This window comes from Sturnira hondurensis, unplaced genomic scaffold, assembly GCF_014824575.4.
Source record: "Sturnira hondurensis isolate 20B ecotype Veracruz unplaced genomic scaffold, ASM1482457v3 Scaffold0015537, whole genome shotgun sequence".
NCBI classification, from domain to species: domain Eukaryota; kingdom Metazoa; phylum Chordata; class Mammalia; order Chiroptera; family Phyllostomidae; genus Sturnira; species Sturnira hondurensis.
The window spans coordinates 12,409-151,986 of NW_028088168.1; the positions used below are offsets into that span (position 1 = coordinate 12,409).

At 39.4% G+C, this 139,578-nt stretch overlaps 1 protein-coding gene and 1 pseudogene across 1 annotated transcript; one reads left to right on the forward strand and one right to left on the reverse strand.

The window, feature by feature from the left end:
* Window positions 1-57,896: 57,896 nt before the first annotated feature.
* Window positions 57,897-98,828, forward strand: LOC119000050 (THO complex subunit 2; the record flags this gene model as incomplete). The annotated part of the gene is made up of 27 exons (XM_037064831.1): window positions 57,897-57,938; window positions 58,385-58,515; window positions 58,611-58,712; window positions 61,854-61,938; window positions 62,530-62,623; window positions 63,173-63,253; window positions 64,828-64,924; window positions 67,646-67,763; window positions 68,353-68,532; window positions 69,312-69,476; window positions 74,097-74,372; window positions 75,633-75,774; window positions 76,223-76,380; window positions 77,549-77,677; window positions 78,210-78,341; window positions 78,427-78,611; window positions 79,022-79,200; window positions 79,666-79,768; window positions 80,399-80,829; window positions 81,032-81,090; window positions 82,574-82,609; window positions 87,071-87,208; window positions 87,553-87,622; window positions 87,705-87,862; window positions 89,765-89,841; window positions 90,312-90,351; window positions 97,253-98,828. Coding segments are annotated over 26 exons (3,390 nt in total), but the record flags the coding sequence as incomplete, so codon positions are not given.
* On the reverse strand, window positions 96,436-97,943 carry LOC119000049 (tyrosine-protein kinase Fer-like; annotated as a pseudogene).
* Window positions 98,829-139,578: the final 40,750 nt, after the last annotated feature.

A 139,578-nucleotide genomic window follows, 5' to 3' on the forward strand; every position in this document is an offset into this window, starting at 1 on the left:
AATCTACCCTGCCAGGGTTCCTCACTGTACAATCTATGTAAGGGCGTCTTCTGAGAAGGTCCCCTGGTGAGGAGGGCAGAGCTCTACACTGGTAGTCCACAACAGCAGTACAAGCTGCAGCAGCAAGCAACAAATAAGGCCACACCTAGGTATGGTGGCCAGTCCAATTTCTGGGCAGGTAAGGCCACCCATGTGAGCCACTTACCTGGAGGGCCTCAGTGGAAACTGCAGCCCACGCACCATTCTGTGCCTCCCAGGAATGCTTTAGAGTCTGAGTCTGACACATCCAGCCAATGTAGGTTGTTCTTTGAGGCTCCGAAAGCAAAGGAAAACTGGTCCAGCCAGCTCCACGGCCTCAGTTGTGAGCCACCTGGAGCCATCCCATATGGAATAACTAACTAATGGCCTGGGCTGGTCATACCACTGCTTTGTCCCCATGTAGATGTCAGTCCAGTTTGCATTCCACAAGGAATATGCACTGTTCCATGGGTGCTGTAACCAAGTCCAATTTGAGATTGAAACTGGAGAGATGCACCATGTGAGGTTGGCAGACATGCTCAGGGATGTTTCAGTGCAGACCCAGCATGCAGATTAGTTAGCCACTGAGGCATAGGTATGTACCCAGTGCACTACGGTGTTACTTTGCATCCATTGAAAAGACAAAGCAGTTATAGGCACCAACAATGGCAAATCATGATCCTCGGGAGATAGACAAGAAATTTTCTGGTTAGCCAATAAGGCAGTGGCTGGCAGAGAGGGCCTTCCTGGGTGTGAATACCAGACATTTTGTGCTTCAACTGGGGGCTCAGCATCTACTTGCAACAACAGTGGAGAAGTCACAATGGGCCATAAGAATGTTACAAAGGTGCCACGAAGAAGCCTTTCATGGTCTGCTGGCCTTCGATATGTCACCTTTAAGATTAGGGGCCATATCCCAATCACCCAGGGCACTATTTGCAAGTTTCTCTCCATCCTTTGTCCCCAAGGAGTAACAAGAGCCACCCAATGCATGTGGGGGACTTCTATTTCCCAAGGCCACGTCCAAGTGGCTGTTTGCCTTCACTCCAGGCCCTCAGGTGCAGGCAAGAGAATATTCTCCTGTTTTCCTATGCCTGGTTTCAGCAAAGCATCCTTAGTCTGTACCTGCAGCTGAATTGGAGCAGCAGTCTGGTGGAGTAAGGCTTCCACTGGAGTTGGGCCCCACCTCTGACTCCTGTCGTTTAGAGTCTAGAGGACAGTCCTCAATGGTTTTGTCCAATTCCCCAATCCCTCAGCATGGGGTGGCAGCTGTGGCTCACAGGCCCTGCTTTAAGAGACCATTGTACTGTTCAATCACCCCGGCAGCTTGTGAGTGATAGGCCACATGGAACTTCCAGTCAATCCACAGGTCTCAGGCCAATTGTTGCACCAAGGCCCCAGTAAAATGGGTCCTCTGATCACTTTCAATGATCAAGGTTTGCCCATAAGCAGCACACAGGTGCTCCAGTGCAGTGACCACTGCTCTTCAATCCAGGTGGCATGTGGGAGAAGCAGCCAAAAGTCCAGTAGCCATGTCCACACAAGTTATTGCATACTTATAACTCTCGGAACTAGGCAGGGGCCCAACCATGCCAATCCACCACTAGGTCAGCAGTACTTGTCCCCACACCACACCTGCACAGTAGTTCACACAGGCCTCCAGGGATGCTCTTGTGAACATACGACATAGTTTTCACAAGCTTCTTGTACCTCTGCTAATGTGACAGGTAACCACCAAGTAATGGACCACATGGTCGTCTGTCCAGCATGTAAGAGGTGATAGTGCAGCCACTGGGCAACAACTCTTCTGGACAGGCTGACAGGCACCGTTTCCAGCCACCACACCTTGGCTAGATTATCAGTCTCATCATTCCCAGGGGAAGCAAGGGGTGTATGTCCAGTAACATGATATACAGTGATTTGCCTCTGGTGGCCTAATTTCTAGAGGTCTTGCCACAAGGCCTGTCCCCATAATGGCCTATGCATAACCATCCACTTACTTGTATGCTGTGTAGAGATTCACAATGTTAGCCCCCATACACTGCCCAAGTATCTGTGCAAATAGTCACAGGCAGTGCATCATTCACAACCATGAGCCATATACAGCAGCCAGTTGCTTTTCAAGGAGTAATGTACCTCTGCTCCCTTCCATAGTTGGGACCAGAAGCTCAAGGGTTGACGTAGCTGTTCCAATTGCTGCCAAATACCCCAACCAAAACCTTCTTGTGGTACATGCACCTCTAGCTCACAGTGTCTAGCAGGATCCAGGGCACTCTCCAGCACTCTAGCAGGCCCTAGTTTGGAGCCATTTCACAGTGGGTTGCAGCCACAATCCTTGGAGCACATTAATGCCCAGGATATACTCAAGAATGGGGGACACATAAATAGTATACTCACGGGGGGGATGGGCAGTCGCCCAATACCCACCCACGGAGGGCCTCACGGACTTCACTTTTTCTGGTCCCCGCCCATCCCCTGTAGCTGGGTTCTTTGGCCTTTCCCCTGTTGAAATTTCCGAAGGACATTTCCTCCCTCTTCTTGAAAGGCTGGCACAGCCTTATGGTCCTACGGATGCATGGGTTGGGCCTCTTGGGACACACCCAGGGAGGTAGGGTTTCCTCACTTCCTTCTTCTTCTGGGGCCGCAGAAAACGTTGTTCAGTTTGCAACCATATGGGGTCGCTCTTTAACTGCAAGACAGAGAGCTGAAGACACCATCCCTCTGGACAGCTACTGCTTTTCCTGGGCTGCCCCCACTGCCACCTCAGTGGCTCCAGCTCCTGCCTCCACTCCACTGTCTGGTCCACCACTGCCCCCTGCTGTGATCAGCGGCTCAAGGCAGAGCTTTCTGGGTGCCAGCGTTGCCACTGCCAAGCACCCAACCCAGGTTGCAGTCCTCTGGCCCAGTCGCTCTCGGCAACTATGTTCCATGTCTGTGTGGGGCAGGTGAGTTGAAGGGGGTATGGAAGTTGCAATTCCCCTTCTCTTCTTCCAAGTCATTCACCATGATTGGGGAGGGGGAACATTATGGCTCTAGTCTTTGGAGGTCTTCCTCCAGGGCATGGATCTAGGCTTCTGCTCCCTCACGGAGCTCATAGCTGTACTGCATGGCAAAATGCAGTTCCTATCACAGCTTGCAAAGTATCTGTGCAAATAGATAACACCTAGCCCACAGCCCCACGGCTGCCTCAGCTCTTGGCTTCTCTAGGGTTTCCCCTACCACCCATAGCACCTTCCCTACTGTGTCAGGTGAACCACTAACTTTGGTTAAATTCTGGGGGGAATCCTGTGAATTCAGGAGACTCACCACCGGGTACTACATACTGATGACCAGCCACCTTTCCAGACTCCCTTCCAAGGGGATGATGGCTCCTTCATACTCTACTGTGATGAATCCTGCGAACTATGCCAATTGTGTTGGGACTGTTCAAGGCTGGACAGGTTTACATGGGACTTGGGCACGTGGAAGAAAATTCGCAGAGCTGTTGGGGTGCCTGACATGCCTTTATTCAAGGGTGGGCAATCCATGCACACCACAAGTTGTGTGTCTCACCAGCAGGGAATCCCAGCTCCATTATATACTAAATGCACAGAAAGCTCACAGGGTGCCAAGATATTGTATGACAGTCTTGTTCTGTGCATGTGGCCCACTCATTGATATGGGAATACTGCTTATTGGGCCCATTCTCAATGTTATGGGAATATTGCTTAGCAGGCTCAGTGAGGGAGCCTGACTGAGTCTATTTACACTACAATTGCTTATCTCCATTTTGTTTAGTTATCTTTCTGGAGTTTTGATCTGTTCTTTCATTTGAGCCAGTTTTCTTTGTCTCCTCATTTTGGCAGCCTCCCACTGTTTGTTTCTATGTATTATGTAGAGCTGCTTTGACTCTGTGTCTTGGTAGTGTGGCCTAATGTAGTAGGTGTCCTATAGGGTCCAGTGGCACAGCCTCCCCATCATGACCAAGCTGGGTACTTGAGGTGCACCCTTTGTGTGGTCTGAATCCATCCTCTTCTTGTAGCTGAGCCTTGATTGCTGTTGGCAGATCATTGGGAGGGACTTACCCAGGCCAGTCAGCTGCAAAGACTGACTATGACCACTGACCACCACCCTTCACCCTCTGTGGAGAATCAGCTGTGCACGGGCAGGGTGGTGGTGCTCTGATGTGGTGGGTAGCTGTCTACTAGGTGTGCTGGTTATGGGGTTTCCCAGGTGGTGCAGACCAAGGTTAGCCCCCATCTGTGTTTTGCCCAGGACCACCCTGCCTGAGGTATAAAGCTATCTGAGATGACTGCTATTTTTGCTAGGTTTGGAGATTCCAAGGTGAAGCCAAGCTGTGAATTTAGGCTGGCTGCTGCTAGTGCAGGGCCTGGGGCTCACTAAGGCCAGTTGTTACTTGTTTGATAAGATTTAGGAAGTTGTGAAGCATGAGCTAAGAACAGCCATTCATATGGAACAGCAACTTGGGTGGGGTGGAGTCTCTGGGGATCTCTAAGAGAGGTCCAATCATAGTAGGTAGGTTGATGGAGTCTCAGATATGGCACCAGCTTACTGGCTTTGTTGGGGGAGGGTTTAGAAAAGGCACAATAGCCTGTGATCACCTGGATGCCAAACACTTTGGTTTCTCACCATGTATCACTGGTGCCTTTCAAGCTGTTATCCCGGCACTAGAGTTCAGAGGGAGTGAGTCTGAGTAAGTCTGTATGTGGGTTCTTTAAGAGGAACTGTTTGGGAATGCTGAAGTTTCTTCCATCAGCTCAATCCCCACTGGTTTTTCAGCCAGAAGTTGTGGGGACTTATCTTCCTGTCACTGGGATCCTGGGCTGGGGGTCCTCATGTGAAGCTAGGACTCCTTGGTCCCAAGATACCCCTCCTGTATTTTTATCCACCACACATGGGTGTGGGACCAGCCCCATCCATGCCTGTGCCCCTCCTACCAGTCTGGATGGATGTTGTTTCTTTAATTCTGTAGTTGTCAGACTTCCATTCAACTCGATTTCTGATGGTTCTGAGTGATAGTTGTTCTACATCTTAGTTGTAATTCTGAGTGGTTGTGTGAAGAGGCAAGCCATGTTTGCCTATGCTGCCATCTTGATTGGAAGTAGTCCTATTTTAAATAGGTACCACTTGGCTTAACATACACTGGTAATATTTCAGCAGTCATAGTTGCTTCACAGATGAAGATGTTTGAGGAAATTCAGTTGCCTAAATTATATTCACTTGTCCAAAGAGAATTAAAAGAAATCCTTGATATTTAATCAAGGTCTATACAAAATGAAGTAGAAAGGAAGTAGAAACAAGGTGTATTAGTTTCACATGGCTGCTGTTACAAATTACCTCTGACTAGATGGGTTAAAACAACAGACATTTATTCTTTCACAGATCTGGTGGCTGGAAGTCTGAAACAAAGCTGTCAGCAGAGCCATGCTCCTTCAAAGGTTTTAGGGAAGAATTTTTCCTTCTCTCTTCTTAACTTGTGGTGGTTGTCAGCAATCCTTGGTGTTCCTTGGCTTGTAGGTCCATAACTCCATTCTGTCTTTGTCTTCACATGGCATTCTCCTCTCCCTATGTTTCTATGTGTCTGTGTCTAGATTTCCCTCTTCTTATAAAGATAGCAGGCATATTGAATTTAAGGCCCACCCCAATCCAGTATGACCTCATCTAAATCGATTACTTCTACAAAAACTTTACTTCCAAATAAGTGGTTTTAACAGGTTTCAGATGGACGTGAATTCTGTGGGACACTATTCAACCCAGCATACTGGGGAAATGTACTCTCTTGAGAAATGGTATGACCAGAACAGTAAGTGTACCCTGTCTGAGTTTCTGAAACTAACAATGGGGATGGCAGAAGAGTGACTGGTAGAGAAGCTAAAGAGAAATGAAAAAAGTTAATGATAGTGGTGAAAGAGAAGGTCCTGACTACTTGCTTGTTAACCAGATTTCTTAGAATCTGAGCAGAATGAATGTTTGGGAAGATTCCCTAACATTCCCTAACTAGAGATCTCTGGGGATCTCTAGTCCTCAAATTGAATTTCTCAATGTGACTAATGTGGGAAGAGTAAAGTATTATGTGTGGAAACAATAGTTGCTTCAAAGTGGGCCAGCCCTATGGAGGAGTGGGTTAATACTGTTCCAGAAGAAATCTAAGGTGCAGGACTTCCAGCCAAGATGGAGGCATAGGTGGAAATACTGTACCTCCTCGCACGACCAAATTTAAGGACAACAAAGATTTAGAAACAAAAACGCAACCACATAGACAGAAAATTGAACTATACTGAAGTCCAACAACAACGAACCATTCATCCAGACCAGTAAAAGGGGCAGAGTCAGCGGCTGGCAGAGAGGGGTCCCAGCAAGAAAAGGTGGTGGTTAGCAGAACCAGGTGCAGGGAGGAAACAAGGCATGCCAGGTGGTTGGCTGACTAAGGACACACATTTGCATGCAGATAAACCAGGCAAAAAAGGGGCAGTGAGACAGACTGTGCAACCTAGGGCCGCAGTGATGGGAAATAAAGCCTAAAAGCACCACACATGGGTGGGTGCTTTGGGGGGTTGAGGTGCTGGGAGAGGCTTCCAGCATCACAGGAGAGTTCTTTGGAAAGATCCACAGGGTCCTAGAATGTACACAAGCCCACCCACCTGGGAACCAGCACCAGAAGGGCCCAATTTGCTTGTGGGAAGCAGCAAAGGGGACTGAAATCTGAGAGAGAGCAGAACAAGTGCCATTGCTCTCTCTTAGATGCTGCCCCCACATACAGCATCACAACCCAGCAACTGGGTTGCCCCACCCTGGTGAACACCTAAGGCTCCACCCCTCATACATAGCAGGTGTGACCAGACCAAAACATTATGGCTCAAGCAGAAGAACAGATCAAAGCCCCAGAGCCAATGCTTCTGAGTGACAAAGAGATAGCCAACCTATCAGATGCACAGTTCAAAATACTGGTGATCAGGATGCTCACAGAACTGGTTGATTTTAGTCTCAAATTAGAGGAACAAATGAAGGCTACACTAAGTGAAGTGAAGGCAAATGCACAGGGAGCCAATAGTGATGGAAAGGAAACTGGGACTCAAATCAAGGGAGTGGACCAGAAGGAAGAAAGAAACAACCAAACAGAAAAGAATGAAGATACAAGAATTCAAAAAAATGAGGAGAGACTTAGGAACCTCCAGAACATCTTCAAACATTCCAACATCTGAATTATAGGGGTACCAGAAGGGGAAGAGGAACAGCCACGAGTGGAAAACTTATTTGAACAAATAATAAAGGAAAACTTCCCCAATCTGGCAAAGGAAATAGACTTCCAGGAAATCCAGGAAGCTCAGAGAGTCCCAAAGAAGTTGGACCCAAGGAGGAACACACCAAGGCACATCATCATTACATTAGCCAAGATGAAAATGAAGGAGAGAATCCTAGAAGCAGCAAGAGATAAGGGGACAGTCACCTACAAAGGAGTTCCCATCAGACTGTCAGCTGATTTCTCAAAAGACACCTTCCAGGCAAGAAGGGGCTGGAAAGAAGTATTCCAAGTCATGAAATCCAAAGACCTACATCCAAGATTGCTCTATCCAGCAAAGCTTTCATTCAGCATGGAAGGGCAGATAAAGTGCTTCTCAGATAAGGCCAAATTCAAGGAGTTCATTATCACTAAGCCCTTATTATATGAAATGTTAAAGGGGCTTATCTAAGAAAAAGAAGATAAAAAATATGAACAGTGAAAGGACAGCAAACTCACAGTTATTAACAACCACACCAAAAACAAAAGCAAACTAAGCGGACTCCTAACACAGGAACAGAACCACAGAAATGGAGATCACATGGAGGGTTAGCAACAGGGAAGTGGGAGGAGGAGAGCGGGGGAGAAGGTACAAAGAATAAGGAGCATAGACGGTGGGGAGAAAATAGACAGGGGGAGGGCAAGAGTAGTGTGGGAAATGTAGAAGCTAAAGAACTTATGACACATGGACATGAACTAAAGGCAGGAAATGGGGAGTGTTCAGGGTGGAGGCGAGTGAAGGAGGGAAATGGGACAACTGTAGTGGCATAGTCAATAAAACATATAAAAAATAAGTAGTTTATTTATATGGTCCTAAAATTACATTCAGCTCTTTGAAGGCAAGCACAAGGCTGATGTGACCTCCAGTGAAAATGAGTTTGACACCCCTGGTCTAGGGCATATCCCCTCATGCCCTCAGCACCATTGGTGCCAAATCCTTTCCAGATAGAGGTCAACATCCACTCTATGACCATGCACCTTAAGAGGCAGTACCTGCTTAGGGAAAGGCCATTGTTTTCCTTTGCAGATCAGAACTTCACACAAGAGGAGATAGACCAGACCAAACTGGGGTTTGGTTCACCACCTTTTGATGAACCAGTAGACAGCCCCAGACAAAAACAGCCTGTGAACACATCTCTGCTCAGAAAATCACTGGAGAGTTGGGGTGATCAACACATTTCTCTGCATGGTGAGCAGTGCCTTGTCTAGAGCAGTGCCTAGACAGGAGCCTGCTTGGTGTACACAATGCAATCTCAGAAGGCACAGGGCTAAGTACGCATACCTCATTTGGCATACCAGGAACCATCAGAATGAGTCCTACCTGGGCCATTGGTCAGGATACTATGAGAAGGGTGTCGAATCAGACCTGGATGCAGATCCCTGTCCAGTGCTCAGCAAATCATGAGACAGCCCCAAGCCATACCCCATGCCATCATTTGATTAGCAGAACAAACTGTGATGCTGATTCCAGCACTAGGTGAAACAACTGCCTGCAGGAGTGTATTCTCCCTGTTTCTCTATCCAATAAGGCACAGGACAATCCTTGCTTAGATCATGGTCTATATGAGTACATATGCCACCCCACCTGAATGGGGACTCAGTGTTCTTAGCTGCCCAGGATAACAAAGGGGAGACTTAGATCAACACTCAACACTTTGCAGCATGCCTACATCTAGCTAGCAATCAGAACTCTCTCTTCTATTTCTTCATTCCTCATTCACTCTTTTTCTACTTATAGATCCTGCCCCAATATTCCCCTTATAATCTGTTGTTACTCTTCCATCTTAACATCAAAGCCAGTCCGTTCTACTTTTTATTTGTATTCATGTCAAAGCCTAGCTTTTAGAAGAGCAGTATGTAACCCTGCCTCCACCTCCTCACCTTCCATTTACTCCTCTGCCCCTATACGCTGGCCTCTGCCATCATGCCTGTGCAACCACTCCTGAGATCAACAGTTACCATATTCAAAGGTTGCTTTTCCAACTCTCACCTACTGGACCTGGTTGGGAGATCAGACACTGGGTCCAAACTTTTTCCATGAAACTCTGCTCACACAGGCCCCTGGATCCTGCTCCTGCCCATCCCAACTTCTCCCCTGACCACTTCTACTATCTCATGCTCCTGTGGATGCTGTTTTCTGGGCCCTACCAGACCTCTTCCAAGATCCCCTTCTTTGCACAACTGACCTGTGAGTCTCCTCTCAAGTGTCCCCTCCTCAGGAAGCCCTGGCTGATCCTACCCTTGGTACCTGGACTTGCCTGTAGCACAGCGGGACCCTGTGTTCCAGGCACACATCGACCCCTGTAGACCTTAGGTCCTCATGGGAAGCAACCCCCTGTCACTCACCTCTGGGTCCCCAGGACAGGACCCAGTAACACCAGGTACCACTTGAGCTGAAGGGCTGTGTGTTTGGAAGCCCAGAGCTCCTGGGACCTGCATGTGGGATTCCTGAGCTCCCAGAAACAGGCAGGAGAGGAGAGGCCAGCCTGGTCTGCATGTTGCTGCAAGACAAGCTGTGAGGAAGCAGGAGGGGCTGTCGAATCAGGCCTGCTCCCAGCAAGTGGCCACCTCTAATGACCCTGTAAAAGGGTTCAGTAAATGTGTGTAGAATCAGCTGAGAGGCGTCGGTGCAAACTTAGCCATCATGAGAGGCATGAAGGGCCCTTGAATTCCCACTGCTAGTGGAGATAATTTGGCAGGCAGAAGAGAGGGAGGTGGCATCGGTGGCTTGTAGGGAGAAGTGCCCAGCTGCAGCAGAATGAGCAGTGGTGGTGGTGGTGCCCCTACAGTTTCAGGTCAAGTGCAGGGCTCTGATGACTTCTGGGCACTGAGAGGAGCCAGGCCCTTCCATCCATGCAGAGCTGGAGCACTCTCCACAGTAGTGGGTGATGCACATGCCATCACAGTAGTAAGGGGGGGTGGCCTTCAGGGTGACCAACTGTCCCAGCTTTCCTGGGACTGGGGGGTTTCTCAAGAAGTGATATCTTCAGTTCTCAAGCCAGGATAGAGTCCTGGACAGTTGGTCACCATTGGCGGCATTGGAAGGAGTGTCAGTGTCAAGCAGGGCACTCTTCCCTTCTGTTGTTTAGTGGAAATGAAGGGGTCCATGGTCTGAGTTGTAGCCCCATCAGGGCATGCCCAGTGGGACAAAGGGTCTGCATCCAGTCTGTGAGGGAGGGCTACTGAGGTGGCATGGGTTGGGCCCTCTTTGCGAGAGCTTACCCTAAAGGAGTTGGGCCTCAGCTCTGCTGTGGGGTCACTGTGCATGGTAGATGTATGTCTTGAGTGTTAATGCATATATTAGTTTTCTGTAAGTGCCAAGCCTCAAGTACTGGCTATACATAATGGAATATGCAATAAGGGTGAAATTACCCTGGGCTGTTTTGCCAAAGTTTTTAACTGGTGCTTGTCCCTAGTCGAAGCATGAAACATATTGATTACTAGTATGGGTGTATGAGCATGGGTCCCAAGGATTTCGAGGGTTTGTACTACCATGTTAACATTGTTTTGTTTCTTTATTTTTAACTGAGAATAAATTCACATAACATAAACTTTGCCACTTTGAAGTGTACAATTCAGTGAGTTTTTTTGTATTATGTACTCACAATATTGTACAACTGTTGCTATTATCTAATTCCAGACTATTTTCATCACCCTAAAAAGAAACATTATGGTGTCCAATTTTCCCCTCCCTCCATCCACAGGCAACCACTGATCCATTCTCTGTCTCTATGAATTTTCCCACTTTGGACGTTTTGTATAAGTAGAACCATACTATATGTGGGCTTTGTGACAAGCTTTTTTCACTTGGCAAAATGATTTCAAGATTCATCAATGGTGTGGTATGTATCAGTACTCCATATTCTTTTTATGGCAGAATAATATTCCATTTTTGGGTTTGCCACATTTGTTCATCTATTTATCAGTTGTGTGTACTTTGGTTGTTCCCCTCTTTGGGCTATTATGAGTAATGCTGCTATGAACATTCATGTACAAGTTTTTATATAAACATATGTTTTCAGCTTTATTGGATATGTATCTAGGAGTGTCATTGCTGGGTGACATGGAAACTGTACGTTTAATTTTTTACAAAGAAATTGCCGAACTGTTTCCAAAACAACTGCACTATTTTACATTCCTACCACTGTGTCTGAGTGTTCTAATTTCTCCTAATTCTCACCATACTTATTTTCTGTTAAAAAATTATAACCATCCTAGTTATTATGAAGTGCTATCTTGTGATTTTGGTTGGCATTTCCTTAATGATTAATGATGTTAAGCATCTCTTCATGGCTTTTCAGCAAAGTGTACATCTTTAGAAAAATGTTTTTTCATACACTTTGGCCATTTTTAATTAGGTTATTTTTATCATTGTGTTGTAAGAGTTCTTTATGTATTCTGAATACTAGAGCATTTATTTCATTAATATTGGGATTAATAATTTGCACTCAATCTTGGTGCCACACACTGTGGCTCTGGGGTTGAACGTCTGTGGTCCTTGATCTAAAAGTACATCCTGCTGTGGCCCTTAGAGGGGACAATTGGAGCTTGCATCTTGTGTCTCCAGACTCCTTTCTGTGAGGCAGTCTTTGCCTATGATTTATATCTTTATTTTCTTTTTTTAAAAGATTTTTATTTATTTATCTTTAGAAGGGAAGGGAAGGAGAGAGGGAGAGAAGTATCAGTGTATGGTTGCCTCTCATGTGTCCCCTGCTGGGAACTGGCCTGCAACCCAGGCATGTGCCCTGACTGGAATCAAACCGTGATCTTTTGGTTCGCAGGCCCATGCTCAATCCACTGAGCCACACCAGCCAAGGCTATATCCTTATTTTCTTACTGTATTATACCTTTCTCTTATAATAAGCTGTACACTTGTAAGCATAGTCATATTGGGTGCTCTGAGTCTTCTTTAGCAATACAAACCTGTTTTACTACTGGGATCTAAAAGTAGGGGAGTTGTGCCTGCTTCTTTTCTGGAGATTTATGGGAGCAGGAGGATTGTAGAACTAAGCCACACCAGCATGGTACGAAAGAACTATAATATGACACCTAGACATGAGACGTCTAAATATCTAGACATGAGAGAGGTCCAGGGTTTGTCTGATTCCAAAGCCCATGTTTTTTACCACTTGTCTGTACTGTTTCTTTTTCTTTGTTAGGGGTTCCTGTCACAAAGGAAGTCTTTCCGTTTTATAGCTTTGTCTCTCTTCTTGAAACTGATGCTTGGAAAGTATTTTTCTTCTTCCTCTCCTCCCTCTCCTGCCCCCTACCTACCCTTAGTTCTCCCCCCTTCCTTTCTTCCTTCCATCTGTTCCTTGCTTCTTTATTTCCTTCCTTCCTTCTAAAAATTTATTTCCCTTCTTCCCTCCCTCCTTTTCTTCCCTTCTCATCTACCACTGGGTTTTTTCCATTGTTTATGCTGATATCTTGCAGCCCTGGGTTATTCCCATGCTTAATCAACTACTCTACAATATCTTGAAGAAAAACTGGACACTACGATTCATCTTAGCCTCCTCTGTATCCAGTCTGTGAGGGAGGGCAACATTGCTGAAAGGGCATGGAGGACACTCCTCAGCCTACTTCTCAAGTACCTGTAGGCAAACCAAGACCTCTGCCTATGAGAAGAAAGTGATGGGTATTTTTCTTTGGCTCTCCTTACACACCATAATCCATCTCCACTTTTTTCTGCCTTGCCCTGTGCCCACAGGACTGTATCACATGGGCTCCCTTGTCCTGTGGCTTCTGTTTGGGTTTGGCCAGTGGCAGGTACTGACATTACATGGGATGGTAAGAATAAAGAGAAGTCAGTATATATAGTCTCTTGGTCTTCTTCCTGCCCAGCCATGGTCCTGGAAAGAGCAACATTCCTCAATGGCCACAGCACTCTTCCACAGCCCCATTTCTCAGCAGACTCTAGTATTATTTCCCTCTTCTTGCCTCTTCCAGTCAAGGAGTGGTAGTGATTCCCCTTTGTTGCTAGTACCCAAACAACTTACCATCTCTTATTCCTGTGTATGTCCTCATTCATCTCAGATAAGTCCTTTGAGTTCCATCTCTTTCCTGCCAGGACAGGAAGCTGACCTAAAACTGGGGCCAGGACAGTGCCATTTTCAGTGAGCCTGGGGCTCCCTGCCTCATCAGGTGAGAGTATTTGTTGTCAGAACCATGGACTTAAGGTCCCAAAAGACAGGAAAATATGAATTTCAAGTACAGGTGCAAAAGACCGGCATTCTTTTCTAAAAGGCTTTTGGGATTTTTCCAAAAAAGTGAAATAAGAAAGCCAAGATTTGCTAGGACTACCAGACCCTGAACAAAGAGGATGGTACAAAATCATTATCCAATTCTGCTTGCCTCTGACTCACTGGTTTGTCTCTGGGTGGGGTGGGGTAGGGGTTAGGGTGAGGGGCTCAGGTACTCTCAAACACAGACTTAATGGGAATGAACAATCCTATCTGAATCAGAGACAGTGATAATCAAGATGTCATTTTAGCCCTTAGCAATTGGGTGTTTCCTTTGCCTTCACTGTTTCTAATATGGCAGAGCTATACGGCATCCTTCATGACCTCCTGAAATGACAGCAATCAACTCAGAAGATGACTACTATAGGTCTCCTGGTTTGTGTTAATTGTTCCCATGGCTGGAATTCAACCATGTCTGAATATATCTCATAACCTGGAGGGGAAAACTACACAAAGATGTTTATTTGCATCAATATCAAATTGCATAGAACACCTGTGTATAGGAGGTTTACATGGGCAGCTTGGGAGATATGAAAATAAAGATGTTACCTTATTTTTCTTGGGTGTTGATTTTCCTGCCCAGCCTCAGACACACATATTTGAGCTCTGCAGAGAGACAAGCTAATGGCACCAGCTGATGTATCTAGTTCCCAGTTGAAGTGTGATAGTGTGGGAGGGAGCACTCTCCCCACACTTCAGTGATTTGCAATTTCAATGATATAGGCAGGCTATACACCCTTGACACAGATGTTCTTATGTGGTGGTAAGAAAAAGTATGCAAAACTTGGAAATAAAGCAAAAAGATGTCCTTTCCATGTCATATTGAAGCATTGCCTAACAGGCTTACCCAGAGATTATTTAATTCTTGAGTAAAATACATTTTGTTTGATTTACTATTTACTATTGATTAAAACCAACTTTTTGTTAACTTTCAGACTTTTGTTGATAGACATGCAAATGAATCTGTCCAATAGAAAGAATGACCCCAAAAGTAACAGTTGTATTTCCCTATAAGGCATTAACTGGTATTGAATCTAATTTAGTAATCTTATTCTAGAATTCTTTCAGTGCCTATATATGTACTTTCTTTCAAATTATCCTTTGACCCAACTTACCATACTGCTGTTTCCCCATTAATGAGTTAAATAAAAATTTTAGCAGCTCACTTTACATTTTGTATGAGTTTTATTTTTAACTCTGTAAAAATGATACTTGGACACTGGGCATGTAGCTGTGGCAAGGGTGAGACACAATGGATTTGAGCAATGGATATTAATGAGGAGGCTGCAGCAAGTGAGAAGGAGAATGGTGGGTGCTATATGTTAACTATAGCTGAAAGCTAAGTTCATGAGGACATTGAAAACACTTCTTGGGGACCCCCAGTTGTTATTTGGTGAGATAAATATTTTACCCAAAGTGCCTGGTTGCATCTTGATTGTGAAGGAAAAGGGAAATCAGAAGAGGGAGGCTTCTGGAGTGGTCTGCCTCTTTCTTCAGTCTCTCCTTGCCCTCTATGTAAGGGGGCTAGTTATAGATTTCACTGGGAAGTTCCTAAGGTTTGGAACCAACCAAAGGTTATACACATGCTCTTTATATTATTCTTATTCTAGCACTTGTGATGCAAGCTTGAAAATGTCTCGAAGTAAAAAGTTTTATTAAAAAAAGCAGTAATACCTTCATTTGAGTACTTATCATATTATATTGTGATTGTGGCTCCACTAGTCCATGGCAACCACAGGCATGGCTGTGTCTTATTCATCATTGCTAGGGCCTGGGGTGGGAGGGTACCTTCACAGGACAGGACAAATTGTAGGTATGCTATGAATGTTTGTTGATTGACCAGAAGTATTTGTAAATGGTTGTACTGATGAGGGTTATTTCCTGAGTAATGTGTTAGATAGGAGTTCAAGCAAGTTAAGAAATGTCTGCTCATGCTCCTAGCAAAAGCACTGGTAAGTTTCTGGATGTTATTGCCTCTTCCCTTCAGAGCTTCATTTGATATTATAGGCATTATCTCTGCAAAGCATGTGTTATTGATTCCTCAGTTCTGAATATATTCAGGCTTTCCTAAAGTAAAGCCCAAACAATTCCTACTATCTCTATAATTGAGCAGGCACCCTGAAAAATTTGTGAACACTCCCATACCACCTTCATAAAAAGTCATAGAAATAAAGATTCCAATTTTATTCTCTGCCATCCCTGCATTCTCTTGCCTGTCTTCCTCATTGACCAAACCCAACTGGAAGCCAGAGTCAATGGAGCTCACTGATGTATATATACAGAGGTCAGTACAGAGCAGAGTGGAGAGTGAATTTAGAGGAGCAAACCAATAAAGCATATGCAGCATCATTCCCTATTACTCTCTTCTCACTGTAGCCTAGGTCATGAACTGTTGGCCCCAAACTGTCTTACATTTTATTTTTATTTTTATTTATTTATTTATTTATTTATTTATTTAACTTTTGTTCAAGTACAGTTTTCTTTCTTGTATTCCCAGCCCTGCACCCCCCCCAGTGCTCCTCACCCCCCTCCCATCTCCGCCCCCCATCTTAGTTATTGTCCATGTGTCTTTCATACTTATTCATGTGAGTCCATCCCCTTTTACTCTGTGCTTCTCTCCCCTCTACCCTCTGGACCCTGTCAGCACGTACTGTATTTCACTGTCTTTGGTTACATTTTGCTTGCTTGTTTGTTTTGTTGTTTACATTCCTGTTAAAGGTGATATCATATGGTATTTGTCTTTCCCTGCCTGGCTTATTTCGCTCAGCATAATGCTTTCCAGCTCCATCCATGATGTTGCAAAGGGTAGGAGCTCCTTCTTCCTTTCTGCAGCATAGAATTCCATTGTGTAAATGTACCATAGTTTTTTGATCCAGTCATCGACCGATGGGCATTTAGGTTGCTTCCAACTCTTGGCTATTGTAAATTGTGCTGCTGTGAACATCGGGGTGCATAGGTTCTTTTGGANCTCCCAAGCTGCCCATGTAAACCTCCTATACACAGGTGTTCTATGCAATTTGATATTGATGCAAATAAACATCTTTGTGTAGTTTTCCCCTCCAGGTTATGAGATATATTCAGACATGGTTGAATTCCAGCCATGGGAACAATTAACACAAACCAGGAGACCTATAGTAGTCATCTTCTGAGTTGATTGCTGTCATTTCAGGAGGTCATGAAGGATGCCGTATAGCTCTGCCATATTAGAAACAGTGAAGGCAAAGGAAACACCCAATTGCTAAGGGCTAAAATGACATCTTGATTATCACTGTCTCTGATTCAGATAGGATTGTTCATTCCCATTAAGTCTGTGTTTGAGAGTACCTGAGCCCCTCACCCTAACCCCTACCCCACCCCACCCAGAGACAAACCAGTGAGTCAGAGGCAAGCAGAATTGGATAATGATTTTGTACCATCCTCTTTGTTCAGGGTCTGGTAGTCCTAGCAAATCTTGGCTTTCTTATTTCACTTTTTTGGAAAAATCCCAAAAGCCTTTTAGAAAAGAATGCCGGTCTTTTGCACCTGTACTTGAAATTCATATTTTCCTGTCTTTTGGGACCTTAAGTCCATGGTTCTGACAACAAATACTCTCACCTGATGAGGCAGGGAGCCCCAGGCTCACTGAAAATGGCACTGTCCTGGCCCCAGTTTTAGGTCAGCTTCCTGTCCTGGCAGGAAAGAGATGGAACTCAAAGGACTTATCTGAGATGAATGAGGACATACACAGGAATAAGAGATGGTAAGTTGTTTGGGTACTAGCAACAAAGGGGAATCACTACCACTCCTTGACTGGAAGAGGCAAGAAGAGGGAAATAATACTAGAGTCTGCTGAGAAATGGGGCTGTGGAAGAGTGCTGTGGCCATTGAGGAATGTTGCTCTTTCCAGGACCATGGCTGGGCAGGAAGAAGACCAAGAGACTATATATACTGACTTCTCTTTATTCTTACCATCCCATGTAATGTCAGTACCTGCCACTGGCCAAACCCAAACAGAAGCCACAGGACAAGGGAGCCCATGTGATACAGTCCTGTGGGCACAGGGCAAGGCAGAAAAAAGTGGAGATGGATTATGGTGTGTAAGGAGAGCCAAAGAAAAATACCCATCACTTTCTTCTCATAGGCAGAGGTCTTGGTTTGCCTACAGGTACTTGAGAAGTAGGCTGAGGAGTGTCCTCCATGCCCTTTCAGCAATGTTGCCCTCCCTCACAGACTGGATACAGAGGAGGCTAAGATGAATCGTAGTGTCCAGTTTTTCTTCAAGATATTGTAGAGTAGTTGATTAAGCATGGGAATAACCCAGGGCTGCAAGATATCAGCATAAACAATGGAAAAAACCCAGTGGTAGATGAGAAGGGAAGAAAAGGAGGGAGGGAAGAAGGGAAATAAATTTTTAGAAGGAAGGAAGGAAATAAAGAAGCAAGGAACAGATGGAAGGAAGAAAGGAAGGGGGGAGAACTAAGGGTAGGTAGGGGGCAGGAGAGGGAGGAGAGGAAGAAGAAAAATACTTTCCAAGCATCAGTTTCAAGAAGAGAGACAAAGCTATAAAACGGAAAGACTTCCTTTGTGACAGGAACCCCTAACAAAGAAAAAGAAACAGTACAGACAAGTGGTAAAAAACATGGGCTTTGGAATCAGACAAACCCTGGACCTCTCTCATGTCTAGATATTTAGACGTCTCATGTCTAGGTGTCATATTATAGTTCTTTCGTACCATGCTGGTGTGGCTTAGTTCTACAATCCTCCTGCTCCCATAAATCTCCAGAAAAGAAGCAGGCACAACTCCCCTACTTTTAGATCCCAGTAGTAAAACAGGTTTGTATTGCTAAAGAAGACTCAGAGCACCCAATATGACTATGCTTACAAGTGTACAGCTTATTATAAGAGAAAGGTATAATACAGTAAGAAAATAAGGATATAGCCTTGGCTGGTGTGGCTCAGTGGATTGAGCATGGGCCTGCGAACCAAAAGATCACGGTTTGATTCCAGTCAGGGCACATGCCTGGGTTGCAGGCCAGTTCCCAGCAGGGGACACATGAGAGGCAACCATACACTGATACTTCTCTCCCTCTCTCCTTCCCTTCCCTTCTAAAGATAAATAAATAAAAATCTTTTAAAAAAAGAAAATAAAGATATAAATCATAGGCAAAGACTGCCTCACAGAAAGGAGTCTGGAGACACAAGATGCAAGCTCCAATTGTCCCCTCTAAGGGCCACAGCAGGATGTACTTTTAGATCAAGGACCACAGACGTTCAACCCCAGAGCCACAGTGTGTGGCACCAAGATTGAGTGCAAATTATTAATCCCAATATTAATGAAATAAATGCTCTAGTATTCAGAATACATAAAGAACTCTTACAACACAATGATAAAAATAACCTAATTAAAAATGGCCAAAGTGTATGAAAAAACATTTTTCTAAAGATGTACACTTTGCTGAAAAGCCATGAAGAGATGCTTAACATCATTAATCATTAAGGAAATGCCAACCAAAATCACAAGATAGCACTTCATAATAACTAGGATGGTTATAATTTTTTAACAGAAAATAAGTATGGTGAGAATTAGGAGAAATTAGAACACTCAGACACAGTGGTAGGAATGTAAAATAGTGCAGTTGTTTTGGAAACAGTTCGGCAATTTCTTTGTAAAAAATTAAACGTACAGTTTCCATGTCACCCAGCAATGACACTCCTAGATACATATCCAATAAAGCTGAAAACATATGTTTATATAAAAACTTGTACATGAATGTTCATAGCAGCATTACTCATAATAGCCCAAAGAGGGGAACAACCAAAGTACACACAACTGATAAATAGATGAACAAATGTGGCAAACCCAAAAATGGAATATTATTCTGCCATAAAAAGAATATGGAGTACTGATACATACCACACCATTGATGAATCTTGAAATCATTTTGCCAAGTGAAAAAAGCTTGTCACAAAGCCCACATATAGTATGGTTCTACTTATACAAAACGTCCAAAGTGGGAAAATTCATAGAGACAGAGAATGGATCAGTGGTTGCCTGTGGATGGAGGGAGGGGAAAATTGGACACCATAATGTTTCTTTTTAGGGTGATGAAAATAGTCTGGAATTAGATAATAGCAACAGTTGTACAATATTGTGAGTACATAATACAAAAAAACTCACTGAATTGTACACTTCAAAGTGGCAAAGTTTATGTTATGTGAATTTATTCTCAGTTAAAAATAAAGAAACAAAACAATGTTAACATGGTAGTACAAACCCTCGAAATCCTTGGGACCCATGCTCATACACCCATACTAGTAATCAATATGTTTCATGCTTCGACTAGGGACAAGCACCAGTTAAAAACTTTGGCAAAACAGCCCAGGGTAATTTCACCCTTATTGCATATTCCATTATGTATAGCCAGTACTTGAGGCTTGGCACTTACAGAAAACTAATATATGCATTAACACTCAAGACATACATCTACCATGCACAGTGACCCCACAGCAGAGCTGAGGCCCAACTCCTTTAGGGTAAGCTCTCGCAAAGAGGGCCCAACCCATGCCACCTCAGTAGCCCTCCCTCACAGACTGGATGCAGACCCTTTGTCCCACTGGGCATGCCCTGATGGGGCTACAACTCAGACCATGGACCCCTTCATTTCCACTAAACAACAGAAGGGAAGAGTGCCCTGCTTGACACTGACACTCCTTCCAATGCCGCCAATGGTGACCAACTGTCCAGGACTCTATCCTGGCTTGAGAACTGAAGATATCACTTCTTGAGAAACCCCCCAGTCCCAGGAAAGCTGGGACAGTTGGTCACCCTGAAGGCCACCCCCCCTTACTACTGTGATGGCATGTGCATCACCCACTACTGTGGAGAGTGCTCCAGCTCTGCATGGATGGAAGGGCCTGGCTCCTCTCAGTGCCCAGAAGTCATCAGAGCCCTGCACTTGACCTGAAACTGTAGGGGCACCACCACCACCACTGCTCATTCTGCTGCAGCTGGGCACTTCTCCCTACAAGCCACCGATGCCACCTCCCTCTCTTCTGCCTGCCAAATTATCTCCACTAGCAGTGGGAATTCAAGGGCCCTTCATGCCTCTCATGATGGCTAAGTTTGCACCGACGCCTCTCAGCTGATTCTACACACATTTACTGAACCCTTTTACAGGGTCATTAGAGGTGGCCACTTGCTGGGAGCAGGCCTGATTCGACAGCCCCTCCTGCTTCCTCACAGCTTGTCTTGCAGCAACATGCAGACCAGGCTGGCCTCTCCTCTCCTGCCTGTTTCTGGGAGCTCAGGAATCCCACATGCAGGTCCCAGGAGCTCTGGGCTTCCAAACACACAGCCCTTCAGCTCAAGTGGTACCTGGTGTTACTGGGTCCTGTCCTGGGGACCCAGAGGTGAGTGACAGGGGGTTGCTTCCCATGAAGACCTAAGGTCTACAGGGGTCGATGTGTGCCTGGAACACAGGGTCCCGCTGTGCTACAGGCAAGTCCGGGTACCAAGGGTAGGATCAGCCAGGGCTTCCTGAGGAGGGGACACTTGAGAGGAGACTCACAGGTCAGTTGTGCAAAGAAGGGGATCTTGGAAGAGGTCTGGTAGGGCCCAGAAAACAGCATCCACAGGAGCATGAGATAGTAGAAGTGGTCAGGGGAGAAGTTGGGATGGGCAGGAGCAGGATCCAGGGGCCTGTGTGAGCAGAGTTTCATGGAAAAAGTTTGGACCCAGTGTCTGATCTCCCAACCAGGTCCAGTAGGTGAGAGCTGGAAAGGCAACCTTTGGTGCTGAGTGGTGCGCATTTCAGAAACCTCAATCTGAGTGTGGATTTCTTGTTGTAAAAACAATGATGACATGATGGTCACGTCTGCCTGAGAGCTTATCGCATTCTGTTCTGATTGTTGGCCTGTGAATGATTTCTCTTTGGAACATGTGCTGTAATTGAATGTTCTGGGCAGTAGATGTGCACCAATTCTGTTCTTAGCAGTGACCATCATGTAGTTTGTTATGTTACAGCAAAGGTGTGTGTTTGGGCCTCAGGCTTGGCTTTCCCAAGATATGGTCAGTATATGTAGGAGGCATAGGCCCTGTCTTAGTTGGAGACTGTCTCCAGGTGGTGCCTTGTATTGGTCCTGATATAGATCATGTAATTCATGGCTTGCTTCTGTTTGTTGAGCCTTTGACTGGATTTAGGGGTTAGTCTGGTAATGAGGTGTCTCCTTGTGTTCTGAGTCATTCTGTAGCCATGGGCTCAGGTCTGAGTGAGGTCTGTCTCTTGGCTTACTGTGCGATGTGTGTATGCATGTTGATTCTATTATAGGTGCTAGGTGCATAGAGATATATCTATCTGCTTATAGATACAAACCCTCATCTGAGAGATCCCCTCTTAGTGTGCTGAAAGTTGCTCTGCTCCAGGACTCTCTGTGCAGCAGTGGAGAGGTGTCTTTGACTTTAGGTACTTTCAGGGGAAATAAACCAGTTTTAAGACAGGTAGAAGCATGCAGCATTCTCTCTTTTTTTTCCCCATCAATGAGACAACATTTACCCCTCTCACTCTGCATTGCCCAAAGCAACTGGGCATGAGATGCCAATTGATAAACAGTGGAAGTCAGAATGGCTAACTTTGCAGGGCTCAAAAAACTTTATTTTCTTGTGAGAAGAGGGCATACATCCCAAGGACAGGGTGTGAGGGTGGGTGTGGGGGAATGACGCCTTAAAAGGAGGAGAATTCTGCACTGGGGAGAGGGAGGAAGAGAAGACCTGGGAAGATGTTTCTAAATTATGTGCCACTGAACATAGGTGTGCCCCTTGTGGGATCTAGGAGTCTTGAGGTATTGTCATCCTCAGTTCTCAGGATGGCCACACAAGGACTAGTATGGCAGAGCTCCTACACCGATCATCTTTGGGCATGAACAGCCTACCCATTTGCCACTGTGTACCCTGGGAAATCAGTTTCTATGCATACCATGACAAGAAAATGACAGGGAAGCACTGAATTAAGAAATAAGTTGTACCTAAAGCACCACTCCTGATCTTTCCATCAGCCTGACTTTGTACAATTTCAAAACATGTGCTTGAAACCATAGGTCAAGAGCTGCTTAAGGTCTTCCACATAGGTAAAGGAAGACCAGGTAATTCAGACCAACCTTATTACTTTATTACTTTAAAGACAAGTAATAAAGGTAAACAGTGTATATGAAAAGATATGTTTAAAACCATTAAAAAGTTATGAATGTTGTAAACACTTTATTCATTCAAGACCAATAAGTTATTTATTAAATGGTAAATTGTATGTTATATATATATATATATATATATATATATATATATATAGTCATAATAAATTAAAACAAAAACCCTTTAGTGACTTCCCATCGTCCATGCAGTGGCATAATGATGGTTACTGGGTTTTGGCTGCCCAGTATCTCAGCCTCTACAAGTGAGCTCTCTGTGTGAGACATGCTTGCACACACAAAAATTGTATTGCTTATCTGGCATTTAAATTTAACCAGCTTACCCTGTTTGTAGCAGGAGTGCCCCACACCTTTGGAACTGTCCTGCCCAAACTGTTCTTTCTTCTGGATTGCCCTTATCTAGCTAAGCTACCCCATTTATTAAAGATCAAGCAGCACCTCCCCAATGGAGTATGCCTGGAGCTTAAAAGCCTACTATGTGGCCCACTCCTCTCATGACCAAGGCTTTCTGTTCAAGCCTCTCTATGGCACATCTCCATGCATTATGGTCACCTGTCAAACTGGACCCAGTTGCATCCCCTGAAGCTTCTCTGGGACAGAACCAGACCATGATGACCTATATGTGTGTCCTCAGGACTCAGAATGAGGCCTGTCTTACTGACCAGTTGGTCAACCAGTGTTTACCATTAACTGCAGAAGGAATTGCATTCTGTCTTGTTCCTAAGTCATCATTTATTTACCTATTCTTATATTTGGACCCTTTAGGCCAGTTTATTTTTCTTGCCATAAAGAACCTACTACTCACCTCTGTGTGAATTATTTTTATTTCCTTTGGAGTCATGTCTTGAGACCTAGTTTCCAAAACAAAGTTACCAGGGCAAGGTTCCAGCTAGTTTTGTAGGTCTTGTTATACGCTGCTAGCATCCCTATGGGACAGATCAAACCCAATGACAGAGCTCCCTGCTTCCCAGAATTGCTATCACCCTGGAGCTTGATGAGTCTCCAGGGTTATGGGCCGCTCTGTGGGCACTGTAGACCATGGAGGTTCTGTTTACATCACATGGACAGGAATGGTGATATTTAGGCCACCTGGAAAGGTTCAATGTAGTGCAGAGAGCACATTCATAGAATCCTTGCCACAACCCACAGCCTGTCAAAGCCTGGGTGGAGCTCAGTGTGAAGGACACATCTGAGATCACTATTTGTCTTCTAATTGGATTGTCCCCCATCATTTTGCCAGAAGATGCACAAGATTCTGAAAAAATCTGAGAGTGAAAAATGGTGTCAATTCCATCTATTGATTTATGACTTTCTGTGATTTAGGGAGAAGCTGCTATTTCAAGCCTACTTGGTGGGGCATCTCATACCATCTTGCACGCATCCTCAGGCTCAGCTCAGCTCCTGCTCCACTGTAGAACTATCCAAGGAGGTCCCAGGGGAGGTGAGTTTGCTCGACTGAGAAAAGTGTGGGCTGAGTTTAGATTACAGAAGTGGGTGGGAATGCGAGAGGGGTGAACATCACAAGCAAAAGCATGGCACTGGGGAAGGTTTGGGATAATGTTGGGAAGTGAGGCTCCTGGCTTGTCTGAGCAGAAGCTTGTTCAAAGATGGTGGAATATTATGTGGTTTAGGACCAAGGGTGTCCATAATGGAAGGTCTTGAATGCCACACTATTTGCTTCTCAATATCTAACTAATAGACAATTTCTACACCAAAAAATGATAGACCAAAATTTACAAAATTTAAAAAAAATTAAAAAATTTACACCAAAATTTAAAAAAATTCTGGGTTCCTTGGGGCCATCTCATCTCACACCCCTCACCCCCACCCCTTGCATTTGCAGGAATCTGGTTGGCTGGACAGAACTGGTGGTGGAGATTTTCCAGGCTGGAGGCTGCCCCTAGAAAACCAGATGAGGCTGCAAAGGGGAGGCTGGTGGGGTGATGGAACGTGGTCCACCAACTGGGCTTTTGTCTTCCTCAGTCTCCCTGGGGCAGACAAAGAGACCATTCTAAGCCCATTAAGAAGCCAGTGGTGCAGCCTGTTAAGGTGCAGAAGGTGGAAGACTCTCAGGTCTCTAGAGAGCTGCACATGGAGGTGATAAGCAGGGGTGGCAGGAGGGCTGGCAAAATTCTTTGATCCCTGCCTGGGTGGAGATCTGAACTCCCAGACCTCGCTCCAGGGTGTCGGAGGACCCAGGCTCTTGGGCTGCCAGCCTTCTGACACTTGGTCACCATGACTCCTTTTCTTACAAAGCCACTTTCTTCAGAGCCAAAGCTGGGTCATAAGGTTAAGTCCAAAGCCTGTCTGTCTCCCCTGCTGGGCTTGAGTTCCTGAGCACCTTTACTTCCTCAGGACAGGAAGTAAATGCATCGTCCATGCATTATGCCACTGCATGGATGATGGGAAGTCACATGGATCCAGCACAGAGATGAATGACTCAATGATGCTTCCTGAGGAGATATTTAGTTAATAAGAGGATATTATGACCAACCTTATGTTAGATATTTATTTTTTTAATTTTTAAAAATCCTCACCCAAGAGTATATTTACTGATTTTTTTAGAGGGAGAGGAAGGTGAGGTGTGGGGGAGAGAGAGAGAGAGAGAGAAACATTGATCAGTTGCCTCCCACATGTACTCTGACCAGGGATCAAACCCACAACTTTTTGGTGTATGGGATGATGCTCCAGCCAACTGAGCCACCCACCTGGGGCATGTTAGACATTTTAACTTTTAAATAGAATGGATAAATTTTCTGAAGACATAACATCAAAACTGACACAGGAAAATGGAAAACTCAAATAATATTAAATTCCAAGCCCAGAGGGCTTTACAACTGAATTTTACTAAATATTTGAAGAAAAATAACTCCAGTCTCTTCCAGAGACTATAAATAAAATATTGCCCAGTTCACTTCATGAGCCTCAGATAACCTTGGTAATGCAGTCCAACAAGGACAACTTGAGAAAGGCAAATGACAGGCCAATCTCATTCATGAATATAGATGCAAAAATTCTAAACCAAATTTTAGCAAACCAAGTCCAGCAACATATGGTGGAAAGGATAATATATCTTGAGGAAATTTGGTTTATTCCCAAAAATGCAAGGATGTTTTGACATTAGCAAATCAATTATTTTAATTGGTTATATTAACATATTAAAAGGGGAAATCTCAGAATACAGAAAAACATAAAATTCAATATGTGTTTATGATAAAAAACTAATAGCAAAGTAGGAATAGAAAGAAATGTTCTTAATTTATAAGGATCTTGCAAAAATTTACAGTCATTGTCATATTTAATGGTGAGCAATTGGAAGCTTCTCCTCTGAGATCATATACCACGACAAAGATGCCCACTATCATCACCATTTTTCTTTAACATTGTAGTAGAGATACTATGTGGTGCAGTGAGGAAAAAAATTGTGTAAGGTTTTGAGGGGATAAACCAGAATTTTTGTTATTTGCAAATGACATGATTATGCATGTGAGCATTCCAAAAGTACATACAGATCAATTAGAATTAATAAGATTGTTTAATGAGGATGTTAGATAGAAGATCTATAAACAGAATTCATTTTTTCCCACATAATGGTGACAGTTAGAAAAAATACAAATAGAAAAGGTATATGCCAGTAATACCATTAAAAGAACTTGGAATATCATGTTGAAGAATGCAGGGGTAGGTGTACTGATGTCTGCAATTCACTTCAAAATACACCAACAGTGATATAGATTAATGAATGGATAGAGGAATGGAGACATGGATAAATACCTGATAGAGCAAATATAGTGAAATGTTAATGGTAAAATCAAGGTGGTGGGTATATGGATACTCCTTGTAAAATTCTTTAACTTTTTCTGTATTTTTGAAAAATTTCATGATAAAATGGAAAACTTTGAAACAAAAATAAGTTTATATACTCTGTGGAAAAAACATAAAACTTTTAAAAGAAATATTAAAGAAGATCTAAACAAATAAAGAGATACACTGTGTTCATGGATCAGAAGACTGAATATTATTATTGGAAGAGGTCATCTGGAGGACATGACCACCAGCTGACCCTTGAGCTGCACCCAGACAGTTGGAGGCTCCTCACTCCCTCCCCTATCCTTGGAATGTACATCTCACCCACCATTTCCACACTTGAAGCTGTTTCAAGAACATAGCGTTGAGACAGGAAGATGTTGAGACCATCTGGACTGAATGTTGAGACCATCCGGTTAAAGCCTCTATATAAACTCTTAAGATTCTGGTGGGTGAGTGTGGAGATCTATTAGTCTTGAGGCTGCCCAAGACAAACATCACATGTAAGTTTTTTGCTTATTAAAACTTCACCCCCCAATCTGTAGTATTCTACCTCTTCTGTCTCTCCCTGCCCTGCCCTCTATATACAGGGACCAGTTTTAAATTTCACCTGGGGAATGAACCAGCAATTGTAAAAAGACAAATGATGTATAGATTCAATGCAATTACAATTAAAACCACAGCAGGTTTTCTCTGTGGAACTTGATAAGCTGATTCAAAAACACACTTAGAGCCCTGGCTGGTGTGGCCTGGTTGGAGTGTTATCCTTGTACATCAGAAGGTGGTGGGTTTAATACCTGGTCAGGGCATGTATGGGAAGCAACCAATTGATGTTTCTCTCTTACATTGATCTTTCTCTCTCTCTCTCCCTCCCTCCCTTTGTCTCTCACCAAAATCAATAAACATATCCTCAAGTGAGGATTAAAAATGATAATAAATAAAAAGACATAAAGCATTAACCATAAAAGAAAGTATTGATAGAGATGCACACACACACATACATACATACAGATACACAGAAGCTGTCCCCCAAGAGTAAAATAGTTAAATAAAGTCAACAATAATGAATAAACTATAGTTATAAGCAATAAGTTATGGTTTGGAGAGTTAAGTTATCTGTTTTTGCTTGAGCCTTTTTTGAGTAAGATTTGTATCATGGATTACAGGGGCAGAGAAAAATTTAGGCCATGGTCTGAGGGGTCTTTCCCTATGCTTAATGGTAGTATGTAGCTAAGTTGGGTCATGTATTGACATATGTATAAGCAAAGTGTTTAGGAAAGGGTATCCCATGCTTTGCTGAATAGTAGTATAGACTTAGGCTCTGTTTTGGCCTATGGCTGGTGCCTAGTGTCCTAAGCCCTGGTATGCATTTGTGTATGGACCCTGACCCATGCTTGGTGAAAGCTGTCTTCTCTTGTACAGTCATACTATTGGTTTAGGCTCTTGACTGAGAAGGTATTTATAGGCACTTAGAATATGTTGAGAACTTGTGTGGGTAAGGGCCTGGTCTAAGCTGGTGCTGGCCCTCACCTTATCAGATTTAGCTGTCAGGATGGTTAAAGAACTATGTCTCAGAGTGCTATAGGGGTTACTGTAGCACAGTGACTTGTACATGGTAGGTCCTCAATAAACATAGATTTAATGCATGAAAGAATTATTGGACTTCTGGCCAAGATGGAGGCATAGATAGACACACTGTGCCTCCTCACACAACCAAAAGAAGGACAACAACAATTTAAAAACAAAAAACAACCAGAACTGACAGAAAATCGAACTGTATGGAAGTTCAACAACCAAGGAGTTAAAGAAGACACATTCATCTAGAGCAGTAGGAGGGGCATAGTTGGGCAGCTGAGGCAGAGAGGACTTGCGGCAAGGTGGTGGCTGGTGGACTCAGTGAGGTGGCAAATTGTGGAAAGGGGCATGGTGTGCAAGGCTGCAGCTGGCCAGCAAGGCAGTGGCTGGTGGACCGGGTGGTCCCACATTCGCACGCAGATAAACCAGGTGAAACTGGGGAGCAGGGCTGATCGCACAATCCAGGGTCCCAGCATGGGGAAATAAAGCCTCAAACCACTGATTGAAAACACCGGTGGGGATTGAGGCGCCTGGAGAAACTCCCACCTTCACAGGAGAGTTCCTTGGAGAGACCCACAGGGTCCTAGAATGTACACAAGCCAACTCACATGAAAATCAGCACCAGAAGGGCCCAATTTGCTTGTGGAAAGTGGGAGAAGGGACTGAAATTCAGCCCAGAGTGAAACAAGCGCCATTGCTCCCTTTCAGGACCCTTCCCCACATTCAGCATCACAACCCAGCGACTGGGTTGCCCCATCCTGGTGAACACCTAAGGCTCCACCCCTCACTACATAACAGGCTCATCAATATTAAAAAAAATGGCCCAAATGAAAGAACAGATCAAAGCTCCAGAAAAAAAATACAACTAAGTGATGAAGAGGTAGCCAACCTATCATATGCACAATTCAAAACACTGGTAATCAAGATGCTCACAGAATTGGTTGAATTTGGTTGCAAATTAGATGAAAAAATGAAGGCTATGCTAACTGAAATAAAGGAAGTGTACAGGGAACCAATAGTGATGGGAAGGAAATTGGACTCAAATCAGTGGTGTGGACCAGAAAAAAGAAAGAAACATCCAATCAGAAAAGAATGAAGAAACAATAATTCAAGAAAAATAAGGAGAGACTTAGGAACCTCCAGGACATTTTTAAACATTCCAACATCTGAATTATAGGGGTACCGGAAGAAGAAGAGGAAGAGCAACAAGTGGAAAAGTTATTTGAACAAATAATAAAGGAGAACTTCCCCAATCTGGCAAAGGAAATAGACTTCCAGAAAATCCAGGAAGCTCAGAGAGTCCCAAAGAAGTTGGACCCAAGGAGTAAGTTCATCAAGTTAAAGGAATTCATCATCACCAAACCCTTATTATATGAAATGTTAAAGGGATTTATCTAAGAAAAAGAAGATAAGAGACTTATGCCAAGATGGAGGTGTAGGTGGAAACACTGTGCCTCCTCTCACAACCAAATTTAAAGACAACAAAGTTTCAGTAACAAAAACACAGCCAAAACACAGAAAATGGAACTATACGGAAGTCTAACAACAATGAACCTTTCAACCAGACCGGTAAGAGGGGCAGAGCCAGCAGTGGAGTGGGGTCGAGCAGGAAAGATCTCCTGACCCAGGCGCACAGGCAGCCATGGGCGAATCCCAGGTGTGGGATAGCAATAGGCAGACCCAGTGAGGGAGCAAGTTGGCAGGCTGGCCATTGTCACAAATTTGCACACAGATAAACCAGCGAAGGAGGGAGCAGTAAGACAGACAGCACAGGCCCCAGCGGCAGGAAGCAGCAGAGGAGACTGCCTTGCCCCTCTCTTTCCCTGCCCCCACATACAGCGTCACAACCCAATGACTGAGTTGCCCCACCCTGGTGAACACCTAGAGCTCCACTCCTGGTATGTAACAGGTGCGAACAGACCAAAACATGGCTCAAGAACAACTCAAAGCCCCAGAGCCAATAACTCTAAGTGACCAAGAAATAGCCAACCTATCAGATGCACAGTTCAAAACACTGGTGATCAGGAGGCTCACAGAACTGGTTGATTTTAGTCACAATTAGAGGAATAAATGAAGACTAAACTAATTGAAATGAAGGGAAATGCACAGGGAACCAATAGTGATGGAAAGGAAACTGGGACTCAAATCAAGGGAGTGGCCAGAAGGAAAAAAAATGACCAAACAGAAAAATATGAAGAAACAAGAATTCAAAAAAAAAATGAGGAGAGGCTTAGGAACCTCCAGCACATCTTTAAACGCTCCAACATCTGAATTATAGGGGTACCAGAAGGGGAAGAGGAAGAGCGACAAATAAAAAACTTATTTGAACAAATAATAAAGGAAAACTTCCCCAATCTGGCAAAGGAAATAGACTTCCAGGAAATCCAGGAAGCTCAGAGAGTCCCAAAGAAGTTGGACCCAAGAAGGAACACACCAAGGCACATCATCATTACATTACCCAAGATGAAAATGAAGGAGACAATCCTAGAAGCAGCAAGAGATAAGGGGCAGTCACCTACAAAGGAGTTCCCATCAGACTGTCAGCAGATTTCTCAAAAGAGACCTTCCAGGCAAGAAGGGGCTGGAAAGAAGTATTCCAAGTCATGAAATCCAAAGACCTACATCCAAGATTGCTCTATCCAGCAAAGCTTTCATTTAGAATGGAAGGACAGATAAAGTGCTTCTAAGATAAGGTCAAATTCAAGGAGTTCATCATCACCAAGCCTTTATTATATGAAATGCTAAAGGGACTTTTCTAAGGAAAAGAAGATAAAAAATATGAACAGTGAAAGGACAGCAAACCCACAGTTATTAACAACCACACCTTAAACAAAAGCAAACTAAGAGGACAGCTAGATCAGGAAAAATAGAAATGAAGATCACATGGAGGGTCAGCAACAGGGGAGTGGGAGGAGCAGAAGTGGGGAGAAGGTACAGAGAATAAGTAGCATAGATGGTAGGTAGAAAATAGACAGGGGGAGGGCAAGAATAGTATGGGAAATACAGAATCTAAAGAACTTGAGACACGAGGACATAAACTAAAGGTGGGGGGAATGGCGGGGGAGGGGTGTGCAGGGTGGAGGGAAATGAAGGGGGGAATTAGAACAACTGTAATGGCATAATCAATAAAATATATTTAAAAAAAGAAAAAAGATAAAAATATGTACAGTAAAATGACAGCAAACTCACAATTATTAACAACCACACCTAAAACAAAAACAAACCAAGCAAACAACTAGAACAGGAAGAGAACCACTGAAATGGAGATCACATGGAGGGTTATCAACAGGAGAGTGGGAGGGGGAGAGAAGGGGAAAAGGTACAGAGATAAGTAGCATAGATGGTAGGTAGAAAATAGATGGGGGGGTAAGAATAGTGTGGGAAATGTAGAAGCCAAAGAACTTATATATATGACACATGGACATGAACTAAAGTGGGGTAATGTGGGTGGGAAGGGGTGTGTAGGTTGGAGGGGAGTGAAGGGGAAAAATGGGACAACTGTAATAGCATAATCAATAAAATACATTAAAAAAGAATTACTGAATGGTTGAGTGAGGTGGGGTATACTTATATGAATTCTGTTCTTGGCGTATGCTGTCTCCTGGTTTGACAGGTGGTGGTATGGTCATGATTTAGTTTACACTTGAATTCTAGTGTATTTAATTATGATTTTTGAATGGCTGTGGTCTAGTGGGAATCATGGCATGGATTTAGACTTTCCTGTCCAGTGCTGGCTCATGAGTGAGACTCCTGTGGTCTGGATCCTGTTAGGAATAGGGATTATCCTTTGCTGAATAATGATATGGATATAGACCTTAATCTGGATAGGAGAAGTCCTACTGATCTGCTATGTCTTAGAAAGTTGTCTGCTACGTGATTTGGGGAGCAGATGTTTGCATAAGGGTCCTGACTTAGGCAGAGGGTCATGAGCCAGCTCACTGGCTGGTAGGGTTAAGGACTGAGGACTGTCTGATGGCTCTTTTGTATTGGGCTAAGGCATGGTATGTGAAGAAATCCTGGACTGAATGGGGACCATGCATAGTTGCTTGGCTGTGGTATATCTATGAGCTCTGCTCTTCATAGAAAAAGATAATTTAGTAGAAAAAAAAACAGTCATGAAAAGGGGTTGTTCAAAATAAATTTGATGAAATGTCACTTAAAATTATTGCTGCAAACATTCTAATAAGATGCCAACAAAAAGAATATCATCATGCATTAACCATTACTAAGTGGAGCTCATTCTAAAAATGTGATGATGCTTCATTATGATAAATATATAAATATTATATTTATTATATTAATAGGTGAAAGATACAAAACATATGATCTTTTCTATATATGCCCCCAAAGGCATCTGAGATAATTCAATGTTTCTTTATTATATTATTTTGTAAAACCTTAGTGAAACAGAAATAGATAGTGCCTTAACATGGTTTAAAAAACTGACTTCAAACAGCCAGCATTATCTTTCATATTTTTGAACTACCTCTTGTTTGCTCTTCTATGGCTTGAGTAGCAAGCAACTGACTATGCTTTAAAGCATTGTTATAGCTTAGAATTTTTTTTAAAAACTTTAATTTTCAACAATCTCCTGAATTAGAGAATAATGACCTTTTAATATCTGGCTCTGGCTGAAGGCAGGGATGCTGACCCCAAAGACAAATGTGTTGTATACATCTGTGAAAATAAAGTTGCCTTGGAAACCTTTAGCAGGCTGAATTGGAGCTGAATTCCCCAGTAGACGTGAAGCAGCTGGCCGAGCAGGAAGGTAAAGTATTTTTGTGGGCTGAGAATATGTGAGAGAGTGTGTCACCATAAAGACATAGAACTGATAATCTTATGAATGGTCTTGGGCTGGTGGCTGTGTGTGTGTGTGTGTGTGTGTGTGTGTGTGTGAGAGAGAGAGAGAGAGAGAGAGAGAGAGAGAGAGAGAGAGAGAGAGATGGGGCGATTGTGTCATAGAACAGAAAGAATCTGTCCACCTGGCATTAGTACAGCCAAATACTAAATACTGAGAACTATAGTGGAGAAATATTGGTTATTTTATTATGAATGGTGACACCCAAGAGAATGAGAACATAATGTTCAAAACCTCAAACTCTCCAATGGATGTCATTTAGGTTACAGGTGATAAGGGCAAAATCACAACTCACTGGTTTAGGGATTCAGGGTCATTCTGAGAACTGATTGGTCACAGGTGAGGTCAGGATAATAAATCATTTTTCAGGTCTTGAGGACAGTTTTGATGTCTGTTCCAGACCCTCTGTCCAGTCTCATGCAAAAGTAGCCAGGGGGTCATTCCACTTTAGGGCTTAAGAACTGAAACATAATTTAGGTCAAGGTGTTATCTTTAACCTGCTGGAGGTCCAGACTTTGTGACCCTTAGTTAGGTCAGGGCTGTTATCTTCTGCTGCCTCAGGGGATTGCTGATTATCCCCGGAAAGGCTAGATATCTGGGGCAGGCTCTAGGTGAGAACGCAACCCTTGGAGTCTTTCTGATACCTGAAATATTTAAAAGATACCACAAAGGTCAGAACACAAAGAAGCTTAGGTGAAGCCTTCACTAGGATAGATGAAATAGATGAGGTGGACTATACTGAAATACCTCAAGATCTCAGCTCTTGCTCTGCATTTTCCTTACCACCTAGGTTTCAACTATTCAGTTTGCTAGTTTAATGATATCCTTTGTTTTTGGTTTCCTATTATATGCACATGTTAACATTGAAAAATAAATGTTATTTTAAAAACTTAAAAAATGATGTCCTTTGACTCCCACCTATGCCCTATGTACCAGTCATTGAGCGTATTGTACATTTCTGCTTTGATCCCAATTTAAGCTGTATTTCTACTTTGTCAGAGAATGTTCTTCAACTCTTATCTCCGTATTTGTTTTAACCTTAGATTTATAATTAAACCTATTCAATTCTCATTATCTATTCTTTTGCCAAAATTTTTCTATCTTCTCTTAATTGGATGAAACTTGACCCTTGGTAGAATCCTCAGCAAGAGTTCCTGAATACAAAATTTCTTTTTTTAAAAAAATATATTTTATTGATTATGCCATTACAGTTGTTCTATTCCCCCCTTCATTCCCCTTCACCCTGCAACCCCCCTCCCCCACCATCCCCCTCTTTAGTTTATGACCACATGTCTTAAGTTCTTTAGATTCTATATTTCCCCTACTATTCTTGCCCTCCCCTATCTATTTTCTACCTACCATCTATGCTACTTATTCTCTGTACTTTCTCCCCACCTTCTCCTCCTCCCACTCCCCTGTTGCTAACCCTCCATGTGATCTTCATTTCTATGGTTCCGCTCCTGATCTAGCTGTCCTCTTGGTTTGCTTTTGTTTTAGGTGTGGTTGTTAATAACTGTGAGCTTGCTGTCCTTTCACTGTTCATATTTTTATCTTCTTTTTCTTAGATAAGTCCCTCTAACATTTCATATAATAAGGGCTTGGTGATGATGAACTCCTTGAATTTGATCTTATCTGAGAAGCACTTTATCTGTCCTTCCATTCTAAATGAAAGCTTTGCTGGATAGAGCAATCTTGGATGTAGGTCCTTGCCTTTCATGACTTGGAATACTTCTTTCCAGCTCCTTCTTGCCTTTAAGGTCTCTTTTGAGAAATCAGCTGACAATCTGATGGGAACTCCTTTGTAGGTGACTGCCCCTTATCTCTTGCTGCTTCTAGGATTGTCTCCTTCATTTTCATCTTGGGTAATGTAATGATGATGTGCCTTGGTGTGTTCCTTCTTGGGTCCAACTTCTTTGGGACTCTCTGAGCTTCCTGGATTTCCTGGAAGTCTATTTCCTTTGCCAGACTGGGGAAGTTCTCCTTTATTATTTGTTCAAATAAGTTTTCCACTCATGGCTGTTCCTCTTCCCCTTCTGGTACCCCTATAATTTGGATGTTGGAGCGTTTAAAGATGTTTGGGAGGTTCCTAAGCCTCTCCTCATTTTTTTGAATTCTTGTTTCTTCATACTTTTCTGTTTGGTCATTTTTTTTCCTTCTGGTCCACTCCCTTGAGAGTCCCAGTTTCCTTTCCACCACTATTGGTTCCCTGTGCATTTCCCTTCATTTCAATTAGTTTAGCCTTCATATGTTCCTCTAATTTGTGACTAAAATCAACCAGTTCTGTGAGCATCCTGATCACCAGTATTTTGAACTGTGCATCTGAGATGTTCGCTATTTCTTGGTCACTTAGAGTTATTGGCTCTGGGGCTTTGAGTTCTTCTTGAGCCATATTTTGGACTGTTTGTTCCTGTTACATATGAGGAGCGGAGCCCTAGGTATTCACCAGGGAGGGGCAACTCAGTCACTAGGTTGTGACACTGTATGTGGGGGCAGGGTGAAAGAGGAACAATGGCGGTCCCCTCTGCTGCTTCCTGCTGCGGGGGCCTGCGTGGTCTGTCTCACTGCTCGCTCCTTCACTGGTTTATCTGCGCACAAATGTGTGACCTCGGTCAGCCTGATGCCTTGCTCCCTCACTGGGTCTGCCCGTTGCTACCCCACACCTGGGATCATGACTGCCTGGGTGCCTTGGTTGGGGGATCTTTCCTGCCTGACCCCGCTCCACTGCTGGCTCCGCCCCTCTTACTGGTCTGGTTGAATGGTTTGTTGTTGTTGGACTTCCGTATAGTTCAATTTTCTGTGTTTTGGCTGCGCTTTTGTTTACTAAAAGTTTGTTGTCTTTAAATTTGGTCGTGGGAGAAGGCACAGTGTTTCCATCTATGCCTCCATCTTGGTGGACATCCTAAAAAGTGATCCCTGAATACAAAATTTCTTGAGTTCTAAAAGTCTGAATCAAAAATCCTTGGCTCACACTTTTCAGTTGAGTTAAAAATATTTTTTTTTCTGCTCAGGCTGGTGTGACTCAGTGGATTGAGTGCTGGTCCACAAACTGAGAGGTCACTGGTTAGATTTCCAGTTAGGGCACTTGCCTGGGGTGTGGGCCAGCTCCCCTCTCTTTCTCCCTCCCTTCCTTTCTAAAAAAAAAATTCACTCATACTCTTTAATCCGTCATGCAGTTTAATACCACCTGGTTTTCATTCTTGTAGGTCACTTATTTATTTATTTATGTCTATAGACCCGAAGGATTTTTTCTTTATCATTAATATCTGTTTTACTGTGTCAGAGATGACAGTTAATTTTCCCAATTGCACAATGGACTCTTTAAATATGTAGAGTCAGGCATTTTTTTATTTCCAGGAAGTAAAAATTTTTTAATATCCAATATTAGTTATTTTATTAATTCCTTTTTAAAAGGAAGATTTCAATGTATTTTCTTTCAATTTCCTCTTTACCTCTTTCTTTTGTTTTAGTTCTCTTAACTCTTTTAAATTTTCATTCTTTTTCTCCCTTATTTTCTTCCCTTTCTTTCCCATTTCAATCATATCTATTTTCCCTTGGGTGCTTTTTCATTTAGTCTTCTGAAGATGATTTTGATTTTTTTCTTCAATATCTTGTTTAAAATTTTTTTGTTTATGCTATTATAGTTTCCCATTTTTCCCCTTTTGCCCCCTTCCCTCCAGCATCTGCTTCCCACAGACAATCCCCACAACGTTGTTCATGTCCTGGGATGATGCATATATGTTCTTTGACTAATCCCTTCACTTCCTTTCAACCAGTCTCAACCTCCCCTGCCCTTCTTACAGCTGTCAGTCTGTTCCTTGTTTCTGTGCCTCTGATTCTCTTTTGCTTGTTAGTTTATTTCATTCCTTAGGTTCCACTTATAGCTGAGATCATATGGTATTGGTCTCTCACTAGCTGGTTTATTTCACTTAGCATAATAGTCTCCAGTTCCATCCTTGCTGTCGCAAAAGGTACGGATTCTTTCCTTTTTACTGCTGTGTATTATTCCATTGTGTAAATGTTCCATAGTTGTTTTTCCATTCATCTACTGATGGGCACTTAAACTGTTTTCAAATCATAGCTATTGTAAATAGCACTGCTATGAATGTAGGGGTGTATATATTCTTTCTAATTGGTGTTTCAGCATTCTTTGGAAATATTCCTTAGAAGTGAAACCACTGAGTCAAAGGGTAGTTCTATTTTCAGTTTTGTGAGGAAACTCCATATTGTTTTCCAGAGTGGATTTACCAGTCTGCATTCCCATTAAAACTGCACTAGTTCCCTTTTCCCCACATCCTCTCTAGCACTTATTATTTGTTGATTCATTAATGATAGCTATTTTGGCAGGTATGAGGTGATTTCTCACTGTGGTTTTAATTAGCATCTCTCTGATGGCTAGTGATGTTGGGAATTTTTTCATATGTCTATGGGCCATCTGTATTTCCTCCTTGGAGAAGTGTGTATTCAAGCCCTTTGTCCATTTTTAAATTGGATTGTTTTCTTCCTGATGCTGAGCCATGTGAGTTCTTTTTTTTCTTTTTTAAAAAATGTTTATTTTATTTTAATTGTTGTTGAAGTATAGTTTTCTGCCTTTTACCCCCATCACAGCCCACCTCTCCAGCCCTCCCCACCTCCCTCCTGTTTCCACCCCCCCACCTTATTTTCTCTATGTGTCCTTTATACTTGTTCCTGCAAACCCTTCCTCTTTTTACCCTGAAATTCCCTCCTTTTCCCCTCTGGTCACTGTCCCCCTGTTCTCTATTTCAGTGTCTTTGATTATATTTTGCTTGTTTGTTTGTTTTGTTGATAAGGTTCCTGTTAAAGGTGAGATCATATGGTATTTCTCTTTCACTGCCTGGCTTACTTCGCTTAGCATAATGCTTTCCAGTTTCATCCATGCTGTTGCAAAGGGTACGAGCTCCTTCTTTCTTTCTGCTACATAGAATTCCATTGTGTAAATGTACCATAGTTTTTGGATCCATTCGTTTACTGATTGGCACCTAGGTTGCTTCCAGCACTTGGCTATTGTAAATTGTGCTACTATGAACATTGGGGTGCATAGGTTGTTTTGGATTGGTGTTTCAGGGTTCTTAGGATATAATCCTAGTGGTGGAAGTGCTGAGTCAAAAGGCAGATCCATTTTTAGTCTCCTGAGAAAATTCTATACTGTTTTTCATAGTGCTTGTACCAGTCTGCAATCCCACCAACAGTGCACTAGTTCAGTTATATATTTTGGAGATTAGACACTTGTCCAATATATTATTACCAAATATGTTCTCCTATACAGTCGGTTCCCTTTTCATTTTGATGATGATTTCTTTTTAAAAAGATTTTATTTATTTATTGTTAGAGAGGGAGAAGGGAGGGAGAGAAAGGGAGAGAAACATCATTGTGTACTTGCCTCTCATACACCCCCTCCTGGGGGCCTGGCCTGCAACCCAGGCATGTGTCCTGATGGGGAATCAAACTGGTGACCCTTTGGTTCACAGGCCGGCACTCAATGCACTGAGCCACACCACCCAATGCTGATGATGATTTCTTTAGTTGTGCAAATGTTTTTAATTTGATGTAGTCCCATTTGTTTATTTTTTTCTTTATTTCCCTTGCCCTAGGAGAAATGTTGGAAAAATATTGCTATGTAAGATATCTAAAATTTTACTGCTTATGTTTTCTTCTAGGATTTTTATACCAGGGCTTATATTTAAGTATTTTATTCATTTTTTGGTTCATTTTGGTGCTTGGTGTAAGATGGTGTAATCTTAATCCCCTAATATGACTGCATTGCTCTCAATGTATTAAAGTTCTCCAATATTTTTTTACATATTTATGTGCTCCTATGTTGGTTGTGTGTATGTTTACAAGGGTCATATCCTCTTTTTGGATCAATCCCTTTAGTATTATGTAGTGTCTTTCTTTGTTGTTATGGCCTTTGATTTGAAGTCTATTTTGCTAGATATAAGTATTGCTTCTCCAGCATTTTTTGTCTCCATTTGCATGTAATATTTTTCCCATCCCTTCACTTTCAGTCCATGTAAATCTTTTGTCCTGAGGTGGGTCTCTTGTAGACAACATGTATATGGATCATGTTTTATTATTCACTCAGCTACATTATGTCTTTTGATTGGAGCCTTTAATCCATTTACATTTAAGGTTATCATTGATGGATACTTGTTCACTGCCATTTTATTTCTTAATACCTATGTTTCTCTTTCTCTCTATTACCTCTTCTTCTTAAAGAAGTCCTTCTAACATGTCTTGCAATGCTGGTTTGGTGTTAATAAATTCCTTTAAACTTTTTTTTTGGTCTGGAATGCTCTTTATTTCACTTTCAATTTTAAATGATAGCCTTGCTAGATAGAGTAGTCTTGGTTGCAGATCCTTTTTATTACTTTAAATACTTCATGCTAAAGCTTTATGGCATGAAGTGTTTTCATTGAGAAATCAGCTGTCAGTCTTATTGGAGCTCCCTTGTAGGTAACTGTTTCTCTCTTGCTGCCTTTAAGATTCTCTCTTTGTCTTTAAACTTTGTCATTTTATTTTTTAAATATTTATTTATTTATCTTTAGAGGGGAAGGGAAGGAGAGAGGAAGAGAAACATCAATGTATGGTTGCTTCTCGTGCATCCCCTGCTGGGAACTGGCCCCTGCTGGGAACTGGCCTGCAACCCAGGAATGTGCCCTGCCTGGGAATCGAACCGCGATTGTCTGGTTCGCAGGCCCGCGCTCAATCCACTGAGCTACACCAGCCAGGGCTTAAACTTTTTCATTTTAATTATGATGTTTCTTGGTGTGGGTGTTTTTGTGTTTTTCTTGTTGGGACTCTCTGTGCTTACCCTGAACTTGTATGTCATGTATTTTATTCACCATGTTTGGGAAGTTTTCTGTCATTAGTTCTTCAAACTGGTCTTCTATCCCTTGCTCACTTTCTTTTCCTTCTAGTATCCTTATGATACAGATGTTGTTACATTTCATGTTGCCCCAAAGTTCCCTGAAAACATCCTTGATTTTTCTTTTTCAATTTCTTTCCTAAGTTTAGTCTGCACACACTTCACATTTTCATGTTTGTATCTAATCTGGGTTTTTGAATTTTTGATTTATAGTATTCTTTCTATCTGTAATTGATTAATATGTTATAATCAATGCTTTGCCCTGTGGTTGGTTTTGTTGGGGGTTGATTATTTTTATCAGCTGAAAAGTTTTTATTTTTGCTTTTTTTCCTATAAAGAAAAAAGTTACTATAAGTATCTTTGTGCAGATGTTGGGTTCCTTTTTCCAGTAATGATAAATGTTGCTGGAACTTCCTGATTCAGCAATGAGTTGATATTATATAAAAAGTAGAAGTCTGGATGCTTTATTTGGTTTATTGGTTCAAGAGCACCCTCTACTCCTCTTCTCTTGATACAACAAATTGCAGTTTCTTTAATTAGCAGTGGTTTTGGAGGGAAGGGTCATTTGAACTTCTGATTCTACAATGCTATTCTCCAATGGAAACTTCTTCCTTCCAAGTGACTGGTTTTTATTTCTCAAGGCTTTAGTTCCATGCAATTTTCAGGTCCCTTCCTTTTGACTCTTAATGCTCTGGTCCAACAGGTCTCGAAACTGTTCTTAGTCAGGGTGGGGCTTTCTCCTGAGAGTGTATTCTGAGTGATATTATCATATTCTACCTCTGCTGGTACCTTGCAAAAGCCCCCTCTCTTCCTCACAATTCCTGCCTGACATTTCATATAAGTGGAATCATACAGTATGTGGCCTTTTGTGTGTGGATTCATAATGTCTTCAAGTTTCACCCGTGTTGTAGCAGGTATCAGTACTTTGTTTCTTTTTACAGGTGAATAATATCCTATTATAAGGACATATCATAATTTGTTTATCCATTATTCAGTTGATAGAGACATGGGTTGTTTCTACTTTTGGGGTATTAGGAATAGTGCTACTATGAGCATTTATGCACACATTTTATGTGAACATCTGTTTTCATTCCTTTTGTGTGTGTACCTAGGAGTGAAATTCCTGGGGCATATGAGAACTCTACATTTAACATTTTGAGGAATGGCTTAGTTGTTTTCCAAACTAGCTCTACAATTTTATAATCCCAGCAGGAATTTATGAGGGTTCCCATTTTTCCACATCCTTGCCAAAACTTGTTATTTGTCTGTTTTTAAAGGTTATTTTAGGCTCAAGAAGAACTCAAAGCCCTAGAGCCAATAACTCTGAGTGACCAAGAAATAGCGAACATCTCAGATGCACAGTTCAAACCACTGGTGATCAGGATGCTCACAGAACTGGTTGATTTTAGTCACAAATTAGAGGAACATGTGAAGCCTAAACTGATTGAAATGAAGGGAAATGCACAGGAAACCAATACTGATGGAAAGGAAACTGGGACTGAAATCAGGGGAGTGGACCAGAAGGAAGAAAAAAACAACCAAACAGAAAAGAAGGAAGAAACAAGAATTTAAAAAAATGAGGAGAGGCTTAGGAACCTCCAGGACATCTTTAAACGTTCCAACATCTGAATTATAGGGGTACCAGAAGGGGAAAAGAAACAGCCATGAGTGGAAAACTTATTTGAACAAATAATAAAGGAGAACTTCCCCAATCTGGCAAAGGAAATAGACTTCCAGGAAATCCAGGAAGCTCAGAGAGTCCCAAAGAAGTTGGACCCAAGAAGGCACACACCGAGGCACATCATCATTACATTAGCCAAGATGAAAATGAAGGAGAGAATCCTAGAAGCAGCAAGAGATAAGGGGACAGTCACCTACAAAGGAGTTTCCATCAGACTGTCAGCTGATTTCTCAAAAGCGACCTTCCAGGCAAGAAGGGGCTGGAAAGAAGTATTCCAAGTCATGAAATCCAAAGACCTACATCCAAGATTGCTCTATCCAGCAAAACTTTCATTTAGAATGGAAGGACAGATAAAGTGCTTCTCTGATAAGGTCAAATTCAAGGAGTTCATCATCACCAAGCCCTTATTACATGAAATGTGGAAGAGACTTATCTAAGAAAAAGAAGATAAAAATATGAACAGTGAAAGGACAGCAAACTCACAGTTATTAACAACCGCACCTAAAACAAAAGCAAACCAAGAGGACAGCTAGATCAGGAGTGGAACCATAGAAATGAAGATCACATGGAGGGTTAGCAACAGGGGAGTGGGAGGAGGAGAAGGAGGGATAAGGTACAGAGAATAAGTAGCATAGATGGTAGGTAGAAAATAGATAGGGGGAGGGCAAGAATAGTGTGGGAAATATAGAATCTAAAGAACTTGAGACACGTGGTCATAAACTAAAGGGGGGAATGTGGGGGAGGGGGTGTGCAGGGTGGAGGGGAATGAAGGGGGGAAATAGGACAACTGTAATGGCATAATCAATAAAATATATTTAAAAATAAAGGTTATTTTATTGACTATGCTATTACGGCTGTCCCGATTTTTCTCCCCTTTATCCCCCTCTGCCCTGTATCCCCCCTCCAGCATTGCCCCTTTCCCCTTAGTTCATGTCCATGGGTTGTACATAGAAGTTCTTTGGCTTCTCTATTTCCTATACTAGTCTCAACTTCTCCCTGTGTATTTTGTACCTACCAATTATGCTTCTTATTCACTGTATCTTCCCCCCATTTCCCCCTCCCCCTCCCACTGACAACCCTCCATGTGATCTCCGTTTCTCTGATTCTGTTTCCATTCTATTTGTTTGCTTTGTTTTTGTTTTATAGGTTCAGTTGTTGAGAATTGTGAGTTTGTTGTCATTTTACTGTTCATAGGTTTCCATCTTCTATTTCTTAGACAAGTCCCTTTAACATTTCATGTAATAAGGGCTTCGTGATGATGAATTCCTTTAACTTAAATTTATCTGGAAAGCACTTTATCTACCCTTCCATTCTAAAGAAAAGCTTTTCTGGATAGAGCAATCTTGGATGTAGATCCTTGTCTTTCATGGCTTCAAATACTTCTTTCCATCTCCTTCTTGCCTGCAAGGTTTCTTTTGATAAATCATCTGATAGTCTAATGGACACTCCTCTGTAGATAACTCATTCCCCTTCTCTGGTGGCTTTTAACATTTTCTCCTTGTCTTTTTTTTTTTTAGATTTTATTTATTCATTTAGAGAGAGTGGAAGGGAGGAAGAAAAAAATGGGTGAGAAACATCAATGTGTGGTTGCCTCTCACATCGCTCCCACTGGGGACCTGGCCTGCAACCCAGGCATGTGCCCTGACTGGGAATCAAGCTGGTGACCCTTTGGTTGGCAGCCCGAGCTCAATCCACTGAGCTACACCAGCCAGGGCTCTCTCCTTGTCTTTAATCTTGAGTAACTTAATGATGATGTGCCTTGGTGTGTTCCTCTTTAGGTCCAACTTCCTTGGGACTCTCTGAACTTCCTGGACTTTTTGGAAATACACTTCCTTCGCCAGATTGGGGAAGTTTTCCTTAATTATTTGTTCAAATAAGTTTTCAATTTCTTGCTGTTATTCTTCTCCTTCTGGCACCCTTACAGTTCATACATTGAAATGTTTCAGTTTGTCCCAGAGGTTTGTTAGAGTCTCTTCACTTTTTCGAATTGTTGTTTCTTCAGTTTGATCTGGATGGATGTTTATTTTTCCCTTTTGTTCCAAATCATTGCTTTGAGTCCTGGTTTCCTTCCCGTCACTGTTGGTTCCCTGAACATTCTGCTTTATTTCATCTTGGGTATCCTTCATTTGTTTTTTTTTTTTCCATTTTTCAACCAAGCTCAATGAGATCCATGAGCATTTTGACTACCAGGGCTTGAAATTCTCCACCAGATAGGTTAGTGATCTCTTCCTCACTTAGCTCTCTTTCTGAGGCTCTACTCTATTCTTTCATTTGGGTAATATTTTTTGTCTTGGTGCAGCTGATAGGTTGTAAGGGGGCAGGGCCTTAGGTATTCATTGGGGCAGGGCAACACTCTTTGCTGCCTGTGGGGGACGGATCAGAGAGGGAATGGTGTGGCTCACCTGCTCATCTCTAGTGCACTTTTCAACAGACTTTCAGACTCCCCTGTGAGACTGGGAGAAACTCCCACCTCAGCAAACCCAGCCATAGCCCATAGCCACCTCTGAGTCCCCTTAAGTCAGACCCGGCTTGTGCAGCCCACAGAGCTGGGCAGCTATCCCTGCTTCCAGTGTCCATCAGTCACTGCAGTTTTTCTGAGTCAGCTGGCCCAGTCCACTGCCTTACCAGTCTGGTTGTTCTGGTTGATTTTTCCTTTAATTTCTTGGTTGTCAAAGTTCCATGCAGTTTAATTTTCTGGTGCTTTTGGTTGTTTATTGATTTTCGATTGGTTGTTGTCCTCCTTTTTGTTGTGTGAGGAAGTGAAGGGTCTCTACCTATGCCTCCATCTTGGCCAGAACTCTAGTTCCTCTCTAGCTTATTTTTTATCTACTTGATCAATTAAATTCTGAAAGTGATAAGTAATAATCTTCCATTATGACTATACTTTTAAATCAAAATCTTTATGAATCCTGAGTTTTGGTTTTAAATATTAAGCTACTATAATAATTTACTACATACATGTTTATGGTTCACCTCTTCATCAAAGATTGAACAATTTGTGCCCCTTGTGTCATTTTCATTACTTTTTTAAATGATTTTTTCTTTTTTCTTTTTATTGATTATGCCACTACAGCTGTCCTATTCCCCCCTTCATTCCCCTCCACCCTGCACACCCCTTCCCCTACCATTCCCCACTTTAGTTTATGTCCATGTGTCACAAGTTCTTTAGATTCTATATTTCCCACACTATTCCTGCCCTTCCCCCTGTCTATTTTCGACCTACAGTCTATGCTATTTTCTGTACCTTATCCCCACTTCTCCTCCTCCCACTCCCCTGTTGCTAACCCTCCATGTGATCTCCATTTCTATGGTTCCGCTCCTGATCTGGCTGTCCTCTTAGTTTGCTTTTGATTTAGGTGTGGTTGTTAAGAACTGTGAGTTTGCTGTCCTTTCACTGTTCATATTTTTTATCTTCTTTTCCTTAGAAAAGTCCTTTTAGCATTTCATATAATAAGGGTTTGGTGATGATGAACTCCTTCAACTTCACCTTATCTGAGAAGCACTTTATCTGTCCTTCCATGCTGAATGAAAGCTTTGCTGGATAGAGCAATCTTGGATGTAGGTCTTTGGATTTCATGACTTGGAATACTTCTTTCCAGCCCCTTCTTGCCTGGAAGGTCGCTTTTGAGAAATCAGCTGACAGTCTGATGGAAACTCCTTTGTAGGTGACTGTCCCCTTATCTCTTGCTGCTTCTAGGATTCTCTCCTTCATTTTCATCTTGGCTAATGTAATGATGATGTGCCTTGGTGTGTGCCTTCTTGGGTCCAACTTCTTTGGGACTCTCTAAGCTTCCTGGATTTCCTGGAAGTCTATTTCCTTTGCCAGATTGGGGAAGTTCTCCTTTATTATTTGTTCAAATAAGTTTTCCACTCATGGCTGTTTCTTTTCCCCTTCTGGTACCCCTATAATTCAGATGTTGGAACGTTTAAAGATGTCCTGGAGATTCCTAAGCCTCTCCTCATTTTTTTAAATTCTTGTTTCTTCCTTCTTTTCTGTTTGGTTGTTTTTTTCTTCCTTCTGGTCCACTCCCTTGATTTGAGCCCCAGTTTCCTTTCCATCACTATTGGTTCCCTGTGCACCTTCCTTCATTTCACTTAGCATATCCTTCATTTGTTCCTCTAATTTGTGACTAAAATCAACCAGTTCTGTGAGCATCCTGATCACCAGTGTTCTGAACTGTGCATCTGAGAGGTTGGCTATCTCTTGGTTGCTTAGAAGTATCGGCTCTGGGGCTTTGAGCTGTCCTTCTTGAGCCATATGTTTTGGTCTGTTTGTGCTTGTTATGAATGAGGGGCAGAGCCTTAGGTGTTCACCAGAGTGGGGTGATACAGTTGCTGGGTTGTGACAATGTATGTGGGGGCAGTGTCAGAGAGGGGCAATGGCATTTGTTCTGCTCTCTCTTGGATTTTGGTCCCCTCTGCTGCTTCCCACAAGCAAACTGGGCCCCCTGGTGCTGGCTCCTGGGTGTGTGGGCCTGTGCACCCTCCAGGACCCTGTGGGTCTCTCCAACAAACTCTCTGTGAGCCTGGGAGCTTCTCCCGGCACCTCGACCCCGAAAGTTTTTCCAATTGGTGCTTTTAGGCTTTAATTCCCGTCACTGGGGCCCTAGCCTGGGTGGTCTGTCTCACTGCTTGCTCCTTCACCTGGTTTATCTGAGTGTGAATGTGTGACCTCAGTCAGCCAGCCACCTTGCGCCCTCACTGGGTCTGCCCATATCCACCCCATTCCTGGGATCCGCCAACCACCACCTGCGGTCCTGGGTCAGTCCAGCCGCTTTTTCCTGCACAACCCTGCTCCACCAGCTGCTGACTCCACCTCTCTTACCAGTCTGGCTGAATGTTTAGTTGTCATTGGACTTCTGTACAGTTCAATTTTCTGTGTTTTGGTTGCGTTTTTGTTACTAAAACTTTGTTGTCTTTAAACTTGGTTGTGTGAGGAGGCACAGTGTTTCCACCTACGCCTCCATCTTGGCCAGAAGTGAAAACTTCACTGATTTAAAAGAACAGATTTTAGAAGCTATATTTTTCATTATAATCTAATAAAATTAGAAATTAATAATAAAAGATGGTCAAGGACAACTATAATATAATAACAATAAAATTTTTAAAAAGATGGTCAAAATATCTTTACTATTTGGAAATTGAGGAACATTCATTTGATTCTAGATTAAAGAAAAAGTAAAATAGAAATTATAAATAATTAGGAAGCAAGAAAAGGTGCAATACTTTATACCAAATCCTCTGGAATCATCTAAAGCTCTATTTAGAAGAAAATGTATATCTTTTAATCAGGAATCACAAATGTACTCATGGCCTAGGAAGGTGATGTAGATGAAGGAAGTGGCTAGATGTAGAAATAGAGGTGGATTTGTGAAGAATTAGAAGGTATATGACTTCCCTAAAGTCATTGAAGTCCACCAGTTTGAGACAATTCATTTTAATCCTCATTCAAGGATATGGTTGTTGATTTGAAGGGGGTGGAGAGAGAGAGAGAGGCAGAGAGGCAGAGAGAGTAAGTAATATCTATTGCCTGCAATACATGCCCTGAACTTGCGACTTAGGTATGAGCCCTGACAGGATATGGAATGCACAGTCTTTTGGTGCATGAAATGACAGTCCAACCAACTGAGTATCTGGTCAGGGCAACAAGGAAGAAATTTTTCAAAAACATTTTATTTATTATTGGAGAGGGGGGAGGGAGGGAGAAAGAGAGGGAGATTCACATTGATGTATGAGAGAAATATCAATTGACTGCTGCTTGTGCACCCCCACACAGGAACCTGGCCCACAATCCAGACATATGCCCTGACCAGAAATCAAACCTGCAACATTTCAGTTCAGAGGCTGGCACTCCATCCACTGAGCCACTCTGGCCAGGGCAGGAAGGAATTTTTAATAAATTGAAATTAATAAAGGGCTACTCCTAATAAAAAACAGAAAAGGAATATTCTATTAGTTTGAGGTTTCACTGTCCCCAAAGATTAGGAGCAGTATTTTTGAAAGGGCCAGGTTGGGACCTCAGACACGGTGTGTGGATGCTCTGTGGCACTCCTGAGGGTCCAGTGCTTTAGTGGACTCAAAGTGCTCCCAATGTCCAACTCAGTGAGATTTCATGCCAGTTTCCACACTGGCTTGACTGGTTGTAAATCAAACAGGAAAAGCTCCTTGTTGGTCCAATATTCTGGAGTTCTGTGATAACATTTAGTAAGAGCTGATGGGATATGTTCCACATCTTGTGTTATAGAATTTTTTCAAGTGATTGCTAAAATATATGGAATCCAATTGTCCTGTAGTACTCCTACATGCTTTATTTAGATTAGATTTTCGATAGTCAATAGATCCATAAGTTGCCCCAAGGGATTCAGCAGAGTAACTGTTCAGTGGCAGAAATAGAAGAAACTGCACTGTAAAAAGAAGAGGAGGGGGAGGAGAAGAAACTGTACTGCCCAGTATTCTGATGACCAGCCACATGTGGCTACTGAGCACCTGAAATGTGGCTTATCCAATGGGAAATGTGCTGGAAGTGTAAATACACACAATATGTTAAAGACTTGGTATAAAAAAGAATATGAAGTATTTTATAATTACCACACTGATTAATATTGAGGTATTTTGGGTATATTGGAACAAATACATTAAGATTTATTTGCCCTGTGTAATTTTTTTAAGTATGGCTACTAGAGCATTTAAAATGACACATGTGGCTAACATTTGTGGCTTGCATTCAATATGTGTTGGACAATGCTCTACTAGATATTTACTATAGAGTTTCCTGAATTCCTATGATTTTGACTCATTCCAAGTTCCAACCAGTACAGGAGTAATAGTAAACCTATCCTTATACTGCCGTGGCTTTCACAGTATAAAGCCAACATATGTTAATAATATATTCATCTTCAGTTCTTCATAAAATTTTGATTAACAAGGAAGTCATACAGAGGTGTCCTGTGTTTATCTACACTGGAAAATTTTGTGTTTAAAAACAACTTTATTGGACATACTTAGACTTCCGGCCAAGATGGAGGTGTAGGTGGAAACACTGTGCTCCCTCCCACAACTAAATTTAAAGACAGCTAAGTTTGAGAAACAAAAACGCAGCCAAAACAGTGAAAATTAGACTGTACAGAAGTCTGACAACAACAAACCACTCAGCCAGACCGGTAAGAGGGCCGGAGTCAGGGGTGGAGTGGGGTTGGGAAGGAAAGATCGTTTGGTCCGATCAACCCAGGAGCACGGGCGGAGGCAGAGGCCGTTGGTGGATCTCAGGCATGGGGTGGCAGCGGGCAGACCCAGTGAGGGCGCAGGGCAGCTGGCTGACTGCGGTCACACATTCGCGCCCAGATAAACCAAGTGAAGGAGCAAACAGTGAGACAGATCGCTTGGGCCAGGGCCTCAGAAACGGGAATTAGAGCCTGAAAGCACCAACTGGAAAGACTTTCTTGGGGTTGAGGGGCCAGGAGAGGCTCCCAGGCTCACAGAGAGTTCGTTGGAGAGACCCACAGGGTCCTGTAGAGTACACGGGCCCACACACCCGGGAACCAGAACCAGAGGGGCCCAATTTGCTTGTGGGAAGTCGCAGAGGGGACAGAGGTCTGAGAGAAAGCAGAGCGAAGCAAAACACCATTTTTTCCCTCTTTGACCCTGCCCCCACATGTAGCGTCACAACCCAGCAACTGGGTTGCCCCACCCTGGTGAACATCTAAGGCTCCGCCCCTCATACATAACAGGTGTGAACAGACCAAACATTATGACTCAAGAATAGCTCAAAGCCCCAGAGCCTATAATTCTAAATGACCAAGAAATAGCCAACCTTTCAGATGCACAGTTCAAAATACTGGTGATCAGGATGCTCACAAAATTGGTTGATTTTAGTCACAAATTAGAGGAACAAATGAAGGCTACACTAAGTGAAATGAAGGGAAATGCACAGGAAACCAATAGTGATGGAAAGGAAACTGGGGCTCAAATCAAGGGAGTGGACCAGAAGGAAGAAAAAAACAACCAAACAGAAAAGAAGGAAGAAACAAGAATTTTTAAAAATGAGGAGAGGCTTAGGAACCTCCAGGACATCTTTAAATGTTCCAACATCTGAATTATAGGGGTACCAGAAGGGGAAAAGAAACAGCCATGAGTGGAAAACTTATTTGAACAAATAATAAAGGAGAACTTCCCCAATCTGGCAAAGGAAATAGACTTCCAGGAAATCCAGGAAGCTTAGAGAGTCCCAAAGAAGTTGGACCCAAGAAGGCACACACCAAGGCACATCATCATTACATTAGCCAAGATGAAAATGAAGGAGAGAATCCTAGAAGGAGCAAGAGATAAGGGAACAGTCACCTACAAAGGAGTTTCCATCAGACTGTCAGCTGATTTCTCAAAAGCGACCTTCCAGGCAAGAAGGGGCTGGAAAGAAGTATTCCAAGTCATGAAATCCAAAGACCTACATCCAAGATTGCTCTATCCAGCAAAGCTTTCATTCAGCATGGAAGGGCAGATAAAGTGCTTCTTTGATAAGGTCAAATTCGAACAGTGAAAGGACAGCAAACTCACAGTTATCAACAACCACACCTAAAGCAAAAGCAAACCAAGAGAACAGCTAGATCAGGAGTGGAACCATAGAAATGAAGATCACATGGAGGGTTAGCAACAGTGGAGTGGGAGGAGGAGAAGTGGGGAGAAGGTACAGAGAATAAGTAGCATAGATGGTAGGTAGAAAATATACGGGGGGGCAGGAATACTATGGGAAATACACAATCTAAAGACCTTGTGACACATGGACATGAACAAAAGGGGGGAAATGGTGGGGGAGGGGTGTGCAGGGTGGAGGGGAGTGAAGGGGGCATGGGATAAGTGTAATGGCATAATCAATAAAATATATTTAAAAAAATTTTCAGTTACAGTTGTTACTCTCCCCTGCCATACTCACCCCCCCCTTCCACATTCAATCCTCCCCCTCCCCTATTGTCTTCGTCTGTGGGTACATTGCAAAGTTTCCATCGAGGGAGGAGTTTATGATGGGAAGGTCACAAGGACAGACAACAACAAAATACCCAGAAGAATCCCTGGCAGGATAGCTCAGCTGGTTAGAGCCAGGTCCCGGTACACCAGTGTTGCAAGTTCCATCCCGTGATGGATCAGAGCACATACAAGAAGCAACCAATGAATGCATGGATGAGTGGTACAACAAAATTAACGTTTCCCCCTTTCTCTCCTTTCCCCTCTCTCTCTCTTTAAAATCAATAAATGAAAAAATTAAAAATACATTTAAAACAACCCTCAGTAAGTTATCCTGAACCAGGTAGGATAATGGCTCCAGGGAGTCTTTTTGTTGACCTACCCTGTGAAAGCCAGCTTTCTAGCAGTGCATTCAGCTGAGGTCCTGCAGCTGTGTACCATTGTGTACCACCGGATCACTTGATTACTCAGCTGAGGCTGAACATCTGGTGCAAGAGGATGTACCCAGTGGTGGTGGCAGAAGCAGCTGCTTCGGAAAGGATGAAGCATCTGGAACCCCAGGGGTGGCAAAGCAGAGGGGGGAGTGGAGAAGGAGTAGGGAGCAACAAAAGAGAAGGAGATAGCATCTGGAGTAGCGACGCCCTAAGACAGGGCCCGTGGCCGCTTTTTCCCTCAGCCAGAAAAACCCTAGTTAGGATCCAGGGAGTTGCAGCTTCTTAATGCAGCCAATTCCACCTAGCTTCTCCGCTGCCCTCGCCGTCCTCTTGCCTCCTCTCCAAGTGACCTGGCCCGTAGGACTCCTCATCAAGGCAGGGTCTGGCTGAACCCCAAGCTAGGTCTGCCTGCTTGCCCTGCAAAGCCAAGTATTTTTTTGAAAGGATCAATAAAACAGATAAACTCCTGGTTAGCCAGACTAAGATAGAAAAGAAAAGGGGGAAGAAGAGGGATAAAATATTAGTAATGGCAAAGCAGATTAAAAATACAAATATAGAAGATATTATAAGACTTTTAAGAGAATATCGTACACAACAAATGTAAACCTATAGAAGGAATCATTGATTTCCCGGCAAACTATAAACTACCAGAATTGACCCAAGAAAACTTGAAGAGAGCAATAATCATAGACAAGAATGGAAAGTCAACAGGTCCACTTGGTTTGACAACTAAGTTCTAGCTAACCTTTATCAAACATAATTTTAATGTGATTTGGTCCTGCTGGACAGTGTTTAGAAAATATCTGCAATGCCCTGACTGGTGTGGCTCGGTATATCGAGTACTGGCCTGTGAACCAAAACATCTCAGGTTCCACTCCCAGTCAGGGCATATGCCTCAGTGTGGGCAAAGACCCCAGTTGGGGGCTTATGAAAGGCACAATATTGATGTTTCTCTCCCTCTGCTTTTTCCTCCCTTCCCCTCTCTCTAAAAACAAATTAAAAATATTTTTAAAAAGAAAATATCTTCACCAAAAGGTCAATTTTTAAAGATTTACAATGATTTTGGAGATATGCTTTTGTAAAACCAGTAAAATATTTAGAAAAACAAAATAAGCAAGGTGCAAACTCAATTTTTAAATTTTAAAGATTTAGGAGAAACTAATTATATCTCATTAAATACAATCAAAACAAACGTCACATAGGGACAAAAAGTAATTACAAAAACTACCTTATTCCTCGATGAGTCCATGATCTTTGCTTAGATGTCATAATGGTATCAAATTTTTATAATGGTTTCTGAACTCTCTCAATTCTGTACACATCCAATCCTCAGACCACAGACAATGAAGGAAAGATCCCAAATTCATTTTGCAAAGCTAGTATAGCCTTCCATATGGTAATATGATTTTAGTACATGATAATATTGGACAAAATATACACATAGAAATTTCAAATAAAATATTAGTAAACTGAATCTAGCAGTGTGGCAAAAGTGTGACACACCATGACCAAGTATGGTTTACTTCAGAAATGCAAAAATGATTCAACATTAGGAAGTATATCAACATAATTCATGACATGATGCAAGGAGAAAGCCCATAGCATTATGTGAATAGAAGCTGAAAAGGTATTTAAAAATTCAGTCATTCCTAATATAGAAAATAAGGTGGAAATAAAAAAGAAATTACTGCACTGGCTGGTGTGGCTCAGTGGACTGACTGCCAGCCTGCGAACCAAAGGGTTGCTAGTTAGATTCTCAGTCTAGGGCACATGCCTGGGTTGCAGGCCAGGTCCCCAGTAGGGGGCGTGTGAGAGCCAGCCACACATTATTATTTCCCTCTCTTCCTCTTTTCCCCTCTCTCTAAAAATAAATGAATAAAATCTTTTAAAGCAGAAATTAGCTAACTCTAATAAAGATTGTTTGCCAAAACTCAACAGCAATTATTATCCTACTCATAAATGATGAAATACTAAAGTCATTATCAATGAATTCAGAAATGAGAGAAGGATGCTATCAGCAATATTATTCAACATAGTTTTGGTTGACCTAACTACCCTAATAAGACAAAAAAAAAGCAGTCATATGTAGCAGACTATTTTTTGTCTTCTAAAATCTGTTCTCCCCTTCTTCCAAACACAGTTTTAGATAAGGACATGTCTGAGAGATTACATTACCCAGCTTCTTTCTCTTTTTTAAAAACCTCAACATTATACTGTGCACCAAAACACATTTTAAAAATTAAATGAAAACCCACTACATGAATGAATTAGAAAATTTGTACTCTCAATACTATTTTTTTTACCTTACTTAATGTTACTGGGTGCAGCTAAATCTTGTCCAAAGAATTTAGAATTTTTTATTCTAGGTTTTTCATCATGCAGTTTTTATCATTGCTGGTTTAGTTATTGTTGCTTTGCTCACCCTACACATGTTTTTTATTGTAAATTTCAGATGTGCAACATTGTAATTGACATCTGTATACATTACAAGGTGATTACTCCCAGAAGTCTAGTTACTATTCATCACCATACAATTGACCCCCTTCACCCCTTTTGTCTACTTTCCCAAATTGTAAAATAAAAATACTACCAAACTGGAATTAATTAAAATAAAAAATTTGTGCTTTTCAGAAGACCATTAATAAAATAAAAAGGCAAATCAGACTGAGAAATAACAATAAAAAACAAATACTTAAATATGGGCAAGAGATTGGAATAGACATTTCAATAACTGATGACAAATGGAAAATTAAGACATGAAAAGATGTTCAACATTACTGATCATCAGAGAAACATAAAAACACAACAAATACACCCCTATTAGAATGACTAAAATTTAAAAAGCTGACAATACCAAATGTTGACGGGGATATGAAGCAAATGGAAGTCATACACACCGCTTCCAGGAATGCAAAAGTGTCACATATGTTGAACAATTTGGCAAAATATAAATATACACTTACCCATATGACCCAGCAATCCCATTCCTGGGAAAACAAAAACATGTGACCCCCCTCTGCCCCTGCAGTTTCAAATTATATCTCTTTAGTGGGGTTTTGCTATTTTGTTCATCTCTGCAACACCTGTCTTTATCTCACTCTATGTATCTCATTTCCAAGCTTTTCTTATTTCATCAAGTTCATTCTTAATAGTTTTTTTATAACTGTATGTGGGTACTTGTGGAAAATCTGCCTGTTTCCTTTGTTTTCTACTTTCTCCCATATTAAAATTATTTGTCTTTAATGTGCTTTTCTTTTTTCTTTTTTTGTGGCTACTTATGTTTCTGTAGTAGCCACAACATTCTTTTCATCCTTGTATGGACAGCTCCATTCACACTTGCTTTCTGAGGTAGTGTCAATGAATCCTCATACCCTCTCCACCTTAGTTGTGACCAGTCCTCTTCCTCCCAAGTTACAGATTGAGTATGGGGTTCTCTTTTCAATCTTTTCTATAGTCTAGGATATAGGGGACTGAATGAGCTCAGTGAGGCTCAGTATAGCCCTCTTTAGGGAACCTCTACTTTCTCATCTGAGATCCTAGTACCTAGCCTGGCAAACAGCTTAGGTACCACCAGGCATCCCCAACCAAGTGAGTATCCAACTACTTTGGGCTTTGACTCCTTCATCCATCTAAGCACAATTCCTTTGAGAGATGCTTATCTATTGGGCTTCTGCTCTGAAGGGTTTTTCCTCAGGTTACTTACTGGTTATTTCTAAGTGTTTTGTAAAGTCTTAAGAGTTTCTCATTGAGCCCTGGCTAGTGTGGCTCAGTGGATTGAGTGCTGAACTGCTAACTAAAGGCTCGCCAGTTCAATTCCCAGTCTTGGGCATGTGCATGGGTTGCGGGGCCAGGTTCCCGGTAGGGGGTGCACAAGAGGCAACCACACATCGATGTTTCCCTCTCTTCCCCCATCCCTTCCCCTCTCTAAAAATATATAAATAAAATTTAAAAAAGAGTTTCTCATTGTAAAATAAAAACAACATTTTGCCCTGGCTGATGTAGCTCAGTGGATTGAGTGCAGGCCTGTGAACCACACGATCGCGGTTCAATTCCCAGTCAAGGCACGTGCCTGGGTTGCAGGCCAGTTTCCAGTAGGGGACCCACGAGAGGCAACCATACATTGATATTTCTCTCCCCCTCTCCTTCCCTTCCCCTCTAAAGATAAATAAATAAAATCTTAAAAACAAAACAAAACAAAAAAAACACAACACTTTCAACCAAATCATAGAAAGGTTAGTTTTTTCCAGGCTTGATAAACTCATGTTCCTGTAACTTTTAATCAATAGGTTATATTTCTTGTTTGTTACTTTGATGGCACTGATTTGAATCCTTTCTAGCAAAAAGATTTTCCTCATAGGGTAGTTTTAAGACATACACATGAAGTTCTTCGCCTAGTATGTAGCACATAGTGTGTATTCAGTACATGGTAGTTAATAAGAATGAGAAAAATAAGGAAGGTGAAAATAGTGCCATGATTTACTTAGATACAGCTTAAGGTTCCAATCTAGTCACAGATCTTAGTATTTTTTTCTGAGATAGATTATAGTCTAAAGTAGTTTTTGAAATGGTCATGGGTTTAGAGGTACTAAATATACAACATTGGTAATAAAAAGTAAGTTATCTAGTTACATGCACAACTTTTCCCAGCCTTTATTTCTTGACTCTTCAAATGCCTCCTTTTAATGGCCTACACCCTTTTCGTGCCCAGCACTGTTATGCTGCCTTATCAGCTGCTCCATCATTATAGGGCAAGAATGGAACCTGCTTGAAGCCATTTATAATTGATGGTCTGTCTAGGCTTTCTAGGCATAATTGTGAGGGCTAATTTTATTTAAACTTAAGAACTCGCTTCTAGCAGTACATTGGCAAGTGTAGTTTTGATCTTCAAGAGATCCTCAAAGATAGGAACTACCTTTATCAGTTCCTCAGAGATAGGAGCTCCATCCTGTTCATCTTAATTCCTAGTGCCTGGCACGTAGTAAACGAATGAATGGATGCGTGCATGTCTTTTGTTTTTTCTACCCCCTTTCTTCCTCCCATTTCCTACTTGCCTGGCCAGTCAGTAAAACATTTAGTATTGTATTATGGGAATGGGGAATTTCATATTTACTCTGAATTAAAAAGGAAATTAAAAGAAAAAGAAAGCATCAAGGGGGTGGAATGTATCTTTATCTTCTTACCAAATAAAAGAAAATTACTTTTGCTGCTATGTACCTCTTGATTTTTTTGTTTGTTCATCTTTTGTTATCATAAGGTTTCTTTCTGTTTTTCTAGATCAGTGATTTTCAACTGCTGTGCTGCGAAGATTTTTAAAATACGCAGTATCTGACTATTTAGTCAGGGGCACTGACCTATTTTCCCTTAGATTGTCAAATTAAAAAATGACAATAGCCAACATAACAATAGCTGTCTGGTGTGAATGAATCACAGTTACTCCTGTGTTTTGTCAGATTGGCAAAAAAGTATTTTTTGGTGTTCCACAAAATTTTAGTAATTAGTTTATGTGTACCATGATATGAAAAAGGTTGATAATCAGTGTTCTAGATGGCTTCATTTTATCTCCATATTTCCTTCTCTTTTAGTTTTTTTGCTTGTGAACTCTAGAAAATTGATGTATAGACATCAGAAACTCATGTAATTATCTTGTAAGGGAATTGGGACAGCTTAGTAACTAAGAAATGTCTTATTTCTACAGAGAAAACTGGGTAGCTATATTAGTTTCATTTGAATTATACTATACTAGATAAGGAATAGCTTAACTGCCTTTCTCCCCCATATAATGTACAATAAACTTAGTTCTTTGAATTATTTCATATCTAATTTCTGCCTCCCAGTGTACAGCCAGTGTTCCACCAGAATCACCCCCCTGCCTGCAACAACCAGAAAAAACAAAAGCAACTATCTAGTTTGTTTTCTGCCAGACCACTGCTTCATATCCTGACTCCTTATTTGCTGACTAGGGTATATGTTGACTAAATAATTGTTTCCGTGAAAGGGAACCATAGCCTTTTATCCTGTCTATTAAAACAAATGTGATTGTGTGTTTTTCCCATCAAGGTGACATGGCAGTCCCTGAATGAGTCTTAGGTGAAAATGTTGCACAGGAGGTACACTTCCCTTTAGTTATACCCATTAAATCACTTTAGCATGAAAACATACATGCACAGAATATCCTCATCTGCCAAGAAAATAAGATGCTCATTAGCTGCATATTAGCTTTCCCTCTTTCCTCATTTGTTACTATGCTAAATCCTATCCAGAACTCTAAGATTGTCCTTGAGTATCAATCAGTACTTCATTTGTCCTTTGCACGCTCTTGCAAACCTCTTGCCTATAGACACACATGTATTACTCACTATTTCGTTTTGAATGAGTAGATACCATTGTCAAACATGGCACTTCAGCTGCCCACCTGAGAATCATTGGTAGAATACTGAGCCATGTTTTTTCAGTATGTCCAGTTTAGGTAGTGGTTTTGTCTTTGTTAGCAATGTCGTTACTATTGTGGGCTTATTTCTCAGTGTGAGGGCTTTAGTAGTAGTGAATTAAAGTATAGCTTTAAATTTCTTTGGTTTAATTTTTTGCAGTGGTGTTAGTGTTAGATTTTATCTGTTTTGTAAGGGAAAATCATCGAATTGATGTAAAATGCAAATGAATTATAACTAACATGGTGGCCACAATATTATAATAAATAATTTGATTGATTTTAGGATGCTTTGGTTTATAGTAAGATTGAGAAAAGAATTGGCTGATAAATTTGATATTTAAAATTCATGAATGTTGCAAATGATTCAGAAGTTAGAAATATAATGAAGTTTAACAATGTTAATTGGTAATACTGGCTATATTTAAAACCTACATTGTGTAAGTAGTAAGGAAATAATTTACAACCATGTGGATGTTAATTTTTTTTCAAATTAGAAATAAATTGTGACAGCATAATCTTAACTTTTTTGCATATATTTATAGTTTATTTTTAAATTTTAGTTTCAATCTGATGGAAGCAAACAGGAAGATAAAGAAAAAACGGTAAGAGACTAGACAATTCAGTGTGTCTAATGTTTGTTCTAGATACGGCATACTACAAAATTTTACTTTGGATAAGCTTTCATTACCTATGTGAACAATTTTTTGTATTCTTTACATGCTAAATATAGCTTTTGGCATATTATACAAGTTATCTTTTAAGAATGACAGCCTCCTATTTTTTGAGGAATACCATGTTGAAGCAGGAAGAAGTATAATAAAAGTTCCCCATTCTCTACCCACCTCTTTTCCTTCCCTCACTTAATTTGCTTACTTAAATGGAGAAACCCAGACAGCCATTGTGGAAAGGACAGTGATAGTGTGGGGAATTAGATACAGTGTGTTATGAGATCAAGGAATGGCAATTTTCCCAAGGCTGACAAATTTATTTGGGGGGGGGGATTAGTATGGACTTCTTACTGAAATAATTTTTCTTCCCTTCTTTTTAGGAAGTTATCCTTAGCTGTTTGCTTAGCATTACTGACCAGGTACTACTTCCATCTCTTTCTTTGATGGACTGCAATGCTTGTATGTCTGAGGAATTATGGGGAATGTTTAAAACATTTCCGTATCAGCACAGGTAAATATGTAATTTATTTTATTTTGAACTACTATTGTAGTGCATGAACCTCTAAGTATTTAACTTTTCCTAATGCTTCATCTCATTTTTTAAAGATATCGTCTGTATGGCCAATGGAAGAATGAAACTTATAACAGTCACCCACTTTTAGTAAAAGTTAAAGCTCAAACGATAGACAGAGCCAAATATATCATGAAGTAAGTTTTAACTTATTTTCTTCATATTGATCTAAAGTATATATCGGTCTAATTTACTTCCTTTCAGCTAGCTTATGTGTCTGAGCCTCAATTTTGAGGATTCCTGAGTATTTCCTAATGGTATAGCTGATTACATACTGCAGATAGAATGACTATTGATTTTTGTGGTTTTTTGCTCATTTTGCCTACCAAGTTAGTTTTTGTAGTTGTTGGTTTTTGCATAGCTGTGAAAATCTAATAAAAATCCTTTTTAATGCATCACATTACAGGATTTTTTTTAAAAGACAGGCTACTGTGTCCTTTGCTTAATTTAAATAATATATTTAGTGGCTTGTGCAAACAAGGTAGTTAAGTTCTAGTAATTTCTTTGGAAAGTTTTTTAATAAAGACTTTTTAAACTTTTGGAGTATCCAATGGAATTATGTAGAACTATCTCTATAGGGAGTCAACTTTAGAAAAATTCCAAGATTTTTTTTCATTTGTGACCTTTATTTTCATGTCATTAAAAGTACAAGAACCTTGCCCAGTGTGGCCGAGTTGCTTGGGCATTGGCCTGTAAACCGCAAGGTCACTGGTTTGATTCCTGATCAGGGCACATGCCTGGTTTATGGATTCAGTCCCCAGTCAGGGTGCATATAGAGACAACTGAACAGTGTTTCTCTCTCACATCGAGGTTTCTTACCCTCTCTTTCTCCTTCCCTTCCCCTTTCTCTAAAAATAAATAAATAAAATCTTCAAAAATAAGATAATATGAAGTATAGGTTAAAAAAATACAAGAGTGATGTTTTTTACTTCCTGGTAAACTGTGTGAAGTTTAATTATGAAAATTTTATACTTCAGATTAATACTCGTTTAGATAATAAACATACTGCTGTATTGCAAGTGTTTTCAACAAGGATTTTTATTATCATTTCTTTATCATTTATGCAGTAGCATGGTTATTTTAATTAAAAGCAATGGATTCTCCAGTTTAACTAGATTTCAGTTTGTGATATTACTGTCTTTGCCCAATGGTACTGTTCCTGGTCATAGTCTACTGGGGAAACAGGCGTGTGCACAGTCACAATCTGGTTTCATAAGTCCTGTTACACAATATGTACAAAGTTCTATGGGAAGATAGCAAAGTGAGTAAATTGTTTCATCCTGTGGAAGTTAGGGAAGGCATGGAAAGCAGCAATGTTAGAACTGGTTCTTCTGAATGTTTTGGTCTTAAGAATTCTCCAGATTAAAAACAAAGAATTTCCCAGGTAGACTTTCTAGTGTAACAACAACTAATATTTATGGAACCATTGCTATGTGTGCCAGGCACTGAACTAAGTGCTTTATGTGGATTATTTAATATATATGAAATATTATTAAATTTCTTCAGTCTGTTTCTTCTATTCTCTACTGCCATTAATTTAGTTATTCCCAGCAACCAAATAGTTGCAGGTTTAATCCCTGGTTGGGGTGAATGCAGAAGGCAATCAATGATTTCTTCTCGCATCGTTGTTCCCTTCTCTCTGTCTCTGTCTCTGTCTCTCAATGCAGTAAATATATCCTCAGGCAAGGGTTGGAAGAAAAAAATTTCTTTGGTGACTAACCATTGCCACCGTTATATATTACATTTTATGCTATGGTAAAGTAAGAGACCCTCCATTACCTGTTCCTCCTTATTTTCACCATCACTTCCTGCCAGCTGTACTGAGCCCACTTATGTTTTCCAGCTTGAGTGAACAAGAGAGCAGGAACTATATAGCACTTTGCTTGTCATAGAAGACATTAATATGAATGAATGAATTATTAAAATATCAGAATATGCACAGAAGTTTTAATATACTTGTATTTTTGTTATATTTATAAGGTATAACTATTTTACCAGGCTTGAACAATATGACTTTGATACTGATTGAACTTTTTATGTTGAGAATGGAATATATTAATTTATTTCTTGCAGAATTTCACAAGTTTTGATTATTTAAAACATGGACTTGCTATAGGGCATCTAATGATTTATTCTTCAAATACTCATTGATTGTGTTCCATATGCCAGTCACCATAGTAGCTTGTAGGAAGATATAATCAAGAAAATAGCCTTTTATTTTTTTTCCCTTTAGTGTGTTGGAGGCAGAAGGGAATGGGATAAAAGTATAAAGGTTAGTTCTAGCAAGTAGGAGGGCCACCTGAAATAGTAGGGTTAGAAGTAAGGACAGATGGTGGCAAGCTTTAAGGTGAAACAGTGTCACCAAAGTTTGGAACTGATGGGTGTTTCTTGGGGGCCGGGATCCAAGAAACTAGACCAAGAAAGAATGGGAAAGAGAAGCAGTTGATGAAGTAATTTTAAGTGAATGGTCAGTTTTGTCTTAAGAAGCTTCTTAAGATAATTATATCAAGTTTGTCAGTTCCAGAATGGTCACATTCCTTGAGCTATTAACTGAATTCATTATTTGCTTCATAATATTTTCATTCTAGAAAACTTGTTGAAAGCTTTTCAGTTTTCAAGTTTATAGATTTATTATGTAATAATCTTGCTGGAAGAGATTAAGATGATCTATAATTATTGTTTTGAACTGTAGACATTTTATGGATATAAATTTCCAGAAATGTTAATAAAAGAAGACTGAGCCGAGGAAGACTTAAGGAAAGGAGTAGAATTGACTTTGTAAAATTTTTATACTTTGAATATGAAAACCAGAGAACTTCCTGCATTAAGGAGTATAGTTATTAGCTGTTTCTCTATTAGGATCACTGAGACAGATGGCATGAGGCATTTCATAGCATTACACCAAATTGGAAACCTTAATCTCTAAATTGATAAAAAAAATAGCCCTTCTTAATCTAAAATAATTATGATTCTCTATAAGTTTTATGTACTTATAGCATGCCTTAGAGTTTTAATGTTTATTATACTGTTACTAAAAATGGAAATGTGTATATTACAAATTGTTAAGCGTTAACACAAAATCTTAATACCCTGTAGGAGAATGCCTAATGAAAATAGCCCAAGTCCTGCAATAAAATCTGTGATAAATGTAGTTGTTTATCTGGATCCATTTTGGATAGTTGGCAAGGAATTTTTTTTCATGATGTGATAACAAATCTATCAATATTATGAGGGAAATTACTTAAGGTGATCGGTGTCATCTTTTTCTCCCCTTGTAGGCGTCTAACCAAGGAAAATGTAAAGCCTTCTGGAAGACAGATTGGGAAATTGAGCCACAGTAATCCAACCATTTTATTTGATTATGTATGTTTTGAGGTTAATATTCTTTAAGGGTTTTTTGTTTTTGTTACCACTAGTGGAAATGGAATGATACAATTTTAAAAATGTTCCATAGTTTGGGAGGGGGGAACCTTTAGGAAATGCAACATTATATGGTTACTCTAAAAACAAAACTTAGTATACAATGTATTTAACAAATTGATCTACTTTAATAATATGTAACAATGCTACTTTTATAAATAGTCTAACATGTTATTTACCACATTTTGATTTGTAGAAGCATTAATAGATTTGATTTTAGCTAGAAACATTTGAATAACACTTCCTTGTGATTCACGTGTAATACTTTCATAATTAGACAGATTTGTAAAACACATTTGACTAGCCTCTGTATTTCCAAAATTCAAGTTTTAGATACCTGGGAATTATTTCCTAATTGGAAAATGTAGCTCAAGAAAGTATTTTCTAAGGAAACAGTAGGAGAGTAGGTTTTATATAAATACAAAAAGGAAGGAAACTACTTTTGAAAAATAAAAGGTTCTGCCATTATTTAGTTAGCACAGTAGTTCTCTTTTGATTAGTTAACACCATCTATTCTGTGTTGCTGTTTTCCAGATCCTGTCACAAATACAGAAGTATGATAACTTAATAACACCTGTAGTAGATTCACTGAAATACCTCACTTCATTGAATTATGATGTCTTGGCCTGTATCCTTTCAAGTGGAGTAATACATAAATTTCACATTTCATAGATCTTAAGTATGAATATTTTATTTTCATTCTGAGTTCCTTTACTAACCATGTGAGGCTGATTCAGTTGGCTGATCTGAAGGTTGGCCAATCAGGAGTTTGTGTGTGCTGTCTGTATTGTATATGGGGAGAGACAATGTTACATTTGTGAAACATCTTTTTTTTTTATATCATCCCACTGATTACTCAGTGTTTGGAAAGAACAGACATGTTTTTAATTTAATTTTTATTTTTAAAATTAAATTTATTGCAGTGACATTGGTCAATAAGATCATATAGGTTTTAAGTGTATAGATACCATGATATTGGTGGAATCCACGTCACTTGCTGAAAGATGGAAAAAGGCTAAAGAAGAGAAGTTGGTACTATAGTGAGTGTATTTTTCAATAATTTGCAATAACTTGAAGCTATACATTTTATTTTTTTAAAGATGTGGCATTTTTTGTTGTTTTGAAGGGTCTTTGTTAGAGATGTAGTGACTTAAATTTTTTTCTTAATGTGTGAAAGATTGTATCATTGAAGCTTTAGCTAATCCTGAGAAAGAAAGAATGAAACATGACGACACAACCATCTCAAGTTGGCTTCAGAGTAAGTATTTTTATTTTTCCAAGGATACCATTTCCCTTTGTTATGACTGCCATGCTGTATGTTCTCTTACCTATGCTAAGAGCCTGTTGGCAAGAGCTCTTGAGAACAGCCACTCAACTTTTTTACTAGTGTTCAAGGTCTTGGCTGTTTAAGGAGGTTCATATAGTACTTACTCCTTTTTCAACTCAAGAGGCCAGTATTGGCCATGGTAGAATTTGGGCAGGCATTACTGGAGAGATGAAAGTTCCCTTCTGTTCTATTATTTTAGAGGAATTAATTTTAAGGGTTAAAAACTGTTCTCCCTTCTTTCCTTTCCATCCCGATGTTTCAGTCATCTTAAAGGAACAAATAACTTGGTTGTCTAATAAAAAACTAAAGAAAATTCTAGCCTTTTAAAAAATGTCTTGTATCTTTGATCTCTAGTATTCAGTTTCCTTTTTCTTTAACCTATGTTGTCCGATAGCTGAATCTTGCAGTAGCTCCCTAATTGCCCTTTAGTCTGCAATCTGTAATAAATCAATAAGTTCTTTGGGAATCAGGGTCTTAAGCACTATATTAGCCTCATCTTTTGTCTCTCCTCAGTAGTCTAGGTTCCAGTAATACTGAACTTCTTGCACTTTCCATGATCCATCAGCACATTATTCCCCTACTTGGAACAACCTTCCAGGCCCACTTATCTCCTCCACTACATCTTGGATTTCAGCTTAGAGGTCACTTTCTTTGGAAAGCTTTCCCTGTTAATGCTCCTACCCAAAAGTCAGAATTAGGTTCCCCTCTTCTGTCCATGGAAGCTTTTATTTATCATAGTTATTTTAGTTTACTTTTCTTTATCCCTTACTAATGGTAAGCTCTTTGAGGGCAGGACCTGTTTTTTGTCCATTATCCTTTAGATGCTCAGCAAATAATTGTTGAAAAGACTACAGATAACTTGACCTTACTAGGATCTCCTCCTCATGACCTGACTGGGATTTTTCTCTCTACTCATAATGTGATAAAGACTGTTGGTTAAAATTGGTCTTTTTTCCTGCTTCTTGGTCTGGCAGTGCTTACCTATTTTCTTGTCCCTCCACAACTAGCAGTGTGTTCCTAGATAAAAAGAGTTTTTTTTTCTCTCATGACTCAGACATTTGAGAGGTGTTTTGTTCACTATTCAAGTTTACTGAGTGATCTGAAGATTTTGTTGTGGCCTAATTAATGTCACAGGGTCTGGAAACAGGCCGTATGCATTTGAATTACTACTCTATCTCATACCAACTGTGGACCATGAACAAGTTACATGATACATGTGTTCTAAAATTTCATCATTGATAAGTTCATACCAGCTGAGATGATTATTGTAAAGATTAAATAAGGTAGTTAACAAAGTGCTTATTCAGTGCAGTGTTTGGCATATGTATGCTCAATAAATATTAGCTATAATCAATTATAAAACTCTACTAATTGGCATTAGCAGTGCAGTTATTCCTACCTCATCTTATTTTAGAAATTGAGTTAGTTGAAGAAATGACATTCAATATTGTACTTCTTATTTTATGAATTGTTTTTTTAAAAGCCCTTTTTTTAATTTCATATAGGTCTGGCTAGTTTCTGTGGTGCAGTTTTTCGTAAATATCCAATTGATCTTGCTGGTCTTCTTCAATATGTGGCTAATCAGCTAAAGGCGGGCAAAAGGTATTCTTAGCAAATTATATGTAAATGAAATTCAATAATTAGAGTACTTCTGGTGATATTGGGATGTTGAGATTTCTATTATCCTGAAAACCAATTTTATTGGTTGTAGGCTTAAGAAGAAAGTTGCTCACTTTTTTATGTGGAGATCTTTAATTAAAATAATTTAATACATACATTTTTGCAGAAAGAAATTATTCATATATATATATATATATATACACACACACACACACACACACACAAAAGACTGACTCATTTTGACTACTTGTTAGGCTTTTGACTACATGGTTAATATGGTATATTGTATATCCTCTTTTGACAAAACTGTTGATTATGCTACTGGACAGTAATTGGCCTTTACACTGAGCATTTCGTAGGAACATATGTATTTTGAGGGTGTATATAGTATCTTTAACACAATCATTTTTGGAATTTGAACTTTCAGCGACATAAAGCTTACACACTTTTTGAACAGTACCCTCTTTTCTCTATAAATACTGAATTTTATTATTTTATTCTGGACCAATAGCAGTACTTAGAGTTTTAATTAGTATGTATATTAAGCGTTATCAGCAATAGACTGGCTAGAATCCAAGAACTCAAAATTGTTTGCAAAGCTTTCTGGTAGAAAGTAAACAAAAATCTGTGAAGCTACCTGGTGTTCCAAACAAGTACAAGGGGGGACCCCAAAAAACCCGGGATTTATTTATGAAAAATTGTGTAGCAGTCAATTTTAAAGTACTCTCCATTTGATGCAGTACACTTGTCAAGACCTTTTTTTTTGTACTGCTCAAAACGGCTTTTGAATTCATCAATTTTGATGCCTTTTAGTGCTTCTGCCATTTATTGTTTTACCTCTTCCATTTCATCTTTCCATCAGCAAAATGTTTCCCTTTGAGGATTTTTTTTCATCTGGGGAAACAAACAAAAGTCGCTCAGGGTGAGATTGGGTGAATAGGGTGGGTGGGCCATGGGGGTGGTCAGTGCCATTTTTAGTCAAAAACTGCTGAACACTCAGCAGGGTGTGGGCAGGTGCACTGATAAATTACTCATCATGAAATGGGCGAATGTATTGAAAGAGTCTTCAAAAAAATTTCACTGAACCCCTAATGAAGCCTCTCACAATTGTACCAGCTGGTACACTGATACAGATGGGTTCCTAGAACACTCACCTAGCCGGGAAAGCCTGTACTTGTACTATACCTGGCGGGGGAAGCCTTGTGTTGTACTACAAGTGGCCTGCCTGCCAGAAGGTATTTTGGGGTTTTTTTGGGTCCCCCTCATATTACCTAAGGAATTACTGACATTATTTCAGTTTAGGGAAAACTTTAAAAAATAATATTTAGATAATAGGATTTTATCCACATAACACTTCTGCTATATTCATCTTATTGGTCATTCCTATGCATTGTACTCTTCTGTGTCTATAGGCCAGGAGACCACAGTGTTATTTTTAAATCCATAATTCAGTTCTTTGTGCTGTGAATATAGTTTGTGTGACCATGTAGTTAAAAGATAGTTTAAAGAAAAAATATTTTATTGCTACTTGTTATATAGTAGTTTGCATGAGTCCATTCTTGTTCTCAAAAACTATGTTTAGGGAAGATAAGGCTAGTTGAGAGAGAGTAAACACTTACTAAGAATCTTAGAAAACTGTTCCTTTGTCTGTTAACTTGTGTCTTGGTTATGTCTACCTTTACTGTTGGATAAACACCTGCATTTGTTTTGTGGGAAAGAATGTTTTCACTTTATCTTCATTACTTAACTAATTAAAGAAGATCTTAGAATTCATAGGTGTTATTTGCATTGCCAATCCTAAACTTTAAGAATTAAAATGTATAAGTGTTGGCATAGTAATAAATATGCTGAAGACTGGTCACTAAATTGTCATCTTAGACTCAGGTACCACAACTTGGAACTTCTGTCTTCTTCCTTATTTCCTTCCCTTCCTCCCTCTCTCCATTCCTTACAAGTGTGTGTGTGACTGTTTAGAGAGATGGCTCTATACCATCAAAAATACATATATTGGCCATACTGTACTAGAGGATTAAAGTGCTATGGAGGACATTATTGGGTCAATTTATAAAACTGAAATCTAAACTGTAGATTCACCTGATAAAAATACAGTATGAACTATAGATTAAAGTACTGTATCAGTGTTAGAATTACTAAAGTTGATAACCGCTATGGCTATATAAGAGCATAGCTGTATTTTTAGGAAATGCACTCTCAGGAAATACAGTCTTAGGAATTTTAGGGGTAAAATGTACCCCTAAAATGATGCTACATAGTAAATAAACTCAAATGGTTCAGAAAATTTGTGTGTGTGCATGTGTGCATGTTTATGGAGAGTGGAGAAAGAAAGGGAGGGAGAGGGGAGGAAGATAGAGAAAACACAAATGATAAAGTAAGCAGGAGTAAAAATGTTAATAGATGAAATTGAGGTGAAGTTTTATACTGTTTTTATCTTTGCATGCTATCGGTACATTTGAAATTATTCCCAAGTAAAAAGTTCAAATAAACATAAACATACTACATGGTGCAAATATTTTTCAGTATAATTCTAGGAATGCACTTTTCTCCTAAAAACTGCTTCAGTTCCTTTCTCCTCATATTTATTTACAAATAATTTAGGGTTTCTCAGTATATTAGTTATAATATATTATCACTGTTATGTTTGAAATTTCAACTACAGGCTGTTTTCTTATTTTTTCTAAATAGTTTTGACTTGCTTATATTGAAAGAAGTGGTACAAAAAATGGCAGGAATAGAAATTACAGAGGAAATGACAATGGAGCAACTGGAGGCCATGACTGGTGGAGAGCAACTAAAAGCTGAGGTGAGAGTTGCTATTTGTATTTATGATTTTTTAAAAGTTCCGAATGTGTGCATGCTTATAGTAAAAAATCCAAACAATACCTAAGTCCATAAAGGCAAACATCAAAGCCATACATATTCTCCTCTCACAACTGCCCCCAGCTTCCTTTTAAAAATTGAGATATAGTAGTTACTTTAACTCTTTTAAAAAGCTGAAACAAAGTATAAAAAGAGTTTAAGTAATACATCTGTAAGGTCAATAAATATCACATCTTCTTTGGTCCTTGATATCCTAACTGGCATAAATCTGAACCTATTTACTCTGTAGTTAAATCTGCTTCACGCTGAATAAAGAATAATTCATCACAAGGGACTGCATGGTGGGAAATGGAAAATATGCAGAAGTTTTGAGGCAATTAACAGTTATAGTTAAGTCAGTGACTGTAACCAGTAGTGGTGTCACTAACATAAATTTGCGAAGGGAAGGAATGTAGACTGTATGAAGTTTTTTTTATCTTCAGGATGGTAACTGAACGTTTTCTGTCTTTTTCAAATCAGATGACATGTGTTATGTACTATACGCTGGTAAATTTATGTCTTCTCTTTTGCAGGGTGGTTATTTTGGCCAGATCAGAAACACTAAAAAATCTTCCCAGAGACTAAAGGATGCTCTGTTGGACCATGATCTAGCTCTTCCCCTCTGTTTGCTTATGGCTCAGCAGAGGAATGGGGTGATCTTTCAGGAAGGTGGAGAGAAACATTTGAAACTTGTGGGAAAGCTCTATGATCAGGCAAGTTAAAGTGGCTTTTGTGTTCATGGGGATTTTTTTATCCTGATAATGGCAAACATGGGATGTTATATAACTTGAAAAAATGTAATTTTGCACATATGAGTGTGAAATAACTCTAATGTAAAGCAGACATTCTGGAAATGGGGGCAGCTTTTGTGCAAAGTATGATATTTAATTGACACTCTAGGAGAATAATAATATGTATGTATAAAGTTGTCAATTAAGTAGATAACATTAAGTTGTTAACAATTAAGTAGATAACATTAAGTTGTTCACTCATATCTTTTTTAATCTCTGGAATTTCAGTCACAACAAAGTAGATGTGATCTTTATTTATAAAATGTATTAACAAATATTAAACACTAAAACCTATGGTTATCTTACAAAATGTGTTTAACTGCCAGGAGAAGAAGATTGCATGTATTTTATAAATGAAGTTTTCATCTTTTAAGGGCAAAAGAATTGACTTCTATATACATAAAATCATTGTGATTTAGATAAATATATTCTGCTACTAAAAGTGATGAGCAGTAGGTTGAAACTTGAGATCTAGTTGATATTAAAGCCTTAAGTTAGTGTACTTTTCAATACTCTTAGCATCTTTTTTGTAATATTATTATGTTTGTAGATTGTCTCTAAATTTCTTTCAATTTGTAAATTTTGAATTCTTGTTAATCAAACTATTGTTTAAATGATGCGTTAATCATTTTGGAAAATGTTTATATTGTTTTTGTAAAATAGTAGCACATTTGTGTTATTTGTCTTATTTTTAAATTTAGTGTCATGATACCCTGGTACAGTTTGGTGGGTTTTTAGCATCTAATCTAAGCACAGAAGATTATATAAAACGAGTGCCTTCAATTGATGTGCTCTGTAATGAATTTCATACACCCCACGATGCAGCATTTTTCCTGTCTAGGCCAATGTATGCACACCATATTTCAGTAAGTATATATATTTTTGCTGCCATTCAAGAATAATTCCAAATTATTTTTTAATTATTTGTAATTGCATTTCACTTTGATGTAATATAGATTGTCTCTTGGAGAGTTACACTTTTGTTAATACTCAGCTCTGAGTGGTGTACAATGAAAATGCCCTTTTAAAAAGTAAGTCTTACTAGTTCTGTAGTTTTACTGTTACTTTGCCAATTGACCAGGTCGATGATGTCTTATGGGCCCTTTAGGACTATGGTTCTCAAACTTAGTGTAGGTAAGAATTACCAGCAAAGCATCTTAAAAACTCAATCCCTTGTCCCCAAATTCTAATTTAATACCTTGGATGGTACCTTGAAATTTCTGTTTTGTTTTTATTTTTAGTTTTTTAAAGATCGTATTTATTTTCAGAGAGAGGGAAAGAGAGGGAGAGAAATACTGATATGTAGTTGTCTGTTGCATGCCCCCAGTTGGGGATCTGGCTGGAATCAGGCATGTGCCCTCACTGGGTATCAAACCCACAACCTTTCTGTTTGCAGGCCGGTGCTCAGTCCACTGAGCCACACCAGCCAGGGCTGTTTTTATATTTTTGAAACAAGTACTAGGTGATTCTGCATTGAGTGAATGTGGTATATTATTTTGAGAAACACTTTGGTTGAATACAGGGTCCTGTTTCCTCAATAACAATATCCCTCTCAGATAGGTGACTTGCTTTCATAGAGAGAGAGCAGGCAGACAGCTGGTAGGGCCTGGGAGTTGCAAGGTGGAAGGATCCAGTAAAAAAGAAAAAGGACTCATGGACAAGGACAACAGTGTGGTGATTGTAGGGTGAGGAGGTGTGGTGGAGGTGGAACAGGGTATAAAGGGGATAAATGATAATGGAAAAAATACAATAAAAAATACAGACAGAAAGATTTAACCAGCCCAAAACATCCTAAAAATCTTATAATCTCTGTTGTGTAACTTCTTGGAAAGATGTATTGATGGTTCTTGTTTTATTTCTACCTAAATTAAACAAGTAAAAACAAACAAACAAACAAACAAAAAGCAACATAAAAAGCAAACTAGAGCCTTTCCAAGCAGGGTATCCCCATAGTGACTATTGAAATTCGAGTAAGGATATTGGGGAAGAGGAGACAGCCTTCTCTACTCTATCTGCCAACTATTCTTACCTGCAAAGCAGTGACCTCTAATTGGAATTCACATTTTATTTTCCCTTAGGGCCATGGTCAGTACTCTGTTTGGAAACTATGGTACTTCTCCACTCTGACTGGAGTCCTCACATATTCTTAATTTTTGTGTAGAATTGGATTGTGGCTCCTCTATTTATTTATTGTTTTTAAGACTGTACTATGCAGGACTTTCTCTACAGATTTTGGATCCTAGTCCCTTCTCTTACGCTGGTACACTTTCTTTGTTCCAAGTAGGGGTACAAGGCTGTGCAGTAGAGGCACAGAAAAAAGGCACTGAGTAATTGGGGGAATAATTGATCATTTAATTGACCATTGGCTTTTAGTGTTTAGATATCAACTGCTACAGTCTCACACCACTCTCTAACTACTAAATGTTAATTGATTGAATTACCACTTTATTAGCATGCAGCTATTCTTTGCTATACTGTCTAGAGTAGAAAGGGATAAGGAGAAAGATTAGGCCTTTTCTTCTCCTTTAGAATCTCTCAATCCAGAATATTGTGTGCTTGTTGCATAGTTATGTCTTGTGTTGTCGTTCCACTCCACAGTAGATCAGTCTCAGCCATACAACAGGGGACCTGATTTCTTGAAGGACTGAGGTGAGACACTTTCTTCATCTCAGGAATTCTGACCTGCCTTGTGCTATACTGAGAAGAGAATACACTAATCAGTGATACTGAACCATAGCAAACAGGAATACTTGGTTGCCTGAGATTGGCTGAACTTTTCCAGGTCAGAAAATGGAGCAGTTCATTCATACCAATAGCTACCTTTTCAGTAGCCTTTGTAAAATATTATGCCATTGTCAATTAAGAGATACAAAAATCTAAATGAAGAGATGTAATTTCCCCCTCAGGGTGGAGGAGGAAAACAAAGAACTATACAGCCAAGTCAGGGATAAGTCCCATAGACCTAGAGGCTACATGCCGCCCTCCTGAAAGGGAGTTCCTCAGCAACCTTAGACTAGATGATATCCAATCTTCCCTAGGTATCCTTGCTTTTGCTTTTTAGGTAAAATCCTCTGCTAAAGAGCCTTCCATGAGAGAATATGAGTGTTGGAGGACTGCTAGGTACCTTCTATAAGTTGACTACCAGCAGGCTCTCATGGGAATAATTCAGCCAATCAAACACTGCTTCGATTATTAGGCCAACAATAACTGTTTGAACAGTAATTAGAAGTACAGCGATAACTAGATATCAGTTCTATTCCATAGATCTAGTTCCCCAGGTGACTTGACTTGAGATGTAGAACTCTTTTTTTTTAAACATTTTATTTATTTATCTTTAGAGGGGAAGGAAAGGAGAGGGGAAGAGAAACTTCAATGTATGGTTGCTTCTCCTGCATCCCCTGCTGGGAACTGGCCCCTGCCGGGAACTGGCCTGCAACCCAGGCATGTGCCCTGACTGGGAATCGAACCGCGATTGTCTGGTTCGCAGGCCCGCACTCAATCCACTGAGCTACGCCAGCCAGGGCAAGAGATGTAGAACTCTTATGCTAGTCCATTTGACTGAAGATGTGAGCTTGATGAGGGAATTAAACTGACGTTAGACAAGGAAATGTTCATCCTAGGTAAATATCCAATTTAGGGTGTTTTTTTTATCAAGTCTTTTTTAAAAAAAAAACAAGATAGGCAACGGGGGGGGGGTGCCTAGCAGTAGAGGTAATTTTTCAGTTTTAATTGCTGAGACCCACGTTGCAACATGGGTCTGAAAGACAAGTGCCCCTCCCCATCCAAGTCAGGCAACTACCGCATTTCACTATGTAGTTTTGCCCAAATTTTTGAGGGAAAAATAAGTATGCATATCATGTATGTGTATAATGATTACATACCATGGGTGTAATAATCCCATGTATAATGCACACAAAAACATGAGTGTTCATTATACATAAGAGCACATTATACATGGCAAAATATGGTAAGTCATCTTATGCAGGTAGTTTCAGCACTGTTTTATCTTGTGTTTTGTTAGAACTTTAGCAGATGTCATTCTGCTCACAGAAATCCATTAGTTACCATCAATAGGATCTGCCCTCAAAAATTTTAAACCCTTTTTTATCCCAGCTACTGTTCTCTCAGATCTCTGATGTAATTGGGACTTTTCTCTCATAAGTAATGTTGCTTGTAACTGTGTCATCTGTATGGTCTCAGTAGTTATCAGCATGCTGTCTAAAACGTGAATAGCATGAGATAAATCTTTCCATTTCTACAATAGTTGTACCATTCTCAGAGCTTGCTTAAGACACTCTCTGGAACAGAGTAGTTAGTATGCCTTCAGGTCCAGGGAGCCTGGGGTAAAGCAGCACTCAGGATGGAAGACAGCTGGGCTTCAAGGAGCCAAGACTGCTATCATGATGCAAAACCTTTGACTTTGGACCTTTTAGTTTTGGGTTCCATGTTTAGCACAAACTGAATGATTTAGTGCTTTTCCAACATGAAGAAGAAGCTAATTTTAGATCTACTCTTAGGTTCATCTTCAGGGATGATGTCTAACCCAAACAGAATTTTCTGGGTGAGAACTCTGTCATCCTAAAGAGACTGAAGGATACGATACAGTACAGTAGCCATAGCTCTGCTTGGTGGTATCTTCTTTTTGACATTTGGCATACACTCTGAACTAATAATGTGATTCCTCCCATTGCACTAACAGTTTCATTTTCTCATACAGTTAGGAGTATGGTCTTCTTCTGACTCTCTTCCTAATTAGGATAAACCAACCAGTACAAAAAAACTGCAGTGTCAGTTCTCATGCACTTTAAACTCCAATATACCATATTTATTCATATGAAATCTTATTTAGCTTAGCATTAGGGTAACCAGTTGGTCCTGGTTTGCCTGGTACTTTCCCAGTTTCAGCACTAAAGTTTTGCATGCTAGGAAAACCCTCAATTACTGGCAAACCTGATTGTTGGTCACCCCACTTAGTAGTCTTATGGTGATTTTCTCATAACCTTTCTTAGTGTTGATCCAGCTTCTTAACTGACAAATTGTAACAGCTGATAGGGGCTATGTATAGTGGTAAAACAGTCTGTCCTGGTTGGCTATTACTTGTTTTATTCTGCCTCTTTACTACTGTTAAGACCTTCTACTTGGTTCTCTTTAATATCTCAAAAGCAGGAGTAGAAACCCTACATGCCCAATTCATAATGCAGCAGTAAGAGAGAATAGGGTAGGGAGAATGGACCTTGGGCAGACATACACCCCATTCACTTACTTATCAGGTCAAATTCAATAACAATCTTCTGAAAAGCACTAAAGATTGGAATAGCTTCCAGGGATGATTTGTCCTAAAGTAATTTTTTGCTAAAAAACTAGAATTCCTACAACAGTTTTAATTGCTCATCTTCTGATTTTTGAAAAGGGAACATAGGTTTTTATTCTGTGAAAGTCAACGGTATAAATTGTTTTGTGTGTATGTGTTTACTTTTTATTTCCAGTCCAAGTATGATGAACTTAAAAAATCAGAAAAGGGAAGTAAACAGCAACATAAAGTTCACAAGTACATTACATCATGTGAAATGGTGATGGCCCCTGTCCATGAAGCAGTGGTCTCCTTACATGTTTCCAAAGTCTGGGATGACATCAGCCCTCAATTCTATGCCACCTTCTGGTCATTGACAATGTATGACCTTGCAGTTCCACACACCAGCTATGAACGGGAAGTCAGTAAACTTAAAGTCCAGATGAAAGCAATTGATGACAATCAAGAAATGGTAGGTTTTTGTTCTCATAGCCCAAATACAATAATTTCATGGTATTAATTCAGCATTATCCATACTTTGAGATTATGTTAGCTTGGGTTTCTTAAACCTACAATCTTATTGCTATCTAATACTGTCCTGAGTGGGTTAAATGGTGACTTCTCAATGGCTGGGGGCAGGGGCTTGGTGCGTATGTGGAGATTTTGATCATTCAAATGGTATTTGAGTTAGCTTTTCTACTGAAGGTTATGTTAACAACTAAAGTAATCTGTGTGACTCCAATTGCAAGGGCCATAGCAGTTCCAGAAAGGAGGATGTTTTAGAAGAAGGTTTTATTGAAGAGGTGAGTCTTCAGCTGGGTAGGCCTTGAGGATAGATTAGGTTTGAAAATACGGGAGCAAATTGGCTACTGTAGAGCTCCAGTAAAGGTGTGAAGTAGTCCAACGTTTAAGGCCACTTTTACTGTAGTGAATGGGCTTAGTGATAAATTTGAGTGGTTAGGATGGAGCTGGTGTATGTAGAAGAGTGAATGTTAGAAAGAGGACTTGATAAAATTGAGGGGTAATTTTATTTTTTCTTTTTTAATCTTTACTGTAGGGTACGCTTATTGATTTTAGGGAGAGAGACGAAGGGAGGGTGAGAAAGGGAGAGAAACATGGATTGGTTACCTCTCAGATGTGCCTGACTAGGGATTGAACCTGCAACCTCAGCATGTGCCCTTTCGGTTTATGGGATAACACTCCAGCCAACCAAGCCACAATGGCCAGGGCGAGGATTACTTTTAGATCTCCTAGGATGGACTTGATAATCGTAAAAATACTACTTTAGAAAAATTACTCATGAGAGCAGTATGAGAGAGATGGATTTGATAGGGAAGGGACTAACATTAGGCTAGAGATTGGGTGGGTGGCTTTTTGGGTAATTCATTGTGATGTGCTGAGAGCAAGACTATGGTGGAGGTTTTGGGACTACACAAGACTTGTAAGCAATTGGGATATTGTAATGAAGGAGAAGGCAGAGTCAAAGGTGACTCCGTCCCTCAGAATAAAAGCACCAGTGTTGTGAAGATCCTATTTTGGTGGTGTACAAAGACTGGATGACTTTGTCTTGAATTTGTTAAATGAAGGTGAAAGCACATCTTGAGTAGAATCCTAAGCACCCCTGTTGAAGTAATGAATGCAAAATACCAGCATTTATCTTTGAAATTTTTAATTAAGAGAAAGGGAGGTGATGTGCCTGTAGTCAGTAAAGTATCTAACTTATACTTTGTAGCCTCCGAATAAAAAGAAAAAAGAGAAGGAGCGCTGTACTGCCCTTCAGGACAAACTTCTTGAAGAAGAAAAGAAACAGATGGAACATGTACAGCGAGTTCTACAGAGATTGAAACTGGAAAAGGACAACTGGCTTTTAGCAAGTATGTTGGAATTGTTACATTCCTGCTACTGCTAAATTACAAAAGCAAACCTTTATAACTGGAGGTGTTGAAGTGTATTATGTTTGATTTCACCTCTGTTCACTATATTGTTCTTTGGTTATTCATTGATGCAGAGTCAACATTACATGGTCACTGATGGAACTGATTTAGTTTGCTGGTGAAATTGATTAGCTTATAACTACAGCTGGCAGCTATCATTCCACTTTTTTGTATAAAATCATATTTCTAGAGAAATTATTAATAGGAAAGTATCCACAGAGTTAAAATGAAAGTCTTATTCCAGGCATGCCCTTTTGGTTACATACTATAAATAGTTTGTGGTTTTATAGCATTTGCTACATTATAGTTAATATGTTGTCCTGTTCAGTGGTCTTGAGGCACTTGAGGAAGAAGTTTACCACTTAATGTATTCTTCTCTTATTTTTAGAATCTACCAAAAATGAGACCATCACAAAATTTCTACAGCTGTGTATATTTCCTCGATGTATTTTTTCAGCAATTGATGCTGTCTACTGTGCTCGTTTTGTTGAACTGGTACACCAGCAGAAAACTCCGAATTTTTCCACACTTCTTTGTTATGATCGAGTAAGTCCATTTCATTGCAATCCTTTAAAAAGTCACTTTTTTTCTCAATCCTTCTACCCCCTGACCCCCAGAGCTGTCCTCCTGCTCTCCATCTGAGTCTCTATCAGCCACCACTCTTTTGTGGAGATTGTAGGGTGGGGGGAAAGGGATGAGTAGAGGCAGTAGAGGATATAGACGGGGAGATAAATGGCAATGGAAAAAAACAATAAAAGTGAATCATTTTAAAAGTCTCATATAATAAAAATAAACTGTTGAAAAAGAAGTCTCGTGCAAAGATAGCTAAGCATTATGATCTTTAGAGCTATTATTGTGTGTTTAGTTAGAAAGCATGAACTGAAGAACCAAGTTCCTGAACTTGAATCCTAACTCTGCTACTTTCTAGCTACATGATTTTTGATAAGTTTTTAAACCTCTCTGTGCCTCAGTTTTTTTATCTGTAAAATGGGATAACAATACCTGCTTCATAAGAGTGCTGTGAGGATTAAATGAGTCACTGCACATAAAAGTACTTTGAATAGTGCCTGATATGTAATAAGCACCCCTAGTTAATTTATTAACTCAACATTTGAGTTCGTATGTATGCCATAATAGGTAGAACTCTTCTCCATTTTTAACCTTCACCCCCTTAAAAACAACAACAAAAAAGCCTTACACTTTCCCACATACAGAAAAAACAGAGATGCTTTTCAGTATGGCTACATTCACAGAATTTTGCATTTGGCTTTTTTCTTAATGAATTATTGTATTTTGTGGTTTAAAAAGGAAATACATGTTACAGCATGTTGGCTGCCTATCTCTAAAAGTTTCTATCAGCCTCGCCTCTGCTTACTGGTCCCCCTTGACCCCAGTTATGTATCTATGGCTAAGTCTTTGTTAAAGAACTTATGATGCCAATAATAATGATAGCTTTTTCTTTTCTGTCACTGTAAATCAGCTTTCTTTATAAAAGTTTTGTTGTTGTCATCATTGTTGCCTTATGAATGTGCTGTTTCCTCACAAAAGCCAGTCTTTAAAGGTCTCTGTGATTGTGAATATAAAAGGGGAAGATAGATCTTGACTAAGCTTACTTGTTTAGTTTATTATGATTTGCTATAACATGATCTTTTGATATTTTGAACTAATTTTGACCTCTATTTGTTTTTATTTTTCAAACACTTTTTTTCTGTAGGTTTTTTCTGACATAATTTACACAGTTGCAAGCTGTACTGAAAATGAAGCTAGTCGGTATGGGAGATTTCTTTGCTGCATGTTAGAGACTGTAACCAGGTGGCACAGTGATAGAGGTACATATGAAAAGGTATGACTAATAAATATGCTTATATTTTACCCATGCATATAATAACCATTTCCAGTATTCACTAGGTTGTTCGGTTTTAAAAGGGAAGCTGAGCTCTGGACAGGTGGCTCAGTTGGTTGGAGTGTCATCCTGTGCATCGGAAGGTTGTGGGTTCAGTCCTTGGTCAGGGCACATGCAGGAGGCAGCTGATCAATGTCTCTCTGTCTGTCTGTCTTTCCCCCTCTCCCCCTACCTTTCTCTCTAAAATAAAAAAAGGAAGCTGAGTTTAAGATAGATTTGTAAAACAGGTTTAAAATTTCAGAATAATTCATCCATTATTAAAAGTGCTATATATTTTATCATATGTCAAAGTGGTAACATTTCAAGTTAATGTTATTGAATAAACTGAACCTTTCTGTGAAAACTACCTATCATTCAAATACACATCATGTTTTTACATAGAATCATTAATCTAGTTTACTTAAGTTTCAGTCTCTGCTATTTGGGGAACAGAATTTTTCTTTAAAAGTAAAAACTTTTTTTCCCCTTTTAGGAATGCGGAAATTATCCAGGATTTCTTACTATATTACGGGCAACTGGATTCGATGGTGGAAATAAAGCTGATCAATTAGACTACGAAAATTTTCGACATGTTGTACATAAATGGCATTACAAACTAACCAAGGTAAAATTTTAGTATTTCTCAAAAGTGTTTTTTTCTTTTCATACTTAGACTTTTAGAGTAACACATCTTAAAATGTTTGTTGTAGGCATCGGTGCATTGCCTTGAAACAGGCGAATATACTCATATCAGGAATATCTTGATTGTGCTAACAAAAATACTTCCTTGGTATCCAAAAGTTTTGAACCTGGGTCAAGCTTTGGAAAGAAGAGTGCATAAAATCTGCCAAGAAGAAAAAGAGAAGAGGCCTGATCTATATGCATTGGCTATGGGGTAACACAATTATACTTTAATGTGATTTATGAGACTAGATAACAGAAGGATTCTGAAGACTTTAAAATGTTTTACAGTGTTAAAGTTTATCTTCTGCTTTACTTCAGGAGATTATGGGAGATTATGCGATCATGTTGCCACAGGCTGGTGAGAGTTGTCACTTCTGATTATCAGCTTCCGGTCTATACTGGATGATAGTTTCACAAGTCATATATAATATGTACTGGTTTGGAGAAAATATAATCATCAGTTGGGTTATCTGATCTTCAATAGTGAAACAGGGCGTCTTTAGTTTAAGGATTAGTTTACAGTGAAATTTGAATTTAACTTGCTAATTTTATTCTTTTAAACCCCATGTTTGTGCTTTTTGATTTGTATTTGTATATTTAAACACTTTGTGCGACTTTCAGCTACTCTGGGCAGTTGAAAAGTAAAAAGTCATACATGATACCTGAAAATGAGTTTCATCACAAAGACCCCCCTCCGAGGAATGCAGTTGCCAGTGTACAAAATGGGCCTGGTGGTGGGTCTTCTTCATCGTCAATAGGAAGTGCATCTAAATCTGATGAAAGCAGTGCTGAGGAGAATGGTATGTTTATTTGTAGAAATTTATAAGTGATATGTTTTGTTTCTACAAACTGAAATGTTTTGTATCACATGACAAGTAAAACACTGCCTTAAAATTATTTTTTTATTCTGTAGGCAGGAGTATATATGCAACTGGCAAGGATTAGTCAGTCCTTTGTTTCTTTCTAGTTAATCTCTAATCATTTTTTATTGATTTTTTAAAAGATTTTATTCATTTATCTTTAGAGGGAAAGGGAAGGAGAGAAACATCAATGTGTGGTTGCCTCTCATGCGTCCCCTGCTGGGAACTGGCCTGCAACCCAGGCATGTGCCCTGACTGGGAATCAAACCACGATCGTGTGGTTCGCAGGCCTGCACTCAATCCACTGAGCTACACCAGCCAGGGCAATCTCTAATCATTTTGCTCTGAAATTGTAGTTTACTTACATTTAAGGGCTTGTCAAATAAAATCTTACCTTTATTTCAGATAAATCAAGGGAGAGAGCTCAGTGTGGTGTGAAAGCTGTTAATAAATCTTCTAGTGCCACACCAAAAGGGAATTCAAGCAATGGAAATAGTGGCTCTAACAGGTAGGAACAGTGTGCTGTATGTCTGAAGTCTGAATTCTTACATGATTAACCTTATTAGACGTGAGTGGCAAGAGGGTAGTAGTTGAATGCTATGGAAGTCCTTTATGCTAGACTTCGACATTTTGATGATACTGTCCTCATGTTTTGTACAATGCTGATACTGATTTTCTTACACCAGTTGAGGTGTGCAGGGGAAGGTAGGTGGCGAAGTTAAGAAAACAGTTTAAGATCGTTTCCTGTGGACAATCTGGATAAGGGTAATTAACATAAGAGAAGTCTACATTGATTTAGATCAGTGATCCATTCACACAGATAATCCAGTTCCTAACAGTAATTCCCTTGGTTGGTTTGTGGGATAATTTTTGGTTGTTACCTTGTAATCCTCAAAATTACTAATACCAAAAAAGGCCTGGCATAGATTAGATCATTCTTTTTAATTTGTTCTTCATGAATTTGGCTATTTATTATTTACTGGGCAAACAAGTCCTTTGTTCTTGTCTAACAGTTGTCCTTTAGTTTTCAAAAGGCAATTCTTAGTTCTATAATTTTTCAGGGCAGTAGGGAACCCTTAATGATTTATAACATGAAATATGGTTTATGACTTTTAAAATCTTATATTTTTTTCTTAAGCAGCAAAACCATTAAAGAAAATGACAAAGAAAAAGGGAAAGATAAAGAAAAGGAGAAAAGAGAAAAGACTCCAGCTACTACTCCAGAGGCCAGGGTACTTGGTAAAGATGGTAAAGAAAAACCGAAGGAAGAGCGGCCAAATAAAGATGAAAAAGCAAGAGAGACGAAGGAAAGAACACCTAAGTCCGACAAAGAGAAAGAAAAGTTCAAGAAGGAAGAAAAAACTAAAGATGAGAAATTCAAGACCGCTGTCTCCAGTGTAGAATCAAAATCGACTCAAGAGAAGGAAAAAGAGAAGGAGCCATCCAGAGAAAGAGATATAGCAAAGGAAATGAAATCAAAGGAAAATGTTAAAGGAGGAGAAAAAACACCAGTTTCTGGGTCCTTGAAGTCACCTGTTCCCCGATCAGATACTACTGAGCCTGAAAGGGGCAAGTTTGCCTTTCTTTTTATTTATTTACCTTTGGTTGTTATAATGTATAGTTGCTTTTTGTCTCCTTATTTTAGCATGTTATCTCAGAACTTTACTGGGGGCAATAATGCTTGATGACCTTAAAAGTGGTGATTTTTTGAAGTGTTTGGAAAGAGCGGAAATAATGCCTTATTGTGACTGCTGCTTTTTTCCTCCAACAGAACAAAAACGCCGCAAAATTGATACCCACCCTTCTCCATCACATTCCTCAACAGTAAAGGTTAGTATAGCCTGAGGAAGGCAGCGTCCATGTTAGGCTCACCTGTTTGGAATACGTATCCTGGCTTCCTTCAAGTCTTGCGCCAAGTATTCACTGGAGCCACTGGAGGTTTTATGTTGCATTAGAAAATGAATTTTTTACATATTGGTGGACTGATATTTTTTCCTATTAAGTATTTTTGTAATAAAAATGTTAAAACTTCAAGGACCTAGCACTAATTTTGTAGTTTCAAAGTGCAAGAGAAATTTTACCCAGAAGTGCCTCACTGCTTTAAGCAGTCTTTTTGGAGTGCAATGGTAGCTACAAGCAAATGAATCTTTTCAGCAGAACGAAGCCTATTTTTCGGCACAAATATTGAAGAATGTATAGCACTGAAGACTTCCTGGATGATACAGGATACACAAGATACCTCTGAATTCATCAAGCTTCTTGATGAGCATCATACCGATGTGTGCCTTCTAAGAAGGAATCTTGAAAGGAGTTCCATTTTAAAGTCTCCTTGGTGATCAGTTCTCCTGTAGTGTATATTCAGTGAGCATGCAGCTTCTGTTGTATCTTCCCTTGGAGGTTTGTTTATACCCATTGGGTTCCCAACAAGTTGAACCTTGCATTACGATAAAAGCAGATGTGGCATCCAATCCTACCTCCCAGCAAAGAGAAACCCCAGGCATTCAACTGCAGCACAAAATCGTGGGTGTAGCCTTCTTGAAGACTCAGGGTAGCCATTCCTTGCTCCATATTTAATTTTAATTCTAAAGTCATCTAATTTCATGGAATCTTTGAATTTGCAATACATTGAACTTTTAAAACTGTAAGTTAACTAATTCTTTCTCAAGAGCACTGTGGTTGAATACCGTAATTTCTTTTTTTTTAAGTTCTCTACCCCCCCCACCCCCGCCCCCCCGGGAGGTTTGAGATTCACCATTAGAGGCACTTTGCAAACAAAAAAGTGATTATTCTTTTATCAAATGCATTTTGTTTTTTTGTTAATGCCACTGAGTTTTTTTGGCTAGGATAAAGAGTGGGCATTATTTTTTATGTTCAAATCACATTAAGGTAAAAATTGAAATCTTCCAATTAAAGAAAAACTATAAAAATATAGTTTTGTTCTTCCACAGTGACCTCCACTATATTAAACTTTTTGTGTAGAAAAAAATTGTTTGATTTCTTAAGCTTCTTAACATTACCTAGAGCTTAAGTACATTGTAATAAAAATGTGGCATTGAGATTTATTTTTAAACTCTGTGCAGAGTTTTATTTGTTACACTGAGTACACATAATTCAGTTTTTTTAACATTACAATTCCATTACATGGTTTTGCTTTTCTTTTTTATTGTTGATATTCATGTAATAGTGACATCACCAAATTTATCCTCACAAGAAGTAGCTGGTTTATTTCCAGGTTACAGCCTTACTTCCCAAAGTTCTTCTGGGTTCTGAGAATTATGCCAGCTCACCTGTCATCTCCATTCATTTTCTACAGGACAGTCTCATCGAACTCAAGGAGTCTTCAGCAAAGGTTTGAGTCTTTTAAAATCATCATGCCTAAGTAAAACAAAAAAATCCTTACTTCATTTATTTAGTAGATAGTTTTGCCCTAGTAAATTCAGTAAGCTAGTACAGTAGCCTTTAAAAATACCTCTCACAAACTGAAACAATGGATGACAGTGGTCTCTTTTAATGAGATTGTTATAAAATGTGTGTAATGTGGCAACATTTCTATAATCTCTCCTTGCTTGCTGTGTTATGCATTATCCTTTCATGCTTTAAAAGCTGGAAGTTAAGGTTTGGGAAAGACATTGCTGGTTTGTTTTGGAGAGATGGCTTATTTAATTTCTTAAAACAAATCTGTAAGGCTCTTTCCTGACTTTCTTAGACAACCTGAAAGACCAAAAAATAAATTTGATGCATTCACATAATGAGTATAAACACTGAGCCCATCTCAATCCATAAAATTCTTTATATTGCCTCTGCTGAGCTACCTTTTTGGTGGTTATAGCATAATATCAAGAAATATGGTTAATGTAAACTAATCATTTTCCTGGAGGGGAATACTCTACTTCATGGTTGTGTTTACATGTCAGTATTCTTGCCTATTACTCTACTTTTTTGCATAGCACTGCTACTAAAAATAATGTGCAGTTTGTATATCTTATTACAGAGTTCATTTCATCATTGTAGTTGAATTGTCCATTGTTCATGTTATTTTGTCTTTATTATTATAAAACTTGTACTCTCCTTTACTTTGATATTCTACTCTGCCTCCTCTTATATATCTGCTAAGTGTGATTCCATACTGGTGGACCAGTACAGAATGAGGTTTTGAAACCAAGTCAGTTGACAGTACTAACTGCGTTTAGATCTGTAGCTTTACAATGAAATGTCTATGGATATTGGGCAAATAAGCATTAATTTTCAACATTTTAGATTAGCCAATATGCTTGTGTCCTGAAATTGTAGCATTGTTTTAGAATCTATTGTATTAATCAAAAGAGTATCAGCTGTACTGTGAATGCTTTCTTTTAAAGTAAAACTTTTATTGGCTAAATTAAATATGTATTGCAATATAGTAGGTTTCCCTAACCAGTTTGGGATTGTGTATGTCAGTCTTAACCATCAGTGGCTTGTGTGGGCTATTTAAAACTCATGGGTTAACAATGTTACCTTGTGAATATTTATTTCCTGAAACGTACTTTGAAGCAGTTTGAAACCTGCTGTTACAGTTAACTGGATTTTCTAATCAATGATGAAGATTATGGTTCCTTACATTTGTGAAAGCCTTTTGAAAATAAAACATATGTGAGAGAAACATATGTTATCTCATTTCGTGCTCATTACAGTGCTGTGAGGTAGATAGGGCAGGTGGTAGTGCTTTTTGACAAATAAGAGACTGAAGAAGTTCTTAATCTTTTCCCAGTGGCCTATAACTTGTCAGTACCAAAACTTGGACTACAATTAAGGTTTCTCAGGTATTCTTACCACAATGAAAAAAATTGCAAGAAACGTTCTGTTTACTTGATTCTTAGCACTCATTTCGACAGTAGTTGACAGGGTTCTTGACTCTTTTAGAGTGTCTTGTTTTTTAAATTACAGTGATTCAGGTCAATCTTCCTACCTCTTCCGTTTTTAAAAAGGATGCTGACATTTGGGGCATTTAAAATTCAATAGATTTATTCTACAGTCATCCAGAAAATTTTGCAATGGCATATGAATACACTTCTAAAAATTAATGTGACTCATATCACTCCTCAGACCCTTAGTGTTTTAGTATGGTGCCTGGTAATATTATTTGGTGTTTAATAAATATTTGAAATGAACTCTTAGGCCTTTAGATTTCGGTAAAGCATCCAAAGTTTATTGGTTAGCATAGTAGTTGATGTTGCATTTTTATGTGCCTAGGATATTTTAATAGCATATGTCTTAGAAAAAAGTGTTACTGGAGTTTGATCTCATAAATTGATGATCTGTACGCACTCACTGTTCCTGGGGTAGCTTTTACTTTTTAGAGCGCTTGACAAACGTGTCTATTTTTTCTTGCTGTCTTGTCACTTGTACATATAAACTTGTTTCCCTGCTTTAGTTTAACCTTTTAGTTATGTCCTAGGATACTCTTTTTTAAAATTAAATTACTCACTATTTTCACTTTCTAATCCATGATAAAACAGTACATGGACTTGGCTTTTTAAATAGGATTAGTTAAAAGGAGAAAGACCTAGCGTAGTATCTACATATTTTGTCAGTTCGCCTTCCATCCCCAATTTCCAATTGGCATATTTCCAGTTTTGGTCAGTTGTGTTTTTACCTAGCAGTCCTATTAGCTGCATTTGACAAAGGTAGAGAATGCTGCTTTTAATTCTGTTTACCATCTTAAAGATGTACAACCAAACCCAAGCCTACAAGTGAGGCCTTCATTATATATTGTAACCTTAATAAAGTCAATGTAGCAGTGTTCTGTTAAACAGATTTTGAAGTTAATGACATGAAGTTAATAGGGAATACCTGTCACAAAAAGATTAATATGAAATTCTATGAGTTTACCAGAAAGTGAGTTGCAGAGTTGAGGGAGAGTCAAACTGAGATGGCTTCTGAGCCATCCTGGAAGGCTAAGTAGGATTTTTAAGAGATTAGGGTAAAAGTGAACAACCATTCTGGTGAAGAGAACTGGGAAGGACACAGGGTATTATGGAGCTGTGGTAGCCACAGCATAAAGTGCATTGGGTGGTCTGTAGTAGGATATAATTGTGCAAAGATTGTGAAGAGCTTGTAATACCTAAGCTAAAGAGTATGCATTTTATTCAATAGGTAATGAGAGAGTTTGTTTTTGTGGAAAAGAGTATTGTGATCAGAACTATTCTTAGAAGGGTAAAAAGAAGGAATAGAATTGAGTACATTTCTAAGCTAAAAATATCTAGGTTTCCCAATTCTTTGCAATACAGAATTCAAGTTAGGCATAGTTAAAAACTTCATTCTTTGTGTGTGTGTGTGTTTCTGTTTGCACTTGAGTGCGCACACAGACACATGCATGCTTATTTGAAACCCAAACCTTTTTTTGTTTGCTTTTATTGGGAGAATTAAGCAGCACTTCCTTTAGAAAAATCTTCTTTGAGTATTGCAGTAATATATTATGTCCACTGTCTTATCAGTTTCATGAGTAATGTTAAGACAGGAATACACCTCATAAATAGAAAATCTTGAAGTGCCATTTAGCACATTATACCCAGTAAGAATACATTTTGCACATACACTTGCATAACTGTTTCTCTTTCTCTTCCTCTTTGTTATTAATGTACATTTTGTCTATTTCAGTTGATCATCAACTTTTAAACATTGAAATTTTAAAGAATGTACCTCTGCATTGCTATGGCAGTATTTCTGAGCCAGCGGAGTTGAAAATATTTGGTGGTGTTAAAAAATGTGTTTCTTTACTTCTCAAACTGATGTTTGTCTTTTTTTTCATGTATTCCTTTGAATACTAAAGTATTTCCTCGTGTAAAAATGCTTGACCTTTGACTCACTGTTCTTTTCATTCCTAAGGTATATCTAGAATTGTGTAGCTATGTAATGAGTTACATTCAGTGTTCTGCTGCCAAATACTTTTAATGTTTTAAACATACGCTTGTAGCACAGTTATAAATGCTTTAAGGTTAGGAATTTGATTGCTTCCTTAATAATTTCTTCTATAATGGGCTTCCGTATTTACAACTTGCATAAGTAGAGTTAGCAAATCCTTGATCTTTGGCTGTTTTATTGCCTGTGGGCCTTTTGGCAGAGGAAGAATAGGCAGAGGAGAACATTGATTCATCATTTTTTCAGTCTTTGAGGTGTTTCATCATCCTCAGCTGACTGTATGGTTTTCTGAGTTATTTAGAACCAGGAAGACAAATTTCACAGTTAGTTGTGATTATTTGACAGAAATTGGAGTGCTTTTTCGGCAATGGAGACTGTGTTGCCTTTACATTTGTAAAAATGATTTGGGATAATCTATGCATGGTATGCTCTGAGGCAGAAAAGACTTATTGGTGATGGCTAGGCTTTATTTTATACTTTTCCTCACTGTCATTGATTGCCTATCACTAGATGGTAAAACTGTTTAAAATTTCTGTGATTATGTGTAGGTTTGTATTTTTTTTTTTTACAGTAGAGAAAGTCTAGTCACTGTTTTTCAAATAAGGGCTTTTGTAATGGTGGTTATAGGTCTTCACAATAGAGCTATAAAAGGAACTGTAGCTTGTGAATTTACTAATGAGTCTCAGTTGAGGCAGGAATGAACTGATGATTTTTATAAGACCAAGAATTGAAGTCTGTGCATAATTTGTGCCCTTCTCTTTCATTTTACCTCTTAAAATCCAGATGGCTGACCAGTTTTGACTTTGGGTCTACCAACTGTCTACCAATTGTCTTTCATTAAATAAACAATCAAGCAAATGATACCAGTACTGGAAAACTAATAATCTTTAGTAATGTTGCCTTAATTTAACAGCTCTACCTTAATCATACTCCTTCACCACTGTCCAAGAGTAAGGAGAGAGAAATGGACAAGAAAGATTTGGACAAGTCAAGGGAAAGATCCAGAGAAAGAGAGAAAAAAGATGAAAAGGACAGGAAAGAGCGGAAAAGGGTTTGTAATTTTTTTAAAACTAGTTTGGGAAGCTCATTATCATATACAGTAGTATGTATGTTGTCTATTTTTAAAGTACTAGTTTGTTGCATGGCAATCTGTTACTTAGTGTTCTAACTGATCTTTTCACCCTAAAGTGTGCTTGAATCTTCTACAGTAATGAGGATCTTCAGCCTAATAATCTCTTCCAGTTCTGCTTGTCTTTCATGTCATTTTACCAAGTATGTGAAACTACTGCAAATATTCTTCAGTGCTAGTCAGCCGTGCCCTTCTTGTGTAAAAGTAGTACTTTAAAACAAAAATATAAACTTTCGGTCAATGTAGTTCACAATTTTTGGTTCTAGGATCACTCAAACAATGAACGTGAAGTGCTACCGGACTTAACCAAGAGGCGAAAAGAGGAGAATGGAACAAGTAGGTAGACTTGTCGGTACTTTTGAAGCAATCATCAAACTGAATTGGAAATGGCTTTCATGATTCTCTTTTATAATTTTAGTGGCAGTTTCAAAACACAAAAGTGAAAGTCCATGCGAGTCTCCTTATCCAAATGAGAAAGACAAGGAGAAAAATAAGTCAAAATCTTCAAGCAAAGAAAAAGGCGGTGATTCATTTAAATCTGAAAAGATGGATAAAATCTCCTCCAGTGGCAAAAAGGTAGGAAAACAAAGGAACAGTATACTTTTCTTAGAAAATTAACCCAATGAAACTCTAGCAAATATTGAGGTTTTTTTGAAGTCAAATAGTCTTTTGTTAATTATTTGGCATAGCAAGCTAAGACATTAGGGGAGGGAGGGCAGGTTATAAGAGGAATTTCAGCCAGTTTAGTCCCAAATTACTGGGAGGGCAGAACTAGTTTACCTCTGAAATTCCTTTCCCTTCCACTCCCACCTGTTTCTGTTCATTGAATTTCAGCTTTTCTTTTTTCTCTGCCAACAGTGCTTTTAGATTCTGTTTGTTCATGAGATAAAAATACAGTTACGTGTATTTTCCCTGATCATTACAATATCATGGGATCAAACTGCTTGTGATTGTAAACATTTCTTACAACATTTTTTAATAATCTCATGTGATTGCAACTTACATTTGATTCTCAAATTAAGTGTAGTTTGCATTCTCTTAGATACTAATGGATGTTATTCAAAATGCATCTCATGCATCTGACATAAAGTAAGCAAGTCATTACTAAAGTGAAAAGTGGTTACAAAGCATTATGGTATATATTAAAATATATATTTTTTAGATGTTTATAGTTAAATGTGTAGCTGTTTAAAGCAGTTTTGGAAAATTATAAGGTGATCATTTAAAATTTTTATATGCTTTAAAGGGGGGGGTCGCTCCTTTTAAATGTTTTTTAAGTTTCTATAAAATTGATACAACATAAAATTAACAATTTTAAAGTATACAGTCAGTTGCATTTAATATATTTACAGTGTTGTGTGGTCACCATCTCTTATCTAGTTCCAAAACATTTTCATTAACCCAAAGGGAAACTCCATACCCATTAAGCAGTCATTCCTCCTTTTCCCTTCCCTTTATCCTCTGGAAAAAATGAATCTGCTTTTTGTCTCTGGATTTAACAATAACAGTATTTGTCATATAAATAGAATCATAAAGTGGCCTTTTGTGTCTGACTCCTTTCACTTTGCATAATGTTTTTGAGATTTTTTCCATGATGTAGCATGAATCAGTATTTCATTTCTTTATATGGCTACATAATATTTCATGGTATGAATATACCAATTTGTTGACCATTTGTTATTTGATGGACTTTTCTGTTGTTTTCTACCTTTTGACTGTCATGAATAATGCTACTGCTAATGAACATTTGTGTGCTGCTGTGAAGTATTTATTTGAATGTCTGTTTTAAAACCTCTTGAGTGAATACCCAGGCATGGAATTCTGGGTAATCACACAATTTCGGGGTTATATGGTTAATACTATGTTTAACTTTTTGAGGAGCTACCAAACTTTTCCACAGTGGCAGCACAGTTCATATTTCCTCCAGCAATACGTGAGGGTGCCAATATTTCTCTACATTCTTGGCAACGCATTTCTTTATTTTAACTTTAATTTTTGTTTTATTATGTAGCCATCCCAGTGGGCGTGAAGAGGCATCTCACTGTGGTTTTGATTTGCATTTCCTTAATGACTAATGATGTCGAGCATCTTTTCATATGCTTTTTGGCCATTTGTATATTTCCTTTAGAGAAATCTTGATGCTTTGGCCATTTTTAAATTGGATTATTTGCTTTTTCCTACTCAGTTTTAAGAATTCTTTATATAGTCTGATACTAGATTCTTATGAGGTGTATGATTTGCAAATATTTTCTCCTGAGTTCAGTAGGTTGTCTTTTCACTTTCTTGATAGTGTTATTTGATGCATGAAAGTTTTTACTTTTGATGAAGTCCAGTTCTTTGTTGTTGCTTGTGCTTTTTGTATCATATTAAATAAGTTTTTGAAGAGAAATTTATGACTGGTGAGTGATTGAAATGGGATTTTGGGCTGATTTTTTATTTGGTTTTTCCTTCCCCAACTAATTGCACTGTTCCTTATAGGAGTCCAGGCATGATAAAGAAAAGATAGAAAAGAAAGAGAAACGGGACAGTTCAGGAGGAAAGGAAGAGAAGAAACAATATCCTTTTCATCTTATTGATGCTTTTAATCAGTGAAATGGAAAGCTTTGATACTGTTCATGTTTAGCGTTGTACCTTTGTAGTATGTGCTCTAAATGCTTAAGAGCTTCTTAGTTTTTTAAATGGTCTCTCCAGTTAATCCTCTCAAATGTATGAAATGTGGAAAGTGGGAGAGTTGGTGTATTTTTTTAACTTCTTTGTTGACTGCGGTTGTTTTATGCTACCAAGGGATTTGGAGTCCTTATGGCTGTGTTGCCACTCAGAGGAAGAAAAAGAACAGAGTCCCTTGGGCTACATGGGGAATTGAAGGGCGAGCTGCTGCTGCAGCAGACAAGCAGAGCTGGTAGAGCTTGAGGCTACCAGGCTGGTCAGAGCCAAGTAGGCCTGTAAGCCAAGGGATTGCACTAAAAGATGAGACACCATTCTCTTTTTTCCCTAGTTTTCCCCTTAATTTGTCATCTACTCATAAGTCCTCGGACAAACACAGATAATGAAGACTTTCTATCAAGGTGAGTGTTCTCTCACCTCCTTTTCCTTTTAAGAGAAATTTGATAAAACAGAGCCTGATGATGTTGAAGAAACTAGATTCATTTTGCAAACTACAACTAGAATTTTTCACCTAAATACAGTGACTTAGGTCTTTGGGTATAGATGCATAAACAAGATTCACAATTATTTTGAAGCTTGCTCATTAGCTGTGCATTTTTTGGTACCAAGTTGTATTTAAGAACATCTGGCTTTCTCTTCTCCACTCATTTCCATCTTCTCTCGTAATTAATTACCTTTTTAAAGTGCCTATAGCCTTATAGGTGGTCATGGCATCTGCATTTTACAGGTGAAGAAACTGAAACTCTGAAAGGTTAAGTTGAAGAAAGTGACGGAGACTCTAGCTGACAGAGCCAGTGCTTAAACATAGGTCTTGCCCCTTAGTGTTCTGTGTTTTTTTTTTTGCCTTTGCAGGCAGACATGTTATTCAGAGATTTTTGTTTTAAGTTTTTGTTCTTTGTCTTACCACTGCCCACGTTTTGCAAAGCCAGAACCTATGCTCTGTGCTTTCAGTTCTGGAATTTCAAATATGCAACTTTGTTTTCAAAGTAGTTTTGCCTTATGTGAGATTCAAAGTGTTTTAACCATCTTAAATAAATTGTATGTGGACAGTAGTCCACTATCTTCATGGACAGAGTGTTGAGAAGCTAATATAGACTTTTTTGAGCACTCAGGTCCTCACCTGAAGAGTTAGTGTGTTGTGATGCCTTAAGATTATTGAGGTGCATAGAATGATTTGCCCTCTACATTTGGTTCAGTGTGGCTATATTTGAAATTGATTCTTTTTTTATAGTCCATTTTCTTGCCTCCATATTAGTTACTGATTAGTCACTGATTAATGATATTAAGCGTGCAAGAGTGAAACATGTCTGAGAGTCCATTCTGTATAAGGGTAATGAGTTTTAGGGTATAGATACTGTTACAGCTATTTTGGCTGAAAAGCAGGGATTTGAGGTTGCCACATAGGTAACCTCATGACTAGGGGTGTGCTTTTTCTGCTTTGTTATTCTGTGCTTGTTATCTAAGTAGTAGAGTAGAGTAAAATGAGAGTTATGAGAGAGCATTTAGAATTTAGTAACTTTTTTAATTAGAAGGACTGTAAAAGAAGTACTGCCCGTTCTTCAATTCTAGTCATCCCCTGCTTCAACAGCTAGCTGTTTTCTGTAGTGAACTATGGACTCTTAATGTTTCTTTTTTTTTTTATTCTTAACCTTAAGCTTTCTTTTAGTTTGGCATTCTGCTTTATACCTCTTGCTTTCACAAGATCTCCTTATTAGAGAAAACCAAAGAACCTACCTCATATCTTCATTAGGAAATGGGCCAACCATAGTCACTGACAACTTTCACTGTGGTTTTATCCATCTCTCTTCACTCAGTGCCTAAATATTATTCTTTGGTATGTGAAAGTTGTGCTACAGATTCCTTTGAGTTCTTCACATAGGCCATGAATTTGTGTTTTATCTCTCTATATTATCTCTCAGGACCAAAGGCAGGAAAAGACTGGCTTGGGTGTTAGATGTTAGTTTGGTGGTCTTGTAGCAGAGCGTCCCATTTCAGGTATCCCTTTAAGATTCATTTAGCATGATTGTTCATCCTGTTCAATTTCTTGCTGAAAATTATGTACTATACATTTTTTTTCTTGGATAGACTCTTAATTTTGTGAGACTCTGGTTGATATTTCTTTTTTCTGGCTGCCTCCCGTTGGATATGTTCTGGAGTTGGTGAGGTCTTTCCCTTCTTTTTCCTTTACCTTTAAAGGTCTCATCATTTCAAATTGGCACCATTTACCCCTAGGCTACTTCAAATCTGCTGCCTCCTGCTGTATTTTACTTACTTTCTGCAGAAAGGAGCTGCATATGTCACATTTCTGATATTTAAAGGTATCACTAATTGTGAGAATCATTGTTAGTTTCTGGAACTGTTTTTTTGAGAATGGTGTATAGAGAAATAACTGTGACTGTAAATATCACCCTGATTTCAGAAACAGTAAAACGATTGCATTAGATTTAAGAAAATACAATGTAGAGCCCTAGCTGGTGTAGCTCAGTGGATTGAGTGTGGGCTTGCAAACCAAAGGGTCACCAGTTCAATTCCCAGTTAGGGCACATGCCTGGGTTGAGGGCCAGGTCCTCAGTTTGGGGTGCGCAAGAGGCAGCCACACATTGATGTTTCCCTCTCTTCCTCCATCCCTTCCCCTCTCTAAAAATAAATAAATAAAATCTTTAAAACAAAGTTTACAGTTGTGAGTATGCAAAAAAATTTTTAAAAAGAAAAGAAAATACACTGTGCAAATGTGATCTGGATTAAATTTCTTGTAAGGTCTTTTGTCTTTTTCTGTCTCAAAAAATTAAAAAAAAATTTTTTATTTATCTTTAGAGGGGAAGGGAAGGAGAGAGGGAGAGAAATATCAATGTATGGTTGCCTCTGGTGTGTCCCCCGCTGGGAACTGGCCTGCAACCCAGGCATGTGCCCTGACTGGGAATCGAACCGCGATCGTGTGGTTTGCAGGCCTGAGCTCAATCCACTGAGCTACACCAGCCAGGGTCTGTCTCAAAATTTTAATTGCACAGTTCTTTCTGCTAGTTCTCTATATCTTCTGTTACTTGTTATTGCTAAAGACTTTGTTCACATTTTTTATCTCTCCTTGATTTATTTCCTTGAATACTACTGACTGCTTTGCCTTTAACCTTTCCTCTAGTTCCATCTTTTAAAATTACTGCCAGTGAAATTTTTTTCTTAGAACCATCCTTTAGCATCTCAATTTTAATTTGATACATGTGGTCCTCAATTCATGAATGCTGAGCTCAGTTAAATTGAGAATCTTTTTAGAGCAAGATGCTATGCTAAACTGAAACTTGTTCCTAGACTTTGAGAAGTTCAGTCTTAAATGTTATTCTTGATTTCAGAGAACATAGCACTTAGCTCTATCTTCTCCATCTGTATTTGTAATATACTATTTATTGCACATCCCTATTCTAATCCTCCACTCCAACAAAGCCTAATATATTTTGCAGGTCTGTCTCTCACCTCCATTCTCATATGTGCAACTTAATTAATTATTTTTTAAAAGACGTTATTTATTTATTTTTAGAGAGGGGGAGGGAGGGAGAAAGAGAAAGAAACTTCAATCTGTGGTTGCCTCTCAAGCGCCCTGCAACCCAGGCATGTGCCCTGACTGGGAATAAAACTGGCAGCCCTTTGGTTTGCAGTCTGGCACTCAATTCACTGAGCCACACCAGACAGGGCTTAATTAATTCTTTTATCCTTTAATTCCAAGGTTGTAAATTCTCAGCCCTTGGGCAGAACATGGCCTGTTAGATGTACCTTCTGGACCTCATACAATATTTGACATTTTAAAAAAGTAGTCACCTTTAAAAGTCAGAAGAGTTGACAAATCTGAATTTTAGTTTCTGTTCAAGAATTGGGACATCTGGCAACATTGTGTGCTGATTTCTGTATGGCAACTATCAGGTAGACCTGCCTAGATGCAGCCCCCCCTTACACAGAGAGTGGGTCTTTTTTTTCTTATAGTATACCTCAGTGAGTCCCCACACAGCTTACTTCATTTGTTTTCATTATATGAGGCCTATCCAAAAAGTATGCATCCATGAAAAGTAGAGACTATTATTGAAGAAGATACAAGCTACAAGAAACATTGTACATAGAACAATGACACCTCAGTCCCCTTCAAAGTAGGTACCTTTGGACCTCACACAGTTCTCCCAGTTGCCATCAGCTGCCATGTTTTCCTGAATCTCATCAACGGTCTGAAATCTCTTCCCTTTCAAAAGTGATTGTAGTTTGGGGGAAAGCCAGAAGTCACAGTGCACCAAATCTGGGCTGGAGCAGGGCTGAGTCACCTGGGTGATTTGATGTTTTGCCAAAAAACTCTGCGTGAGATGTGATGCATGAGCAGCTGCATTGTCATGATGAAGCTGCCAATCACCAGTTGCTCACACCTGTGGCCTACTGAGTCATCCAAACAGTTTCTGTGGAAGAATGTTCAAGCTTAATGCAAAATTTGATGCAGATTCATTGCTTTACTCACTCATTTTGAATGTGATGGCCGCACAATACACTTGCTCACTGAACAGCGTCTGCCACCCCTACTGACTAGTACTGTGAAGTCGTCATTGTTCATGCATGTGCATTCCAGTCCGCTCTCCTTGGCTGCCAGGTTACATTGATGTTGTGCAGACCATTCTCGTATTAACAGTGGTTGGGCTTTTTCCAGACAGACCTTGTATACTAACCCCTGTAAACAATTGATTTTGTAATTTCTGTTATGAGTCTTGTTTCTTCAGCCCATACTTAGAAACTGACCTCCTAAGCGCTCAGAGATCACTTATTTTAGGACTCTGATGCCATGCTCAGGCATAATCCGAGATGCTGATAATGTGTTGGAGTAGAGCATGTTCGGGTTTCATTCTCAGTAGTTTGCCATTGCTTGCATGTGTGGGGACTTGCCTACAGAGTCCTAGTCACTGATTCTTACTTATATATGAGTATGTTATATGTCTCTATCCTTAGATTGTGATCTTGTTAAAGGCAGTAACTTCATTCCTTCCTTCTAATCAAACAACCAAGTCTTTTTCTTTACTACCTGTTAGGTTTCAGCTATTCTGTTAACTTTACATGGAGAACTGTGCACAGAAGTATTAAGTATATCTCTTTGGGATTGAAGAGAAATAGCATTGACCTTTTTTTTTTTTTTTGCCCTCAAGAAGATTTAATTTCTTTGCAGAATTTGATCCTATACTGTTTACAAAGAAGTTGCTTTGTGTGCTCCAACATATTTTTTAAAGATTTTATTTACTTATTTTTTAGAGAGAGAGGAAGGGAAGGAGAAAGAGAGGGAGAGAAACATCAACATGTGGTTGCCTTTCACATGGCTCCCACTAGGGACCTGGCCCACAACCCAGGCACGTGCCCTGACTGGGAATCTAACTGGCGAACCTTTGGTTTGCAGCCCACACTCAGTCCACTGAGCCACACCAGCCAGGGCTCAACATATTTTTTGAGGGCGGGTTTATTATGCTTTCATTTGAGTCTCTATGTAGTAACCATTGAATGTGTCCAAAAGTTTTGTGCACTGATATTCATAGGCACCAAAAAAGTTGGAAAGAACAGGAGGAATTTTCTATTTTTTTTCTTCCACTTAAGGTAGGCCAAATATTTAGTAAGGTGTGGTGCTGTTTTTTTTTTTAAATCTGGACATAGGCATAAGCATTTATGAAAGGCTCCTGTGCCACCATTTACCCTTGAGAATGACTATCTTCTATATATGCGTTTACCCTGAGAGTCACCTCTGGTTATGCTAAGATTCAGGTCAAGAAAATCTTAGTTTTAATTTTGTTACATCTTATCCACATGAAACATCCCAGGAAGTATGTTTGCTATGTTAAGAATTGTTAGGTAGCAATATAGGGAGGGGTAAATGAAAGAAGTGAAATAGATGTCTGTCCCTGTAACTTCTTTCATCCTCATAAATAAATGTTCATTTGACTTTTTAGCTGTCAACTTCATCTATATATGCCTTTTTACTTGGAGGGAGAGGGAGAATAAACTAGTATTGTGAAATCTTGAAGGGAATTGAATTTTGTAATACCTTTTTTGAGGCCAAGACACTTAACCAAAAATAATCTATTAATTCATTGTGGGCTTCTGTTTTCTCTAAAGCACATTTTGCCATGAGGGAGGGCTATTTTATGAGGAATCTGTGAGCTATTGAAACATTTTTAGGACCTTCTTGGTGAATTTGATCATAAAATTAGATAATGTGTGTTTATAAAAGCATACCTCTGGTAAGAAAGGCTGAATTTGTATTTATTTTTCTTCTCTACTTTGATCACCAGTATAGCTGCTCTTTTCTCTAGACCACCCTTCTTTTCAAACTTGTTTCTTGCTGTCATTGATTTCTATCAAATAACATCATTTAAAATCAGCTGCCTCAACCCTGGGAGGATGGTCTTTGAGGTTATTTCAGGCAGTTTTTTGATGCCCTGAAAAAGGAGGAGAGAGTGGTGGAACATAGGTAAATGACAATGTTACTGATTTGTCAGGGCCTGTTTCTGGCGAGAAAAAAGGAAAAAACCTAGAATGTCCATATAATTCTCAGTAGAAAGTGATGTTTACAAAGGTAATCTTGTCTTAGCAGAGTGGAGGGCCACTTTTTTAAAGAATGTGTCCTGCAAACATGGTATTACCAGTTCTGTTTATAGCACCAATAAAGTAGAGATGTCTAGGAGGAAGTGCGGTGAACTGAACTGGACCTGAAGTAGAAACCCTTTGAGAAACGTCAACAGTTCTGGGTGTGAAAAACATAGATCTGTGTGATCCATTGCATTTAGAGGCTGTGCTTTCTTGTATACAGTGGGTAAAGGGGCCCATATTTTAATAAAAAGTTAATTTAAAAAAACTTTAGAGAATATTCCAGGTAAATTTATTGTTAGAAGAAAATATTCTGCTGGAAGGTAGGAGTCCCGAAGGCTGCATTTGGCACTGTTTCATCACTATGTGACTTTCTTCTTGACCACAGTTTGTGAAGTTCAATGAACTTGGGTTGGTTTTCAAGTTTGTAATCCCAACACTACATATATATATATATATATATATATGATTTGAGAGAGAGAGAAAGATCGATTTGTTGTTCCGATTATTTATGCATTCATTGGTTGATTCTTGTTTGTGCCCTACCGGGGATCGAACCCACAACGGTGTATTGGGATGATGCTCCAACCAACTGAGCTACCCGGCTAGGGCTCTTCAGCATTATTTTGTAAATACACTCTGGACACTGCTGAGAGACTGACATCCAGTGTCTTCTTTCCACTTGCTTTTGTGCTTGCTAATTTGTCATTCCAGGGTATGGACAGATCCCTAAGCTGAAGGTCTCCCAGAGGAGGATGCCAAAGCTCCATGCGTCACTCTCAGAACGGTATCTCCCATAATTAAGAGCTTCTGGTGCTGTCCATTTAATGGGAATCTGCTTTAAGTCAGAAGATGAATATACACCACCATCCTCTTGACGAGACATTCCAAAGTCACTGATTTTCAGAACATTATTTTCACCTCCAGACAGTTCCTTTGCAGCAAGGTCCCTGTGTATACAATTTTTACTTGAAATTCACCATCCAGAAGCAGCATCTAATGAAAATTTCACTAACTGTTACAGTTTATCCTTCTTTCTCAGAAAGGAGAGGAAATCGCCTCCTGGAACCAGTTCCTTAATAATGTAGATAGACTGCATTTGTGAATGAACTCATAAGTTTGACAATATTGGGATGATTGTATTGCTTGAGGATTTTGGCTTCTTGTAAAAATTTTAATTTCCATTCCTGGGAAAGATCATCTTTACGTGTTTTAACAGCAATAGCGGTTTTATCCTTCAGTATGCCCTTAAGTGTGTCATCACAATTTCCCTTGCTCAGTAATTCTCCTGTTGTGACATCTTTCTGATTGAGAACCTATTTCTTATTCTTGTTACAGCTATACCGATACCATGACACTCTTGATTGGAACATTGACTTTTTTTTTGCCATTTAAAAAATGAGATGAAATTCACGGAAGATAGAACTTGCCATTTAAAAATGGGTTTTAGTATATTTATTGGTACTATGTTGTATAAACATCACCATGAATTCCAGAACATTTCCATCACCCCAAAGAGAACCCACACCTGTTAGCAGTCACTCCCAGTTCCGCCCTTCCCCAGCCTCGGGAAAGAATTAATATACTTTTTGTCTCTATAGATTTGCCTGTGTTGGATATTTTATAAAAATGGAATCATGCAATATAGTGACCTTTTGCGTCTGGCTTCTTTCACATAGCATCATATTTTCAAGGTTCATCCATGATATAGCATGTATCAAAACTTCCTTTCTTTTTATAACTGAATAATCCATTGTATGAACGTGTACCATATTTTATTTATCCAGTCATCAATTATGGACAGGATCAATGAGTTTTAAGTATTAAAATTGTAAGTTCACCATTAGTATATCCACAATTATAATTAAGAAGATATCAAGATTATACATGGTGTGAACGGAATGCTGTATAGAAATGATATATAAATTATTTGTCAGCATTTCATGCAAGTGTGATTATTTTCTAAGGCTCTTCTAGCTCTGATTTTATGAAATATGTGAATGTAGTATTTTCATCAATAAAGTTTAATGCGTTAAGCATTAGTTTAAAATGAATGAGAAAATGTTAGGCAGATAAGTTATTTGCCACATGTTGTAATGATCATGTTTTGAATTTATTTGAGTATGCAGTATTTGAAAAATGTCAATACATAAAGGAAAGGAAATGAGTATAATTAAGTCAATATATTTTTAAAGCAATTTTTATAATTTAGCAGACATTGCATCTTAATATAAGTCACTATTAAAGTCATGCCCTTGTGAAAAATGTGATGTCATTTTTCTCTTTTTTTTGTTGATCATGTTAAAATTGGTTCTTTTCATTGCTATGTGTTATATTTACTTTTGACAAGCTATTGCCTGCCCCTGAAGAACGTTTTACTTGTTTCTATTTCATTTTCCCTTCTTCCCCTACCCTCAATCATCCTTCTTTCACAGATAAAATGTTCAGTGTTTCTTATTTTGAAGTCATCGTAGTGTGTCTATCTTTAATGGTTTTTGAGAGTGGGCAATAAGAAATACACAGATATTTCATCCTTATCTAGGGATTTAATTCAAGCCTTTGTTATTGATTAGAACACACTGATTTTTTCTTTGTTAAACCAAACTTCCCTCTCTTCCTGTTCTTCTCCGTCCTCCCCCCTCCCTTCCCTTCTTCTCCTTCCAACTTCTGTCTTCTCTCCTTTCACCCTTTCTTCCTTTTTCCCTTCATCGATCAATATAATCACTTTGTTTCTTTCAGATGAGATTGAAATGCAATGGTTCAGCTGTGACCAGACATGTATAATCCTGAGTAGATTGCCAAGAATCACGAATGAAGAGGGCCCAGTTGCATCTTCTTAAATTATTCATTTATCTGCTTTATTGCCCCATGCTGAAGACTTTAAATTGTTGAGTTGTACATTACTGTATTTAACTTGTTGCTTAGTTTCTGCATATTTATTTTCAGTAAATGGCTGAAAGTGTTAACTGTTCCATATTTTTAGCACAATGTGCTGCATAGAGTTCCCAAGAAGCAAATAAGGTTTCATGTGTACAGAATTTCACTTCAGGTTTAGTTTTTTTAAAATCTAAAATGTCTTCTTTTTATTGTTTGAAGCTGAAAATAAACAATTATTGAACTATTTTGAATTTACCTCATTTAAAATTCATTTTTAATTTATTATTTGGCCTGTTTTTAATATTATTCACTGAAAACAAAGTAGGAGCAGTGTCTAATACAATGCTTAAAGTTCACTTTATATAGTACATGTACAACAGTAAAATCTGTCTAAAAAAAGAAAAAGATACCAGCACGCACTTGTCCCTTGCCATTTTTTCTTGTTATTTTGTTGGACAAATTTGCGGTGGGTGGGTGGGGGTGTCAAAACTTAGTTTTGTTTTAATTCTACAGCTAAAGGAGCTTTGTATTGCTGAACTTTCACCTGGAAAAGTTTGAGTGACATTTTTAAAAGAAAATTTTTTAATCTACTGAATTCTACTGGTGTAACCTTTTTTCTAAATAAACAATTTTCTCAAATGATTGTGTATGTTGTTGCTTATTCAAAATAACCTAGCAAAGATCACTTAGTAAGTTTCCTAGCCCTTTTCTCACTCCTATCTTAGTCCATGGACTATAATGTTTTTTAATGACATCTCCCTTAATTATGTGAAAACATTCTATTTGCTCACCTCTGTGCCTGGGGTAAACATTGGGCTGGAATGATGCCAAGAATTACCATTTATTCTTCAGTTACTTGGAACCAGTGATACCTATGTAAATTAATATTTATTGTTAGAGGGGAAGGGAGGATGAAAGATTAAGATACCTATGTAAATTAATATTTTATTTATTGTTAGAGGGGAAGGGAGAGAAACATCAATTGGTTGCCTCTTGCACACCTCCAAAGGGGCCCTGGCCCACAACCCAGCCAGGCATGTGCCCTGACTGGGAATTGAACTGTCGACCCTCTGGTTTGTGGGCCTGCACTCAATCCACTGAACTACACCAGTCAGGGCTGCAAATTATTTTTTTTAATGATAAAGGCTGTAATTTTTAAAAGAATTGGACAAAGCTGAGCATATTCTAGAATTGTGAAAAGGATATATATCTTGATGCTTCTTTTCAGGTAATTGTAATTTTCAAAATTTGATGATCACAATATTTATGGGAGAGAGATCCATTCAATGACCCTTTGAGCACCTATAATGTGCCTGGCATAAAAAGAAATGATACATCTTAGAATTATTTTGACATTGAGAAAATACCTGTGTTCAATAATTTTGGGAATAGAAGTGATACTATGCTAAGTAGTAGCAAGCATTCTCATTCAAACTCACAATCATGCTTTAAAATGTTGAAAGCAAGCTCTTTCCTACTTCAGACAAATGATTTTGAGGTAAACCATAGTTAATCTTTGGCTGTGGCCTTGGTAGAAATGCATTGAGAGGGGAAAATACTAACTTTTGATTTAACTGGAAAAATTATGTTGCAAGTAGCAAATCTGTATATGTATAGTAAGCTGTTTTTAAGCATCTACTCTGTTCTGGCTACAAAGGAGTTGGCTTGAGAAATGAGGGCCAAATGAGTTGTACTGGTGGTCAGCAAAGTCTGTGAAGAACCAGGTAGCAAGTGTTCTAGGCTTTGCAGACTATATGGACCCTGTGGCAACTCCTCAGCTCTGTCATTATAGCATGAAAGCAGCCATAGATGATATGTAAATGAATGAGCATGACCAAGTTTCAGTAAAACTTGATTTATAAAAACCTGTTAATAAGAATCCTATAAAAGACTTATATAACAAATATTTGAGTGCCTCTTATGCACCACAGGTATAGCCATGAGCGAAACTAAGTCCCTGCCCCTGTGGAACTTCTAGTCAAGGGAGGCAAACAACAATTTGGTGTTAGGTGGAGGGAAGTCCTCTGGGAAAAAATAAACTTGGGTTGAGGGATTGGATGAGGCAGGGTTTTACTGCTTTATGTACAGAGTGATAATGTGGAGTGACGATATGCAGGGCAGGATATTTTGAGGCAGTTATTACAGTATTAGTAATATGAGCATTAGCTATCTTTTATCCCCCACTCATTGAGCTTTTACATGACAGTTGTGTAATACGCAGGATTTCTTTCAGGATGTAGGCTGTGAGCTCTAGTGTCTTGTGTTTAAGCTTGCCATTTACTAGAAAAGGGGTTTTAACTTTAGGCTCATAAATGGACTTGGAGGATATCTACAGATCCCCCAGAAATTGAATGCAAGTAGTAGTGTGTGCGTTTTTCTGGGTCTATAGCTTTCACTTGATTCCCCAAAAGATGTAAAATGGTGAGTTTGCTTTTTCTTGGTCTCGTTCCAAAGAACTCCAAAACCTTTATAACTAACCCTGAACCTGTCTTCTCTGGAGCTGGCGAGGAGTTGGAAAATAGTCATCCATTCCCTCCATTGTCTTAAAAGTTAGGGGAAAATGAGACCATCTTGTTTTGTCAAATGATCTACAAGTGATTTGCAATTTAGTGAAAAGTCACTAGCTAATATGATAGTATAGTGCCATTTTTTGCCATTTAATTTTTTTTTTTTTTACTTTTCAGTTAGAGTTTACATACAATGTTATATTAGTTTCAGGTATATACCTAGTGATTAGATCTACATTATGTAGTTTACTAAGTGATCATCCCTATCTCGTACCCATGTGACACCATACTGACTACATTCCTTATGCTGTACTTTACATCCTCATGACTAATCTGCAATGTCCCCTATTCCTTCCCCACCTCTGCCCACCTCTACCCAGCCTCTGTCCTCTCTCCTGGGCTTTCACCACATTGTTGTCTGTGTCCATGGGCTATGCAAGTAGGCCTATATGTTCTTTGGCCAATTTGTACTTCTTAATCACTTCACCTTTTCCCCCATCTTCCCAAGCACCCCCACCCCCGCCATCTGGCAACCATCAGAATGTTCTCTCCCTCTATGAGTCTGTTTCTTTTCTGCATGTTAGTTTATTTTTTTTTCATTCAGTTGCTGATAGATATGTGTTTATTGCAATTTTATTCATGTTATTTTCATCTTTTTTCTTCATAAAGGACACACTTTAATTAATTTCATATAATACTAGTTTGGTGGTGATGAAATCCATTACCCTTTTCTTGTCTGGGAAGCTTTTTATCCTTCAATTCTAAAAGATAGCTTTACTGGGTAGAGAAATTTTCCTCTTGTTTTTTTTAAATTACATTTTATTGATTATGCTATTTCAGCTGTCCCGATTTTCCACCCTCTACTCCCCTCCACCCAACACCCTATACTCCCTCAGACAATCCCCATAACCATTGTTCATGTCCATGGGTCATGTGTAGAAATTCTTTGGCTTCTCCATTGCCTATACTATACCTTACATTCCCCTGACTATTCTGTAACTATCTATTTGTAATTCTTAATTCCTTCACCTCTTCACTCTTTTCTCCACATCCCTTCCTATCTAGGAATCATCAAAATGCTCTCCATGTCCACGGTTCTCTCTCTGTTCTTGTCTGCTTAGTTTTTTTATTCAATTATTGATACATATGTATTTAATGCAATTTTATTCATAGTTTTTTAAAAATATATTTTATTAATTATGCCATTACAGTTGTCACATTCCCCCCTTCACTCCCCTCCACCCTGCACACCCCTCCCCTACCATTTCCCCCCTTTCGTTCATGTCCATGTGTCACAAGTTCTTTAGATTCTGTATTTCCCATAGTATTCCTGCCCTCCCCCCTGTCTATTTTCTACCTACCATCTATGCTACTTATTCTCTGTACTTTCTCCCCCCTTCTCCTCCCACTCCCCTGTTGCTAACCCTCTATGTGATCTCCATTTCTATGGTTCCACTCCTGATCTAGCTGTCCTCTTAGTTTGCTTTTGTTTTAGGTGTGGTTGTTAATAACTGCGAGTTTACTGTTCTTTCACTGTTCATATTTTTAATCTTTTTCTTAGATAAGTCACTTTAACATTTCATATAATAAGGGCTTGGTGATGATGAACTCCTTGACCTTGACCTTATCTGAGAAGCACTTTATCTGCCCTTCCATTCTAAATGAAAGCTTTGCTGGATAGAGCAATCTTGGATGTAGGTCTTTGGATTTCATGACTTGGAATACTTCTTTCTAGCCCCTTCTTGCCTGGAAGGTCTCTTCTGAGAAATCTGCTGACAGTCTGATGGGAACTTCTTTGTAGGTAGGTGACTGTCCTCTTATCTCTTGCTGCTTCTAGGATTCTCTCCTTCATTTTCATCTTGGCTAATGTAATGATGATGTGCCTTGGTGTGTTCCTTCTTGGGTCCAACTTCTTTGGGACTCTGAGCTTCCTGGATTTCCTGGAAGTCTATTTCCTTTGCCAGATTGGGGAAGTTCTCCTTTATTATTTGTTCAAATAAGTTTTCCACTCGTGGCTGTTCGTCTTCCCCTTTAGGTACCTCTATAATTCAGATGTTGGAACGTTTAAAGATGTCCTGAAGGTTCCTAAGCCTCTCCTCATTTTTTTGAATTCTTGTTTCTTCCCTCATTTCTGCTTGGTTGTTTCTTTCTTCCTTCTGGTCCACTTCCTTGATTTGAGTCCCAGTTTCCTTTCCATTACTATTGGTTTCCTGTGCATTTCCCTTCATTTCAATCAGTTTAGCCTTCATATGTTCCTCTAATTTGTGGCTAAAATTAGCCAATTCTGTGAGCATCCTGATCACCAGTATTTTGAACTGTGCATCTGAAAGGTTGGCTATTTCTTGGTCACTTAGAATTATAGGCTCTGGGGCTTTGAGGTGTTCTTGAGTCATAATGTGTGGTCTGTTTGCACCTGTTCTGTATGAGGGGCGGAGCCTTAGGTGTTCACCAGGGTGAAGCAACCCAGTCCCTCGGTTGTGATGCTGTATGTGGGTGTGGGGTCAAAGAGGGGAAAAAACGGTGCTTTGCTCCGCTCCACTCTCAGATTTCTGTCCCCTCTGCGGCTTCTCACAAGCAAATTGGGCCCCTCTGGTGCTGGGTCCCTGGTCTGTGGGCCCGTGTACTCTCCAGCACCTGTGGGTCTCTCCAATGAACTCTGTGAGCCTGGGAGCCTCTCCCGGCCCCTGGACCCTGAGAAAGTCTTTCCAGTTGGTGCTTTCAGGCTCTAATCCCCGTTGCTGGGGCCCTAGCCTGAATGGTGTGTCTCACTGTTTGCTCCTTTGCTTGGTTTATCTGTGCGCGAATGTGTGACCGAAGTCAGCCAGCCGCCCTGCGCCCTCACTGGGTCTGCTTGTTGCCACCCCAAGCCTGGGATCCACCAACCACCTCCGCCTCCACTCCTGGGTTGGCTCCTGGGTCGGTCAGAGGGAACGGTCTTTCCAGCCCGACCCTGCTCCGCCGCTGCCTCCCCTCCTCTTACTGGTCTGGCTGAGTGGTTCGTTGTTATCAGACTTCCATACAGTTCAATTTTCACTGTTTTGGCTGCGTTTTTGTTTCTAAAACTTTGTTGTCTTTAAATTTAGTTTTGGGAGGGGGCACAGTGTTTCCACCTATGCCTCCATCTTGGCTGGAAGTCTATTGTTCATAGTTTTGATCTTTTTATTATTCAATTACAGTTGTCTCAATTTTTCCCCTGTTGCTCTCCCCTGCCCTGCCCCACCCCACCCCCAGTTCCTTAGTCAGTCCCCATCCTCTTGTCTATTACCATGTGTCCTTTATACATGTCCCTTTACTAGACTCTTCCCCTTTCCCTTGTTATCCCTCTCCCCCCTCCTCTGGTCACTGTCAGTTTGTTCTTTATTTCCATGTCTCTGGTTCTATTTTGTTCATTTTGTTTTGTTTTGTTGATTGGATTCCACTTGTAGGTGAGATCACATGGTATTAGTCTTTCATCACCTGGCTTATTTCACTCAGCATAATGCTTTCCAGTTCCATCCATGCTCTTGCAAATGGTAGGAGCTTTTTCTTGCTTTCTGCTGCATAGAATTTCATTGTGTAAATGTACCATGATGTTTTAATCCACTCATTTAGTGATGGGCACTTAGGCTGTTTTCGGCACTTGGCTGTTGCCCTAAGTAGTGCAGCTATGAACATAGTGGTGCATAAATTATGTTGAATAGGTTAATTGGGATTCATAGGGTGAATTCCCAGTAGCAGAATCGTTGGATCAAAAGGCAGTTCCATCTTCAGTTTTTTGAGGAAATTCCATACTGTTTTAACAGTGGCTGCACCAGTCTGCATTCTCACCAACAGTGCACTATGGTTCCCTTTTCCCCACATCCTTGTCAGCACTATTTTGTTGATTTGTTTATGGTGGCCATTCTCACCACTGTGAAGTGATATCTCATTGTGGTCTAGTGACGCTGAGCAATCTTTCATATGTCTCTGTGCCCCCTGTATGTCCTCCTTGGAGGAGTGTCTGTTCAAGTCCTTCATCTACTTTTTAACTGGATTGTTTATGTTCCTGGAGTGGAGTCATGTGAGTTCTTTTACATATTTTGGAGAGTAAACCCTTGTCTGAATTCGTAAAAATGTTTTCCCATACACTTAGGTCCCTTTTCATTTTACTGATGTTTTTGTTAGCCATGCAGAGCTTTTTATCTTGAAGTCCCATTTTAGTCTTTCCTTGATGTATTTTGTTCTAGGGGACATATCAGTGAAAATATTGCTGTACAGGATATCCAACATTTTACTGCCTATGTTTTCTTGTGCTTTTATGGTGTCACAACTTACATTGAAGTCTTTATCCACCTTGCATTTATTTTCCTGTATGGTGTTAGTTGGTGGTTGAGTTTCTTTTCCCTCCCCTCCCTTCCCCTCCCCTCTCCTCCCCTCCTCTCTCCTCCCCTCCCCTCTCTTCCCCTCCCCTCCCACTTCCACCCCCTCCCCCCTCCTCCCTTCTTCTTGCATGTACCTGTCCAGATCTCCCAACACCATTTGGTGAAAAGACTATTTTTACTCCATTTTGTGGTCCTGCCCCCTTTGTTGAATATTAATTGACCATAGAGACATGGGTTTTGTCTGGCCTTTCTGTTCTGTTCCACTGATCAATGTATCTGTTCTGACGCCAGTATCAGACTGTTTTGGTCACCATGGCCTTGTAATATAGTTTGATATGTTATTGTCATCCCTCCTACTTTGCTCTTCTTTTTCAAAATTGCTGTGAATAATCGGGGCCATTTATGATTCCATTTACATTTTTAAAGTATTCTGTGTAAAATATATCACTGGCATTTTGATAGGGATTATACTGAATCTATAGGCTGCTATGGGTAGTATGGATATTTTTATGATATGAATTCTTCCACTCCATGAACGTGGTATATGCTTCCATTTGTGTCTTCCTTAATTTCTTTCTTCCGTGTTCTTTGTTTTTCTAAGTACAAATCTTTTACCTCATTGGCTAAGTTTATTCATAGGTACTTTGTTTTTCCCATTGCTATAGTAAATGTGATTTAATTCCTAATTTTTGTTTCTGATATTTGATTATTGGTGTAGAAAAATTACTTCAATTTTTGTATATTGACTTTGTTTCCTGCTGTTTTGCCAAATTCAGTTATTAGGTTGAGCAGTTTTGGGGTTAAGTCTATGGGGTTTTCTCTGTACACTATCATGTCTGCAAATAATGACTTTTACTTCCTCCTTTCCTTCTACTTTTTATTTCTCCTTGTCTGATTGCTGTGGCTAGGACTTCGAATACTATATTGAATAGAAGTGGTGAAAGCACACATCCCTGTCTTGTTCCCAATTTTAGTGGGAAAGCTTTTAGTTTTTGCCCATCGAGTATGATACTGGCTGCATGTTTCTCATATATGGTCTTTAATTGTGTTGTTATGATCGCTCTGCTCCCACTTTGCTGTGTTTTTTTTTTCCATAAATGGGTGCTATACTTTATCAAATGCTATTTCATCATCTAGTAATTGATCATCTGATTTTCCCTTCATTTTGTTTATGTGGTGTATTACATTTATTGATCTGCAAATATTGTACCATCCTTGCATCCCTGGGATGTATCCCATTTGATCATTGTGTATGATTTTTAAAATGTATTTAGAATATGGATTGCCAGTACTTTGTTGAGGATTTTAGTGTCTCTGTTCAGCGATATTGGCCTGTAGTTTTCCTTTGTTGTGTTTTTACCAGATTTTGGAATTAGCATGATAACTGGCCTCATAAAAAGAGCTTGAGAGTCTTTTGGGATTTTTTGGAATAGTATGAGCAGGACAGGATTTATCTCTTCCCTAAATGTTTGGTAAAATTCACCTGTGAAGCTGTTTGGTCCAGAACTTTTGTGTACCAGGAATTTTTTCATTACTGCTTCAGTTTCACTAGCTGTTATTGGTCTACTCAGGCTTTCTGCTGCTTCTTGATTCAGTTTTGGAGGATTATATGTTTCTTGAAATTTTACTATTTTGCGCAGATTTTCAATAATTTTTTGGTATATACTTGTTTTGTAGTAATTTCTGACAGTCCTTTGTATTTCTTTGGTATCAGTTGTAATTTCTCTTCTTTCATTTCTGATATTATTTGTGTGGGTCCTCTGTCTTTTTTTCTTAATGAGTCTGGTTAAAGACTTGTCGATTTTTGTTTATCTTTTCAAAGAACCAGCTCTTGGATTCACTGATCCTTTGAATTGTCCTTTAGTCTCTATGTCATTTAATTCTGCTCTGATCTTGATTATCTCCTTCCTTCTACTCACTCTGAGTTTTGTTTGCTGTTATTCCTCTAGTTTTTGTAGATATAGGATTAGTTGGTTTATTTGAGATTTTTCTATCCTTTTTAGATACACCTGTATTGCTATAAACTTCCCTCCTAGGACTGCCTTTTCTGTGTCCCATAGGTTTTTGGCTGTTGTGTGTTCATCTTCATTTGTTTCCAGAAACTTAGATTTCTTCCTTGATCTTATTATTCACCCATTCATTGTTTAATAGTATGCTATTCAATCTCAATGAATTTAAATGTTTTTTCCTTGATGTTGGTTTCTAGTTTCAAGCCATTGTGATCTGAGAAAATGCTTGATATGATTTCAGTTTTCTTGAATTTGCTGAGGCTTGTTTTGTGTCTTATCATATGGACTGTCTTTGAAAATATCCCATGAGCATTTGAAAAGAATGTGTATTTTACTCCTTTGGGATGAAAGGTTTATATATATCAGTTAAGTTTCTTTGATCTAAAGTGTCATTTAGGGCCACATATCCTTGATTCTTTTTTGGAAGATCTATCCATTGTTGACAGTGGGGTGTTAAAATCCCCTTCTATAAGGTGTTGCTGTCTATATCTTTCTTGAAGTCCTCCAAGATTTTCCTTATATATTTGGGTGCTCCTATGTTGGGTGCATATGTGTTTACAATGGTTATATATTCCTCATGGATGCTTCCCTTGATTATTATGAAGTGTCCTCTATCTTTTTGTATGGCCTTTGTTTTGAAAGCTATTTTGTTTGATATAAGTATTGCTATGCTGGCTTTTTGTGTGTGTGTGCTTTTATTGGAGTATTTTTTCCCTCACTTCACTTTCAGTCTGTAGCTTTTTTTTTTTTCACCTGAGATGAGTCTCCTGTAGACAGCATGTATGCAGGTCATGTTTTCTTTTTCTTTTTAAATGTATTTTTTAAAGGATTTTATTTATTTACTTTTTAGAGAAGAGAAGGGAGGGAGAAAGAGAGGGAGAGAAACATCAATGTGTGGTGTCCCTGACATGCCCCGTAGTAGGGACCTGGCCTGCAACCCAGGCATGTGCCCTAGGCTGGAATTGAACTGGAGAGTCTGGTTCTCAGGCCAGCACTCTCAGCACTCCACTGAGCCACACCAGCCAGGGCACATCATATTTTCTTATCCATTCAGCTCCCTTATGTCATTTGATTGGAACATTTCGAAAGTCATTTACATTTAAGGTTATTATTGGTAAGTACTTATTGTCATTTTTTCCATACCTCTGTTCTCTCTTGTTCTTTTTCTTTCTCTTCCCTCCTCTCTACCCCTCTCTCTACCCCTCTCTCTCTGTTTCTCTTCTTTTTATAGCAGTTCTTTTAGCATCTCTTGCAGTGTTGGATTGGTGGAGATATACTCTTTTAGCCTTCTTTTATCTGGGAAGCTATTTCACTATTTTAAATGAGAGCCTCGCTGGATAGAGTAGTCTTGTTTGTAGGGCTTTGTTTTTCATTATCTGGAATATTTCATGACCATCTCTTCTGCCTTTTAGTGTTTCTGTTGAGAAATCTGCTGATAGTTTTTTTGGAGCTCTCTTGTATGTTACTTGCTGTTTCTCCTTTGCTGCCTTTAAAATTATTTGTCTTTAACACTTGACATTTTAATTATGTCTTGGGGGAGGCCTGTGTCTTGGGGGACACCTGTTTGGGTTCATCTTGATTGGGACCTCTGCTTCCTGAACTTGTGTGGCTTTTCCCCTCACTAAGTTAGGAAAGTTTTCTGTGATTGTTTTTTTCAAACAGCTTTTCTATCCCTTTCTCCTTTTCTTTTCCTTCTGATATTCCTATGTTGTGATTGTTGTTACATTTCATGTTGTCCCTTAGTTTCCTTAAACTATCATCTTTCTTTCTGAGTCTTTTTTCATTTTGTTGCTCTGCCAGGGGATTTCTTTCTACCTTGTCTTCCAGCTTACTGATTCCTCTGCTGCATCTAGCCTGCTTTTAATTCTTTTTAGTGTATTTGTCTTTTCAGATATTGTATTCTTCATTTCTTCTTTGTTCTTGTTCACAGGTTCAATGTCTTTTTTTTCATGCTTCTCTAGTTCCCACTCAGTTCTTGTAGTTTTCACTGAATTTCTGGAGCTTCCTTGTAACGATTCTTTAAAATTCTATGTCTGATAGACTGCTTGCCTCAATTTCATTTATCTCTTTTTGGGGGGAATCCCCCATTCCTTTTGATTGGGGCTTCTTTCTTTGTCTTCCCATTTTAGGTGAGTTTTTGTTTGTTTTTGTGTCTCAGTATACCCTGTTTTGCCCCCTATCTTTGTGGGGTGGAGTTCTGTGGGACTCAGTGATGCAGTTTCTTTGATCTCCTGATTCGGGTGCTCTAGGCTTGCCCTTTATTCAGTTTGCATGGGGTGTCTTGTTGTGCTTGGGCTTTGCTTATTGGTGGCTCATTCATTGGTAGGTTCTCCCCTCCAGCTGCCTGACTGGTAGTCACAACTCCTGCTGTGTCTTATGTGCCTGTTTCAAAGTGCCTTCTGTACACTTTGGCTTCCAAACTTGATGTCAGCTAAGATTCCATTGACTGTTTCCTTTATTTTTCAGAAGATCAGCTAAGTGAACAAGCTGGGTGCAAAAGCAAGTGAACTTGGCTTCCTCTTACTTGGCCACCATTTTCCACTCTCCTCCTCCTCTTCTTAAATAAGTCCTGTTAACATTTCATATAATAATTGATTGGTGAGGATGAACTCAGTTTTTCCCTCTCTGGGAAGCTATCTGCTCCTTGATTCTAAATGCTGTCTTTGCTGGGTAGAGCAATCTTGGCTGTAGGTCCCTGCTTTTCATGACCTTGAATATTTAATGCCATTCCCTTCTAGCTTGCAGAATTTTTTTGAGAAATCAGCTGATAGTCTTATGGGAACTCCCCTGTAGGTAACTAACTTATTTTCTCTTGCTGATTTTTCAGTTCTCTATTTTTTAACTGTTGGCATTTAAATTATGATGTGTCTTGGAGTGGTCCTCTTTGCATCCGTCTTGTTTGGGTCACTGTGCTTACTTGGCTTGCAAGTCTATTTCCTTCACCAAATTAGTGAAGTCTTCTTTGGTTATTTTTTTCAAATACATTTCCAATTTCTTGCTTTTTCTCTTCTCCCTCTGGCACCCCTATGATGTGGATGTTGGACCTCTTGAAGTTGTCCCACAGGCTAATTGTACTGTCCTTATTGTTTTGGATTCTTTTTTCTTCTTGTTGTTCTGATCAGTTGTTCTTTTTGCTGCCTTATATCCCATATCATTGATTTGATTCTTGGCTCCATTCACTCTATTCTTGTTTCCCTGTAAATTGTTTTTAAAAATATTTACTTATTTTTTTAGATAGAGGGGAAGGGAAGGAGGAAGAGTGGGAGAGAAACATCAGTGTGTGGTTGCCTCCCATGTGTTCCCTACTGGGGACATGGCCCGCAAGTCAGGCATGTGCCCTGACTGGGAATCGAACCGGCGACCCTTTGCTTCACAGGGTCATTCCACTGAGTCATTCACAGGGTCATTCCCGTGCTCATTCCACTGAGCTAAACCAGCCAGGGCCCTATAAATTGTTTTTTATTTCAGTTAGTGTATCTGTTGTTTCTGACTGGATTATTTTTTTATGCTGTTGAGGTCCTCACTAAGTTCCTTGAGCATCCTTATAACCAGTGTTTTGAACTCTGCATCTTGATAAATTGCTTATCTTCCTTCTATTTAGTTCTTTTTATGGAGTTTTGATCTGTGTTTTCTTTATTTGGGCCTTGTTTGTTTTCCTCTTCATTTTGGCAGGCTCCTTGTGTTTGTTTCTATGTATTCAGCAGAGCTGCTAGACTCCCTGTCTTAATAGCATGTCCTAATGTAGTAGGTGTCCTGTAGGGTCCAGTGGCACTGCCTCCTGTCACCCAACCTGGGTACTCAATGTGTACCCTTCATGTAGGCTGAGTATGCCCTCTGCTTGTAGTTGAGCCTTGTTTGCTGTTGCAAGGCCAGTGGGAGGGATTTACCCAGGCCAGTCAGCTGCAAGGACTGGCTGTGACCACTGACCACTAACCTCTGCCCTTTGTGGACAATCAGCTGTGCAGGTGCAGGATGGTGTTGCTCTGATGTCGTCTAGCTCTCCACTGGGTGTGCAGTCTCTGCAGTTTCCTGGGTGGTGCAGAGCAATTTCAGCCACCACTTGTGGTTTGCCCAGTGCCACCCTGCCCAGGCTATAAAGCTATCTGGGAGACTTGTTACTTGTTCTGGACTTGGAGATCCCTAGGTGAAGTCAAGCTGTTTATCTAGGCTGGCTACTGCTAGTGTGGTGCCTGGGTCCACTTAGCAAGTGTTACAGGTGGCTGGGGGCTCACTGAGGCCAGCTGTTGCTTGTTTGAGAGGATTTAGGAAGTTGTGAAGCATTAGCTAAGATCAGCCACTCATATGGAAAAAATCTCTATTAACAGCTTGGGTGGGTTCATAAGTTGGTTGGATCTGAATCTCAGGGGATCCCGATGGGGGGACAGACAGTGTTAGCCAGGTTGATGAAATCTCAGATATGGCACCTGCCTGTGGGCTCTGTGGCTTTGTGGCTCTGTGGGAGGAAGGTTCAGAAAAGGGACAATGGCTTTTTTCTCTGGGAGAAAGTTGTCCCTCCAGCTCTCAGCTTAATGCCAGAAACTTCACTTCCTTTCTGTATACCACTGGTGCTTTTCAAGCTGCTATGTTAGTGCTGGAGCTCAGAAGGAGTGAGTCTGAGTAGGTGAGTCCATTTGTGGGTTCTTTAAGAAGAATTACTTGGGACTACAGAAGTTTCTTCCACTGACTCAACCCCTGCTGGTGTTTGCAGCCAGTAGTTTTTTTTTGGGGGGGGGGGTATCTTTCTGTCACTGGAACACTGGGCTGGAGGGCTTGTTGTGGGGTTGGGACTCCGTGCTCTTGAATATCCTTTTCAAGTTTTTATCCACCACACATGATTGTTGCACCAGTCTTCACACTCTGTCCCTCCTGCCAGTCTGGAAGATTAATTCTGTAGTTGTCAGACTTCCATTCAACTCGATTTCTGATGGTTCTGAGTGATGGTTGTTCTATAATTTAGTTGTAATTTTGATGTGGTTTTGTGAAGATGTTAGCTGTGTTTATGCCACCATCTTGACTGGAATAGTATCAGAGTAATTTTGGTTGTAGGCCCTGCTTTTCATCACTTTGAATATTTCTTGCTACTATGTTCTAGCTTGCAAAGTTTTGTTGAGAAATCAGCTGACAGTCTTCTGGGAGCTCCCTTGTAGGTAACTGCTGCTTTTCTGTCACTGCTTTTAAGATTCTTGGTTTTTAATCTTTTGCATTTTAATTATGATTTGTCTTGGTGTGGGCCTCTGTGAGTTCATTTTCTTTGGAACTCTGCTTTTCCTGGACTGGTATGTCTATTTCCTTCACCAAGTTAGGTAAATTTCCTGTCATTTTTAAAAAGATTTTATTTATTTATTTTTAGAGAGAGGAGAAAGGAAGGAGAGGGGAGTGAAACATCAGTGTAACTGCCTTTTGCATGCCCTGCACTGGGGACCCAGCCCTTAACCCAGTAATGTGCCCTGACTAGGAAGTGAACTGGTGACTGGTTCACAGGTCAGTGCTCAATCTACTGAGCCACACCAGACAGGGCTCCTATCATTATTTTTTAAAGTAGGTTTTCAATTTCTTTTTCTTTTCTCCTTCTGGTACCCCATGATGCAAATATTAGTATGATTGAGATTGTCCCAGAGGCTCCTTAACACTATCTTCATTTTTTGAATTCTTTTTTTTTTCTGTTCCGATTGGGTGGTGTTTGCTTCCTTATATTCTAAATGACTGATTTGATTTTTGGCTTCATCTACTCTACTGTTTATTTCCTGCAAATTATTCTTCATTTCAGTTACTGTTTCCTTCATCTATGACCATTTTTTTGTGGTTTCTTTGTTCTTTTTCACGCTGTCAAAGTTCTCAGTTCCTTGAGCATCCTTACAACCATTGTTTTGAACTCTGTGTCTGTTTATTTGTTTACCTCTATTTCTTTTTCTGGAGATTTCTCCTTTTCTTTCATTTTGAACCTGTTTTTTTGTCTCTGCATTTTGGCTGTTTTACTAAGTTTGTTTCTATGTATTAGGTAGAGTTGCTGTCTCTTGGACTTGATATAGTGGCCCTATGTACTAGTCCTATGGGGCCCAGTGGCACAGCCTCATTAGTCACCCAAGCTGGGCACTCCAAGTGCATTATCTGTGGGCTATGTGCACTGTCCTGTTATAGTTGAGCCTTGATTGCTGTTGGTGTCACTGGGAGGGACTGACCCACAGTCTGGTGAGCTGTGAGGACTGGCTGTAACTACCACTGCCTATAACTACCACAGAGAAGTTGCTGTGCAGAAGCTGACCTTGTGGAGCAGGACTTGCTTCAGGGAGCTCTGGTACTCAGTGAGTCCACCCCTTGAGTGTGTTGCTTGTGGAGGTGATAGGGCTGTAATCCTGCATGGTGTGAAACTGTCCACTGGGTGCACCAGCTCTAGGGCCTTTGTCAAGGTGCATGGTCAGCCACTGCCTGTGCCCTGCTCAGGGCCACTCAGAGTAAAGTACAGTGATCTGCAGATGGCTGCTACTTGTGCTGAACTTGGAGATGACTTGAAGAGGGCAAGCTTGAACCAAGGCCAGCTGTTGCAAATGCTGGGTCACTTAGATAGAGGTAAGGGGCACAGCAAGGCCAGATGCTGCTTCTTTGCAAATTGTGAACCTTTGAGAGATTTTGGGAAAGTCTGCAGCAGGAGCCAAGACAGGCAGTTTGTATGGAAAAGCCAATGGAAATGGCTTGGGTGGGCCTGCAAGTTGGGTGGGGTGATAACTTAGGGAATCACTAGGGCAGAATAGTGTTAGGATGATGGAGACTCAGATATGGCACCAAACTGCCAGCTCTGTGGGGTGAAGGGAAGCTAGCCCTCAAGCCCTTGCCTGATGCCAGACAATTCATTTTCTCCCTGTATGTCCCTGATGCCTTTTGAACTGCTGTCCCAGTGTTGGAGCTCAGAGGGAGTGAGTCCAAGTAAGTCAATGCACATGTCCTTTAAGAGGAACTGCCTGTGACTCTAGAAACCTTATCTCACTCAGCCCCACTCCTCACTGGTTTTACACCCAGAAGTTATGGTACTTCTCTTCCTGTAACTGGAACTTTGAGCTGGAGGGCCTGGTGTGCAGCTTGGACCCATCAAAATTGGGGGTTACCTCCGCAGCCGAGATATCCCTCCCAATTTTTATGCACCACATGTGGGTGTGGGACTAGCCCTTCTGTGTCTTTGTCCCTTCTACCAGTCTCATGTGACTTCTTTAACCCCCTAGATGTAGGACTTTCATTCAGCCAGATTTCAGGTGGTTCTGAATGATGGCTCTGTAGTTTAGTTATAATTTTGATATGGTTGTAGGAGGTTCTGAGTTCTTCATTTACCTATACAACTAACCTGACCAGAAGTCCTATAGTTCCATTTTCTATTTCAAGGAAGCACTTTAGCCAGTTGTGGGGGGAAGTCCAAGTAGCCTTTTTTTCCACTGATTTTTTTTTGTTTTATTTCTATCCTATCATGTCCAGAAAAGGATTTATTAAAAACATATGGTACAGTACTTAAAAAGTAAATGAGAATATTTGATTTCTGGGTAAAATATACCTAAAATGAGGTTAATATTTTAAATTCTATGTACACCTGGGCTATGGTTTGAGAAGCCTGGCAGGCCACACAGAGAAGGTAGTATGGTCAGAGACTATAATTACAGTGACCATCATATAAAAAGCCCGTCATGGTGGAGATCATTTTCTGTCAGTGAAGTCTAAAAGACTTACTTGCATTCTCATAATGAAGAAACCCTGTCTTTTCAGTAAATAAAACAAAGATGTATGTCTTGTAATGGCCCCAAATGTTAACTGATAGACAGTACCTCAAATCATTCTGGTAAGGATATTTCTACAATGTTACCATTGTAGAAATATGTGGTCCTGGCACCCAGGTCTCTGATGGTTTGGTTTGGTACAGGAAAAAAAATTGTATTTGGGACAGGGTTTATCAAATAAGACTTATGAAACCTTAGTTTTTATGAGCATGTTTGTAAAGATCAGAAACTCATGCAACTGTTGTTTGATTCCCATGATACAAGCATCATAAACAAGATCTGATTAGTTGAAATGTTGTGCCCGGCCTTTTGATTTTTTTAAATTTCATTTTTATGGATCCTGATCTTCAAGGCTTCCTCTTAAATAGACTGAAGCTTATAATATTACAGCTGCTTAATATTTTCATCACTTATCAGAATCATGGTTTAGGCATTTAATTTTTTTAATTGAAGTAACATTTTTAGAGACACTGTTGGGGTCAAAGAGATTTTATTGTGTCTAGAGTTGAGAATAAAAAGAGGAGTTGCTTAAAAGATACTAATTCATGCTAATTGAATACAGATTTTGTTGTATTTATAGGCACAGATGTACATAATAATTAAGAATAACAATAGAAGGGATATTGGAAATATTGACTAAAGGAAGTGTGGTAACCTGAGAAGGTAAACTTGAATATAAGAGTAATTGCTTTTTGTTTCTGATTCTTAGGTACTGTTTTAAGCTTTAGCGACCATTATTTCTACATGGGTCAGGCTAACAAAGCTTAATTCCTGTGATATGTTGTTAAATAGAGGTGTTTAATGGAGAAAAAAGGAAAGGAGATATTTTGATTGAGGACAGGGCACATAAACTTGAGAAATGCATCAGCATAAGTCAAGTAGCCTTCATTTCAGGTACAGGAACTTGAAAATAACCTAGTACTTACCTGTAGTTTAGTCTGAGAACTGGTTTTTGCCAGATGACAGATAGCTAGATATCCTTAGACTTAAGGAACAGGTTAAGGAAGAGCTAATATTACCCCTGTTCCCACAAAATTCTAGCTGGAATTATATTGTACTATATTCAAGGCCTTCATGATTCTAATTTTGTGCAGTATGTAGTGGTACTCATCTCCTAGGGTTACATACATACATCATTATTAAAGAATATGAGTTGTAATTAGATATGCCACTGCTAGGTATTGTTATGCAGGCAACTTTTGTGTTTCCCAGGAAAATTGATCCAAGATGTCAACGATACAGAAACAAAGATCATGCTAACAAGATACAAGCAGGAAATGATATGTAAAATGAGTATTCATACTACATGCCTCTGGGGTCTGGTTATATTTTAAGATTATGGTGAGTACTCAGGGTAAGAATAACCTTAGACTAGGTGTGATTTGGGAAGTCTTATTCTCAACAGGTTGACCTGGGAAGACTCCATGAAGGATTTAGATGTTCAAAAAGTTAATTTATGTATTTCTATTAGGTGGGGTAGACAGCAAACCAAGGCAGGGAGGAGGAAGGAGACATGTCTCACCCATTGACCCAGCAGTCCTGAGCCCAAAGTCCCCAAAGATTTGGGTTCCTATTACTTGCGGGGGGAATGTTACATAGCAGCTAGGAATGAGCAGCCAGAGGGGAAATAAGGGCTCTCACCATTACAGTCTAACAAAGAACTTAATACAGGAAGCAAAGGAAGTCATGTCTCATTGTTGACCCAGTAGTCCTGAGCCTGGTTCGATAAGGCTACCAGGCATTCCGAATAACACCAACAAAACTATGATAGTGCAGGAGAAGGGGGCAGCCCTCGGAAGTCTGTGTGTATCATCTCCACTAGCTGGGAAAAGGAAAACCTTGAGAGTGTGAATTCATTCTAAGGCCTGGAAGGGGAAGGGGATGAGGTCCACAGTGAAGCCCATAAAACAACTTTGGTTTACTGCCTGCTTGAAGCCCATAAAACAACTTTGGTTTACTGTCATATACACAAAATGAATAAATAGAGTCTGGAGCAAGATAAGGATTTGGAGTAACAGACCCCCATACATATGTAAGTTTGGGTAGTCACATTCCCCCAGAAAAGCTAGCATCACCTTTACCTGTCAATCAGTATGTAACTACTTCACCCTGATCCCACAAACTACAAAGGACTTACTCTGTTGGCTCTTTTGCCACATGAGGCGGAGAGGGGGCCTGGTCAGGGGCCTATGGCCACCAGGCCCCTGACCACCCCCTTTTGGCTACCTGACCTATGGCCACCTGGGCACTGGTTACCTGAGCTTTGGTCAACCTGCTCTTTTTTTAAAAGAGATTTTATTCATTTATTTTCAGAGAGAGGGGAAGGGAGGGAGAAAGGGAGAGAAATATCAGTGTATGGTTGCCTCTTATGTGCCCCTACTGGGGACCTGGCCTGCAACCCAGGCATGTGCCCTGACTGGGAATTGAACCAGTGACCCTTCGGTTTTCAGGCCAGTGCTCAATTCACTGAGCCACACCAGCCAGGGCTGGCCACCCTGCTCTTGCCACCCTTACTTTTGCTTTCCTGTTAGAACTTAGCACTAATAAACTTTGCCTGCACACTAATAGGTTTTTGATCTGTAATTCTTTACTGTGTTGGTGAGAAGAACTGAGTTTCTGGGACTTTCTCAAGTAACATTTCTACTCAAACTTAGAGAGTACATGTCTGTTTGGGTCTGGTTTAATCTTAAATTGATACTGGAGGAGAGACAATATTGAACTTGAAATTCATACTCATTCTGGTATAGTGTGGAATCCTTGAAGCCAACCTGTTGTCATACTAGCCAAGAGAATTGGATCATATTTGAGAGGCAAATGTTCTATACCTCTTTGGATATTGCTCCATGCTGTCTCAAGACTTTTTCATTTTTTTGTTCTTTTTTTTTCATGACTAAGCCTGACATCAACCTTATTTTCTTAATCAGTGTTAGTCACATTTTTTATATTTTTACAGGTAACCAGAAAGTGCCTGTAGGTCAAGATTACTTTGCTTGTTTCCTCTGAGTGGTGATGAGCTCCACTTGTACTTCCTTACCTAGTTTTCACAATAGCCTTTTGTTAAGGAATTCGATTTAACAATACAAATACTCTGTAACTGTTAGCAATTGTTCTTAGGGGTAATACTTAATGAGTACTTTTCAAACTGGGAATCATCAGAATCAGAAGTAATGGAAAATTTTAGGCACCCCATTCCAAATATACTGAATCAGATTCTCTTGGGGGTAGGAGCCTAGAGTGTTGTTAAAACAGTTCCTCAAGCTCTGGCCAATGTGGCTCAGTTGGTTGGGTGTCACTCTGCAAAGCAAAAGGTCACTGGCTCCATTACCAATCAAGGCACATTCCTAGGTTGCAGGTTTGGTTCCTGGTTTGGGCACACATGAGAGGCAACTAATTGATGTTCCTCTCTCATATCAGTATGTGTGTTTTTTAAAAAACCCAGTTCCTCAAATGATTTTAAAGTAGGGTTGACATTTGGGAGTTATGGTATTTAAGGAGCCTGTGATTCCAGCATCTCTGTTCTTACCTCAGGGACAGAACCCACCTAGAGGCTTCTTTATTTTCTTTTTTATTGAATATATTGGCGTGACATTGGTTAATAAAATTATATAGGTTTTAGGTGCACAAGTCTGTAATACATCACTTGTATACTATATTATGTGTTCACAACCCCAAGTCAAGTCTCCTCTAATCACCATTACTTTATACCTTATACCTTCTTATACCTTCCCAAGCCCACCTTCTGTCTGGTGATCACATACTGTTGTCTGTGTGAGGGTGATAAGTATATTAGGCCCCAGACACAACCCATCCTTAGCAAGAGATATTTTGAAAGCAAGGACAACAGTATCTGTCCTGGGGTTAGAATCCATCAACTCCACTGGCCCACACTGTTCTTTTTTACTCTGACTCCCAGTCTTCTCTGGCCTACCTTTAGTGACCTTCCTGGATCTAACTTCTTGTTACCCTAGGTATATACTGTCAGCAAGCATCTACTACAAAGGTAAGCAGTTTGGAGTTCAGAGTTACTTTTGATACCACTTATACCTTTTCCTTTAACTTTTATCTGTAGTGGTTCACTTTTCCATGATTGGGGTTGGTTCAGGGCTGAGTTTTGTTCTCCATTCCTTACTTTTTCTTGCATTATAACCTGATGTTGGTGAGTTTGTGTGTGTGAAGGGGGTATTGCATTAGCGTTTTACAATTTAATGCTATACATTTTCTCTAATCACTTTTCTAGCTGCATTCCACAAATTTGATGTGTGGTATTTTCATTTTCACTTGGCTCAAAGTGTTTTCCAACTTCCCTTGTGATTTATTCTTTGACCAGTGTATTATTTAGAAGTGTGTTGCTTAATTTCCAAATATTTGCAGATTTTCCAGTTATCCTTCTGTTAGTGGTATCTATTTCAGTTCTGTTGTGGTCAAAGAACATACTTTGAATTATTTAAATCCTCTGGTGTTTACTGATAGTTGTTTTATGGCACAGCAGTTGGTCTACTGTGATGAATATGAAAAGAATTCGTATTCTGTTCTTGTTGGATGTAGAGTTCTATAAAAGCCAATTAGGTCAAGTTAGTTGGTGGTGTTACAAATTTGTATCCTTGTTGGTTTTCTTTTACCTTGTTTTGTCAATTACTGAGAGAGGTGTATTGAAATGTACAGATATAATTCTGGATTTGTCTTATTTCTTTTTTAGGTTTGTCAGTTTTTGCCTCATGTATTTTGAAAGGGGCATATTTAGGATTTTGTATTCTTGGTGAATTGAACCCTTTATGAAAATGAAATATTCCTCTTTATCCCTGGTAATATTCCTCATTCTAATATCTACTTTAATATTTCTTTTTATTTAATTCTTGTTCAAGTACAGTTTTCTGTCTTATATTCCCAGCCCTGCCCTCCCAGTGCTCCCCACCTCCCTCCCATTTCTACCCCCCACCTTAGTTACTGTCCATGTGTCCTTTATACTTGTTCATGTGAGTAAACCAGACCACCTCATTCTAATATCTACTTTAATATTAATATAGCTTCTTGGGCTTTCTTTTGATTCTATTTGCATGATACATTTTTCTTGCTTTTTAATTCAAACAATTGATGCCTTTTAATTGGGATGTTTAAACCATATTTAATATCATTACTGATACTGTTGGATTTAAATATGACATCTTGCTATTTGTTTTCTATTTGTCCTGTGTCTCTTCTCTTTTTTCCCCTGTTTTCCTGCCTTCTTTTAGATGGGTTGTGCCTTAATTTCCTCACTGGCAAAATGAGGCTGTAATAATCACTATTTTATAATGTAGTTCCAAGGATTAAACAAAATAACTTATATAATGGTGCTTGGCATTTATATGGAGCTCAATGTATATTTTTCTAAATCTGCAAATGGTGAATTCCTTGAGATATCAACTCTTCAAAGGTTTTTGGTTCTTAACCTGCTCTGTACATACATAGATGAGGTAGGTAATTGTCAGGTGTAATTTCAGGTAAGTAATTGTCAGGTAGGTAATTGTCAGGTGTAGTTTCAGTAGCTGCTGAAAGGACCTGGTTCCAAAATATCTCCCCTTCTGGCTAGTTGCAGTGTGTGAAATTTTCACAGTTAAGCACTTTATAGGAACTTCTGGCAATGTATGTATTAATTAAGGTAAAGCATTATGGAAGGAGGCAATCAATTCTTTCACTAGTACTAAAGCACAAATGATTTCTGATGGTATTCCATTATGCTCTCATGCTCCCATATCCCCTAGGAAAGTATTGAGAAGTTTTGCCTAGGCAAAAGTCAGAGGAAAGGACATGGCTTGATCCTGGAAAAGTGCCATAGTTGGCAGTTCAGGAGAGGTGGGAAAGTTACCAAAAAGGTCTTGGGCCACATGGTGGTTTTACTTTGGGTTATTTGTAAATTTAAGCTTCTGGTTTTGTATTTGCTATTTTTCCTCCAGTTTCCTTGTAGGAGAAATTGATATTTAGCTGTTTGACTCTTGTAATAGTTGACTTTTTCATACTTCCCATTTTACTCACCTCCAAAATATGAAGAGGCTGATTCAGAAGTTTACATGATAGTGGGTTGAGAGCAGATGTACTTTCCCCTTTTGCCTCTCCATTGAGGATTTCTTTGGTGCCTGTGAACTCTGCAACACTGATCTAGAATAGAAATTCCATAAGTGCAGGAACTGTTTAAAGCCAGTAAGCTAATACAGTGGATGCCACTGTAGGTATTCAATAAATATATGACCTATTTGTCATTTCTTCCAATTGAATACAAACATTTAAATCAGATGATTATTGCCTATTTGCCTCCCTGCCCTTACTGTTCTTAAGTTCATTTCACTTGGACCATTCATCTTATCTAAACTGAACCCCAGACTTAGGTTTTGGCCCCAATCCCATCATTTTCACCTCATTTATTTTATCCTCCCCTTCCTGTTTTATCTGAAGACCTTTAGAGATTAGAGGCCTATTAACCTGTAAGCTAAACTTCTTCATTATTCTGTGTTCTTGTGGTTCACTTTCACAATGTATATGTTACTGGAAAGCACTCTAGAGCAAACAAATGCATAAATAAAAATAATTTTCTCATTGATTCATGTTTTCACTTCTGATCTTCATTTTTCAACAGATTCCAAAACCAACCCAGTGAGACAGTTAATAAGATGTATTGAAATACAGAAGGAGATCCTAGTTAATGATTTCATGAAAAAATGAAGATTCGGGAAAATAAATGTGTACTCTTGTGTCCTAAATTTGAATTTCATATATTGGCCCTCCTGAAAGTGAAGATCAGCAATATTTTCACTTTTTAATTCCTCCCCCCCTCCCATGGCTATTACATGTTTGTGACAGTTCCCCCTGAATTCTAGAGACCAAGGTTTCTTGTTTTATATATTTATTTTAGTTATTTGTCATCAACTTGCAACAATTACAGAGCAATCACTCATTCTACAAATGCTGATTAATCATGTAGGATGTGGGAGCACTGTACTTGACCCTGGGGATTCATAATCAAGCAGGGCAAAATCTGTGCCAAGGTGCTTATTGTCTGGTAAAGGAGGAAGAGAAGCCAATAGGCAATTCCTGTGCAATGTGAATTGTGCTTTGACAGCAGAAGTACAGAGTGCTGTAGGAGCACAGAAGATGGGTGGGAGGGAGAGGGATTCAGGGAAAATTTCTTGGAGTAGATGATACTAATAAAAACACAAGTCTCAGACAAAATTTGTTGGTACATGTCAAAGTTTTATTCAACCAATTTATGAAAGAATGAGCAAATTGACAAGAATGACTGTTCAAAGAACATTTGAAAAACAGGGATTCAGCTAGTCAGTTCGGGAAAGAATGCCAAAATATGATGACTAAGTTAGACTCAAACCTGCCTAATATTTTCTAGTGCAATACTGAAACTTTGAGGTTATTTTCTGAACCAAGCATCCTCCAAAAAGTAAATCACATCCTGGTAGTTCTCTGCAAGGTGACCTCTAACTTTATAAGACTAAAATTCTTTGGACTCTAATGAGTCATGAATAATTAGTCAAAGTTAAAAACCCTGAATCAGGTAACTGACAGATTTATTAGGAAGTGTGCTGCCACAATACTTAACAACTCACACAATCATCCTTTTCAAGTTTTAGATAAGTTTTTCTCTGTAGTCTTCTCTGTGACCCTGTACAATTTCTAAAGAGTGGTCTTGGTCTCAAAAAAGAAGTTGACCTCATTGTGTTTTTGTGTCCAGCTAATTGAATTTATTGCTGAGTTAATCATTTTATATAATTCTTAGCGGTAATAGACTCAATAGGGTAGATGATATCATTGTTCACAGTTATTCACTCTTTGCCTTTCCTGTAAGAGGATTATGTATCCTTACCAATTGCCAGTTGACTTGCAATGCCCCTTCTGGGAGGAGTATAGATTTGATTTTGAGCTCAACTGACATGGCTTTGGGCATAGAGTATGAGCAGATATGACATATGCCATATTCAAGCAGAAATTTAGGGTGATGATGTGGTTTGGTTTAGCTTGACTTCTTGTGTTTTCTTCTGGTGTCTGTCAAGAGAACCATGTGGCCCAGGTAAGGCCTCAGGCTGGGTCCTAGAATGAACAGACATCTATCTATGTCTATGGAGTAAAGCTTCTAACACAGTTGCAACTGACCTGCCATCAGCCTATGCCTTACATGTAATATGAGCAAAAAAAAAAAAAAAAGGCTGTAAGCCCCTGAGTTTCCCCCTAAGATCAGGAACAAACCAAGAATGTCCACTCTCACTTCTATTCAATATTGTACTGGAGTTCTAGACAAGGCAAGAAAGTAAGACAATGAAATTAAAGGCATCTAAATTGTAAAGGAAGGAATAAAAATATCTCTGTAGATGATGTTTTAATATATTAAAAAATCCTAAGGAATTCACTAAAAACTATTATAACTAATAAACAAGTTCATAAAGCTGGAGGATACAGAATTAACATACAAAATCTATTGTAATTCTATACTATAGCATTGAGCAAAATGAAAATGAAATTGAATATGGAGAATTGACGTGGGGTGGCTAATCAACAAAATAAACAAGCAAACAAAATATAAACAGAAACATTGAAATTAAGAACAAACCAACAGTTACCAGAGGGTCGGTGGGAGGGTATAATAGGGAAAAAGGTGGAAGGGTTCTCAAGTAACATGTATAAGGGACACAGGGACAAAGCCAAAGAGGGGGAGGATCCAGGACAGAAGGTGGGGATGGCTGAGGAGGATGGGGAGTGGTGGTGGAAAAATGGAGACAACTGTACTTGAACAACAATTTTAAAAAGAAGAAAATGAAATTAGAATTGGAGGGAAAATGGTGGAGGTGTGAATAGAGGTCACACTGACCTCCTCCCAGGGCCAATCTGGAATTACAACTCAATTGTGGAGAAACCACCTGGAACAAAAAACAGCAATAGCCAGAGAGAAGCCATATAACTTTGGACCGGCAGAAGAAGCAGCTTTGGCACAACCAGTCTGGTAAGGAGTGCAGTAGGGACTTGAGAGAGCTGGCTGGGTGCCTACAGGTGGCAGCACTGGTAGGATAATTAAGCAGCCAGTTGGATCCCCCAAAGGAGATTGGGGTCTAAACCCTAAGCTAGGACTCCCAGCCTAGAACACCAGAGCCCCAAAGATACACAGTTAACAACCAGTGGAAAAAGCAGCAGGGTTGCTCTCTGCCAGAGACAGATGGTTGGAGATGCAAGGGCCATTTAAAGGGCAACACACAAATTTTCATTTGCAGCCACTTACCAGAGGCTCAGGTAAAGGGAGGGGCAGAGTGGTCTAGAGACACCTGAGGAGAGACTAGGGGCAGAAGCCTGGGAGAGAGAACTGAGAGAGTAACTGCAAGGATCCTGGTGCTGAGTCATCCTCCCCGATGGCAGCAGCTTTCATGCTCAGGAAGACCACTCCCCTCTAAGGAGCAGTAGCCTGAGGGGAAACAATAGTCTCAACCCCAGAAGGGTATCTGCCGAGGCTCTGTGGTGCTTAAGCCTGACTACTGAGTGCTAGTGACCAGATTACTAACCAAGGAGATAGCCAGAGACAGTAGATCCCTGGCAAAGGAGGGGCACAGTGGACTAGAGATGCAGAGTGAACTAGAGGAGAGACTGGGGATAGAACTGAGATTAGCCACCAGGATTCCGGTGCTGAGCCAACCCCTATATCTAGCAACCATCCTGCTCATGCAGACCACTCCTCTCTGAGCAGCAGCAGCCTGAGGGGAAACAATAGTCCCCATACAGGAGGGATTCAGCCCCTTCCTACAGTGCTTAAACCTGACTGCTGAGTGCAGAGTGACCAGATTAGTGATTGAAAGAGACAGCCAGGGACAGCAGATCACTGGAAGTATCCAACAGGCTACCTAAGGTCAGATGGGGTCAACATCTGACATCACCAGAGGCAGACCCAGAAAGAAAAAAACAGTGGTAAATAAAAGATGCTACTGAGACAAAAGCCACTGTGGTCTTCTTCATGATTTGTGATATTTTCTTTCCTGCATAAATTTTTAACATTCATTTCTTGTTCAGCCAGTTTGTACATATTAAGTCACTAGATATTATACTGTAGTATATTTCAATTCACATACTTGCCCCTCCCTTCTCATAGCACATTTTACCTTCCTCTTTCCTTGCATTATTTTCATTTCAATTTTTTTCTCTTGCTATAACTTGTTTCCAATTTCACACTCATACTATTTCAACCCCATCCAGACACACAAAACCAATTTTCTTGTCAAGGGTCATTTCACATCCTTTTGCCCAGCTCTTAAAATACTGATACTGCCTCTACATATTTAACAAACTTTGCTAGTTGGTTGTGGGAAGGGTAGTTGTTGCATTGTTTTTTCAATTTTATCTCTAGAGCTTCACTAATTTTGTATTTCAAATATCAAATTTTACTGGTCCCCTCTCCTGCTCTTTTTTTCACCTCAAATTTTAATTTTGCCATCTTAGCCTGTTTTTTCTTTTTCCTTTTATTTTTGTCTCTCTTCTATTTCTATTTCATCCCGACCTTTAAATTTTCTTTATTTTCCTTTTCTCTTTTTCCTTAGATCCCAAATTTTAATTTTTCCCTCTTTTAGTCTGGTTTTTGTTCCTCACTCCTAGCATTCCTTCTGTCTCTATCATTTCAAAATCACTTCCCATTCCTATAAACATCTCTTAGACTTTTATTTGTTTCTTTTTTCCCTGTTATTCCCATACCACCTATATTAATTTTACCTCATTTGTTGTTGATAGTACTGTGGTGGATCTTTCTCTCCAATTTGGCTCCTATATTTTTATTAATTACTTACTATTTTTCCTTCATTTTCTTTCTCTCTCTCTCTCACTTTGTTTTATATTATTTTAATTTCTTTTTTAACATTGTTATTGTTGTTCTGTTTAAACCTAATATTATACACTTCCCTTCTCACACTCCATTCCACATTCTTCATTCCCTTTTTTAATCATGAAATAAATTTTGCCTTCTCTCTTTTCATTGCTCAAACTCTCAACTCTTATTAGTGCTCCTTCCTCTACCTTCTCAAAATCATTTCTCTTTCAGTTGGTCATCTCATATCCACTCTCCTGTCTTATAATAGTCTTAATCTCATTACACCCTAATTAATATGGGTTCATTTGCTGTTGATAGTGAGATCAAGGAGGGAATTATACTTTCAGGTGTGGGTTTGTTTGTTGGGCTTTGTGGTTTTGTTCTGGAAACACCTGCACAGTAGCACACAAGATGTGGTGGGTGGAGTGACCCTCAGGCAACCAGCTCGAGGGAGGGACCCACCAAAGAAAAACCCAACAACAATCAAAACTCAATTACATCTAGAAATCCAGCATAAAAAGCATAAAGGGCATCCCAAGAACATCAAGTTCAGATGATCAAGGAGACTGCACCACTGAATCTCACATGCCTCCTACCACAGATGTTCGTGTCACAAAGTAAGAAAGTCAAAACAGGTCTACTTAAGAAGCAGAAGCAAACAAGAAGAGTCCCACAAACAATGGGAAGACCAAGAAACAACTGCCAATCAAAAGCGAAGGAGGAGTCCTAAGAAAGAATACTAAATAAAATAGAGGCAAGTTGGACTTTGGGCTAAGATGGAGGCATAGGTGGAAACAATGTACCTCCTTGCACAACCAAATTTAAGGACAACAAAGATTTAGAGACAAAAACACAACCAAAATAGACAGAAAATTGAACTGTACCGAAGTCCCACAACAATGAACCATTCATCCAGACTGGTAAGAGGGGTGGAGTTGGTGGCCAGTGGAGAGGGGTTGTGGCAGGAAGAGGCAGTGGTTAGTGGACTGGGTGCAGGGACGAAATGAGCAAACCCAGAAAGGCTTGCAAGGTGGCTGGCTGACCATGGACACACATTCGCATGCAGATAAAACAGGCAGGTTTAAAAACAGTCAGTGAGACAGACCATGCAACCCAGGGCCCCCATGATGGGAAATAAGGCCTAAAAGCACCTATTGGAAAAACTTTTGCGGGTTGAGGTGCTGGGAGAGGCTCCCAGCCTCACAGAAGGGTTTGTTGGGGAGAACCACAGGGTGCTAGAATGTACATAAGCCCACACACCCAGGAACCAGCATCAGAAGGGCCCAATTTGCTTGTGGGAAGTGAAAGAGGGGACTGAAATTTGAGAGAGAGTGGAACAAATGCCATTGCTCCCTTTCCGACCCCGCCCCCAGTCACAATCCAGCTACTGGGTAGACCTGCACTGGTGAACACATAATCCTCTGCCCCTCATGCATAACAGGCGCAAACAGACCAAAACATTATGGCTCAAACAGAAGCACAGCTCAGAGCCTCAAAGCCCCAGAGTCAATACTTCTAAGCAATGAACACATAGCCAACCTATCAGATGAACAGTTCAAACACTGGTGATCAGGATGCTCACAGAACTGGTTGATTTTAGTTGCAAATTAGATGAAAAAATGAAGGCTACACTAAGTGAAATGAAGCAAAATGCATAGGGAACTGATAGAAAGAAAACTGGGACTCAAATCAATGGAGTGGTACAGAAGGAAGAAAAAAATGACCAAACAGAAAAGAATGAAGAAACAAGAATTCAAAAAAAAATTAGGAGAGGCTTAGGAACCTCCAGGACATCTTTAAACATTACAACATCTCAATTATAGGGGAACCAGAAGGGAAAGAGGAACAGCCATGAGTGGAAAACTTATTTGAACAAATAATAAAGGAGAACTTCCCCAATCTGGCGAAAGAAATAGACTTCCAGGAGATCCAGGAAGCTCAGAGAGTCCCAAAGAAGTCGGACCCAAGAAGAAACAAACCAAGGTGCATCAGAATTACATTAGCCAAGATGAAAATGAAGGAGAGAATCCTAGAAGCAGCAAGAGATAAGGGGACAGTCACCTACAAAGGAGTTTCCATCAGACTGTCAGCGGATTTCTCAAAAGAGACCTTACAGGCAAGAAGCGGCTGGAAAGAAGTATTCCAAGTCATGAAATCCAAAGACCTACAACCAAGATTGCTCTATCCAGCAAAGCTTTCATTTAGAATGGAAGGACAGATAAAGTGCTTCTCAGATAAGATCAAATTCAAGGAGTACATCATCACCAAGCCCTTATTATATGAAATGTTAAAGGGACTTATCTAAGAAAAAGAAGATTAAAAATATGAACAGTGAAAGGACAGCAAACTCACAGTTATTAACAACCACACCTAAAACAAAAGCAAACCAAAAGGACAGCTAGATCAGGAGCAGAACCATAGAAATGAAGATCACATGGAGGGTTAGCAACAGGGGAGTGGGAGGAGGAGAAGGGGGGAGAAAGTACAGAGAATAAGTAGCATAGACGGTAGGTAGAAAATAGACAGGGGGAAGGGCAAGAATAGTAGGGGAAATATAAAATCTAAAGAACTTGTGACATGTGAACATAAACTAAAGGGGGGAATGGTGGGGGAGGGGTGTGCAGGGTGGAGGGGAATGAAGGGGGGAAATGGGACAACTGTAATGACATAATCAATAAAATATATTAAAAACATTCATAATATTCAAAATGTGGAGTTGATCATCATCAATTGATGAATGAATAAGCAAAATGTGCTATAACCATACTATGGAATATTGTTTGGCCATAAAAAAGAATGGAATTTGCAACACGAATGAACCTTGAAAACATTATACTAAGTAAAAGAGTTTAGTCTTAAAACACAACATATTATACGATTCTATTGATATGAAATATCAGGAATAAGCAAATCTATAGATGTTGAAAGTAGATTAGTGACTGTCTAGGTCTGGGGGAATAGAGGCCAGTATGGTAATAGCTAAAGGGTATGGGGTTCCTTCTTGGGGTGAAAAAATGTTCTTAAGTTGATAATGGTAATGATTATACAACTTTTTATATATATTTTTAAAAACATTGAACTATACAATTTAAATGTGTGAATTATATGGTATATGTGTTTCTATAAAGCTGTCAATTTTTGACAATGAAGAGGAACTTGATTATGCTTCCATCTCTCCCAAGGAATATAGTAGCTGACATAGTCATATTAAAAATATTTGACCTTTAAAAAATACTGATATGATTGGAAATTCTATTTTTTAGTTGGAAACTTTTCTCATATTGTGGGTTTCATGACAAGGAAGCTCTTATAATAAGGTTGATGTAATTTTAAAATATAAAAAACAGAGACTTCTAGTAATAGTGGAGGGATGAAGTGGTCATATGAAATTTCTTAGAGGTAATAACTATACAAAATAGATTGGAAAAACTCATGAATGACACTGAAAAATGCACAAAATCGGATGGAAGAAGAAACACTGCAACTCTTAAGAGATGAGAGTTCTGAGTCTGCAGTTTTCTTTTCTACAGACATTTCCTCAGCCCCCTAGCTACAGGTGAAACAGCAGTACAAAAACACATCCTTACTGGCTCAATGGTGGAAAATCAGCTTGGAATTAAAAGGGGGAGATCTTGCAGCAAGTAAATTATAAAAGAAATGAGACTCAAATTTCAAAAATAAATTCTACCCAACAGACTGCCGGCCAAGATGTAGGCATAGGTAGACACACTGTGCCTCCTCGCACAACCAAAATTAAGGACAACAAAAATTTAGAAACAAAAGTACAGAACTGACAGAATATTGAACTGTATGGAAGTCTGACAACCATTCACCCAGTCCGGTAAGTGGGGCGTAGTTGGCGGCCAGCAGAGAGGGGTTGTAGCAGGAAAAAGTGGTGGCTAGCAGACCCCAGGTGCAAGTAGAAAATGAGCAGACCCAGTGAGGCGCACAAGGCAGCTGGCTGGCTGACCACAGACACACATTGGCATGCAGATAAACCAGGCAAAAATGGGCATCGAGACAGACTGTGCAACCCAGGGCCCCAGTGCCAAGAAATAAAGCCTAAAAGCACCAATTGAAAACACTTGTGGGGATTGAGGTGCTGGGAGACACTCCCAGCCTCACAGGAGGTTGCTAAAGAGACCCACAGGGTCCGAGAATGTACACAAGCCCACTCACCCGGGAACCAGCACCAAAAGGGCCCAATTTGCTCATGGGAAGCAGAAGAGGGGACTGAAATCAGAGAGAGAGAAGAGCCAGAGCCATTGTTCCCTCTCTGACCCTGCCCCCACATACAGCATCACAACCCAGCAACGGGGTTGCCTTGCCCTGGTGAACATCTATTGTTCCTCCCATTATATGTAACTGTCCCGAAAAAATTATGGCTCAAAGAGAAGAACAAATCAAAGCCCCAGAGCCAATACTTTTAAGCAACCAAGAGATAGCCTGCCTATCAGATGCACAGTTCAAAATACTGGTGATCAGGATGCTCACAGAACTGGTTGAGTTTGGTCACAAATTAAATGAAAAAATGAAAACTACATTAAGTGAAATGCACAGGGAACCAATAGTGGTGGGAAGAAAACTGGGACTCAAATCAATGGAATGGACCAGAAGGAAGAAAAAAATGACCAAACAGAAAAGAATGAAGAAGCAAGAATTCAAAAAAATGAGGAGAGGCTTAGGAACCTCCAGCACATCTTTAGACATTCCAACATCTGAGTTATAGGGGTACCAGAGGGGAAGAGGAAGAGCAACAAGTGAAAAACGTATTTGAACAAATAATAAAGGAGAACTTCCTCAATCTGGCAAAGGCAATAGACTTCCAGGAAATCCAGGGAGCTCAGAGAGTTCCAAAGAAGCTGGACCCAAGAAGGAACACACAAAGGCACATCATAATTACATTAGCCAAGATGAAAATGAAGGAGAGAATCCTAGAAGCAGCAAGAGATAAGGGGGCAGTCACCTACAAAGGAGTTTCCATAAAACTGTCAGCGGATTTCTCAAAAGAGACCTTATGGGCAAGAAGGGGCTGGAAAGAAGTATTCCAAGTCATGAAAGGCAAGGACCTACAACCACGATTGCTTTATCCAGCAAAGCTTTCATTTAGAATGGAAGGGCAGATAAAGTGCTTCTCAGATAAGGTCAGGTTAAAGGAGTACATCATCACCAAGCCCTTATTATATGAAATGTTAAAGGGACATATCTAAGAAAAAGAAGATAAAAATATGAACAGTGAAAGGACAGCAAACTCACAGTTATTAACAACCACACCTAAAACAAAAGCAAACTAAGAGGAAGCTAGATCGGGAGTGGAACCATAGAAATGGAGATCACATGGAAGGTTAGCATTAGAGGAGTAGGAGGAGGAGAAGAGGGGAGAAGGTACAGAGAATAAGTAGCATAGAGGGTAGGTAGAAAATAGACAGTGGGGAGGGCAGGAATACTATGGGAAATATAGAATCTAAAGATCTTGTGACACATGGACATGAATGAAAGGGGGGAGATGTGAGGGCAATGTTCAGGGTGGAGGGGAATGAAGGGGGGGAAATGGGACAACTGTAATGGCATAATGAATAAAATATATTAAAAATTAGAAAAAGAATTCTAGAAAGCTGGTCAACAACTGACCTTGAATATCCATTTTTAATTGTCCTTGAGAAACATCCAAATCCAAGCTCAAAGGCTAGGCATATCTAAGGATGTGACATTTAAAATGATATCAGAAAGATAATAAGTAGTCAATAAAGCAACATTGTTGGAGAAGAGTCCTTCCATCATCAACAGCAAGTACCAAAGCCCCTGAGGTAGAAAAGAATTTGGTCTCTTCCAGGTATAAGAATATGTCTCTGTGAATAAACTGTAGTGAGGAAGTGGGAGAGTGGTCACTGGTTTGGAGATACAGATAGGGACCAGATCATGCAGACTCTTGTTGGCCCTGGTGAGGAGATTGTATTTTATTCAAAATGTAGTGAGAAGTCATCAGAGGGTATCAGGTAGGGGAGTGATACAACTCCTTTAGGATTTTTAAAAAATCACTTTAGTTGCTGTTTGAAACAGAGATAAATGAATTTATTAAACTAATGCACCCCTTCTATGGGCCTACAGGAAGTCCTATTAATGTGTTCCCATGGATATATGTTTTTATAATATTTACAGAAGATATTTTAAATGATTAGTTATGACACGATGACTGCCATCTCTTTCATTCCAACTTGCCCTCCATCATATTTCCCCTGTTGTTAGCTGTTTGCCTTGGACTGGCTATGGGAATTTTTGGGATCCAGCTACTGGGTATCTGATGGAAATGCATTGAATTTGGGTTGAGTGAGATATTATTTATGAAATTAAAAATTATTTTGTGTGTAGCCAGGTTATGGTAATGTAAGAATGTCTTCCAAAAATAGTCCTACTGCCCATTCTGCCCAAAGTGCAAGGCCAGAGGTAGTGCTGCAATAACAAATGTGCCTGTGGTGCCTGGCACAGAGAGTATGTGGTTAGTGGAGAGAAACAAGGTTTGAAATGTGCAGAGCAAGACACTAGTCTATGGAAAGTTCTTCCAATTACCAGACCTATAAAATTATAATGGGAGGTTTTGTTCCTTAGGAAATCCTAATGAAAATATAAGTTCTGGCCTGGCAGGAATAAAATCAATAATGTAGAATAAATTACTCTAAATGTATCGTAAACATTTTTCTTTTTTGGATGGAAGTCTAATTAAAGAGAATTTATCAGAATTGCTGTGTTTGTAAGGTACTACAACCAATGAATACTCATATGTGTATGAAATCTCGTGTTTAATGCATCACAATGTATTGGACTCTGGTTTAGTATATGTGATCCATGTTGTCCAAGTGAAGTCTGCCAGTAAAATTGCCACTAATGCAATGAATGGATTGGAGAAATGTTCCAGTGGGAAAATGCCTACATATATGATCAGCATTTCAATGTATGGACCATAAGAGTAATTTGATATATAATGGACAATTATGTAGCTCAATATAATTCAGTAGCAGTTTAATTGCTCTTATAAATTCCTTAACTTCATATTTATTTTGTGTATTTTTTATTCAGACACACTGACAGACTAAAACTCAAATTATTCTATTGGAAGGAATTTATAGAAAAAAAGTATCTTATTGGAAGCCAAAAACAAAATCTGAAAGAAGGAAGAGTGGCAGAAACATCAACATATTAAAGACTCTTTTATCATATCACAATAGAAACTAAACACTAAGAATCAAAAATCTTGAAATTAAGGAAAAGAACCACTATTACCAAAAAATTTTGATAATGAAAATAATAACAAAAGAAAGGAAAGAAGATTTTAAGCATCAGACATACCTTTAAAGGAACTGAAGAAGTGGAAGGTAAAGGTAACAATAAAGAAACAAAATTTGTAGGGTCAACAGAGCAAATAAAGTTTAGAATTTATTGACTACAACAAGGACTCTGAGCTTTCCTCATGGTCTTTATGATGAACAATAATTTCATTCAATATTGTTTAGTGAAAGACATTCTCCCCAAGTCATTATCCAGTTAGTATTTACAGAGAATCAAACATAATATAAAATTAACATTATAAATGGTTAAATTAAGCTGCTATGAGATCCTTATTAAACTAACCCAAGACTAAGCATTATTGTTTTGCTTATAAAGTCTTTTCAACAAATCTTACTGGATGAATGTATTGGGTTGGCCAAAAAGTTTATTTTTTTTCCTGTAAGATGGCTCTCATAGTGCTTAGTTGTCTTTAACTTCATTTGAAACATTTTTTCTCAATTGTATTGTGACAGCTGTCATATTAAAATTAAAAAAAAAACATCGAAATTGGTGAATTTTTGTGTGGCCATTTTAATATTGAAGATGGAAGAAAATAAGCAACATTTCTGGCATATTAAGCATTATTATTTCAAGAAAGGTAAAAATGCAACTGAAATGCAAAACAAAAAGTTTTGTGCAGTGAAGGTGCTGTGACTGATCAAATGTGTCAAAAGTGGTTTGCAAAGTTTTGTGTTGGAGATTTCTCTCTGGACAAAGCTCCATTGTGGGGTAGACAAGTTTAAGTTGATAGTGATCAAATTGAGACATTAATTGACAAAAATTAATGTTATACTATGCAGAAGATGGCTGTCATACTCAAAATATCCAAATCAGTAAAGCTAATGGTGAAAATGAAAGGCATGTCTTTTATTTTATGGAAAAAACTAAATGCACTTTCTGGCCTACTGAATGTTAATTCACAAAGACTCCACAAAGTGCCAGCAGGCTATGTTTACTTGGAATACCTGAAATTCAAAGGAGAGCGCACTAGGCCAATGAATTGAAAAACATTAAAAAATTCAATATTATTTTGAGTTTCTAAAAAAAGAAAATAATAGTTGCAGCTATTAAATTTTCAAGTGAAAGGGGTTTTCTCTTCAGAAGCTACAAGGTAAGGTACCATGCGCCAAAAAGCAATTTTATGGGAATATTTAAACAAATTGATAAATTTGATCAATTATTGCACAAGCAATTGAAAAATATCAAAATTAAAAATGTAACTTATTTATCCAAACTGGTTCACAAGAATTGATGGAATCAATGAGAAAATAAAGTGGGAAATTAAGTCAGATGTCAAATCATTCCCATTATTGTAGATTCTACATTGAACAGGACAAACACCAGTATTGTAATTTTAGCATTTCCCCAATGGAAAACCATCTATCACTGATTTTATTCAAGACACTAAAACATGACCTTAGAATCAGATGGTTGTAAAGTGACATTGAACAATATTTACAGTCAGTAAGGCAATGCAGCTGTTAAGAAAGGTTAGGATAAAGGGCTGCAAGCACTTTTTAAGGACATCAAGAAGTATGCAGAATGTACAGCTCCTTTTCTTAATAGTCAAAGAAAAAGCTGCCTCCATGATACTTGAAGTTTTCACTACTTTGCTTTGTCATAATTATGTTTTATATTTTGTCTTATCTCATAGATGTAGTAGTTTAAATACACATGACAACTTTGATTATTCTTTTAAGAGTCTAAGTGTAATAAGATAGTCTGCCTACTATAAGGCTGTCCAAGACTTGTAACTTGCATATAATATTTTAAGAACTCTAAAATATCTTTGTAAAGACTTGGAAGGAAAACTTTAGCACAAATGAGGTACAAAATTTATTCGAAAGGTTGATGAAGCACAAATGCCATTTGGAAAGATATTTTGGAACATTTTAGTAAAGGAAATGAGAAATTTCAGGATCCTAATAGGAATGTGTTTCTAGGGTATTGTGTTAGTTTCCTGCAGCTGCCATAAAAATTTACCACAGACTTCTAGCCATGATAGTTGCATAGGCAGACATGGCTCACCTCCTTGCACAACCATATCAAAATTACAAGTCAAATATAGAACACTCATCACTCAGAAGCAACAGAAATGGAGTTGAATGGAAGTCTGACAACTATGGTTCCAACTATGGAACCACATTCATCCAGACTGAGCCCTAAGGCTGGTGCCATATCTGAGACTCCATTAACATGGCTAACACCATTTGACACATCTTGGGGATCCCCAGAGACTCCACCCGACCCAAATTATGGGCCCACTTAAGCTGCTTTTCCATATGAATGACTAGTCTTGGCTCGTGCTTCACAACTTCCTAAATCCTCTCAAACAAGCAACAGCTGGCCTCAGTGAGCCCCCAGACCCCACACTAGCAGCAGCCAGCCCAGTTTCACAGCTTGGTTTCACTGGGAATCTCCAAGCACAGCACAAGTAGCAGCCATCTCAGATTGCTTTATAGCTCAGGTAGGATGACCCCAGGCAAAACACAGGTGGGGGATGATCTTTGTCTGCACTACCTGGGAAACCCCAGGGCCAGCACACCCAGTGGACAGATACAGACTATGTTGGAGTACCACCACCCTGTCCTTGCATGGTTGAGTTTCCAGAGGGTGGGGATTGGTGGTCAGTAGTCACAGTCAATCCTTGCAGCTGACCAGCCTCAGTAAATCCCTCCCATAACTCTGCCAACAGCAACCAAGCCTCAACTACAAGAGCAGGGTGTACTCAGCCTAAACTAAGGGTGCACCTCAAGTACCCAGTTTGGGTGATAGGGGAGGCTGTGTCACTGGCCCCTACAGGACACTTACTACATTAGGCCACAGTTCCAACACAGAGTCAAAGTAGCTCTACCTAATACATAGAAACAAACACAGGGAGCCTGTCAAAATGAGGAGACAAAGAAACACGGTCCAAATGAAAGAATAGATCAAAACTCCAGAAAAAGAACTAATTAAAATAGAGATAAGCACTCTATCAGATGCAGAGTTCAAATCACTGGTCATAAGGATGCTCAAGGAACTTAGTGAGGGCCTCAGCTGCACGAAAAAGACACAGTCCGAAATGAAGGATACACTAATTGAAATAGAAAGCCATTGACAGGGAAACAACAATAGACTGGATGAAGCTGAGAACCAAATCAATGATTTGGAACATAAGGAAGAAAAAAAACATGCAGTCAGAAAAACAAGAAGAAAAAAAGGATCCAAATAAATGAGGATAGTATAAACAGCCTCTGGGAAAACTTCAAGAGGTCCAACGTTCGCATCATAGGGGTGCCAAAAGGACCAGAGAAAGAGCAAGAAATTGGACATCCATTTGAAAAAAATAATGAAAGAAAACTTCTCTAATTTGGTAAATAGACACACAAGTCCAGGAAGCACAGAGAGTACCAAATATGATGGATGCAAAGAGGCCCATGCCAAGACACATCACAATTAAAATGCCAAAGGTTAAAGATAAAGAGAGAATCTTAAAAGCAGCAAGAGAAAAGAATTTAGTTAACCACAGAGGAGTTCTCATAAGACAGTCAGCTTATTTCTGGAAAGAAACTTTGCAGTCTAGAAGAGATTGGCAAGAAATATTAAAAGTCATGGAAAGCAGGCACCTAGACCCACAATTGCCCTATCCAGCAAAGCTATCATTAAGAATCGAAGGGCAGATAAAGAGCTTCCCAGATGTGAAAAAACTAAAGGAGTTCATCATCACCAAACCATTATTATATGAAGTGATAAAGGGAATTATTTAGGAAAAAGAAGATCAAAACTATGAACAATAATATGGCAAAAAATACATATCAATCAACAATCAAATCTAAAAAACAAACCAAACAAACAAGAACAGAGACAGAATCATGGACACGGAGCATTTTCATGGGTGTAGTGAGAATGGGTGAAGCAGTGAGGGGATTAAGAAGTACAAATAGGTAGTTACAGAATAGCTACAGGTGTATAAAGTACAGTATAGGAAATGGAGTAGCCAAAGGACTTATACACATGACCCATGGACATGAACAATGGTGGAGGTGTTGCCTGAGGTAGTGAGGGTGCTGGGTGGAGGGGGGCAAAGGCGAAAAAATCCAGACAACTGTAACAGCATAATCAATAAAATAAAAATTAAAAAAATTACCACAAAATTAGTGGCTTAAAGTAATACAAGTAGTAAAATCTTACAGTTCTGGAGGTCAGAAATCTGATATCAGTTTTATTAGGCTAAATTCTAGTTATTAGCAGGTTTTTCCAGTCTCCAGGGAAGAATTTAGCCTTTGTCTTCCCAGGCATCTAAGGCCTGCTATGTTCCTCAGCTCATGGTCCTTTTTTTCTATTTGTAAATATGGCATCATTATATCTTCAAAAATCTTTCTCTGACTATGAACCCTGCTTCCATTGTCATATCCCCTTCCTCTGACTCTGATCTTCCTGCCTTCCTCTGAAGACTGTTGTTATTACATTGAGTTGACCCAGAGTATCCAGGATAATCCCCTCATCTCAAGATTTTTAACTTAATCACATCTGCAAAGTAACTTTTTGCCTTGTAAATCAACATATTCACAGTTTCTGAGAATAGGGTGTGAGCATCTTTGGGGGGTATTATTGTGTCCAGGACAGTCGGTTCTCTCGTCCCCAAAGACTCATGGCCATCTCACATGCAAAATACATTCATCCCAACCCATCCTAAGGTCCTCCAACAACTCAACATCAGATCAAACCCCAATTCCCTTAAAGTCTCATCAGTTCAAAAGTCCCAAAATATCATATAAATCATCTAAATTAGAAATAGGTGAGGCTCTGAATATAATTCATTCTGGGGCAAATTTTCTCGCCATTTGTGGACCCATGAAAATAGAACACAAGTTATCTGCTCTGAGAACACAATGGTGGGATGGGCATAGGATGCTATTTATAGACAATTTCTATACAAAATTTGGGAAAATGGAAGGCAAAGGAAGTCACCAGTTCTAAGCAGATTTAAAATCTGGCTGAGCAAACATTGGGTTTCAAAGTCTGTAAATAAACCTCCATGGTTTGTGGTTCTACCTTCTGGGTTCATGTCTCTGTCCTCTGAGGCTGTGGCTCTTCCCTCTGTGTCCTTCCTTTTTCATGAAGAGTAGCATGTGTTTGCAGCTAAGTTTTATTAGATTGTTTCTTGCATGCAGAATTTTAGGAGTCTGTAGTGGTGTCAGGGAGTTCATTTGAAAATAATACTGTTTTTCTGGATTTTGTGACGCTAGTGTACTTATGAGCTTCTAAAAAGGTATAGCTTGTTAAAAATTATAATTTGCTGTGATATCTTTTCTTTTTATTTATTTATTTATTTATTTTCAATTTTTTAAATTTAACTATTTTTCAAGTACAGTTTTCTGTCTATTACTCCCATCCCATCCCATCCTCCCCCCTCCCTCCCATTT